This window comes from Danaus plexippus, chromosome 12 (assembly GCF_018135715.1).
Source record: "Danaus plexippus chromosome 12, MEX_DaPlex, whole genome shotgun sequence".
In the NCBI taxonomy this organism is placed as follows: Eukaryota; Metazoa; Arthropoda; class Insecta; order Lepidoptera; family Nymphalidae; genus Danaus; species Danaus plexippus.
In genome coordinates this window covers 6,333,575-6,477,753 of record NC_083545.1, presented here as the reverse complement: position 1 = coordinate 6,477,753, position 144,179 = coordinate 6,333,575, and the positions used below count along the sequence as shown (strand labels likewise).

At 31.9% G+C, this 144,179-nt stretch overlaps 14 protein-coding genes across 25 annotated transcripts; 8 read left to right on the top strand and 6 right to left on the bottom strand.

The window, feature by feature from the left end:
* Positions 1 to 43,669: 43,669 nt before the first annotated feature.
* On the bottom strand, positions 43,670 to 49,059 carry LOC116772507 (protein arginine N-methyltransferase 7). The gene is made up of 9 exons (XM_032664725.2): positions 48,835 to 49,059; positions 48,465 to 48,703; positions 48,107 to 48,352; positions 47,668 to 47,846; positions 46,683 to 46,908; positions 45,394 to 46,169; positions 44,915 to 45,063; positions 44,199 to 44,358; positions 43,670 to 43,808 (listed from the first exon to the last, which is right to left on the bottom strand). The coding sequence occupies exons 1-9, from the start codon at positions 48,906 to 48,908 to the stop codon at positions 43,707 to 43,709; spliced, it is 2,151 nt and encodes a 716-aa protein (XP_032520616.2). The 5' UTR covers positions 48,909 to 49,059; the 3' UTR covers positions 43,670 to 43,706.
* Positions 49,060 to 49,284: 225 nt separating this feature from the next.
* LOC116772532 (uncharacterized) lies at positions 49,285 to 53,490 on the top strand. Its single transcript, XM_032664752.2, has 7 exons — positions 49,285 to 49,406; positions 49,708 to 49,758; positions 50,385 to 50,533; positions 50,656 to 50,782; positions 51,143 to 51,260; positions 51,743 to 51,924; positions 52,997 to 53,490. The coding sequence occupies exons 1-7, from the start codon at positions 49,338 to 49,340 to the stop codon at positions 53,225 to 53,227; spliced, it is 927 nt and encodes a 308-aa protein (XP_032520643.2). The 5' UTR covers positions 49,285 to 49,337; the 3' UTR covers positions 53,228 to 53,490.
* A 1,186-nt stretch (positions 53,491 to 54,676) lies between these two features.
* Positions 54,677 to 56,685, top strand: LOC116772673 (uncharacterized). 2 transcript variants are annotated; one of them, XM_032664932.2, is made up of 7 exons: positions 54,681 to 55,098; positions 55,210 to 55,395; positions 55,504 to 55,639; positions 55,704 to 55,963; positions 56,035 to 56,236; positions 56,301 to 56,403; positions 56,481 to 56,685. In XM_032664932.2, the coding sequence occupies exons 1-7, from the start codon at positions 54,835 to 54,837 to the stop codon at positions 56,614 to 56,616; spliced, it is 1,287 nt and encodes a 428-aa protein (XP_032520823.2). In that variant the 5' UTR covers positions 54,681 to 54,834; the 3' UTR covers positions 56,617 to 56,685. The 2 variants fall into 2 exon arrangements, with proteins under 2 accessions (XP_061378273.1, XP_032520823.2); XM_061522289.1 differs by lacking the exon at positions 56,301 to 56,403 and having other exon boundaries at positions 54,677 to 55,098.
* Positions 56,686 to 57,159: 474 nt separating this feature from the next.
* LOC116772758 (large ribosomal subunit protein eL18) lies at positions 57,160 to 59,148 on the bottom strand. The gene is made up of 4 exons (XM_032665050.2): positions 59,077 to 59,148; positions 58,862 to 58,948; positions 58,502 to 58,763; positions 57,160 to 57,386 (listed from the first exon to the last, which is right to left on the bottom strand). The coding sequence occupies exons 1-4, from the start codon at positions 59,077 to 59,079 to the stop codon at positions 57,187 to 57,189; spliced, it is 552 nt and encodes a 183-aa protein (XP_032520941.1). The 5' UTR covers positions 59,080 to 59,148; the 3' UTR covers positions 57,160 to 57,186.
* Positions 59,149 to 59,262: 114 nt separating this feature from the next.
* Positions 59,263 to 62,769, top strand: LOC116772756 (kelch-like protein 10). Its single transcript, XM_032665048.2, has 7 exons — positions 59,263 to 60,174; positions 60,245 to 60,426; positions 60,549 to 60,760; positions 60,832 to 60,980; positions 61,118 to 61,304; positions 61,494 to 61,616; positions 61,738 to 62,769. The coding sequence occupies exons 1-7, from the start codon at positions 59,332 to 59,334 to the stop codon at positions 61,926 to 61,928; spliced, it is 1,887 nt and encodes a 628-aa protein (XP_032520939.2). The 5' UTR covers positions 59,263 to 59,331; the 3' UTR covers positions 61,929 to 62,769.
* A 52-nt stretch (positions 62,770 to 62,821) lies between these two features.
* Positions 62,822 to 67,743, top strand: LOC116772757 (15-hydroxyprostaglandin dehydrogenase [NAD(+)]-like). Its single transcript, XM_032665049.2, has 6 exons — positions 62,822 to 63,173; positions 64,090 to 64,213; positions 64,801 to 64,907; positions 65,432 to 65,605; positions 65,900 to 66,054; positions 66,256 to 67,743. The coding sequence occupies exons 1-6, from the start codon at positions 63,081 to 63,083 to the stop codon at positions 66,359 to 66,361; spliced, it is 759 nt and encodes a 252-aa protein (XP_032520940.1). The 5' UTR covers positions 62,822 to 63,080; the 3' UTR covers positions 66,362 to 67,743.
* Positions 67,744 to 67,771: 28 nt separating this feature from the next.
* LOC116772759 (protein LSM14 homolog car-1) lies at positions 67,772 to 74,127 on the bottom strand. 5 transcript variants are annotated; one of them, XM_032665051.2, is made up of 9 exons: positions 73,899 to 74,127; positions 72,792 to 73,199; positions 71,901 to 72,010; positions 70,946 to 71,084; positions 70,356 to 70,549; positions 69,983 to 70,119; positions 69,306 to 69,494; positions 68,925 to 69,049; positions 67,772 to 68,851 (listed from the first exon to the last, which is right to left on the bottom strand). In XM_032665051.2, the coding sequence occupies exons 1-9, from the start codon at positions 74,017 to 74,019 to the stop codon at positions 68,844 to 68,846; spliced, it is 1,431 nt and encodes a 476-aa protein (XP_032520942.2). In that variant the 5' UTR covers positions 74,020 to 74,127; the 3' UTR covers positions 67,772 to 68,843. The 5 variants fall into 5 exon arrangements, with proteins under 5 accessions (XP_032520942.2, XP_061378176.1, XP_061378175.1 ...); XM_061522192.1 differs by having other exon boundaries at positions 68,925 to 69,031; XM_061522191.1 differs by having other exon boundaries at positions 70,946 to 71,081.
* Positions 74,128 to 74,846: 719 nt separating this feature from the next.
* Positions 74,847 to 80,200, top strand: LOC116772650 (condensin complex subunit 2). Its single transcript, XM_061522323.1, has 12 exons — positions 74,847 to 75,125; positions 75,275 to 75,436; positions 75,535 to 75,735; positions 75,895 to 76,054; positions 76,322 to 76,430; positions 76,579 to 76,755; positions 76,842 to 76,966; positions 77,203 to 77,409; positions 77,777 to 78,008; positions 78,447 to 78,603; positions 79,222 to 79,335; positions 79,618 to 80,200. Exons 1-12 carry the CDS (start codon positions 75,000 to 75,002, stop codon positions 79,921 to 79,923), a joined length of 2,076 nt encoding a protein of 691 aa, XP_061378307.1. The 5' UTR covers positions 74,847 to 74,999; the 3' UTR covers positions 79,924 to 80,200.
* A 31-nt stretch (positions 80,201 to 80,231) lies between these two features.
* On the bottom strand, positions 80,232 to 92,834 carry LOC116772649 (maternal protein tudor-like). Of its 3 annotated transcripts, none has more exons than XM_032664893.2 (12): positions 90,766 to 92,834; positions 89,830 to 90,030; positions 89,295 to 89,464; positions 88,547 to 88,627; positions 88,097 to 88,162; positions 86,905 to 87,045; positions 84,425 to 85,419; positions 84,194 to 84,342; positions 83,950 to 84,111; positions 83,699 to 83,865; positions 83,398 to 83,633; positions 80,232 to 83,299 (listed from the first exon to the last, which is right to left on the bottom strand). In XM_032664893.2, the coding sequence occupies exons 1-12, from the start codon at positions 92,641 to 92,643 to the stop codon at positions 80,823 to 80,825; spliced, it is 6,723 nt and encodes a 2,240-aa protein (XP_032520784.2). In that variant the 5' UTR covers positions 92,644 to 92,834; the 3' UTR covers positions 80,232 to 80,822. The 3 variants fall into 3 exon arrangements, with proteins under 3 accessions (XP_032520784.2, XP_032520783.2, XP_032520786.2); XM_032664892.2 differs by having other exon boundaries at positions 89,295 to 89,467; positions 90,766 to 92,833; XM_032664895.2 differs by lacking the exon at positions 86,905 to 87,045 and having other exon boundaries at positions 89,295 to 89,467; positions 90,766 to 92,833.
* Positions 92,835 to 93,299: 465 nt separating this feature from the next.
* Positions 93,300 to 94,338, top strand: LOC116772570 (protein JTB). Its single transcript, XM_032664800.2, has 4 exons — positions 93,300 to 93,593; positions 93,672 to 93,826; positions 93,903 to 93,996; positions 94,070 to 94,338. The coding sequence occupies exons 1-4, from the start codon at positions 93,538 to 93,540 to the stop codon at positions 94,233 to 94,235; spliced, it is 471 nt and encodes a 156-aa protein (XP_032520691.1). The 5' UTR covers positions 93,300 to 93,537; the 3' UTR covers positions 94,236 to 94,338.
* Positions 93,678 to 96,219, bottom strand: LOC116772569 (tRNA (cytosine(38)-C(5))-methyltransferase). The gene is made up of 3 exons (XM_032664799.2): positions 95,953 to 96,219; positions 95,389 to 95,867; positions 93,678 to 95,273 (listed from the first exon to the last, which is right to left on the bottom strand). Exons 1-3 carry the CDS (start codon positions 96,011 to 96,013, stop codon positions 94,815 to 94,817), a joined length of 999 nt encoding a protein of 332 aa, XP_032520690.2. The 5' UTR covers positions 96,014 to 96,219; the 3' UTR covers positions 93,678 to 94,814.
* Positions 96,220 to 96,849: 630 nt separating this feature from the next.
* Positions 96,850 to 108,710, top strand: LOC116772427 (sphingosine kinase 1-like). Its single transcript, XM_032664622.2, has 3 exons — positions 96,850 to 97,747; positions 102,870 to 102,969; positions 106,558 to 108,710. Exons 1-3 carry the CDS (start codon positions 96,858 to 96,860, stop codon positions 107,410 to 107,412), a joined length of 1,845 nt encoding a protein of 614 aa, XP_032520513.2. The 5' UTR covers positions 96,850 to 96,857; the 3' UTR covers positions 107,413 to 108,710.
* Positions 108,711 to 108,762: 52 nt separating this feature from the next.
* On the bottom strand, positions 108,763 to 109,935 carry LOC116772688 (ankyrin repeat domain-containing protein 54-like). Its single transcript, XM_032664952.2, has one exon. It carries the CDS (start codon positions 109,834 to 109,836, stop codon positions 109,036 to 109,038), a length of 801 nt encoding a protein of 266 aa, XP_032520843.1. The 5' UTR covers positions 109,837 to 109,935; the 3' UTR covers positions 108,763 to 109,035.
* Positions 109,936 to 110,259: 324 nt separating this feature from the next.
* On the top strand, positions 110,260 to 120,485 carry LOC116772472 (armadillo repeat-containing protein 8-like). Of its 5 annotated transcripts, none has more exons than XM_061522232.1 (14): positions 110,260 to 110,404; positions 110,482 to 110,695; positions 111,944 to 112,150; positions 112,412 to 112,649; positions 112,907 to 113,041; positions 114,293 to 114,395; positions 114,763 to 114,978; positions 115,305 to 115,376; positions 115,709 to 115,844; positions 116,258 to 116,370; positions 117,164 to 117,343; positions 117,736 to 117,882; positions 118,204 to 118,373; positions 118,885 to 120,485. In XM_061522232.1, the coding sequence occupies exons 1-14, from the start codon at positions 110,381 to 110,383 to the stop codon at positions 118,922 to 118,924; spliced, it is 1,995 nt and encodes a 664-aa protein (XP_061378216.1). In that variant the 5' UTR covers positions 110,260 to 110,380; the 3' UTR covers positions 118,925 to 120,485. The 5 variants fall into 5 exon arrangements, with proteins under 5 accessions (XP_061378216.1, XP_061378218.1, XP_061378215.1 ...); XM_061522234.1 differs by having other exon boundaries at positions 112,406 to 112,649; positions 116,279 to 116,370; XM_061522231.1 differs by having other exon boundaries at positions 112,406 to 112,649.
* Positions 120,486 to 144,179: the final 23,694 nt, after the last annotated feature.

Genomic DNA, 144,179 nt, shown 5'->3' with positions numbered 1-144,179 from the left:
ATAGCGTCGCACCAGCTAACCTCATTATAAATAACACGTGGTATTATAATCTTAAATGCGAACAAACAAACGTTTTGCAAGATGTCAGTTGTATATATAATAATTGACGTCGCCATTACTTGAACGGACCCATTATGGCTGACAGTGATTTGGCATATTATAGAATTCCAATACGTTCGGAAATATTATTAAATCACTTTATATCAAATAAATTCCGTTTATTAATATAATTAAGACTAAACATACGATAAATAATGATTACGGTACGTCGGTATGTATGTGTAATGGGCTTTCTCGTAGTTGTTCGCAACGATCTTTGACCCTTCGTACATCGAAATAATTTTACTGACCAATTCAACACGTACAAACGTCAAAGGTCTCTGACAAAGTCGTATTAATACAGAAGTTATGACCAATTCGCAATACCTATGAATTAAAATTTAATGATACAATGACAAAATTCATGCAAACGTTTCAAATATACGACATGTTGTTTTTTATTATTTAAATAAATACTACTAATGTCATTTGTAAGCTCAGCCCCACCTGCATCGTCACACTAGTGATTTTCGGTTATTGAACGAGAAACTAGAAACGCTTCGTATGAAGTGCGACGATGTAAACTAATACTAAGGTTACGTAATAAAGAAATACTCCTTTTTATATAACATAAAATAATAAAGTAAACTTATTTTCTATAATCGACTAGCAAATATTGGTTCTGGTTATTGGCTGAGTCGTTATTTCATTGAATGCAGTCTGTATTTTCATTTTATCTTATTTCATTTAAATTTCATTTGCCTCCGGCGGTTGCTTCAATTTAGCGACTACTTGCTTTATTTATATTTTTCAGTGTTTATTCTAACTGGTTAATAATGTTAGTAACTTTTTAATATGTATCTTAATAAACGAATTCTCGCATAATATATGATTTATAAGAATTTTTATATTTGATTTCATCGGAACATTTTAATTTAAGGGGTGGTTTCGATGGTGGCTATATATTGATCTCGATATTAAGTTCCGGAACAGAAAAATATGCTTACATCGCAACCTTTGTCTCCGTGAAGAATATTATGTTTGATAATATGGAAAAGGATATAAAATAATCAATAATTATAAAATTATTTGATAGAAGTTCATTTATTTATATAATAAATAATAATGTGTAGGTAATGATTTTCAAATAGCACATTGTAATTTTGACTGTTAAAGAAATATAAAGAATGACAATAATTCCGAAGTCCTAACATTTTTAAAAAAAATATATGAAATAAATTTTACGATATATAAAAAAAATATTTCATGAATATTAAAATAGCAAAATAATAACAAAAATAAATACTTTCGACACAAAGTTTGATTAGTTCTTGGTCATTCATTGAACTTAGTTTATACGATAATCACAATAAAGCCTTTCCACAATTAACAACAACAAAAATTATCCTGGGTTAAAGGAAAAGGATAGCAGGAGTGTGCGAACGAGACGGTAGATTAATCCACTTATACCTCACGCTCGGGTTGCTCTCGTACATTTTTACTGGAAAATTTTGGGGAAATACCCTTAATGCATATTAAGCCGGGTCCAAAGCTATTTGCGATGAGGTATCGGGTAGTATTGAAATGAAATTTTCCGCCATGTGGATTTTAGGGATAACGAAGGTTCTACTTTTGTAAGAATCTGACCCTTCAGAGTCGAAGGATTATTGTTTCAAGTGCTTTTTTATTGAACCGTTTTGTACTGTTATTCTGTCGGACGCATGGTATTGTGTCCTTTTTTGAAGCGAACCCGCCCCCGATAAGCTTTTCAAAATATGAATATATAAATAACATTAAAAAAATATCAACAAAATACATTTTAGGGGTTTAAAACCTATACTGTACTGACTTTCCTATATTTTTTTAGTGAATTTAATAGGCCTGTGAGTTTATAATGCGTTAAAAACTTGGATTCGCGTAAAATGTGAAAATACCCAAAACTAATTTCAATATTAAAAATAAAAAATTAAAACTTTATGATGAAATACAAATATATATTACAAGGATAAACAATAACAACTATTTGGGCCATCATATTAAAACCTGGGAATTTAATAAGATATCTTAAAATATCAGTACATTACTCATTTGAACTAAATAAAAAACTACGCAACACACATATAAGCAACTATGATTAGAATTAACATCGTTTTGATTATATTATTTTTGATTTTACGGCTCCTTTGTTATAAATTCTTTCTTAAACTTATTTAATGAACTATTCCTACGCAATCATATTTAAGGAACTATAACTATTAAAGTAAAAGCTATATACTTTTATAATATTGTTTCCGAAATCAAAAAAATACAATGCCACAATGCAATCTAAACACGAACACAGAAACATACTTACTAACAATAGCAACATCCCAAAATGTAGGCACATAAAAATATTCCACCAGTAAGTACACAACACCAGATCTCTGTAAAGACAATAACGTTTCAGATCAACACTCAAAGCTGCCGACTTCGCGAATTCATTAGAAACACTTACACTTAGAAGCTTCACTTAGTATTGTAATTAAACCTCAGAGCTTTAAAACCGACAGACTGTTCGCAAGAGCACCCCAGTCAGCACTGGTAGGTTAAATGAGAAAGATTTCTTCTACTTCTTCCCATTCGAGAGAGAATATAAAACTCTTTTTCGCCTTTTTTTACTTCCAACTTCGTCTTAATATGCCACCCGCTCGGACCTTAGGGTGAAGAGCTACAAATGTATAGACCGGCCAGGGGCTAAATGACCCGACTGTATTGGAAAACGCCAAAATAAAAACCTTTTTCCAGTAACAAATTAATAAAAGAATTAATTAATATTATTATCTATAAAATGAAAAAGAAAAAACATAGTTAATAGACAGAAACTGTCTTGTATCAACAAAATGACATATATATATCGTCCGAAATCGCCGTGTTTTAGCGTACACTTTATAAGATATAATATAAATGCTATGATACAATTACATTGTTTGTTGAACCTTGCCAGATTGTAGTATCGTAGCCTTCTAAGAGATTGTTAGATCTTGTGTTCAGGGTGGTTACGTTAATCGCGGCCGCCCCCGGTCTTCGTTAGTCTAGAATTAATTCGTTGATAAGACGCCGCGCCTCCCGGCGACTGTCTCGGGAAAACAGGGCTGCCATAAGGAAAAATCATAACAACACCCAAAAACCATTGTACAATATTTAGCCATAGAGTTTGATGTGACTGCAGGCATGTAATTTTTCCTAATTTCATGGTTATACATATATGTTATTCTTAGACTTTCAAATAGTTTCAACTACTTTTGTTCATAAAATTCATTTTCTAATTGGAAAAGTCATCTTTTTAACGTAAACGAAGTATGAACGTAAATGAAAGTATGGCAATTAGTAGTTCTCTGTGTATTATTTCTCTATCTGCATTATCTTCACATTATATACGTGTGAGTATTGAAGTAATCCGAATTTAGTTTTAAAATATTATTTTAAACAGCCTTTAAGCCACCAAAGGTAGCTGTTGAAGTATTTTCAGCATATATCTAATATTATGAGAAGGCAACCCTGAAATCCAAGAACAAATTAAAAAGACCACCGGATGTATATCCCGCGGGATGGGGAGATATTATTCCCCCCACTGACCCTCTTTAATGAACATTGCACTGTCGCCGTCTCTTTTTTACAGATCTATTAAAATCACAAGAGTTATCGGTGTCCTTTTCTACATTGAATATTTGTGACGATACCTCATCTTCATTTTTATTATATGGAATCTCAGTTTCATTTGTATACGTGGAATCACAGTCCGAGATGCGGGTAGAGTGAACGTTTAAAATCTTGACATAAGTTTATATAACAAATTACTTTAAAAATGTTGTTGTACTTCAATTACATATATATATATATATACGAATTATAATTTAACAAAAATCATTTTTCATATATTCTAAATATTTATGACAAGCAATCGTAATTTTAATTAAACTTAATTGACGAACACATGTCATTGTCGTATTTCACAAACCAAAACTTCGCTCTCTATATATTGCATTGGTGTAAATGAATAAAGGGAATTCACAGTATGATAAATTTATACTATTCGTAAACCTTGTAACTAATTGCATTCAACGACAGATTATAAAATTTACCGTCCTGTGTGTTCGTCTGTTTATCAAAAAGCTACACCGACCATTGCCCATACCATTAAATATTTTTTGCTAAACCAAAAATCCATTGCAGTCATTAAAATTTATATAAAAATGTTTATTTTATTAAACACCAATCATAGAGGCCATATGATTTATGTTTTTAATACTTGGAAAAACAGGATCAATACTTGGAACAATTTGGCAAGTTTAAGTTTCTACTTAGTATAGTAAAATATGTAGAGTGAGATTTTTCTTTTGCAAAATTTGATCGTGTAAGTGTGCTATCGATTCTTTTGGAACTAGATGTCATTGAAATTCTTATGGGCCGTGGAACATTTCTAAATTGTTTTGCTGTGATATGTGTTCAAGTTAATTCATTCACAGATCGTGTAAATGTTTCAATAACGTTTTAATTTTTGTTTAAATACCGCCAATAATATATTACGACATGAAAATATGCTAATTAGGTACTATTTTATTTACCAATATATCGGTAAAGTTTCGTAAGGCACCTAATGTAAACAGAGCCTAAGATCAGGTCATCGGTTCACACGTCATGTTCCGCCGTTCCCGCCTTACTTGATTGATAGCAATTACGACATCGGACATCGGACAACGAACATCGGACAGCGGACATCGGATATTTAAATATTTCGTTTTACTGACATTAATGTTTGCCAGCATAATATATAGTACCCTGAATCAAATGTTTGCTTGCGTATGTATATTTTTATCTCTCTTTCCGTATATTAAATAATGTTGAAGCTTAATTTTCATATCTGTATTTATTTATTTGAAACATAAATCATAATTGACATACCATAAGCCATTTGAGTCATCATCATCATCATCATCATCAGCCTATAGGAGCCCACTGCTGAGCGAAGGCCTCTTCTCACATGGAGAAGGTTAGAGCATTAATCACCTGGCTTGCTCAAGACGGGTTGGCGATTTCAATCTTATAATTTGAAATTATAAGACCAGGTTTCCTCACGATGTTTTCCATCACCGTCCGTCATTGGCGTCCAAATACTCTTAGAAAGTACATATGATTCGGAAAAGTGTTAGCCATTTGAGTATGTGGGTGAAATTGAAGACACAGCTATTTAAAATAATTTTTAAAATAATAATATACGCTTATGTTAGAAATAAAAAAAAACACGTTACACGATTAGACGTCGCTATGCGGAAATTAAGACAAATAAAATACTTAAAGTGAATCAATTTAAATATCGAATCCCTGGAAATTTATTGACACATGTAATGTGTACTTATTAGAACAAAGCAATACTAATTTCGAGGCAGTAAGAATATGTCCATACAAAGTGCCAAGAGACATTCACTCATGATGACTTAATGAAGCTGTGGTTAGGATTTAATTTAGAACTATGACAACAGCTACATGACCTCATCATTATGCGCTGATATACTGTTTAATGCCTTTTTGACCCTTCTTGATCCCACAATCTATGCCTTACTTGTAACCATAGACTAATACAACAGACAAAAGAAAGTAAACTTTAGTATGAGGCAGCTTTGCATTACTTTCATTTGAGCTTATTTTAATTAGTTTTTAATAACAGACATGTGATATCGTCTTGAAGAACTGATGCCGCTGTCAGTATGTATAACTGAATTAAAACATAAATAAGCTAGGAATTCAAAATGTATAAATTAAATTTATTTAATGTTGAAATATTTTATTTTTCATTCAATGAAATCAACTTAAATTGCTAACAACCTTTGTTTTATCGCAGTGACTATATAGATATCATGATTTGATTAATACAGAATCTAAATTTCAAGTCTATGAAGTCATAGGTCAAATGTAATCAATAAAATTCTATATACTGACGTCCATCACCCGTCGAAAGGATTTAGCTTTTGTAAAATATTCCAGCAACGCTCTTAGTAAGCGCCTACATAGTAAAACTTAACACCGACAGTTTATTGGTTTTTCATAAATAAATGTTACTTGTATAAATAAAGTTTTATGATCAGAACCGTTGAAATGATGTCATATACTTGTGTTGAGGCTATCTGATGTTTATTAAAAATAAATATATACAGAATAATAAAGAAACTATAAACGACTCGACGCGAGCTTGGATGCATAAATCTCAGCCTCTCGTAAAATAATCGATCGGCCATAATTGTTCCAGCAATTGCCGATATGTTATAGCCGTAACACAAAATATACTACGGGTCTAAGTTCAAGTGTCATAGGCCACTGCGTCTCCAGATTTACGACAGCAATACTTCAAAGCCGTAACCCACATCAATTTTTACAGTAATCAACAAAGATTTCCCAACCGGCTTCCGTTGTATGTAATAAATAAGACATTCAATATACAACGCCCACTGAACATTCACATTCGAGATACAGTCTTATAATAGCATGTTAAGATCTCTTCATACTACGTGTGATAATTTCATCTCTATCCCTCGATCTTTAAATTTTACGACTCCTTTGTTGGTTAATAACTTAATGTTTTATGTGGGCTTATTACATTTTAACTAGTGTGCAACAGGTTTTATTTACGCCATATAATAGCTCTGTTTCCGAATGGATATCATGGTATGCTCGGTAATCATTTGTAATTTCAGTGTAAACCTTTAATTACAACTAAAAATAACATCACGATCTTAACGAGAAAAACGCCACAATGTCCTGTTAATATCATTTAATATGAAGTATTTTTTGTCGTTTCGCAACAATCAACTAATAACGCTCATATTTGCCGTGTGTACGAATCCTTATATTAATAGATTGTATGTGAATTGAATATCTTATCTGTGCTACATTTCCTTTATAATAACTATTGTAATTGAAACAAGTAACCTGGTCTTATGAACACACAGCCTTATTTTAAAGTGTCTTTTCTCATCTCCCCAAAATTCTCTGAAAAACAAAAAGTTTTTCTTTAAAATTTTAATTTTTTCTGTTAAAAATTTTTGGTTTTCGTAATTTAATGATAAGAAATTAAATCTATATAAGAATACTTCGTTGTGCGTTTTTCCGTCTGCCAAGATTTTTTTCATAGATGTTTAAAAATATCGGGCTAAAAATTATCTCAATTACTTGATTTGGCTTGCTTTTATACGGTAAGGAATTAAACTTTCCAATCAACGCTTTTTTAAGAAGAGGTATTAAAAAAAATACATAGTTTTGTGATTATACTCTTACTCTGAGTTAAGAAATCCGTTCTTAGTAATTATTGGGGAAAATGTTTCGTCAAAGGCACAGTCCAGTAGGCTTTTACTTTATAATGTATTTAAATATAGCTGATATCAAATGCTACAATATCATATTATGTATTTCGTGAGGAAGACTGTTATCGAAAGTCATACATATTTTTGTCAGTTTTTTGAATATCACAATAAATCTAATATTATTAAATAAACTTTAATATTACTTTTTTGAGGGTAAAAAAAAAATTGTACTATAATTTTTTTGTCTTCAGCAAAACTAATACCTTGCAAACATGTTAAAATGGACTGTGTGATAAAAAACATAACAAAATTCTATATATATATATATATATATATATATCATTTATACACGTATATAAAGGATTTAAAATAGAAAGCATTACGTTAAATCACTGCCTTCATTACGGTTGTAATATTAGTAAGGCCTTTACGGAGTACGGTGAACTCTCGCTTGCTAGATAGGTGTCGATAGGGCGTGTTATATTTAACAGAGATCAATTTATTACAGGGTACAGGACCTCCACGGAGCACAGAGACGTACTGAGATAAAACTAATACATTGATATACAACATCCTTTAACAGATGTGACTACCAGCAATATAAATTATTACCATGAGGCATAAACAAAGATGGCAAATTGCAATATACACATAAAATGGACATTCCATTTATTTAACCTGATATTGGTCAAATATTTAACGCAAATAAAGATGCAAATAATATAAAATTTAAATCTTAACTATATTTTCTGTTGTCTCAAAAGTTGCTAATTGTAAGAAGAAAAATAAATTAAATATGAAATGCATAACATATAAACGATTATAAAGCACGCATGATATTCAAAGAATCCGTATCCCGCACGCCGACCCTGTGTGATGTTTATCAAATAAAAAACAATAAAGGCCACATAAAATAATTCACGAAGTCATTATAATAATTTATGGCTTCATCGTAATCGATTATTCGCACCAGCATATACGTAAATATTAAAATTTTATGTTAAAATCAGCGTGTTATGAGCTCTCGAAGGCACGATGCTCTTCAGTTAATTTACTGCATAATAATTGAGAGAACACAAGATTACCCCACTTATACCAACATCGGCTATAAAATTACAGAAACCAGAGAGAGAGAAAAAAATATTATTGTGATAGCGAAATTATATGGAGGCTTTATTGAACAGCTGTTGTACGTGATACATGGGGGCATGATTTAAATTATAAGATGAATAACACAGATCTTGGGTGGAGGGAATCTCATATTGTTTATACGATTAAAATACATATTTTTATTTATCCGTAGGTATGAAGTGTATGTGTTGAGTTTAATTCAATAATAAAGAGATAATTCAAGTGTCATTAAAAACAATAAATATAATAAAAGAGAAAGGCAATGATGCAGTAGTAATCGAAAATGTTGACAAAACTAGTGAAAACGAGCCAAAGACGAGAGCACGCTACCATAGTGTATAACGCTATATCTGGACAGTTAATCTTACGGCATAACGGAGCCAGTAAGCAGAAACACCATAACTCCTGTGCTGTCTTTACGGCGTCCGCTGATTTAATATCGGAAAAGGGAATATGCTATTGTCTAACTAATCTCAAACTCAATTTTACTGTCCCACCCAGATTAACAAACAATTTAGCTTTCGAAAATCTAATACCGTTTTCTAGCTATCGCTGAATGCTAAGCTATTTCTAGGATAGCCATAGTTTAAACTAAGGATACTGTTACAATCTTTCGGACGACCAACACAAATACCATTCCAAAAAACATATATAAATATCCTTGAAAAAAAAAACAGAATATGAGTGGCGTTAATCAAACAGCTTGCGATAAATTTCGAATGTTTTGTGAAATTAACCAAATACACAGAGATAATAAAGAATAATATGATTCGCAAACGAGTTTCGGATGCCATAAATCTCAGCGGAGGCTGCGAACTCCGTAACCGATTAGCGGGAGAGCATAACCGATCGGGAGAACAACGCGCGACAATAATTATAAGGCACACCGTATCGAATTACATCCGTACAATGTATTTGAAATTATCACAAGGGACACATTGGAATGTTGGCTGCAAAACGTTATTATCATTACCATTTCTGGGAACGCGATTGAAAATCTGAGTAATCAAAATCATATTATATCACCGATTCGTATACATGAGGATAAATAAAATGTAACATAAATTATAAGTTTGGACATATGTTTGTAATAATTTTAATTCGTAGAATTTAAAGATGTGATATTCCATCCAACGTGTTTAAATATGTACAGTCTGACGGGCTATAATAATGGAAACAGGTAGATAATTTATGATTTCAACAGGGGGGGGGGGGGGTTACGAAAATAGTGGGGGGAGGGATGGGGGAGATAGGTTAGTTGTTTTGTAGCTTTCGGATATCGAATGTCTGTGCCAAAACGGGTCATGATTTATTCCTCTGAGACGTTCGATCGCACTTCGAATCCTTAATACCTATCAAACTTATAACAAATAAAACTGAATCAATAACCATAGTATATGGATAAGTGTACTGTACAGTTTAAGTCAAAATGAATAATACTCTATAAACAACAACCGCAAAAGTATAAATAAATGTCGTATAAGAGATCCAGAATGCGATAAAGGCAGATAAATGTCATAAAAAAATCATTTCCGCTGAAAATATCTGTAAAACAAACAACGTGAATGCAAGAAAATATAAGACATTCATACCGATTTATCACAAACAACTTCAAGCTGACTGTGTGTTATTCTTTGCTGGTGTCAATTGAGAGGATGGTTTCACAGCTATCCGACAAGAAAACGCAATCGTAATAAATAAAAAGACATCGCAACGACGCATTGTGTACAGCCGATTTACACATATATTAATTGGCAGCCATTAACTATCCGCTGTTAAATTTTATGACGTGAAATCAAGGGCAGTTAGGCTACTTTGAGACTAAAAAGGCCCTCAATACACAATCCTTTTTCTCCAACATTTCACTATAGTCCATTAACTTTGATGAGACCTTTAATTAAAGTGATGGCTTCATTAGCTCACTGTTTCCTTTCATTTTTATTATTTTTAATGGACCAACGCATAAATATGGTGGCAATTTAAAAATTATTTTCAGTCTTATAATTATCAATAATTTAAGTCAATCACAAGGAATCGTATCGTAATTCAGTTTTATTGACTGTGTAATTTGTTAAGTTTAAAACATGTTTAGTGTGTAATTAGGAAGTAAGTTTATTGGTACCAGCAATAATCACACACAGGAAATTCTATCATAAATCTTACAATTTATCTCATATGTATACACGCTCATACAACAACCATTTACAGGATTCTTAAACATTTTGTCAGAAACGCTTAGTTAAATAGAATATACTGTTCGAATGTGATATTATACTAATGGAAATGAGACCATGCAGTTGGCAACATTTGTATTACACCGATGACTGCGTCTTGTCATCTGGCAGTAAATCTGACGTTAAAATCGCGTTTTTGAGGTTATTTCGGGACGCTCTCGAGACTCCATCATAACGATAGTCGTATTAAAAGAGGTTTTATATTTATCATGTCACTTGAAAGGATCTCGAGTAAAATTGAAGACCGCCATTTTGTGGTAATGTCGTCGCTGTAATGTCGTTCCCCAAACATCTACAGCGAAACGAAATACTTAAAATTACTTGCATACAATTAATCATTGTTTCCTTTTACTTTTAATAGTATGGCACGAGTATTGAGTATGGTATTTAATTTTTATTGCTGTTTCACATCGAATCAAGCAACTTGTCAATGGTAATGGGTGGTTATTAAAATTTATTATAGTTGACACAAAAAGCACTCGGAATGATACTGAAATGTGACAACTTCTGCCGTTTAAACTTTAATTATTACAAAAGGAATTTTTCAAGACTGATATAAGTAACACTTGAAGCTTTGAGAGACCAATATTTATATGTATATTAAATACATCAAGGCCTATATAAAGTCAAATCAAATCGAATATCCTGAAATGAAACATCACACTTAGAACACAATAACATTTTATAGATTACATGTCCGTTTAAGAGCGTAAGGCCAATTAGCCTGTTCTATTCAAGGATCGTCCTGCAATTAGTGATTATAAAATCTGTTTCCCCTTGCGTCGACGCATACTTAGAATTCTCTCGTACTCTGCTAGATATGCCTAGAATGCTGACGGGCTTATATTTAAGTCGTACCGTATCTGGGCTCAAAGTAGCCGCATAATTTTTTACCATCATTACAACTATAAAATATTCTTCTTAGAAGTGTTCTGTTAAGCACAATGTATTAATGACGTCTGTTTTCACATTTCATTAAAATATCAAAGCTTTAAATGGCCGTTTTAAACGTGGATATATATTTTGCAACTGTTTTACTTCATCATCATTAAACTACAGCGCCTTGTTGTAAATGGAGTTCAATGAGACGCTTTTATCGATACATGTTTTTATTTGATGGCCTGCCATGGAAAATAGTTATATAGTACGGAGAGTGTTTACTACAAGACATAAAGGATTTAAATTAAATTAATAAATATAAAAGCAACAAACAGTCGTATTAGAAAATTAGTTTAAATTGATTGAAACATGGATTTTAAGCAGATATTTTCAAAATTAGAATATTAGTTTAGACTTTAGAGTAACAAATGCAAACAATATAAATGAACTTCAGTAAGCGAAGCCGCGGACGACAGCTAGTTATACATTAATATTATTCCATACAGATACTTTCATAGCGATTTGTGCATTACATTGTGAAATCAGGCATCGTCACGCAGATAACGTGATCCGACAGCTACGTTGATGCGAGAGTGATGATTTGAAATAATGATATATTACACTAGAATAACTTAAAATAATGTTTACCTTAATATTATATATCACGAAAGGGTACTATATAAGTTAAATATTTATTACGATTCAATTAACATGTACATATGTAAAACAAATCTATGTTTTTTGCATAATAGAATAGCAAAGATCCTGATTATAATGACATAGTTATGAATGCGTTCTAAAATTATAGCATAAATTGTTATTAACATATGAATAAATAAATTACTGAATTAAATTAAATATTCTCATTAGATACTATAACTGGTGTCATAATATGATTTATTTGTAATAATTTTTGAAATAGGAAAAAATACTCGTTCCGTTAATCGACCAAAATCAATGGGTTTGATAAAAACTCTCTTTTTTACATTCATTCATTCATTCGACGATTCATGAACGTTAACATCGAATACTTTATTTATAATTCGTATATTAATCTCGTTTAACGATCTGCTTGGACAACAAATGGCGGGTGTGATATACAAGAAGGCAACGACTTATTACCGTAAAGCCATGAAATATATCCAGCGACATTACGATTTGTATTTTAAGTGAAGTGGCGTTTTCTATTTCGAGAAAAATATAATTAATTTTACCTTTTTATAAAATAATAATAAGATTTTTTTTTATGTTAAAGAATATATTGCTGTTCACAAAACGACAACATGACGATATTTTTATAATTACTTACATAAGTTTCATGTTAAAGTGAATTAACTTTTTCGAATCAATTAATCCACAATATAAGTATCATATATTTAAATTTCTCAACGTATAGCCGATGTAATGCCCACACACATGCTAACGCCCACACACACTTCGACACCTCCGCCAAGTACAACACGCCGTGTAAATACAAAAACAACATTTATTAATAACAACAAAAATACACCTTAATACAAAAGCGTAAGTCATATATTGTGATAACAAACATTAACATATATACATTTTGCAATTATCGTAGAGATTTGATTTATTGTATTATTTCCAGATGGTAATTACTATGTTTTGGCATCATTAGTATACGAATCCAGTAATAATAAGAAACTTGAACTATTTTAATTATATATATAAAATATAATTACTTTCTAATACATCAGACATATTGAAAACATATTATTTAAGATAAAAATTAATAAATAAATCAACCAACATTGATTACATCACTGAATATTGAATACAATATTTCCGTGACTTAAGACTATTTTGAATGATAACATGAAGATATGTTTTCTCAAACAACAAACCGTTGATTTGGGTTAGCTAAGCATTAACACACAACCCACGTGCAAATTTAAAACCATTATTTTGTAAAGTGCTGATAAAGGTCACACAGTGTGGAACTTTTATTAGATATTTTGTTATGAGATCTGGCAACATTATTCTCATTCACATATTCATTTGTAGAATAGTTTGAAAAGTAGTAGACTTTAAGTAAATAACCTACTTTTATAGTCTCTAGCTACACGAACAGTATTTATTAGGAACATTATAACTTAAATCCATTAACACTTGATAGAATCATCGTTCTTCATAACCAAATAATTAGTTTGTTCTCATAAAAAATATTTGACTATAAATCATTCGAATGCAAAAAGCGTAATTTAACTACAAAAGCGACTAGTATAATTTTGCTACTGTTAATTTTGATAAAACTATAAAAACGAGACAATTTCAATTATAGGATTTAACAGAATATTTATTATACTTAATAGTTTTCAAGGCTGTAACAAGGAGATCTTCGTCGTGTGTCCCACGCGTATATTGTGACGATGACTGTTCATAGTGTTGGTTTAATGAAAACTCTCGTTTTACACAATACTCATAAGTATGCTACGAGTACGTACCGCAGTGAGCTCATAACTATTATTATAGAAAGCATTCTGTTCTGGTTGAAATTGCAAAAACATCTGTCTCCAAGGTAACCACATCGAGAACGTAATTTCAAGCCCATTACACGAACGGACGTCAAATTACTATTATATAACAGATAATGGTGCCGTTTGCATTTCCCTGATATAGACAAAGTTAAAGTTCCACAACAACGTAATCGGTGGAAATAAGAAAAGGTCTTAATGGCCAGAAACGGTGTCTACTTCATAGAAGTATTCGCATGTACGGAAAATATTCCAAGATTGCTTCTAAATTCTAGTGCTCCTACTTAAATGTTACTTGGAAACTACTAACAACTGCACCTACAATTATACCTAGCAAATAGCTGGGAATTGTGCCCATAAATGCTATAAGACTTCGACCCTACGACAATAACAATAAAGCTGGAATTCGTCAAATCTTTCTGATCTATTCTTATGATAGGATAAGCATTTATAAAACTATATGACGTGGCTAGAACTAATGTTTGATTTAATTTATTGAGAATTTCGTAAAACCATGTATACATTGAAACTTAAATTAATTAAATATAAAAATTTGTTTAGAATTGTAATTTAAATATTCTAACTAGTGTAAAATTACTTAATACATATAATTGTGTATTCTATGATTTAGTATTATTAACATCACCGCTTTACCTTTCATGATCTCAGTGCACAATTTATTAGTAACGATTCAAGAAATAATCAAGTTCGTTCAATAGCTAACCTTTGACTCCAATCTCTGAACCGGGCAAAGGAAGGCGATATTTAGAGAAACATTAAAAACTTAGGCGTGGTTTAATTAGAAATTTAACCTGATAATAAATTACAGACGCCACCCAAGGTGTGGCAACACTCGACTTATTTCCCTAGAGAAATGAGTGTCGTGTTGCCAGAACGAAATTCATTTTTGGTTATTTTGGGTTATGCCCCGTGTTTATTATTTGACTTCCTCTCCGAACTAACTGTTGTCTATTAGTGACTGTAATAATTTAACCGAGCCGTTTCAAAGTAGTGTTATTGACTAATAAATTGTTTTTGGACGAAATTGTACCTATTTGTATCTATTTATGGATAAATGTTTTCCTGAACTTTCAAGTTATACAAAATAAATAAATAAAAATAAAACAATTCAATATAAAATCTTCATAATTTTTACTAACATTAAATTTATAATTATTATCGATACAACCATTAAAGAAAATTTTAACTCGGCTTTTAAAACAATATACAAATGGAGACACATTTTAAATATGAAATTACTCACGCTCAGAATATCCGACATTTATGCTGTTCATAAATAAAGTGCATCTAACAATTACTGATATAATGGCTTTGCATACCATTTAGAGGCATTAATACATTACCGTCTCAGCACTTTGTTTATTTTTCAAGGAGAATGACTGCTGGCCCAGTCACACGGTTTAGTTTTTGAATTCATGATCACTATTAAAAATAAGTTTTAAAACAATAAATTACTTCGCAGACTCTCAATTTACATTTCTATATTTTTTGCTCTCCACACACAAGTAGACAATAAATCTCCCGTTCCTTACATTTTCAATGAGTATGACATTCTATTAATTTTTATAGCCACGTCCGCATTACTCGGACTCCATTTAAATTAATATCAATCCATTTATTAAATAGCATATGTATGTTAAATGAATATAATATTAAATGCAACATAGAAACGTTATTCTATATTTTTTATATTAATAAAATAAAGGATTACTTAATAGAGAATTAATTATATTAATTACATGTAAATAATTAATACGATGCTATTAAAAGGCAATCATTAATGTTCTTCTGAAGCTGTGATTTTTTTTTATTGTATACGTTTTATCGATAATTTCCTTTTATTCATTGACCTAACTATGAACCGACTCTAGTAAGTAATTGTTAGTGTTGTATAAAACAACGTTACGATTATTGGAAACACGTGTAAGTATTTTACATACAATAGATATGAAAATAATCAGACAACAGGTTATGACTAAGTCTAAACACACACAAACACACAACATACGTATACATGAACGCTTTATACTACCTATTAATATGTCAATAGGTAAAATTTTTAAAACCGAGTCATATTTATTTCTTTTTTTGAAAATTTTTTTTTCCTCTCATATCACTTTACTATAAATGTATTCAAGGAAACATGTAATGTGGGAACTCGCATCAACTGCTTCATAAAGTTAGAGCCGTTAAACATTTTTTTTTCCTTCTGCTATTTCCAAACATGAGTTCGTCAAATCACGATGCAGCGTCAAATGGATCCTTCCCAGAACTATAACCGTTACACACACGACTTATATACTACAGGTGCTTAGGACGAGTTTTTCATACTTCAAACTAGATACCAACGGTATAAAGTTTTGTCATGAATGGGATACCTTCAAAGTTGCTAGCTATAAGTGTATAGTTTAACGTTGCTCACTGTTCACTAGAAAGTAGACGCACTTCATATATAACTTTAAATTCATTCGCTCGTTAAGAAGATTGTATCTGAAAATTTATAAACAAGATAAAGCTGCCTGTACCGGGTTTAAATGATTATGAATCGGATACAACATAGAAAAATAATGCGACTGTTATAATGTGCAGGTTTGTGTGTTTATTAATATTACATTATCTCTAACTAACAGTTAGAGTTAACTCTAACGAATGCTTGGATATGACCTGAATATGAAACAACGCGACAGGAAAACATAATCATTGCTTGGTGTATATTATTTTAAATATAAAAAAAACTTCTAAAAATTTTCCATAATACAATTAAGACATGTCAAGTGTGACACGTAGTTTAGTGTGTTTGTCTGTGTGTTACATAATTCCCTGTATCTCTTAACTACCCTCATAACAAGTAACTTCACGGTCCACCGTATATACAGTCAAGTGAACGTGGAGACTGCGGCCTCTTTGATCTCAGATAGCGGCGCCTCTGAAGTACCCCGCTCTGTATGCGTTATACAACGACACGATAGAATAATATGTAATTCTATTATCAATTAATCTAATATTTTCAATTATGAAAAATAATTCTAAAGAACAACTATCGGTGAAGTTAAAATCAATCAAAAATTTAGCACAAATTCATTATTACACGAAAAATACAATTATTACTTTAATTACAAGGTATTACTTCTATTTTTTTCTTATTGAACTCATTCTATATTGTAATTGTATTGTATTGTACATTTAAATATTTTAAATATTTTTTTTTTATACATTTTTCAATGATGACGATCCAATGAGAACAGACAGACATTTGACAGTCTATTTACACAGCGGTAATGTTAATGGATGTACTGTACTTTAAACACTAGTGCCAAAAAGATCGTTTAAAATTTAACGGCCGGTCAATAACCTGTCATTTGGTAATGCGGCTATGAATGGACTATAGTACGTTCGGATTAAATGTTATGAATAGGGTATAAAAAAAAACCTATTCGCTGATTTAAGTTACAGTTCGAGTCAAAATATATGTTTAACTAAACTCACTGGTGTTGTTGGTAGCATTGTATTTAGGAATATTCATCATAATTCCAGTTATTTATTATAAATTATAAGACAACACAAAACGTTACACAGTATCGTGAGCCGCATCTCTGCTCGGCAATTGCTCGCCATTTGTATCCTTCCTTCAATTTGTCCGCTATAAAGTTCGGAAAGACGTAATTTGTCTGTGTCCGAAGTTATTTCTATCGATGCATCAGATAACAGGATGTATAGAGATTGTTATCTCGATTTCGTATCGATTATTCGATTACAGGATGCCCAGTGGTTGGTCCAATCATATAGTATGTAATTTTTAAAACATAATTATATTTTAAACCGATTTTTAACCGAGACGTATATTCCAACAGATGTTTGTTTGTATTTAGTAGAATATTTCGATTTTTTACACAGGTATGTCAGCATATCGTGAGTTTGTCAGCCCTGTCAAAAAGATAGGTCCGATTTGTTATATTTATAGTTGAGATCAAACGAACACGACCGATTACGAATATGAGAACTTAGTTGGTTACGAGACGCCGTCTGCAGACGTCTTGATACAGTGAGCGAGCTTCCACATCAAAGAAACTCATTTCATGGCTATGATTAAATAATTTCCAAGTATTTAATTATTAACTCATCACCTATTTCATTTAAACAGAACGACTGATCATAGTTCTGGGTAATATTATATATTATAACTTTATTTTCTGCTGTAATCAATCCAAGTATAATTAATATTTTTTACACCTTTAGTAGTTATGAGACGTAGCGTCCATTTCATTATCATAAATTACACTAATTTTCTTAATCGTTTACAGAATAAGACCAATCTTATATCTTTTAAATAATTTTATTTCTTCATTAATTCTTAGTTTTTCCATCTGAATATTCTATAATGCGACAATGATATCCGAATGTTTTAAAAAATACTCGACAAATTAGTAAATGATTATACCATTAAAAAATAAATGTACATTTATAAAACTATTGTAATAAATTCAATATTATACTCTTATAAAAAATATATACACTTCAAACTAAACTATAACTTTAGGCGAGTAAAAGTTTCTATATTTAATTTTATTTAATAACACCTTTATATTCAGAGCTTTATAGAAAAATGGCAATAATATTAATATTCTTTTATTAATTTCTGACATCTTTATATAAGGTCTGAAAGAATGGATACAGTTTTTAGTATTGATAATAAATAAATGTGATATTACGAGCTTTTTAAAAGCTTGTATAAAAAATCTAGTTTAAGATAGCAACTACCACGGTATCTCATCGCGGTCACCACTACTAATAACGACATAAACTCATAATTCTTCCCTCAAACTAGATAAGAAACGGTGTCCTTATCAGCTCTAAATGAAACGAAGGTTTCTGACGTCGATTTATTCACAGATCTCACTTGATAAACGATCGCCAGATAGCGCCTCATATAGACATCAATGCAAATATCAGTACAAGTCGATTTTCAGATCGTCTTACAGATAAGAAATCTTCCCTCCAATACCAATTACGTATTAACCAAATCAAATGTCACGTTAAATTGGTCCAAATACAAAATTAACTTTAATCCTAAAGGTATATGGTTGTAAATAATAAATAAGCCGTCATAACTACGTGGGCGTATAAAGCTCAAATCGACTAGAATAATATTATTAGTCGATTCTAAGAGTATATAATCTTAATACATCAGTTTCACAAATTTTGTAGTAATTTTCGATGCATATAATGCTAAAATTGTAATGATTTTAAGCTATTTTGCTTCAAAATATACTACTTTGAATATATAAAGAAAAAAATATAATTTCACTAATCTAAACTATTTTGAATAACACTCGTATAGAGCCTTTTATAAAAAGATATCATATATTTACATAGGTACGATTATATATCTATGTGTCAGTGAAACAGTATGTCGTTGTAGTATACAAATATCAATATATATTAATTGCTATTCCAGTTAATATTGAAAAAAAGAAGACGAAATCTTTATATATGAACTGGGGAAGTGACAAGACTCCTTGGATTTTCATGTCACCCATAAAATAGCCGTTCTATAAGCTAAATCTTAACTGCGATGTATTCATATCATCAAAGATGAACACGGAAGATATGTAATAAATAGTGTCATCATCAAGTCAGCCATGACTGACCCAACCTGATGATTAAAGCCGTCAGTTGGCGCTCTCCCAACCATGAGTCAAGCTGTATGAACAATGCCATGACGCATCTACCTTGTTTACAAACCGCTGGTTTATGATTCAACAAGTGTCAGTCTTACGCATTTGTAAATAAACATCTTCATTTATGTAAACACGTGGATAAGGTGATGCTTTGGAACAGATATCGTGATGAGAATTGATGAGCGAGATCATCATGTATAGGTGATTGATTGTGTTTTACATATAACACGTATTTATAGCGTTTTCATTATATAAGTTTAAATATGTTTTGTGATATACTCTTAGGTTAACCATTTGTTGCCATTTATCGTATACTATTTCGTTTCATTGAGAATATATATAAACTGTTCGGGCATTTTGTATAGAAATCTATGTATGTCTATTCAGTTAGCAGTCTTTTAAGTTAGCTTCTATTCCCTTGAATATTTAATAAAGCGTTTAAAGACGTGTTACTTATTAGTGTTGGTTACTAACATTGTATTTCTAGATTACAGTGTTTACTTCAGTTTAAATATACTTTGAACCAAACTAGACAGTTAAACATAGTATGCTTGTACTAACGGTGATGTTAATTATCAATCCAGAAGATATAATCACAGTTTGTTTTTTATATCCTATAAATCGAAATTCGGAACTAGATACATATTTTTAATCTGTTAATATTACCAATACTCAAATTATTAATTACAAAATTAACATAATTGTTGAGTGAGTATCGACTTATTTTAAGTATTAACGTAGGTTGAAAGATTCACTCAACTCTTACAGATTATAAACAAGGAACACGTAGTATTAAATATAGAATTTATGACTTTATTACTGGACATTGTTTAAATACATTAACACACAAGCTTAGTTTTATTATCGCAATATTCTGAAAGCAATTATAAAATATACTAAGAAATCTTAAATTCCATTCATTCCATCTAATTTAATTGTACTAATTTTTATCAGCACTCCCTTAAACAATTTTTTGTACCTTGTCCTTAAAAGCCCTAAACATGTCCTTCCAAATATGCTTTTCCAAATCTGTCAAATAAAGTTGTTATGGTGAATCCTTGTAAAATCTTGTGCATGTTTTGTGTCCATTTTATTTTATAACAAAATAACTTCAAATGAGATACCAACGCTCTAAAATTACAATGGAGCAAAAATTACACTTTACTGATTCGATCGGGACTCACTTTATATTTTATTTGCAAAACATTATGCGCTTGCCCTGTATGTATCTACCGTAAAAGGAAATGAAATGTTCCAAGTAAATCGCCGTATTGTTAAAGTAAATTGGTATTTTACAGCACGAAGTTTCGTGTGCCATACCCTTGTTAGGTGTTGACCGCGGTTACAACAAAAATATATATTTATTTTGAACTTTATTATCAACATGATAAAGAGTTTTTCCATTAACTTTCGATTCGAAAGTGACTGAAGCAGAGTTACGATTTAGGGCGCGAAAATTAAATGTCAGGCGAGATGACAGTCGTTAAGCGACATCTAGTGGTCATTACAGACGCGATTGAGTAAATGTATCGTGCTTAGAAATACCACTTTCCATAATATAAACTGTACCCGATTTAATAATAATAGTAAATCCATCGCCGTAATTTAGTACCGTGCCATAAAGGGGCAGCCATTTAGGATATTTTGAAGTTTGTTATAAATAATGCAAGATATCTTTATTCGATGTAAGGCATCGATTTCAAAACGGCATCTTTATTTTTATGCTCGAGAGCTGGTTGTAAATAATATATTTAATTGACAATAACAACCTTAGCATTCCAAATATGGTTGCGTTTGATTCTCGGCCGGATATAAAGTGTTACAATACATTTTTTTTTAAATGTACTTGTTTTAACATAGTATCTCTTCGCATGGATTATAGAAAAAATAACAAAAAATCAACAAAAAAAGAAGTTAATAACGGTATTAAATGTATATTTAGCATATCCAACCAATGAAAAAAGTAATAATTTATTTTTTCCCCAAAATTTATAATTTGAATAGACAACTGCCATTTGCGTGTATGTTTAAGACATCAAATTACTTAGACTCAAGATGTTTACATCTTAGCTAACCTTATACTATCAAGCTTTCAGATCTTTAGTAAATTTTATTACACGCAATGTATTTAAATGCGAAACGCTGAACTTTTATTATAGAGATAATCACAAACCTAGATACCCAACCTCCTAGAAAACATAAAACTGATGATTTAAATTATGTAAATGTACCTCTATCAAAACTTATAAATTGCACAGTAGTCTGATATACATGCAAATAATATTCAATACAAAATATATAATAAAAGGATATATTTTATCTTTGGGCTGACATATCTTAACATAAGTCAAAAGGTTAAGATTGAGTGAATTATTACTTATTCCGAGCCATAACAACCAAACGTAACCTCAAAGTGGTAACCTAGAATGGTAGTAGGAGCTGTTTTCGCCTTGTATATATGATTTATTGATGTTTTGATTTTGTTACAATGATATTTGTGAGCATACAATTCTCTTAAGATGAACAATAATTTAACGGCGAATCGAATGCTAAATAATGGTCTGAATGAAAGGCGAATATACAGGAAGCCGATGCATTCTAGAACTGCTCACAGAACAACCAATAATTTTGCAAACGCTATTCATTTCATTAGTTCGTGATTTGCCGCGCTTTCTGACAACTTGCTTTTCATATAATTGTAGTATCTGTGCTATCGTCAACTCTTTTTTATCTGTACGTAAAAATAAAATGAAGAATAAACGAACCGGAACATTCTGAGCCGTGAGAATTATATTGATATGCAAAATTTGAAAATGGCTTAACAACTATTCATTAAAATAGCATTACACCTGACCCGTTTGTCAATGATGGAGCTACACTAACATTTACCTGGCTTTGTATTACCGCATGTCAGAGGTTAAAGGTGTACTCATGAGTTTTATCGGCGCTTTCTATTTACGAGATGCCCTGGGATCACATTGTTACGTAAGTAACAATTAAACGATAATGCTTATCAGGCATAAACGATTCTTGAATATGCATGAGCACTAAAAAATGGCGTCGGTATTACATCTCATACTGTATATATAAAATTAATGTGAAATTTTTCTTCTGACCGTCATATGCTTACATGAATTTTATTATTTTTATCGGCCTTGTGAAGCTTGCGATTAACTTTCCGACATATTAAAAGCAAGCGTTATCGTATGTGTCAATAAGGATGATCGACGAATTATAGATAGCAAATTTTATTCATTATTTTCATACTAAAAACTTATATAACATAAAACTATTATCTTTAACGACCTACCGTATTTATACCGCTTTCAAATGTAATTGTCAAATAACAATGTTAGGCGGAATAGATAATTTTAACAAGCAAAATAATTAGAAGCCTACAAGTTTGTCAAAGATCACTTTTGGATTGAGGCAATGTTAACAAGATTAAGACTTTACATAGTTTAGACAAGTTAATTATATGGTACAGTGATTTTGTAATCAACGTGTAAAGTACTAAAACTTGTACCTAAATATAGTTGAATAGAAACTTAGAAAGGTCTATGATTTTATGATGTAATATTAAAGAAGAATACTATTCAATTTTAATTACGTTTCCGTGTAATATCACGATTATTGATTGAGTTCTCACATAAAAAGCTACATTAACTACATAAATGTAAAATTAATTTTAAATACAGGATATTAATCATTTTATTGTAATGTATGTTTCATGAAAACTACTAGATTTATATATAGGAAATAAAGATTTCTTTAATCAAATAATTTTATATACATCACTCTACATTAGTATACAACATTTTAAATAATCTTTTTGCACGCTTAATGTTCAGAAGAGCTGCTATACGGTAATTGTATTTAGAACAATTGTAATTAGAATAATTACATAATTGCCTTCATTTAATGAATATAAATTTAAAATAGCTGTTTAATTACAACGATATGAAAAAATACTGAGTGGTCTAAATATACATATATATATGGTATAGATCTATATGTAACATAATATGAATTATGCAAACAAATGTTGCCTTGAATAATAAAACAACAATATTTGACGCAAGGATTAAATTATGAAAGCGGAAAACAACAAAAAGCCAGCTACCAAAAAGCAAACAAAAAAGTATTCGATAAGAAGGCTATACAATTTGCTTTTTGTGAACATAAATTTTTATAATGGTTTTTTAAATAAATAATTTTCGAATTCAATCGGCACGCGCGCGAAATGATACGATCTCACCATAAATCGAATCGGAACGTTTTGTTCGTCACGTCTCACGTCTGCAGCTCAATTACCTGCGCCTGCGCAGATAAAACTTGGGCTAGTTTATGTTAGGTTAGTAATTGGTTAAAAATCAACGTGCCACATTTTTAAAATCGTTCTGACTTAAAACAAAACCATATAAATGTTTATTTACAAAACCTGACATTGGCAGAAACGTATCTCTCAACTGGCCCTACATTTTAAGACTAACAATAAGTTAGATTTTTTGTGCCAAATAATAGTTTTATTTTCGGGTCGATTTCGCTACAGACCTATAAGATTATATTTCTTGTATCCTTCTAATTATGATAAGAAAGTATGTATTTGACAATTTTAGATACTGTTAGATAAAAAAAATTTAGTACAGCCTCATGAAAAATAATTTTTAATAATTTGATATTTTTAATAACATAAAATTATATAGAAAATTCTCATCGTCAGCGATAATTATGTCCAAATCTTCATAGCTTCATTATTACAATGCTATCAGCCGTTTTTAATTAAATGTACTTATGTTTTCAATTTAACCGCGTATTATATACGGAAGGTTGGAATTAATAGCAATTAAAAACATCGCCGATACTTAATGATTGCCGCTGGCTTATTTAATAAAGCTATTTAATTGATATAGTATCTGGTTCCAGTAGTATCTACGTCTGCGATCGTTGCCTGTAATTCTGTTTATAAAATCTAAAATGCGTTAGGCAATATGTAAATGAGGGTATGTAATTATGTAGTAGCTTTGTATTATATTGTAAGCGCAGTCCGACAACAAATTGATAAGACTCATGCATAAAGCATAAAGATGGCTGCCGGATACTTTCTTTGTGCATTTTAAGACGTATTTTGTGGTTTTAACAATGAACTGTTCTTTGTTGTATACAAAGACCAATATTAATTGTTTTAAGTCTTGGATTTCGTAGCGTTCCTGTTAAATATTTTTTGAAACATTTAATGTGATATAATTTATAATAAATATATGTCAACTGTGAAAACATTTTGTCTTTGTTAGTCCTTTTAAAATATATATATTCATTATAATAACGAAATGAAGTTCTTTTTTTAATTAATCAATAAATTATCTGTTACGATCAGGTTTCAGTCATGCTTAAAAAAATTATCAGTTTTTTCTGGAAGGTTCCGTTGATTAGAAATTAAATATAATTCTCTATTTTAACCGACCATATAATATGATAGGCCGTAAAATAAAACACCAAGTGAATCTCGATTTTTAAACAAGGCAGGTGCAAGAACATTCCTGATTTCCTATGCAAAAAGAATATATGTATTGGCAAGAAAAAAGTCAAAAGAATCGTAAATGTATAGTTTTATGGTTGACGTTGCAGTGTCGAGTCTGCGAGTAAGTATTACACCCCTAGACGGTTCACTCGCACGCAACTCATTTGCTTGAGCTGCTACCGACTGGATGTGTGAAGAATAACAAAACAGAAAATTTATATAATTAAGCACTAAATAGTTGAGACAGCACTACTCGCATCCTGTCGTAGAACGTGAATATTTTATTTAGTTTACTATTGAGTTTACACACACTTCTACTGTCATTATGAGTATCACTTTTGAACGTACCAGACATATAAAAAAATAAAAGAAAAATTGATTCCCAAGACTAGGTACATATTACAGTAAAAAAAAATTTTTTTTCTTTGTGGACACTATTATTATTATATTATATATTCGTATATCATTTAACTCTTTGAAATGAGTTACAATACTATTAACATAAAACTTATCTCCACACCATTTAGTACGTATTCTGCCAAGCTAAAATCGTTGTCGCATACAAACTAAATGTCAACAAAGTGTCACTGTCATATTATGTCAAAACTACAAAACCTCATACGAGGCAGTAGGTAGGCACGTGTATTCCTACAGCACCATATTTGCGTCTGATACTTTACAATACGTCAAAACTAGTGATGTACTGTATTAAATGTTGCTAATAATATTTAGTGACTGTATTTATTAAGCACATTTATTAAATCAATATATTTTTTTAATAGGATTTTTTTTTCAAAATGAATACAAATAAAATTATTAGTTTATTGTTATTATATTCAGATAGCAATAATATTCGATTACAACTGTATCGTTACTTTATAACATCACTACAAAAACCAAAGAGACCGACAGAAACATGAGAGTTTTGAGAGAGCGGAATTGACGTGTTTGAGTTTTAAATCAATTGTATTTATATGTGTAAGTAAATAAAACGTTTGTTCTAAATTGAGGATAATTAAAAAAATATATTGTATCATACTTTAATAAAGTAAACGAAAGACATTTGAAATTTTGGCTTAAATTTTACTTCAATTCTGTCAGAAACGCCAACTAAGCGACCAGACAATAATACGTATTACCAGTTTCCCTTGGAATGTAAGTTAATATTTTTAGAACGTAGTATTTAAAATTCTCTTTTCAATATTATTAATATTTTTTAATGCTGTATATATTAAACCTAGAAATAACCTAACTGTCATGTATATGTTTGAAAGCTAATGTAAAGTGTTACTAATTTGATGCATCTATTTCGCCATCGTCTCACCTCCTCATTCTTCACAATCAGGATAACGTATTATCTGTGCCAAAACGATATTATATATTAAAAGCTGTAAATCACCCGACATAATAAATAATTATTCCGTATTACCAAACAGCTATTTATATTAACTTTCAAGGAAATCCCACGTTGGTGCTAAGTATCAATTTCTGGATTAGCGTCTGTACTGAAATACTTTATAACCGTAGCTTCGAGACGTATCAGCAATTACGACTATAATATATAACTGAAATTGCAAAGGTCAAACGGCAGCTCGTAAATCCAATGTATTTCATAATTGCAGAAAGGTTTATGGGAAATTAATTACTATAACTTGTTTTCGATCCCGACAACAGGTTGCGATAACCATTTTATAAATTATTGGATGGCTCCGAGACATGCAAAGCCGCGTTTCATATTTGATTTGTATGATTATGGTCTCTTAAATTACACATTGAATTCTTTTCACGATACATCACCATAGTTTGATTAACTATCTATAAAAATAAATTATATTGTTGTGTATGTTTGTAAAGTTTAAATAATCGCTTTTGATTAAATGTATACCGATATAAATATCAAAATACCAGTTGTTAAAAAAATATATTGATATTTTTTCCAGTCGAGTCTCTGAAACGGCTGAAAAAAATATGATGAGACTTTCACCCGGAATCCGGCTGTTTTGGCACCCCTAAACTGTTACCGGATCCGGTATAAAAATTGTAGCCGAAAACGGTCACCGTGTCCGGTGTCATTAATACCTTACGTAAAGATTGCATGAAACCCAATATCCAAATTACGAGCTTTACATGTGAATGGCTTTTTAAACCAACCTTTATGCGTATCTACTTGACACAATTGGCACTATTTGCTCTAGTATCCATCTTTCATAAACATGACTGTTTTTATAGAATAAAAATTAAAAAAACAATACAATTATCACAACATTTATTATAATCTTATTATAATTCCGCTTCACGGAAAATGAGAAAAATATTACATATATTATGATAAAACAATCTTGATGTCCGTATGTCTATGATGACAATAAGACTGATTAAATCTTCAAATATTTTGTATAGTTTACGTAATTTTCACGTATTTTTTATATTCTACATTATTTACAACGCTTCTATTACTTTGTTGTAACCATGATGATGAAAGATTTTCATCTCTCTTATAATTTCTCTTCACGGCATTCCTCACGATGCATTTCAACTAATTTTAATTCTTTTATATGTTATTTAATAAGGTTAAATGAACCTGGCTTTATATTTTAGTTATAAGCGTAAGCCTGGTGGCTAAAATTTTGTTAACTATTTACCTTACTTAATAAAATTTAAATTATTTGCTTGTCTCTTCATAACACAGAAATAAAGGCTTACAACTACCTATAACGATAAGTACAACAAAACAATACTTGATACCAGAAAAATGCCTATTACCCTATTGCCATAAGGCATAATATATAGAATATATAAGATACTTCTGGTGAGCATACCGTTTTTACTGCAGACCGCACCTATACTTTTAAATGAAAAAACATCAAAAATTTTATCACCTCTTTCATATCCCCAAAACAATCTTAATATTCTATACACACACAAAATATTCTGAAGGATATTGGTATATATTATTTGAGCATATATATAATAATATCAAATATGTATATCTGATCAAATGGGTTGCGATTTGAACGTTAACTTATAAAACGTCAAACATTTCAAAAGCAATTTTAAACATAAAACCTTTCTGTGTCCTTATTGCACAAGACTTTATTACCAATACAGTTTTATTACAAGCAATTCTTTGATCGAAGTCATTAGGATAAGAAATATATGGTTCATATAAAAAACTAACCGGCTAAATAAAATTTTTAAATAACCCAAAAATATAACTCGGGCAACAAAAGCTTAGACCAATAATCATCATCACTCCGCGGTCATTAATTTAAAAACCATTGCGTTTCCTACCCAAGCTCACAAGTTTTAAGTAATTCAAACATTATTTTTTATGTTTCATAGAAAATCTTTATTCCATTAAAAATATGAGAGGCATTAATATGAGATATTGTTTTTGGGCATAATATAAATACAATACATTTAACTGAAACTTTATCTCAATAGAAAAGGAGGAAAAGTCATCTCAAACTATCAGTTAAAGTTGTTCAAAATAGTGCAACTATAATATAAAGATACAATGTTGTATTCAAGCACAATTTAACCTTGTAAACATGGTGTAATTTAATTGTCGGCTGTCATATAACACGTTATAAGGTAATGTGTACACTATTATAAATCGAACATTAGAAAACCGCTAAAGACAGTCAGAAACAACCTTAAAACCGAACATGTTTGAAATATCAACGCCTACATTATAAGTCAATGTTACAAAACCATAATGATTTGAATACAAAAGCTATTAGTAATTATTTACAAGATTTACAAGGTTCGTTTTAATAATTCAGTTTTCATGACCTTTAATTTTAACTTCCAATTAACACCACAAGTCTTCTAGAACCCTCAATATGTCTTCAAATCATCATCATCGTCGCAAGAGTCTTTGCAGACTCGTCATGGCCATCACGTATCAGTGATACTTATGCATGATAATTTTCTTGGGAAGATAGTTGCAGTGGTTTCCCCTTGCCTTCTGCACAAGCACTTCTTGGGGCTATTTAGACCCCAAGGCTTGCTGTAGCCTCTTCCAGCCAGTTTCCCGGCTGGGCTTGTGGTTATCCCGCCTTGTGTTCAAAAAGATCTTAGAAAATCAATAGGTCATCAGATAAATACGGTAACCATTTTTACATTAGAGCCAAAACAAACCTCCTAAACTATGATTTTCCTAATGTAATCATTCATGGTAACATTATAACTGTTTTGTAAATGATACTTACAAAAATAGTTATTTTTTTATCGTGGACTAATGAAGAGATCATACAGTGGAGACGAAAAGAAGTAATCCATAAAAATAACAATGTTCCTCTGTCTTATATTAAGGCAATCTCAAATTTTCTGTTTTTGAGCATCTACCATTCTGATTAAAACTTTTTTTTTCACATGGACGATTAATGATAATATTTTAGCACCTAAATGGTACTAATACTATCAAAAATTAATTTTCAAAATTCCTTCAACTAGAATTCAAGTAAACAGACGCGTTTGGGACTGGCAATAATTAAAAAAATAAAATAAACATGAATAGCAAAACATTAATTAAAGTGCCTTACAATGGATAAAGGATCATTTTATTACTGTACTAAGTAAAAGGACACATTAAGTAGCCTCCTGCTTACTGATAACTACAAAGTTTATGAACGCGATTACGAAAAGCATTAATATTGATATAACGTACCCATATAGTGTGTAACTGAATCAGTACAAATTTTCAATGTAACATACAAGACTATAAAATTGCATTGGATCTTAATGTCGGCTAATGGTATCGATAAATAATTACTTGTAATGCACGATCTGCATTGAACATACTCGTAATAAACGAAGGACGTAGTGTACCTACATATATATATATATATATGTGTGTGTGTGTGTGTGTGTGTGTAAGAATGTGAGTTTCATTGTTGTGTATGATACTTTATTAAACAGGAACGATCAATATTAATTTAAGACATATAACAGAATTTAATAAAAAGTTAAAAAATCCTAATCGTTGGAGTCGTTTTCGTCTTTTAATCATTTAAAATAAACCGCTCTAAAGCGTTTAGCAGCTGTGAAAAGATGTGAAGGAATTGCTTGGGTGTTGACTAACATTTTAAGGTTAAGTTTTTGTGGGAAGATCGCCATAATTAAAGTTCCCTCACAATTTTGCTCCTTATTGCAAATGGCATCCAATTAACATGGAGAGAAACTTAAAAATAAGTCATATTTAGCCCAACTAATAGCTGCAATCAACCATTAATATAAAATAAAGTTTAAAATGCATGCTTTACTTTAGTTGTTAACGTTATTTACTTGATTGTTTTAATACAACTGGTCTTCCATCGAATGTGAAACAATTTTAAACATTCCTCTCTGGAACACAAACCGGTCAAATTGTAATTTAAACGTAAAACGTTATTTTTGTAATATAATCGCCCGTGTCGCCACTCGCACTATTAATCATGGGACTGCCGATTAATATACACTTACACGTGTCATTACGTAAACAGCTGATGTGTGCGACGGCGGTTTTAAATTTAAGAAAATTATATAAACCTCAAAACGTTTAAACGCTTAATTCTGACGCCAATTTGAAACGCCGTTCAAAAAACTTCTTTACGGCTAACAAACCGTTCGTATTTACTTCAATTTATTTGATATTGTTACAATATTTAGGATTTTTTATTGTATATAAATCCTTTTTTGACCGCTAAACTCTCATGAAGCTAATAATTGAATATATGGGGTTTTCCAATAGGGACGCTTGAACTTTGACAGCTGATTGCGGCCATGTTGTTTGAGTGACAGCTGTCAAATGCAGTGTGTTATATTCATTCCGTCCTCCCAAACCACCATGGCAGGTTACAGTGTCGAGCAGCACGTGCAAATCATAAAATTGTTTTATGAAAATGGGTCTTCAGTTCGAGCAACGTTCCGCGCACTTCGCCCGTTTTACGGTCGCGATGATCGTCCTGCCGAGTCGACTATCCGTCGATTGGTGGACAAATTCGAGTCAACCGGGTCAGTTAACAATCAGCCGGTTCCCGTGCGTCAACGTAACGCGAGATCTGCCGAGAATATCGCCTCTGTGAGCGACAGTGTCCTCGAAAACCCGCGGCAGTCAATTCCGCGTCGCGCACAGGAACTCGGCCTTTCGCAGACGACAACTTGGCGAATTTTGCGTTGTGACTTGAGCCTGCACCCGTACAAGATCCAGCTGACCCAAGAGCTCAAGGTTAATGACCATAGACAGCGCCGTGTGTTCGCTGACTGGGCATTAGAGCAGTTGGAAGTTGACGCCGATTTTGGCAAAAAAATCATCTTCAGCGACGAGGCGCATTTTTGGATGAATGGCTATGTCAACAAGCAAAATTGCCGTATTTGGGACGAGACCAATCCACACGAGGTTCACCAAGTGGCAATGCACCCGCAGAAAGTGACTGTTTGGTGCGGATTTTGGGCCGGAGGCGTGATTGGTCCGTATTTTTTCGAAAACGATAATGGTGTGGCCGTCACCGTCAATGGTGAGCGATACCGGTCGATGATAACCAACTTCTTTTGGCCTGAAATCGAGAATATGGATCTGGACAACATGTGGTTTCAACAGGACGGCGCTACGTGCCACACAGCACACGCTACGATGGAAGTTCTGCACGAGCAATTTCTGGACATGGTCATCTCGCGCGGAGGCGACGTGAACTGGCCACCGAGATCGTGCGATTTGACCCCGCTGGACTTTTTCTTGTGGGGTTTTCTTAAGTCGCAGGTCTATGCCAACAAGCCGCAAACCACCGATGCCCTCAAAGTCAACATACGCCACGCCATCGATCAAATACAGCCCGATTTGTGCGCCAGAGTCATCGAAAATTGGACCTTTCGTGTGCGCGCCACCAACCGAAGCCGTGGCGGTCATTTGAATGATGTCATATTCCATACATAATGGGGTCGATAGACCTTCCAAATAAAAAAAAAATTTCGCAAATATCTTTCCTACATGTATTTTTTTTTGCATTTCAAAGATCAAGCGCCCTTAATGGAAAACCCTATACAAAAACTAGAAATGTCCAAAACGTAACTGTCAAACCTACGTCAAGAAGTCAATTAACAGATTTTACCCTTTTTAGCATTACAGGCATTACAGACCATGAATTGAAAAGCACATATTTTGTTTTATTTTCATGTTTTTAGTGTATTTTTACGTTTTCAGTTAATGTACGAGTTAAAAATAAACACGTGAATATGATACTTAATATCATATAAACTTATACCTACAAAGCAACATTTTATAGCAATTTGATAACTTTCATCCACGAAAAATATCGAATAAAGTCCAACAGGTTATGGTTATAATGTTTTACGATTATTTTTATCTTGTCAATTCAGACTTTGTTAAAAACTTTGTAGGTATTTATATTGGTAAAGTTTAGTAAAAGTACTTCTACAATCCACTGATTGAATTGATACATCGAATTGGTAGGAATACAAGTAAAGACAATTACGAGTATAACGATATGTATAGCTGTTTTCACGAATGGTTGCAATTAATAACTTTCTTAATCTTTATCTAAGTCATAGCTATCTGTAATAATATTTAGCGCAAGTTACGACTGTCTGTTTGTACGGGTTGACAAGACTTGCAACATCGAATTAATATAATATTTCAGCCGCCGGGTGTCTGGCAACACTCTCGTTTATCATGACTTCGTGATCGATTGCTCATAAACTCCTTTGAAGCCATTTGTAATAATAACATAAACGATTTATTGATGTTAGCATTTAATTTATACCTATTATATATCACATCTGTGAAAGGATCGCCGCTAAATCGAAATGACAAACTTTAATTATTAAAAGTTTCCACTTACTTGCAATGGAATGCAATAAAACGGACAATAGTAAAAAAAAAGCAATTGTAAAATTCTCATTTAACGAACTTCAAAACCGCACGCTAATTTGAACACTAAAATTAAAAATTTTCTTGTAAATTTTAATAAATATAAATGGCATAATAGTAATGTCGTAAGTTTTCAATTAATGATGTTCCTCAATTGTTATTGATGTGTATTATTAAGATATAAATTACGAGATGAAATGTATGCCGTGTCAATTCTCTGGTTTCTAACGTCGTATGGCAATTTGTAGTTTTATGAATGCCATAACTCATTGACGATTACATTAGAATTTCTTCAATAATTTTGCAAAATAAATTGCAATAGTCGAATACACACATACATTTAACGAATGAATGTTTCCATTATTGCATTCACATTAAAACCTTGTACAGCATTTACGATTGACAAATCACATGTTATAAAGACAGGATAGTAATCTTTTATATTTTTTCATGTTTAAGTATATATAATAAATAGTTTAATAAAATGTGCAATCATAAACTCTATACATAAAGATTATTTATATTAGATTGTAAATAAATGTTATAAAAATCTATTTTTAAATTTTTATTTAGTCTGTAAAGTAATTGCATTTTTAATACGTATCGTCTGTGGCACATTAGTCTTTATTTAACAGCCACCAAAATGAAATTAGAATATTCGGCCTTTTTACCAACTACCTGTGTGGGGAGGAGATAAATTGCAACTATTATTTAAAAATAATGACTTAATTTATAAAATGATTAATGACTTGATTGATGACTTAATATACATACTGTATATAGTTTTCATTGCATATTTTATATGTTACTAATAAGTTATTGTGAAGCTTAACAAAGAGTTAGTTATAACAAACACATCAATTCCTATACTTAACGTGTTTTTAAAACCTATAACATATATAAAATATATTAATGCAGTGCGAGTGCGTATACTCAGAGGTTACCAATATTCAAAGTATCATTATAACGTCATAAGTATTTTGTATATTCGAACACTCAGCCTACAAACCGTCGATTTTATATCTATTATTCCACGTGAACACAACTGCGATGCATTTTTAAAATAGCATAGGCACAACAGATTGAGAAAAAGGTTGCAAGTTTTGAAAAATATCGGCTGAAATAGTTCGATTTTGAGCATTCCTAAACGTAGAACCCTTAGAATGGGTCGGATGTCACGAGGGAGTACCTGCAGAATACAAATATTCTAACACGCATTATGTATTGTTGCATAACAGCTTAAATAACCGACGAAAATATATAAATTGATAATAAAATATCTGACTATAATAATATATTTTTTGTCCATTTCTGTCACAAATACACTATGTACCTGCCGTAGCTGCTTTACGAAATAATAGACGACAAAAAATACCTGTGTTATGGCCTGAGGCTGTTTTACTCAATGAATAAAAAAACAGCCAAGCTTCTCCTTCCGCATCACAGAATATATTTTCGAACTTCACAGGAAACCTCTTTGTGTATATTTTTATGATCCTTTTTAATTATTTAACAAAATTTAGGCAAGGGTTTGTACATATGACATGAAAACAGAAAATAGAAAAAAGTTATAATTGGGTCACTAGCAATACCAATTCCTAAGGATGAATGAATAATCATTTGTCGGCAATTTTTTTTTTTTCCTCTTGTTTATCTATAGTTACAATCATGGTTATACTATTGAATAACTAAAATTGGCTAAATTATAGGCTAAAGTATATATAAAACACAAAATATAGGATATGCAATCTATTCTTCCTTAATTATACAAACTATATATATATATATATATTAGGCATATGTTAAACGATCAGCAGATTCAATCAGTGACAGTTAAATGAATATAGAAAATTGTTAATTTAAATGAATATTTACGTTTACTCAATAAGCAAATGCAACGGAACAAGAATTCTGTTTTGCTATCTTGAAGCCTCAGTAGCCAGAGGCAACACAAAGTTAATTATCCGAACCATTGCGAAAGGGAAGTGTGTGGAATCTATCAAGTGAACGGATCGCTGAGAATTTCCGGTCCACTTAAAAAAATGCCATTTATAAACGATGTATCGACGACGAGGTCTCCGCTATCGGAGGAGCCTTTGATTTGCTATATAAATTATTGCCTGAGAACTAAGCGAATTAAACTTAATTCGTTGTTATTTTTCCGAACAACTATAAAGTTATTTATAATGAAAATTTTACTTCCATTAAAGCTGTGAATTACGGAATTGGACAATATGAGGAATGGATTTAGTAGCGACCGCAAACACTATATACATTTATTTAAGTCAAGTCACGCTTTCAAAATGTCGGCTATTAACATTATTACAATCACGCTTTTGTCTTATTTGTCACAATAATATATTAATAAATTAAAACAAATGATGAATATCTTATTGTATTTAATATATCGTAGAAGATAGCATTGCGATATTATTTGAATACACACGTGTGTGATTTAAATTCCACATTCAACAAAGATGTATATAAATACAATTCCTAAAGTATTTTAGAGGTTTTAAGTAAAATGATAAACTGAGATCAAACCAATGAACATCAATTAAAGTTTAGTTCTACCAAAGATTTATCAATCCAACATTCTATGAAGTGAAACCAAAGCCAAATTAGCGGTGTTCAGTGATGTTTCATCAACGCGGCGCCGCTAATTGCCTTAAAGTTTATACGAACTATTGAGAAACATTCGCAAGATATCGCAAAAACACAAGACTCGATTCTAATACGAGTTAACTGTAAATTTGTGCAAATTATATGAAAACCGTTCCAAAATACCTTACACAGGCGATTAATTATAATAATAGGCAGGTAGTAAATCAGTTTCTACTGTCAATTTAAATTTGACGATAGCCTTGCCTCGTATCTAGAGCTCCTATATACATAATTATAAGTAATTTTTTATCCGTTTTAATGTACTTACCATTGTTCAGTGTTCTGTACATGTTAATATCTAGTGTATAATTTGTATCAATTACAGCATCTCGCTCGTTTCGCCGCGGGCTCACATGCGCCTGCGCACCCGACAAAGCTAATGACACTCCTACACGTTTAGGACAAGAATTCATGTCATGACACGTTATATCTTGTTCTTTATTATGATAATAATTGCATTAATTTTATTAATGTTCTGGTTCAATGTTATTAGAATTAACAGTCGCCTAGTACATGGTGATATTAATGTACAAAAATAATTGTACAACATTATTACCTTTAAGCTCTGCTCATTAATATATTAGTTATACATTTAATTGGTCAACTACATTATAAACTAAGCTTAGGGCATCTGCTTACACATTTTAAGATCTCCTTGTCACATATAATTGCTGTGAAGCGAAATTGTCAACTCATTGAACAGGCCAATTACTATTTTATATAACCAGATGCATTCGTTTTATGTACAATATATTGTAGAGAAAATTTTATGACTTTCTCACATAAAATAAAACAGTTACATATTATGTTCAAATATTATTTTTGTTGCATAGCAAATAAATTGCAACGATTTTTTTTTTATGATAATATAAATTTAGTAATGTACTTCTTTTCATAAATACACATCAACAGCGATGAGAATATTTTTTAGAGTTTAAACAATTCAGTATGACTATTATATTGATTGTGATATGATATTAGATGTCATATAAAAGCAATATAAAATGCTTTCACTTAAAACTTTTCTAAATTTAATTATGAATTCTAGATCTGAAAAAGGCGTAAAAACTTATTTATTACTAAAAGATCTCTTAATTATCTCAAGTTATATCCAATCGTCCACCTTATGTAATTTAAAAAGTAAACAACATGAACATCTCTAATTCTCGATATTGTACAATAGGTGCGGTTCACACAGAACTCTAAAACAACGAGTCACGAAGCAAATATTTCAATCCGTCAACATAAAATCTTTGATATTACTTCGATATCTAGTTAAATATAATTATACATCCACGGTTTAGCGTAATCAATATGATTAAATATATAATTACAGCCATTTCCTTACACGGCATTGATAAAATCAATCGGGCTTGGAATAAATGCGAGGTTTAACAACTATTATTGTGGTCTTTATTGTTAAAACAGTAAAGACGGTAATCTGGTTAGAATATCATCTGGATATGGACATACGAGCTACAGTATTAAAGGCATCAATAATAATAAATCATAATAACAGGTTACTACAGTATTTCGCTCACAAAATTAATGAATGCTCATTATTTTACACTGGAAAGATAAAGGCAAAACAGCTGAATAATTCTTATGTAGAAAGATTTTATAAGAAACAATGAGTCGAACGAGTTCAGAGACGTTTATAAGAGGCTCTCTTTATTTTAAACATGTCTCAAAACACATCGTTCGATAGATATTTAGATTATAGATAAATATAAATATAAATTTAATTTAATTTAATAAAATATAAACATCAATCTTTTGGATTCAAGTTATAAACAAACTGTTAGCAAAATGTATTTCAGATTACACAGTGTGTAATTTAAATTATAATCTACAAATTCCAAGCTAAAGGATACAGTAAAATAAATGTTCTTTAGGACCTGTATTGAACGCTAACTTAAGCCAACTGTCTGGGTGAAAAATGCTACAAGTACTAGCTATTGAAGCAATTATAACCTTATTACACTTTATTCCATTACAGAGATATATGCAGTTAATATAAACAAATTTAATTGAAAACAAAAGATAAACGAAAACGAAGAACAAAACTTTTCGTTGTTTTCATCATGAAAGAAAAGTATTTACGTATACAAATATAAATTCATGTCGTGTTTTATATATATTTTTTTTCTGTTATAAACAAAGAACAAACATTCAAATTTTGTGTATTTCCCAGGATTTCATGTGATGGAATTTGTTATTAAAAAAAACAATGAAATGTAAATTTTCATATTAAATTAAATTTGAAATCAATGAATATTCCGATTTCGTGAATTCGAATTCCTGACAATTTCCTCGGACACTCAATACGTGTAATATTATTGCGACGTGATTTAGGAATTGTGTAAGATTAGAATTTTATTTACACCTGCATAAATCTGATAACCTCTTAAACTATTCCCAAGTTCGTGTAAACTTAGGATTTTCAACCAAACACTAGCAAATTTTATGAGACAAGAAACATTTTCTTACAGATAAATAAGATTTAAGTTGCATATACAGTTATATTTTAATATAATGTCGGACTTTAATATTAAGTTTATTATAAACAATATATAATATTGTAAAATATCAAATTTCAAAGTCGGTTTTCATAATTTTTTTTTAAACCCAAGTACGTTTTATTGTTTCATCTAAGATCCATAATTTACGATACGCTTACATTGAAAAACTATTATTAAGTCATTACCCGAATGTGCTGTTTAACCGCTAACCTATAGTTTACTATAATAATGTTATTGCAATACATTTATGTACGTAAATAATGAAAACAATCCACAAACACAGCGTAAAGTGAGCTAACATAAGACACAATCTAAGATTTTATTGAACCACCTTCATTACTGTTAAACGATGTTATTTATTAAATCCACTGACCTTTTGTTTGTATTTAATTGCTAATGCATAGCAATTCATACATGATAATAATATAGGTCACTTATATTTATTTAATATTAATTCAAGTAAACACCGATAACTTATAGATAATATCTAATAATAAAATCTCATTATTTCTACAAGATCTATTTGCGATCGATTAAGATGCGCTCTGTCCGACCTCCTGTTGAGATTCATTTCAAACGAGACGTTTTTAAACACACGGATGTTGCCATAAAAATAAATTTTTATACCACATCACCATCGTTAAAAGTTATGTCCAAATAGAGATCCGTTGACAGGAGACAGTTCCATCGTGACTCGTGAGTGGAATCAATCGAAGGAGGTTTTTATGTCTTAATATTTGTGTCTTTCTTTTTCAAAGAGTAATATTTACAGTGGAACGTAAACATTACTTTATTCGCCGTCAAAATAAAATTTCACATATATAATGTAATATCGCTTTTCGTGATTTTACTTATATATGTTAATTTTCGTTTCTTTGCTATCATTATTTTCTGAGTACTTGAATGACTTTAAATAGGCTTATTTTAATTTCAGACACGGAGTTATAAGCTTAGATATAATTATTTAGTTTTTAACTAATTTCTTAAAGGATTTCCGGTTCGATGAATGAACATCAAAATCGAATCAGCCATTCCAAAAATGGACAAAGAAACTAAGAAAAGATTTGTTTAATCTTTAGGCCTTAACATTACTTACTCGATATATAACTATTTAGGTTGTCTTATATTAAACGTACTTTTATTTCTGTTAGAAAAATATATAGGTATATAGGATAAAATTATATTGATTAAAACAATTTAATTTATAAACATAATCTTCGGCATCCGTTTACATAATAAGTAAATAACCATCAATACATACGTATTTATTTAATAGTCAAATAATTTCTTGTCATATACAATATACAGAGACGGCCGTTCAAACGGTTAATTATTTATTGTATGGCTGTGAGATCTTACTATCAGATATATACGAGATTTACGTCTATGGTCAACTCATTGCACAGTGTTGTACGACAATAGTTCGCTTTCAATGTGACGGTCATCAAGCCTCCGATTAACCTTTGACACCGCTACAGGCACGACCTCAGCTTTATAAATTGAATACACCAGCCCACGGCGGTTATTTGGTGATGTCGAGTTTCGACACTGTGCAAGATGTAAATATTCTTGATATTAAAAGCGCAAAATGATTCAATATTACAAAACCCTTTAGTTAATCAATTGCTAAATCTTAGTATATGTTAGTTTTTAACTCTTCATGATAGATATATTTTTTTCATTTTTATTTTAAGATATAGACCAGAAAGAAAATTTCAAATGTTTTTTTTTTAATTTAATATTAAATAAATGCTGTTGAATTGAATAACTTAACAAGTGAGACAACTGAACAATTTATAAAATTTTTGGACATAGCATACCAGTCTTTAAATATTTGTCATAAAATATGATTTGCCGTTTTCTGGAACTTTTAATATTTTATTTGGAAAGATTTGTTGCTAATTATAACAAGAACGGACTGGATCTTATTAAATATAAATACCACATAATATGATCAACAAAATACCAATTAACAACTACAGGATCGACTAGTTTGATCATAAAAAATATAATAAAAAAACTCACTGATACAAAAGAAGTAAAAAGCACTTTCACATGAGTCTATTAGATCTGTAAATTAGATTTATTGCCTGTCATTCATAAATGACGACTGGTCTTCATAGACTTTTAATTTATTTCTTAGTTATATCATTCCATTTTTATTTTTTCGTCGCCATTCATAGCGATGATGTCTTTCGAGATCATGAATTTTCAACACGATGATACAGATAATAAATTATAGATAATGTAAATTTTTATTTGTTATTAATTATTAAATAAATTAAGATTAAGAAATAATACTTTTGAATGTATATCAAAAAGGTTACTACTTTAAAAATATTGAGAATAAAATAAAATTTATATTAGCATACCAACTCGATTGATTGATAAATTATTTAATGACAATTGTAATAATATCTGTGCCTCCAGTTTCCACACACCACAAGTATAACAAAACTATAAATCAAAAAACGAAAACCCATTTGTATCCTTAGTACAACTTTAATTTCAACACCCAAATTTCTATCTTATTTTTTTACCATAATAGGGTTTTGGACGTATGTCCTTCAAACGGTCGGTATTAAGATAGACGACGGGAATTCATTCTAAGGCCCTTAATTTATTCAATCCATTAACTAGAAAATTATAGACAAACATTTTATACTCTATGATCCTAAGTGATTAGTGCTAATTAAGTTACAAACGAAATATTTATTTTTATGTGTAGAGGGCATCCATGTGTAAGTTAAATCTTTTCAATGTCCATTATGGCTGGAACTCACACTTAGCTTTGTTAAAAGTCTTCGTCTTATTATTTTTTCTAATTCAATCTTCAGTCTTAAATATTTTCATATAATATTAAATACAATTATTTCTAAGTCGGCGTCCAGACCTGACATATTTCTGTATTAACGAATTTTAAAGCGTGTTGTGTTAATACAGCTTACGGTTCCTTGGGAAACCAAGATCCTCAAAGACCAAACCATCAAGGTCAATAAATATTACGAGCTCACTAACGAACTCACTCGAAATAGGTTCGTCGTGGATTTGTACGCGGTAGAAGTGGGAGCGAGAGGTATAACGGCTCAATATCCCTACAACCTACTAAAAGACTTGGGCCTGTCCAGAACTAATATCAATCCATTCTTGGAAAGGACTTTGGATGCAGCCCCAGTAGGTTCCTTTCAAATTTGGTCAGGTAGAGGAAGAGCTTGGAACGTGGAACCTACCCTGGGTCGCAAGTCCCAAGTACTGTTAAAGTTCATCTCCCTGCAACGCGATGGATCCGGCACCCGCACGGTGAATCCATGGAAAGCTAAGATGTTTTGTCTCATAGTTGTGAAACTTATATACATAAAAATATCTGTGTAACTATTTTTAAAAACTATAATTATTATAAATATACGAACAGGCAGTCGTTCAAACGACCTTGTTTCGGTAATTCTCTTTAGATTCCTATTGTTAATTGTTTAGGTTGGAGAAAGAATAACATCACAAGACCACATGCCTTTATTGTTTTTTTATTCCTCTCATAATGTCCTATTTTATGTCGAATATTCTATGTGCATTTGGTTCTTGTAATATGTATACAAATGTAACCTGCCTTTGGCAGAAAAAAGTTCGTTAATATTTATAGTGTCAACTAGATATTCGTTATATGATAAAATAGCTATAAAAATTAATCCTTGGATCACGGTAACTAATTTTACTATCTCTGAATTCAAATTAATGCTTTTTATGAAAAAGTAACCATCTATTTCAAATTCACTGCAACATCGAATGATATATGAAAGAGATATTCCTAAAACTATGCTGAATTATCTCTAGATGAGAACGGATCCAAACAAAAAAAACAGTACATTTTATAAATAGCAACAATTTATAACTACAGGGACTTATAAAAATATTCTACGTAAGGAATCGATTTTAAGAAAAAAACTATTTGAGGTAAACGGTAAGCGCAAAACTTGTTTTCTTGCTCTAAGCGGCATTCAACACGAGAAAATACAAAAACGCGTCTTCATCAGCCCTTATCCATAATACTTGACTGACGGACTGGACCACATACAAACAGGAAATAACCGCCAACGATCTCGTACACAATATAAACCTTAACAATTTTGATCATAACTGGTGGTATCTTCACTCACATGAGAGTATTATTCAATCACAAGTCATTTACTCCATTAAAAGTTAAATATATAATTACTTAACACATACATACCAATCTACTTTTTATAACACTTATTCTACATAATGGAAACAAACTGCAAGTCATCTCCTGTATTTGTTATAAAACTAATACATTTTGTTTCTTCAAACCCACTCAAGTCATGACCGAGATTAAGTCACATTTAATTTGAATTCGACAGACATCCTCTTATTCATTATGGCATCACGATCTGAGATCCTTATGATTGAATCATGTGTGAATTATTATCACAGCAAAAATAAATTGCGTGAATACTAACAACACTTAAAGGGAATTAAAAATATATTTTTTTACGAACTTTGTAGTGTAGGTGAATGTTTTTTTGTCTGTGCATATTTTTTTTCTTTTAAACCATTATTCGCTGTCAACAGTAAACATCAACCACACAACAAAAACGCCATGTGTTCCAGCATTACAGATAATGTCGGAAACAAAAACGTATCCGTTACAACAGATTGAATCCACATCCGAGGCTCGATCCGAAGTTGATTTTCTAATAAGCCATAAATAATTAATTAATCGTGTGAGTTCCCGACAGTATAATGAGATTGCGTGAAGACGACACAAAAAGCGTTCTTGAAATACGAGTACGGAATTACTAAGTTGCTATTAAGTTTTTAAAGGTACTGCGGTAGGTGATGCTAGTTTCTAGTTACCATATTTTAACGTCCGATCTTTTTACGGAGTTCTGTGAACACACGTCGGATCTTTGATAACGGCCTGCGTTTTTTGTATGAATTTATATGTCAACACTGCGGTGGTCTAATTCTATGTTATATAATAACTATGGAAATCGCTATATTTATTGCGTACCCATATATTGTATATAATAGTAATATTCAAACGTCAAAAATTCGCGAAACACAAATTTTTGGATTTATTATATATTTTTTTAAAGAATGATGTTGAGATGAAATGATATTCATAACTTTACTGTTGCAAGTTTGTTACTTTGGCTGTTTGTGATTAAATTCTACTTGAACTGTCAATCCACAGCTTCTTAACTTTTATCATACTAAAATTACTATGAGAAAACATTGCAGTTATGTTAAAAATGAAACAAAGTGACCGAGTACAATTATACATATATTATGTTTGTGGACCATTATTGTTCCCAATTGATGTTAAGGCTGAACTCTCCAGTCTTTAAATCACAAGCCACTTGGTAGTTCCACTTGTCCGCAGAATTTATTGAGCTGGATTTTTTCTGTGAAATAAAAAACAATCTTATATCGACTGGCACAGGCACGGCACTTGTAGATATTTCAGACACTTTAGTTCAGGAAATTGTACAAGATTTTTAAAGCACTTTAAAATCAATTTTATATCTGACTACCCTCACACTGTGTAGATATAATTAAGACCTATATTTTCCTTGGACTCAAATAACGATGAACAAATGTTCAAAGCTACAGATATTTTTACACTTTTAAAATATATTGTATGATACTGTGTTGTCTTTATAAGTTTGTTTAAAAAAATTACTATCAGAACCACAATTTCCAAATGATTTTAATATATAATTTTGTGAATAGCTTAATACTGTTCAAGTATAATAAACATAACTGTTTTATTATCATATTAATATAATACTAACTAATATTTTAACAGCCTGTCTTGTATGCATGTCCCAAACAACTCTTTGACCAACATTCGGCCAATCTATTGGGCCACTACTGATAGGTTTCCCACCAACTCTCCACACCGACCATATGGCAAAACCATTAACTGGATTTGCATCATTATCTTCATTATCACTGAAAATAAAATAATTCAATTTAATTTTGCACATCTTTGTTTTCAATGTCATTTAATACAATTGAATTTATTGAGATCAAACAAATTTACTATTGCTCATAAAAATGTTGTGTTAAAATCTGAATTGATACAAATGATTTTTATAAAAAATAAATAAAGCTAAAGATATTTTCTTTTCATTAATATTAGCTTTATTAAATACAATCCAAATAGTTGGGATCTGTAAATATTAAAAATATATGGAAATCTAATGTTATCATTAGTGAAAAATTTAATTTTCATGTCTTACATATTCAAATGGTACTAACAACAGATAAATTATTGATAGCAAAAAAAAAAAAGATATGTCTAAGGCAAAAATAATTTAACGGATTGGAAACATCTACCTGTTTTATTTAATTTGGTTAATTATACAATTATCGTGAATCCCAAATAAATAATAAAGAAATAGAATTATTTTACAAAAAGAAGTTTTAAGTCCACTGAGTTTTCACTATGGCTGTATATATTAAACATGTCACAAATATATATATATTTATTTATATTTTCACAAACCTAACTTTATAAGTCCCATCAGATGCGATCGTGGGTTTGAGATCTGACATGTTAAGTTCAATAATTTTTCGCGCCTCCCCACGACATATACACGGGTACTCCCATAGAGGCTGCGCCTCGATATCCGCGTCACTTATGATACGGGAACTCTGGAATTATAATTATATTAGTATTAGACATCAGGCCGTACTGGACATCCAAGGATAAACTGTAATTGGGATTTGGTATATATTATTTATGAAGGTTCTCGTTTAATATCTATGTTAGGAATTGATTTTGAATTAATTAGAATATTTTAATTTCCAATATTACTAAATATGTCGGATTAAAGTTATTTAACTTGAGATTTTTTTTTTGATAGCATTTCTTATTCAAACTTTTTTTGCTACCACTTGGAGGCCATAGGGAAAGACATCACAGAAGAAACTTATAATAAGTTTACTGAAAAAGAATTGTGTAAAATATAGTGTTGGCCGCACCTCAACGAGATTATCGAATATCGTCATATCGATACCTTCGCATTTATTCAATGGTATTCTTATTTTGTGTAAATCTTGAAACTCAACCGGCATAGCCCAGAACTCACAACAATCTGGCATTATGACAACACTATCCCTTAATTTACTTCTATATTTGTATAATAAATATGCAATCTTCAGATTCTCCCATGGCAATATAGCGCTACTGAAATTAGGATCACCTATGACATTTGTTACACTATTCAAAATATCATCTGTGACCTCCGATATGATCTGTACATTTTGTAAATCATTTTCCTTTATATAGTCATTTAAAATTGATATATTCAGATTGGAATTTTCCAGTACATATACAGTTTTAGCTCCCATTCTACTTGAAGCCAGACCAATAAAACTGCTCCCATTTAAGTCTAAAACCACAGCGTCTTTGTGTAAATCTTCCCTCAACTGTGCCAAAAACCTTTTACTTCTCCTACCATCGTTGAGATAGGACACATGTGTTCTTGACAACGCCATATGTATACCACATTCACAGATAGGTCTTTTATAATTTTTGTACACGGTTTTGCCGTCGTCAACATAAAACCATAAGGAGTATTCGTCTTGACAGGACACCAAGGACAGCTCGGAGCCTTTTTGGACGGTTATGTCTTTTGGTAAGTAATACACAGCTTGCATCCAATGGTCGCGCCAAGGGATCGAATCTTGTGGTCTTTCACAGGATAAATTCACATCAGGATGCGCCCACCATGGCGCGCAACTTAGGCATATTTTACCTAAAAAATATTAAAAAAAACTAGTCATTGAAAATTTAACATAATTATTTCAGAATACATACTGAGCTTGTTTATGAAGATGAGGTAAATTGTATTATGTAATAGTCTGGACTTAATAAAATTCATTCAACTTTTAACTTGAGGAAATGTGTCAATGTACAAGTTTCCAGGGAAAGAATTTCAATTCTATCTCTTGCGAAATAGGAAACTATTGTATGAAATAAATTAAAAAAGTTAAAAAAATGTTACAATTCCTGTATTTTATAAACATAGTTCATATATTTCTCATTCAACCCTATGTATGTAAGGATTAATACGCTAAACCTTTATTTAGAATTTCTTATATATGAACACATTAAATTCTTAATTTTAATCTTTGCATGACACTGATAAGATTTTGGTTCATAGCAAAAGAAGATAAGAGAGAATAAAAATAGTTTAAACTAATTTTCGAAGTCAGTTGTCAATAGACATTTTACAATTATAAATTCATATGTTTAAATTTATTAATACCTTCGGTGTCCATATTCAACTCCCACCACATAAAAACTATTTGTGCTATGCCAGTGTTTGTGACAACAAACTGTTGTTTCACTGTTCTGTTTCTGTCGATTGGTGAACGGCCAGACCAATCGTAATAAAAGATTGGTATTTGATCAGACAACTCCTTAAAAGCCAAACGAGGCAGCTGGGAGAGCTGGAGATCGTGAACTGCGGCCGATCCAGCGCAATCTTTCATCTGAAGTTTTACAATAAGAAAAAAAACTTGACTAAGAATAAGACTGTATTTGAATAATTTCAGACAAGACAGGTTATTGGGCAAATATTTTTTGCTTATCCTGTTATACACATAAAGTATCAATTTTAATAAAGCTTTCATGAAAACAAAGCCACAATATGCAATTTCCTGAAGATCAAACCAGAGGTAGCCAGGCAATTTGCATTTAAATTAGTAAACAATTTGTTTGGACATACTATGGAATTTCTTATATTATTTTATATTTTTGCCAATATATCAGTATTTTTAAAAAGTCGTGGTGGCCTGAAGGTTAAAAGGCCCGCCTCTCATACGTGAGGGCGCGAGTTCTCGAAACCTGACAAGTACCAATGTGATCTTTTCCGAGTCATATGTACTTTCTAAGAGTATTTGACACCACTGGCTGGAACACGCTACAGCAAACCTTGGAGTCTAAAAAACCCCAAAAAAGTGCTGGTACAGAAGGCAAGGGGAAAGCACTACAACTATCTCTTCCCATGAAAGTCATCATGTATCACGGATCACTGATATGTGATAACCACGATGAGTCTACATAGTCTCTTGCGACAAAGAAGAATCAGTATTTTACAGCGATCGTGATGAGGGCAGAAAAAATTTAAATACGATCATGTAAATGTGTACTTATGAAAATCTTAAATATCAATATGATTTCCAGTCACACTAAACCTAGATTTAATTTTAAAACATTACTTGTCAAACAATAGTACAAATTTCACATACTTTTAGAGGTGTTCGTAAAATTATTTGTAGATCTTCATCAGCTAAGTCATTAAGTCTATTCCATTTCTGAAGTGTAGGACATTCAACAACTTGAGCATATATTACTGCCGAGTCAGGAATCACAATACAGTCTTCTTCAAGTAAAAATTTGTGTGCATGTGTAAATGTAGAAATTGCACCTGGAAAATAATTTATATTACACAGGCATATCTAAATTTAGTATTCAATAAAACTATGTTAAATTCATAGTATCTGTATTGTGCTAAGTAGCTAGACTGGATCACAGGACCTAATATAATAAACTATAAAGTGATCTACCTTCATTACACTTGAGATCATATCATTATTTAACAATACCAACCAAGTATAACTAATACGGAACACTAATATTATTGAGTGTTGGAAACACACTAAGTGACTCTAATAGCTTTGTTAATACCTTCTCCGATTAGTTCAGTATCAAACACCTCTGTGACTAATATATTAGCTTTTTCCTTCATATCTCCATCTTCTCCCACAGTGAGTTCCGTTGACCTCTTAGGGATAACTTTTATTTTGTGTTTCACTCCATTACATTCAAGGATTTTAATACAGCATTCTGCCATTGGTTTAAAGGCCTCACATGCGACTATACTGTCAGCTCCAGCCCTTGCTGCCATAATGGATAGTAGTCCTGTTCCAGTGCCTGAAAAAATTTAAACAAAACGAAAAATTATTTTCAGAAAACTATTTACATAATCATTATTTTTTATCATAATTTTTTTTGACATGGATCATTTGTGGAAAATAAAACTTACCTATATCCAATACATTAGCCTTCTTGCCAAGATTGTGCATCTTTTCTATTGCCAACTGTAAGGCCCTTTGATACTTCTTATTTCTCTCAGTATCATGCAACATATCAGCGAATGCTGAACGTGCTATCTCCTGGTGATAATCATAATCTTCGTGCTGCACGTCCCATTCCGTACCGCCAGTGATTGGGTTCCGTTTTTGCGTAAATACCTGCATCTTCGACGCTGTAGAGCTTTCTAACCTGCAAAATATGTTTAATTTATTTGAAATCAAATTGAATTTTATAGTATAAAATTCACTGATATAATTGAAATTGATTACAAGCTTCTTATATAATTAAGGTAGTGTAAGCTTTCTACTTTGGGTTCTTACCTCTTAAATATAGACACCACTACAGAAATACGAACTTTAAATAAATATTTAATTAACATGTAACCAGTGCACATAAAAACATTCTATAATATTGAAGCCATAAAATTTTATAATTGTAATAATTGCATAAGCTTTAAATTAATATTATAATTATTATGATCTTTGTAAAATTTCGAGATTTTTTAAAATTTCAAATGAAAAAACATTTCATGCCATACTCCATAGCTCATGTTGGCATTGACAGAATTTATACACTGAAATGAAGATTAAAACACAAAATATTACAAAGAATAATTATAGAAGTTAGTAAGTTTAATTATTAAAAAAACTTTTTTTTCTATTTTTTCTGAATTTATCAGTTATATAATAGAATTAAAATTTTTAATCATTATAAATTGTATAGAATATGTTTTTTTCATTTTTTTCAAAACATTCTGAAGTGCGGCAAGATTGGATTTTGCAGATGTCAGTCAAATAGTCTTTCATTCCGACGTTTTACTATCATGGCGGCCGCCGTAGGCAGGATTTGTGGGGCACGACTTTTGCAAAAATATGGGATAGTGGCTCCCCAGGTACTTTCCGTCTATATATAATCATTAAATATTCCCTTGCTATATTAGTTTCAACTAGGAAAGTGATAACCCTATTTGTAATACAAAATTTTCATCAGTTTTAGTATCGATGGACCTTGTGTATTTCATAATAAAAAGTACAATTTTTACAATTAAAATCGTGTTTAATTAAAAAAGTGGATGCTGCTAGTGAAGAGAAGAAAAGTCATCGTTTAATTTTAAAGAAAATTTCGAGGGCGAAGCATAACCTTCTCAACATTATGTAACAAGTAAAGAAAACTAATGTAATCGTCCTTTGCAGATTTGTCAGCTGTCCACTAATGCTCATGCATGGACTAAGAGTAGGAAATTGGTAAGTATCAATTATAATACTTCTTTGATTATGTTAGAAAGGAAATTTTGTATTAAAATGAAATATAAGTGCTCTTCATTTTCTTTCTAATATTTAAATTTTTAATTGCTGTTTATTTATTGCTGTATTATACATATATCTATTTATTTAACAAAATATAGCAAAAATAATATCTTAAATATATTTTAAAATAAATTATTCTATTGTCACAAAAGCTATGTATTTGTCATCTAAAATACATTACAGTGATTAAGGAAAATATATCTGATAAACAGTTCAACCCACACATGCCAATACATCTGTGACAGAAATACTGCAACTTCTTATCTGCAGTGATTAAAAAACTACATATACACTCTTAAGACATGTTTAATTTCTCTAAAATATGTTTCAAAGTATTTAAACATATCATATTAATATAAGAATCAATTATGTAGACTTAATATTTTAGGGTATTAATAATAAATTGAAATATTGGTTTATGATAGCTTCATTGGTATAGGCAACTGAACTCAAATATCACTGAAGTTGTCTTGATAAATTTTCCACTCAAATTTTAATTAAAGCATAAGTACAAAATTGGAATGTTGGTAAATAATACAAATAACATATAATCATTATTCCAGTGGTTGACCACATTAGGTGTGGGTGCGGGAGGTGTGGGTGCCTTACTGTTTGCATTGGAACAGTCGGTACAGGCTTCAGGCACGGAAGCACATCCCTACCACCAGCCTTGGAGCCACAATGGATGGTTCCAATCTCTTGATCATGCCAGGTCAACTAATTGTTCTAATATCACTCTAATAATGATTCCAAATTCAAATTGTTTAATATGTACCAAACAGAGAAATATTGTGATTTTTCTTAAGTCATTTATTTTGTATTTCTTTATTATAGTATTCGCCGAGGTTATGAAGTTTACAAGCAAGTATGCAAGGCTTGCCACTCTTTACAGTACATTGCATACCGTAACTTAGTCAATGTGAGCCATACTGAGGAGGAGGCAAAGGCAGAAGCTGCTGAGGTACTTAAATTGAATTAAATGTTTTACTCACAGAACTTCAGCTAAATCCAAGGCTCGTTAATGTAAGACTGTCTGTCTGAAAGTTATTAAAATAGTTTTATTATAAGCTATTTAGACAGGATCCAAAAACGCAATATACAAATTATGAAAAACGTAATCTTGTATAAAATAATAGTTCCAGGTCGTACTAGGAATAAATGTGTTTGTCATTAAACTAATTAGAAGTAGTACCATATAATAAATTCCAAAGCAATTAAGTTAGAATTTAACAGTAGAAATATAAATATATATATATGTGTGTGTGTGTGTGTATTTATTTATAAATGACATATGATCTCATATTTATCATTTTCTGTTAAGGTCATGATTAAGGACGGTCCTGATGAGGAGGGCAACTATTTTGAACGTCCAGGAAAACTATCCGACTACTTCCCATCACCATACCCCAATGAAAATGCAGCTCGAGCTGCTAACAACGGTATACAAAAAAAAAAAACACATTATGCAATACAAAATATATTTCAATATTACATTTATTAAGTAGTTGCTTAAAAGCTAACCGATAAAAAAAATCTTGACTTATTTTCTTTGATGTAAAATTAAAAAAATTTACTTGCTTTTTAAATTTCAACTACCTAATGAATTATCTGCATACACAAGTCAAGGAAAATAATACAAAGTGTGTAAATAAGACCATAAACAATAATTTTAATTCCTATTTTTTTTAATAAACAATACATTAGGATATTTAATGCTTTACAACAACTTAACTAATTATTGATGACTTACTTTTCAACTATTAACCACAGAGTGATAACGTTGTTCTGGGGCAGAAATAATTGTTTTTCTGAATGATATGTAGTTATCTTAATCTTTCTACTTAATGTTCAATATTTGTTTAATATATTAGTTACTCTAATATAATGATATTGTCCAATGTATGTTGAACTCTTTCCCCAGGTGCCTATCCTCCGGATCTATCTTTGATAGTGTCTGGTCGTAAGGGCGGCGAGGATTACATCTTCGCTCTCCTGACGGGTTACATGGAAGCACCAGCTGGGGTCATACTGCGTGAGGGACAGAACTACAACCCATACTTCCCCGGTGGTGCCATTTCTATGGCACAAGTTTTGTTCGATGAGGTATTACAACTAACTGCTATTTACCTTTCTAAATATGTAATCAATATTATAATACAATTTTGACCATATCATGCTCAAAATTCCATTATAATGCAAGGAAATTATGAGCATATACAGATGACTGGTATTGTCTTAATATCAAATTTAGGTGTTATAATTTTTTTTTTTATAAAATACTCACACTCTTCCGACCTATCACCCGTCAATAACTAGATTGTCAATAATATTTAATAGCCTATTCGTACATAATGTATAACTAATAACACTATAATATTTTTTATGCCTTGCAAAATTAATGCATTAGCATTCTAAAATCGTACAATATAAATTCATTGAAAGAAATTCATATACCTTGTTTTATGAATATTATTTTGTTTGTCAGCATTAAAACATTACGTTTTTTAACTTCATATCATAAAATGAAACTATACTAACACATTAATATATATATATATATATATATATAATATATATTGGAGATTTATAAGTTTTCTATTAAATGATTCAACAATTGATAAGTAATTAGTTAATGAAGTGATTACAATTGTTAACTCTAGTTGACAAAACCACATAATATAGTAAGACTGAATTATAGTATTCTTAATTGTGAAGATAATTCTAATATTATTATTTTCTCTTTACATTAAAATCAAATATTATGTTTCAATAATTAGAAAAAAAAACTGCTATGATTACCAAAAAAAGAGTATGTATATCAATAGCAACAGTATGATAAATTTGTTATGTTTGGTAAATGGACCTTGTTTCACAATAAAATAAGATATAAATTACATTGTGTTGTTCACTGTTATCTATGGTGTGAGGATGGATACCGAAATCATTGTTTATTGAACTATCATTCTAAACATTTTTAGTATATCTGTGGGTAGAAATGTAGGTCAGAGAGTTGTGTTATTATTATAAGTAATTTCCAGCCAACCATGGCATTATCCATTCCAGTTTTCTCAATAATGTGACATTGACAGAATATACTGCGTAATTTTAAGGATGTATGAGCTATTATAAATTTAAAAAAAGAACATATAAGTTCTAATTAATGACATTATTCCAGGCTGCGGAATACACTGATGGTACTCCAGCGACGGCTTCCCAGTTGGCAAAGGACGTGGCAACTTTCCTACGTTGGTGCTCTGAACCAGAGCTGGACGATCGCCGCCTCATGACGATCAAGGCCATTGGAATATTTTCCTTCCTAGCCGCCATCGTGTACTACTATAAACGGCACAAGTGGTCCACAATGAAGTCCCGCAAACTAGCCTACAAAGCGGTATCTAAGAAGTAAAGAGTAGCGTAAAGGATACTATTTAGACAATTTTTTTTTTTTCAATAGGCAACACTTGTAATAAATAATTTATTTCTAAATCTATGTTTCAATCATGTTACCGTTACCGTTCGCTTGTTGCGAGTATATTATTTATAAAGTGTTATAATAATGTTTGTGTGGATGAGAACACAGATTCAATTAATTCAAGCTGTGCTTGTGATAATCAATTAAAAATAATTTCAGTGTACTGTACATTAAATATGTTATCGAAAATGGCGGAATTTGTCTTTTTTTTTTTTCATAGATTCCTTATTCCCACCAAGTCAGGTTTGGTGAAACCGAAACAATATTACATTAGTCTCTAGAATCTTTAATTAATTTCCTTAATAATATACTGTAATTTATTTCTTTTCATATTTATTCTTATTTTACTCTATCTTAAAATCAATATATTATATTTGAGGAAGAAAATCAAAACTTACTATTAATTATATCGATATGTTAAGTACAAATTACAAAAATCCGTTTACAACTATAATTATTCGCTTGAAATTCATCCTTATATCCTTAGAAACGGTTGAACTCGGAACTTCAATTCATCGTTAAGTGACAGAAGGAAGGAATCGATCGACATACTGCGATATTAGCATACTGTAACGTAGGCGTGTCTTTAGATTGTTTTCGGCATCGCTTGCCGCCACTTTCTTAAACCTCTTTTCCCACTTAAAAATACAACCTTGTTCGATGTCAAAACAAATGGAATGTAACTTCATTACATATCGTTTAAAAGAACAAGCTATTAGTATCTGATTATTTTATTTTCAACTGTTCCGAAGCGTTGTTGATTTTCTAGCAGGCGTGGCATTGTGATTAAGGAAAAACATTGACACTCCACTCAGATACTACAAATGCCTTATATTAGGCTGACAGAAGTTATTCTGTTGAATAACCGAAATTTCTTCTGTTTCGAACTTAAAGGTCAACTTAGAATCTGTAGTACCGTAAAGTTCGTATTTCTTACATATTCCAAAAGAAAAACAGCGAGACAATAAAATTTGTAACAAGCCGAAAATAACGGAAAAGTGAAAAAATATTACAAATTGAGGTTTGCTTTTGCCATACAACTTTGAGCATTTTACCGCTCCCACAAGATAAGAGTGTTTTTTGCCTTAAAAATTGGGAATATTTTGAGAAACTTTTTGCCGTAGGAAAGGATTGAACTTATCTTCATGGTATTTTATGTCGCAATTGTCCTTTCGGTTTTATCTTTTATGCCACTTTCTTTGTGAAATTATAACACGGATTTTTTTAAATTGTTTTATAATTATTTTGCAACCAAACTATCATGAACATAAAACAAAGAATATTTTATCTTTTTTATTCATTTTGAGTCTACTTATAATGATTTAATTAATCTGTTTTCTCCAATTTAGTATTGACAGCTAAGTACTCTAAGCTTCAAGTTTTGACTTTTGACATGTGATATAAATACAATGAACAATACAAAGACTGGTATCAGTCATTAATTATGTATTGCCAATAGAAACCAAAAGTCTATGTAGTAACTTAATGTCTATATATACTGTCCCCTTTAATAAAAAAAAAATATTGGAATATATATAAATATGAATGCAATTGTTGGTTTTTGTCATTTCTGTGAGGCTCATGGACCAAGACCAGTATTTTGTACATATACTACTGAAGACGAACAACACACCACCGAGCCCTCTAAAAATGCGGTACAGTGCAATGGCTGTACTTCTATAGGTTCAGAAATGGTACTAATATCAAGAGATGGCGATACAATCTTTTGTAGCAGGGAATCTGTTCCAAATCCTGAAGTTACCTCTTTTTTGAGACAAGCTGCTTTAAGAAGTATTACTTGTGAAGTAAGATATTAAGAATTCAATGTTAAATTATAAACAAACAGCTTTTTGATATCAATAATAATTTTCTGTAAATGTATCTAAATTGGATCTACATTATTGAATAATTTTAAGGTAAATTGGAGTAAAGAAGGTGGAGTGGTTTATTTCAGTGACACACAAGGAGATGTGCTCAGCTCTACCTTTCAATTAAAGGATACTAGGTCAAGGGGATTGAAAAGGTTGTTCTCAATTGTTGTTTTAATGAAGGATAAAATGTTACTATTAAATATTACACCAGTACTCTCAGAACACATGCAGGTAGTTACATTAAGATAAATTTTGGTTAGTTTGAGGAATAAATAAAAATGTATGTATTAAGTATGCTAAAATGTAAGGAGAGTCTTAGTCCTCTCTATTTTATTCTAGAAAATTGCAAAAGAACTGCAAAATCTAGCTAATGAGGTCTATGAACAAGAACAAAGTATATGCTCTCAAAGAGCTTTAAGGCTTAAGACAGGACGACATGACTTTGGCCAGTCCCGATCCTTAGTGCAATTAACAGGTACTAATTTTGAGCCTAAATATTATAATTGTATATGTGTCCTAATTATTATAATTTTTTATAGGAGATGCAGACATTTTTAAAAAACTCCACTCTCATTTTACACACATCCTCAGAATAGGTGCAGTAACTTATTCTGAAACTTTATATACAAGTCATGGCTTACTTAATAAAATCACTCCACAATTAACTAGCAACACAATATTTCAAGAAAATGCCTGTGTTGTTCCTAATAACAACTGCCTGACATTAAGGGAATTAGAAAGTCTATTAACAAAGGAAGCTTTTAAAAAAGTATTGTATTGCATCTTAACTGGAGTTCATGTAAGAAACATTTTTAAATATTCACTGTAATGAACATCATAAAAGAAAATTAAATAACCATCTCCTTACAGATAGTCATAAAATGTGTTAACTTTGAACCGACAAGAATTATAGACTGTTTATTAAAAATAATTCCTAGTACAAATGTAGATAATAACAGGCCTATAGTCTCAGTTGGTGGAGACAACATCGAAACATATGGTAATTGCTGTATAGAAGAAGTAGAAAATAATGATTTTGTTTGTAAATGGAATGGAAGTTTGCCTGATAAATGTAAGTATTATTGGTAGTAATAAATATGGAATAGAGCTTAGGGTAATAAGTTATTTATATCAAGGCCCCACGTTGATGAGGAGGATAGAAATTGCTATGGATAACACGAAATTAACAAATGCTGTATTGGACCAACATATAAAATCTCTTCAGTTGGAATGGTTGGGGTGAGAGTGTCAACAATCATATTTATAGATTGAAACAATATTATTGTTCCTGATCACTAATATAAGTCTTTTTTTAGGATAGCGAACACAATCAAAATGGCGAAAACAAATTCAGGAAAATCGGATGCCATAAGAAAATTGAAAGTTGTGTTAGGTGTGATGCAGCAAGATGAAGTACTTGTTAACTACTGGTCGTGCATGTTTTGTAGTTAGTGGAAAAGTATGGAAAGAATTGTGATATTTATTTAATAAATTTATAAATGTAATATGTTCTATTGATGACATCGCTCTTTGTATTTTAACATTTTATGATAAACTAATTTTTGTCATTATAGTCATTAGCATTCTCTTGAATGTTGAACACGATCGATTTGGTATCGGGTCGTTAGTAAGTAGTACCTACACATTAATACTGCTCTATACATCAAGCTGGCATTGTCACTACATACGAAACGTATCTCGTTTACTAACTACACAATGCTATAATTTCTTACTGAAGAACTGATAACGCCCCGTGTGTAGTTTGACGATGCCAGCTTAGACTTAGCAAAAGAAGCATATTTAATAATATGCACTTTAGATGTTTTAAACAACTGTCAGTAAATCTATCGTCTGTGTTACGCGACTTCATACTATAGTTGATGATAACATGGAGGTTTAGATTATTGTCTAAGCTCCATCAATGGATAATTTCACAGCATGTGAAATGTTCAAGGATTGTTTATTGATCGTTATATATTTAAATAAAACAAGAGGTAGGTTGTACTCCTTATATTAAAATGATTATACATTAGAGCGACGGCTAGGTCTAGAGCGCTCGTGTCCCTTGGAACGTACATAGGGCTTCGTGTGAGAGCGAGGAGCGCCTGGGGCCGGGCCGAAGTGACGGACAGCCTCACGAGCGTTCCTGCGGCCCTGGACGAGGACTGTCTTACGGCCGGTGGGCGCACGGAGTGCTAGCTGGTCGAATGTTAGGATTTCGCCTGCAATTAAGAGAAAAATTTTATAATGCAAATATCACAAATTTAGAACTACCAAAACATCAGCTAATTCAAAAATGTAAAATTGTATTAAGTATAGAACTTGTTCAGGCTTTCACACAAAATTCATACACAAAAATGTGTGTGAAAAATTAAAAACTCAAAATTATCATCTCAATGGTGTATAATTATTCTTAAGACATTTTGTTATATATTATTAGGAAATGGTTATAGACAGAAGAGTTCTATGGTTTTTAGTCCTCTTTGCAAGCAAAAATGTGAAAGTTGTTCAAGGCAGAAGGCAGGACTTCAAGTCATGTTAGAAGGTTAAGAATTAACATATTTTCCAACTTGTCTTATCATGTACTATATAAAAAAGATTGCCAGAGTATGGGCATTGTTTAATGTCACTTATAAGCAATCTTTAAACAGTCTCATAATTCATCTTTCAAGAGAAGCTCTGAACTGTATAAGAGCAAATAAAATGTTGATATTCAGAGGCACTACACCAAAAACATGTTCAGTGTTTCATGTGGAAAGAAACAGTGATCTGAAGATTGGACTAAGTGACAACTAGATTTTAATGTAAAAGCATGGTTTCTAAAACAAGTGTGGTAAAATTTCATACAACAGTCGCTACTATTCTCCGCTTGGTACAAGCAGAGTAGTATAAGCAGAGTAGTTATTGTCGGTTGTAATAAATCATATTAATATTATTGATAATCTGCAAAGACATTGTTTACTATGATACTGAGATTTGTTTTTGTGATATCCTTAACAAATCCAGTTACAACTTTCTCCCAAGTAAATTTAAATTTGTCTTCGACTACCGTGTCAACTTTCCTAAGGGTTCTTTTCCATATGATTAGTTAAAGAGCTTGTTTATTCACTTGGAATTTTATAAAAGTATAGTATGCTTTAACCAAGTTTGACTTCTCTGATTTTGAATGTTTTATTAGCACTACATTTACTTAAAATTGTATATTACAAAATACTAATAAAAGAAGAAGGCTTGTGATGGTAATAATAAGCTCAATTATTTTTAGGAAGCCAATTTTGTAAGTCCACAAGTATGTAACATAACCTATAACATATCTTTGTTTACATCAAAAACCTACCTCCAGCTGCCAAGATACGGGCGCGAGCCTTCTCAGTGACGTGAAGAGCGGCAACAGTCAGCTTGGGGACGTTGTACAACCTTACGTCGTTGGTTACTGAACCCACCACCACGGCAATAAGTCCTTCACGGGTAGGCTTCTTCATGTGGCGAGCCAAACGAGACAGGGAAATTGGAGCCCTGTTGATACGGCTCATGAACAAACGCCGCAGAACGATCTGATTGAACTTGGCATTTGTACGTCTCGCCAAGTATCTGTATAACTGTCAACAATGCATTAGGTTAGGAATGCAACTTAATATGAAATGAATTAAAACTATACGAAATTATCTTTGTTGTCGTTGTTGCAGTTTTAATTTACCTTTACAAGCAACCTCAAGTATACATCTTGAGATTTAACTTCAGTACGCCTGACTTTCCTGTCGTGTTTATGGTTGATGTCGACACCCTGAAATAAACATCGGAACACATATTTACTTTACACATTTAACGATTAAGAGCACTAAACTTCCACAACACATTAGTATCGCCAAGATTTTTATAGATTTATTTTATTCACATCCAGGCGAAACTCACCATATTGACAACCGGATGAAAAAGAGAGTCTATAGACAAAAACAAGGATTGACAGCGAGAGACAGTATTGCCATTGTGATATATTTAATATAAAATATATATCATAGACAAGTTTTAAATATTTGTTCCTGGTACTATATAAAATTAAATAGAATATCATTTATTTAAAATAATGAAACAAAGGAAATATATCATGTCCTAAAATCTGTCGTCGCGACAGATAACAAGTTTCGACCGCCGTTTTTTTCGAAAGGGATGGAATTTAATACGAAACATCGAAAATTATCAAAAAGCAAAAATTCTGTTCGTACTCCTGTATCCTCTAAGCCTAGATTAACAAAAAGGAGAATAGTTACACGTAAAAGGAAATGTGCATGTCTCCCTGAAAATTATTCGGTAGTAGAATTCCCTGCAATATGGAATGAATTGAGGCAAAACGGTCAATTATGTGATGGGACTATTGTTTGCAAAGATAAAAAAGCCATTCAAGTTCATAGAGCGATACTTTCTGCCGTGAGTCCCTATTTCAAAGCTATATTTATAAATTCATTGAAGAAAGGTCAACCTGAAGAGACTGAAATAGCAGTAGATGTCCCGTCATATTATATGAGTTTAATCCTTGATTACGCTTACACAGGATCATGCACTGTGACTGCAGAAAATGTGGAAAATTTACTTCCCTATGCAGATCAATTTGATGTTGTCGGTGTTATACAATTGTGTTGTCAATTTCTTTTGCAAGAATTAAGGCCTCACAATTGTCTTGGAATATTTAAATTTGCCAGGTGCTATTTTTGTAGTGAACTTGAGAAGAAGGGCAAATTGTACATCCGACAACACTTTGCTAGAATTTTAAAAGAATGCAATGAATTCAAATCATTATCTTTTGAAGAATTGGAAGATATTTTGAGGGATGATGAATTAAATGTGCGAAATGAGGAACTTGTATTTCAAGCTGTCAAAGCATGGGTAGAGCATGATCTTGAAAATCGAAGGAAATATATTTCCTCACTTCTATCATGTATAAGATACGGTCATATCAGTTACAAATACTTCAAGTCAAAAATTTTACAATGGCAGCCGGTAATTGAAGATGAGGTATAAATCTTTAATTTTTATATGTTGTGTGAATAAAATGTTTGGCTATCATATTTGTCTGTGTTTTTAGAAATGCCAGGAAGCTCTGTATCCGGCGGTAGTGTTTCTAACACTTTTGGATTCTAGACCCGACGCTGAAGCAGACCTTAACGACCCTCTGGCGAGACCACGAATTCCTTACGAAATACTATTTGCTGTTGGCGGATGGAGTGCTGGCAGTCCGACGAGTTTTGTGGAAACTTATGATACGAGGTAATAACCGTTGTGATAGAATTACAAAATGTTTCGAAGATTCACATTAATATATGTATTGTATAATTTGTAATAGAAAGTTTCGGTCAATAAACTTAAAATATATTATGTTTTTTTCTCAGAGCTGACAGATGGTTCCTATCAATACATATGGACTTGTCCCCTAGAGCATATCACGGGTTGTGCACTTTGAACAATTTCATATACATGATTGGTGGTTTTGATGGCAGTGATCATTTCAACACCGTCCGCTGCTATGACCCCGTGGCCAACACCTGGATAGAACGGGCCTGCATGTACCAGGCCAGGTGTTACGTCAGCGTAGTCGTCCATGGTGATTTAATATTCTCTCTTCATTTAAAACATCTTGCAAATTCTCCTTACAAGTGTCAGTTCCTTTTCCAGACGGTTTAATTTACGCTCTTGGTGGATATAACGGAAGAACTCGCATGTCGTCGGTGGAGCGATACTATCCAGATAAAAATCAATGGGAAATGACAACCCCTATGAATAAACAACGATCCGATGCTAGCGCAGCATCACTAGGCGGGAAGGTACATTGGCTGTATAGATTTACAGTATTTTCATTAAATAGCCTGACATTACTTTAATGAAGTTTCAAATGGCTTAAAATGTAGAAATAATGATTGTATATTATTGTTATATTATTTTTATTTGACGTTGATATCAGATATACATCGTGGGCGGTTTTAACGGTCAGGAGGTACTAAGTTCAGCGGAAGTGTTCGATCCGGAAACAAAACAGTGGAGCTTCATTCGTTCGATGCTGAGCCCACGCTCTGGGGTCAGTTTGATCGCGTACAGAGACGCTTTATACGCTCTCGGAGGTTTCAACGGCTACAGCCGGCTGAATACTGGTGATCATAGCTTTTTTATTTTTCTCAGAAAATATAAAAAGTTGCATCTCTTATTCCCTCTACCATAACTTCTTAGTGAAAGAAAAGTTGTTTGTTGTAAATTATTCTATATTTTTAATTCTAAATTACCTGAAATTATTCTATACTTTATACCGCTGCCGTACGAAATAAGAAGCCTATTTTTAACAGGGGAACGTTTCTGTCCATACCGTGGTGGAGACTGGCAGGAAGTCACTGAAATGTTTAGTGCTAGAAGTAATTTTGCTACCGTCCTGCTTGACGACATGATATTCGTTATCGGAGGTTTTAATGGTGAGTGGTAAAATATTCACTATTTCTAAATTTGTATTTTTGTAAATGTTAAATATAGATAGCACAAATTTGGTGTTGCCAACGGAAATGTTTAGTAGTATCCAATACATCCAAATTATAGGTTCGACCACGATACCGCACGTGGAGTGCTATGATGGGGACACCTCGGAGTGGTACGACGCGGCCCCCATGAACCTCACTAGATCAGCTCTTAGCGCGTGTGTGTTGGCAGGCTTGCCCAACGCTAGGTCATTTTCTTACTTGGCCAAAGCCGTCCCAGCCGCCGGAGCTGATCAGGCACATCACTCCTGATTGATTTCAATACATTCTGTCAGTCCTCCCAACAATAAATAACGTTTACACATTTACACCTGTTACTTAAATACCAGATTTTTTTAAAAATACGGCTTAACTTTTTGTTTTTGCTCAGCTAAAGAAGCGTTGGAATGTTCCAAATTTAAAAACAAAAATTTTTTTAAAATTTTGCTTAACAGACGACTTTAAAAAACGAATTTAATTAAATTTTAAATAATATTCATCTCTAATGCTACGAAAATTCTAGTAGGTATTGCGACTGGCTCACATATGACTGTTCTTATGCTCTACTTCGACGGTTATGTACAAACTGTAATAAAATATTTTCTTTTAATGGAAATCGATGTAAAATATGAAACGTGTGATATACTTGTACATAGTTTTGTCTATCATATATTAATGTATCGTTAATCATGATTATTCTATCGAAATATTTTAATAGACTATTTTTATTTGTACCTATATTGTAATAAATGAAATCAATACCATATCATATAAATTTTAGAATACATTTTGTATTAGGGAAATATTTTTAAATTTTCAGTTTATAAATGTTTTTTTTTTAATATTAGTAATGTAGTTTGATAAATTTTATTTTGCGATATTTGTGTACAGTCCGCGCCCGTTGTAATCAAGGTCGCGTTTTTTAAATATCTTTGAAATACTAACAATAAGACGCCGCACGAATCATCGGCGCCGTCGATCTGTGATATTTTGACTAGTCATTGAGAAGAATTCAAAAAAATGTAAAATTTCTATAACTTTTTTTTAATACAGAAAAATTTATTGTACCACGCTGAATACGAGAAATTTACAAATAAAGTAAATATCAAACTGTCGTTTTGTTTCATTTAAGCGTTCATGTGGACGGGTACACTCGATGGGACATGTGAGTGTCGTACAGCGTACTACGGCCTATTTATACTTTATAGTAGGTGTATGCGGTGTCCTGTGAACTATCCACAGGACTGAATTCACGTGAATAGCGAGAGTGGCGTGCATTCGTGCGTATATTTACTACGGAGGGGAATTCGGGGAGTGGGTGTGCCTGCCTCCCTCCGGGCGAAGTTTCCGTCGCGATCGAAGCCACATTGAGCGTAGTGGTTGCAGCATTCGGGCGCAGTCCTCTCAAAATAGAAAAATATCGCAATGGAGTTAAAAGGGAAGGTTGCTTTAATAACTGGTGCCGCGGCCGGCATCGGGCTAGCTTATAGCGAAGAATTATTAAAACAAGGAGCGAAGGTGAGTTTTCATATAAATCGGTTCATGTAATATTAAGAATCTTGAGTTCAAGGTAAAAGGTTTCAGCTTGGAAAGTAGCCAAACGGTATATGTGTAGCGTAAATATTAAGTTATAGCTTTACGTACGTAAGAAAAGATGTCAAGTGTCTTCAGTTGCCGGTACATTATTTGTATTGATTTTTGCGCCGCTATGGTCGTTGATTTATATTCATTCAATATAAACCTCGCGTACAGAGAATAGAGAAAACTTTGTTAGCTATTTTAATGCATATATTTTAAATATACTTTTGAGTGCTTATTAATTTATTCAATAAAGATCATCGGAGCAGGTTTCATTTTCACCGAATGATTTTATATTAATAGGAATTCTTATTCTTGTTAAAATATATTAGGTTTATTGCTGTAGGCATATATTTTAATTCCTAGTTTACATGAAATGAATCTTAAAATACTTAGGTATTCAATTCGTTAGTCATTATCTCTTAAATAATTACTTTTCTCTTAGCTAAATATTTATAGGAGAAATCTATCTGCTTTGTTTGCTTAAGGTCAGTCTAGGTAAACTCGTAAATATTTAATCAAAATCCTAGTTGCCAATTTGGTGCCAACGTGGACTCTAAATTGAAACGACTAGTCTATTGAAATATTCTGTTTTGTTTACCCTAATCAATATAGAGTAGTTAGCATTCGACGTCTGTTTTATTTTTTATTTTTGTAACTTAGTCGTTTCTTGTCCTATTCGAAGTAAATAGTTAATTAATTATTATCCTATATTGGTACTTAATAAAACAAAAAAGAAATGGCATAATTGTAATTACAATGTCAAAATTGACACAACAATAAATGTTTAGAAATGCATGTTTTATTTGAAATATATATTATTATCTATCTGATTGCGTTTAAACGTGTGTCACAGGTGTCACTCTGTGATATCGATTCTGAAATAGGAGAACAGGTGGCCGATGAGCTGGGTGTTAAGTATGGAAGGAAAAACGTGCTGTTCTGTCAATGTGACGTCACTGACTATCCGCAATATGAAGGTATAATATATGAAAGTGTACTAGGTTTGATCATTGTTTTTAAAATTCTTGGTAATTATTTCCCGTATGCTCTCTGTAGCTCCTTTACTTAAACTTGAAAAATAATATATATATGAGGATATATTGCGATATCAATATAGGATGGTTGGCTTAACTCTGTCCAGAATCGACTTTTCTTCTTTAAAACTTTGTCATTATATCTAATTTTTAATCATATATATCTACGTACTATACTTATCTATATTGAAACATGCAAATTTTATTAAAAATTATATAGGTGACACTTTTGACAATGAATGAAATAGTTTTTAATCAGAGCTTCCATTATTACTAATAGTGTTATTTCAGCGCTTTTGTACACACACATATAATTATATAAATATTCAAGTTAAAATTTAAATTTTCAAAATCCATTTGGTACTTTATATATGGTTGATGAAAATCACGTCATCTGGAATTTTTGCTTAATTTTTTTTACTTTGATATAGTTTTGTCGACCAAAAAAAAAATACTGTTTGATGTTTTCGGTTCCTCTGGGGCATTAATAAAACTTATAATTAATAAGATATATATTTTTTTTATTGTAGAAGCGTTTGAGATGACAATAAAGGTTTTCAATCGACTCGACATCGTTATTAATAACGCTGGTGTTATGAACGATAGATTCTGGGAACTCGAAGTCGACGTTAATTTGGTGAGTACATTACATTTATTAAAAATTATGTCTAATAAGGTAGTAATGCCTTATAATTCTGAGGTAATAGCTGCTCTAGAAACTTTTATGTCTTAATTAGACCTGTTAATCCAAAAATTCACTTCAGATTATTTTTAAAGTCACTAACATTTTGATATTTTTTATAATATAAGATTGTGATATACATAACTATAAATAAAATATTTAACTAATTTTTAGGAACAATTATCGTACAAAATGATCAACATCATCAATATAATAATTTGCAATACTAATATTATTACGTTATTTTCTTTCAAATGACTTCTGTTTAGAATTTGAGGTAGTATAACATAAATTAACATAGGTAAATCAGCTTTAAACGTGGTTTTCTCATTGAAAAAATACATATTGTAATTTAAAATATATTTAATGTGTGGTTCATATAAAAGTCAGCTAAATATTTATAAAGCTTTGCCTTTTATAATTGGCGTTCAACTTGTAAAACATTTTTTTTCGTAATATTTATTATTCTTGTATCTCAGAACGGTGTTATTCGTGGTACTCTGTTGGCGTACCGTTTCATGGGTAAAGACCGCGGCGGCGCTGGTGGTACCATCGTCAACACAGCCTCAACAGCCTTCGTCCGTCCCCAAGTCTCCACTCCTATATACACCGCCACTAATTATGCTGTCGTCGGCCTAACAAGGTCGTATGGGGTAAGTGAACTGGCAACACTAGCAATGCCATACAATTTTTTTTCAGCAGTCCAGACTCAAATTTATTTACAAATCTTTAAAAAAAAAACAGAAACTCGTCGTATATATAATGAAAGTAAAAGAATAGATTATCTAACACATTAAAATGTTTGATTTTAATTACAAACTGTAAAACCAATTTTATTAAAAAAATTCTAAGCCAGAATTAAAAATCACTGGGTTTGCAGTCACCATCTTTGTTACCATATTCTGAAATTATTTGTAACAAATAATTTTGATGTCCGTATCGAATAGGACCAATACCACGTGAGCCTCACGGGCGTTCGCAGCATAGCACTCCTGGCCGGGCTCACAGACACGGGGCTTGTTAAGGAAATACGGAAACAACTAATGTCTTCCGACTACGAGGCAGCGTGGCAGAGGGATAACGCGAATTCTAAAGCTCAAAGGTAAAAAAACTTTTAATTTGGTGGAAGACAAAATAAAACAAGAAATATTAAATAAAAATTTCATTTAACTGGATTAAAATTTTAATATCCATTTACATTATTCAATTCCAATATCATTTCTGAAAATATTCTTCTGAAGTCTAAAGCAAGAAATTTAAAGTAAATATGAAACTAATAATAATTTAAAATGTTTCTTTGTAGTCCTGAGCACGTGGGTCGAACCCTGATCGACGTGTTGATGAAGGCTCAGAGCGGTTCCGTGTGGGTGGTCGAGAACGGTTTGGCGGCTCGCGAATGGCGCGGCTAAAAATCTCCAAACATACATTTTATAATCTGCCTCATATCCAAATAGTTTGTCCAAGATAACTTACTTTAAAGCTTAATTAAAATTTATTGTTTGAGAAAAATATTAATGAGAACTAGAGGCTATAACTTGGATACTCTTTTTTCCTTATTTTGTTATAGCTCTAAAAAAATTATGTTCGGTAGTTAAAATGTATTTCCTCTATTAGGCTGAGTTTACACTACAGCTGTGCTAGTCGAAGCAGTATGTGAGTAAAGTTACCTGTCTATGAGGTTATTTAAGATTTAAGTATTATTGTTTTTAAGGTGTCGATTTTGTGTAATTTTCGCTTACACACGGCCTCACTGCTTCGACATATCTGGTGAAGGTTTAGACATAAAATCTTTAAATATTTTATCAACACATTTTCCTGTATTACATTTATTTAGATAAAATTTAAGGTGGGTTCACACGTAACTCATGTATGCTCAATGAATGTAGCGAGTATTGAATGCTTTATAACATGTACTTATTTAAAGACGACCTTAATTTCACTACAGTAGACTGATATTTGAATACGTTTTTACCAGTTACACAGGTTAAATACTGATTGTGAGAAAGATTTGACTTTTACTGAGGAGATGTTATCTGTCACAGTTGCGGTGTACTTGACAATACCTTATTAAGGATTTGAATACTCTAGTTGGCAGTTCTCGCCAATATAAACGAACATAATCAGTCATTTTAACCACGACAACAAAGCTGAGAATGTCGAATAACCTTTATAATAGCAATACGGTTGTGTAAATAGTTTCTTCTTGTAACCCTAGTGTTAAGAGTATATTTTTTAAATGTTTTATAAACTGTAACATGTAAGTATTAGCTCGTAAGTCATTTACCGCGTCTCGAGTATTCCATAAGGTATTTTAATCGCGTTCGCATTGAATAGTCACCGCTTCTAAGGTTACGGATGTTAGACATTTATGTATATGAAAATATCATTTGTTGTTTTGTGTGTAGCTCGGTTGGCTTTAGACGAGTTGTTTTTTTATGTTTAAAACGTTTCTATGTGATGTTGAATCAAATACTTTAATTAAAATCCAAATAAATTTCACCAGCCGCTGATTGGAATATTTCGGAATGTAAACTAATAGTTTGTTTTATACGTAAGAATTTAGTTCGACACAATATTTTAATGGCAGTAAGTTGTGTTTTAATGTAATATTATATAAGAATGTGTATTTGTCATCCGTCGTTACGTTACGGTGAGCGTCGTCTAGCGTTTGTTTGTAATCGTTTTAAGTTTTCATATGAGAATTTTGTACTTTTGTTGAAACATAATATTATCGAGTCACTTTTGTACATGCTTAAGTTTTATTTTGCAATAAAAACATTATTGACAAAAATTACAAGTGTTTTAATTAAATAGCCATCTGGAAGATTTGTAGTAAATGTATATTTTCGTATCAATACAATCACCAGGTACAGTTTTGAGTTACAGATTCACAAATATATTGTATTTTTGTCAAAAAAAAAAAACAAATTAATAGCTAAACAACCTCAAACACTTGACCTCGTTCTCATCGACTTTAAAATTTTACAATACAATGATCACTTGATATGAAACAGTGAAACGAAAGTCCTTTAAAGGAAAATACTAAAATTTGTGTGATGCAACATCACTCCAATCCTCGCGGCAGGTCGACTCTATACAATAATAACAAATCTTCACGCTACAACCCCGACTCGGGCGCGGGACCGCAGTCCCACGCGGACCGTTCCATCTAAAACTAACAATAAAAACGACAGTCAAATTAATCACAAAGTCATCGCGAATTTTATTTAAGAGCCGAAACACCTCGAGGATTAAACGTCGATAAATTTTAACGTCACACCTGTCCAGCAGAAAAAAACTCGCTCAGAGGTATTTCCATAAGCTCATTAACTATACATTAGTGGTACTGCTGCGACACCGCCCGTGGTCCGTAACTATAAAACAGGTTTACATTAATCTAACTCGTAAGTTAACAGGCACAAATGCTTTAATAGGTGAGAAGCTACGAAAATATATGATTTTCTGGGCGTAACATAAATAAAGTTTTCAAATTACACAATGTAGGGGCTCTATATAAAAAGGCAACAATTATTGACCCTCTCATCACAGAATTTAGCCTAATATAGCCGCGGTAGACGTGTCGTGAGTCGTTACCTAATGTCCGACCGCTAATCGCTTGGACGAAACTTGTTCATTTGCATGCGTACGGGAATTACCAACTTAGACCTTCCATATATAGGATACAACACTATCACACCAAAACAATGTCCGTCACTTTAATCCGTGCCATATTTAATAATCTTCCCGCTGCATCATCACCTTATACGTTTTATTCGATTACATATAACACACTTCAATCACCAACATACACTTTTCCGTTACTTATCCATTTGTGATTAGTCCTCGCGATAATAAATTAAGATTCAGTATACTCTTCGTGGACCCCTCGGCTTACTTGGCTGGAAGGGAAAGGAATCGATAATTTATCAGAAACATGTCTGATGATATTGTTTTGTCATGCGATGGTTATACCAGCTGCGGACTGCGGCTGCGGTTGCGTCTGCGGCGGCGGCGCGGTGTTGCGGCGAGCGTTCGGGTTGTTGTTGGGGCGACCGCGACCGCCTCGCATCGGCCGCCAGCTGGGGAAGTACGACATACTACTCTTCAGATAAGAAAACGTTCGCTGACTACACTACACACGGACTAAAATATATATATGAGAAATGATGGTGAATAATCGAGCTATTGATGACATATGGCAATGTTACAGAAATTCAAACTGAAATGACGATCATGTTGTTATGAAAGCAATTTTTACTATCCAACCGGATTGTACTTCGTTATTTAGCGGGACATACGATAAAGAAATGATTTCTATAACACAATATTTTAAAAAATCAAGCGTGTACTCACGGATGAGCCGGAGGGTGAGAGTGCGGGTGGGGGTGAGGGTGGTGCATGTGTCCGTGCGGAGGGTGCGGGCCGTGCCTCCAGGATGCTCGCGGTCTCCAGGCCCCGCGCCTCGCGGACGACACCCCGAACGTCTCCGAGTTCAGCTTGCGCTCCGTCCGCCAATCCGTCCTCTGGCTGCGACCCTTCGACCTAGTGCAAGATATTGATATTATTATTGATCATCTCTAACTTCTTAATCCATTTCATGTATGTATTGTTTGGTTACATATATAACCTCCTTACTGTTTTTATTGTGCCTTCTATGAGCTTATTGTGGAATTTGGTTGCAAATGAACTTAACATATCTTTGTATCGAACATTTTTTCAGTCGGACAACTAACTGTGTTTCTAACCATACTTATATTTTTATCCGCTAACTTATTTCTCCAGGTATATATTCTGTATGACATTTACTTTTGCTTTAAATCTTTGTATCTCAGTGTATAAGAAAAACACACTAATATCAGTTTTTTTGCGAAACTTAGTATACCGGACAAGAGTTAGTATCGTCTGACTAAAGAGCGACGTTTTACAGTTTTTATTATTATAACTGCGCGCCGCGTCATTGTCTTAGTTTGACGATTCAAACACTTAGTCAGGAATGTGTCGTACGGTTTATATTGACTAGTGTAAGTCACCTCTCCACAGCCTCGCATGAAATATTATCAAAGAAGCTCTTTTTCTTGTCGTAGCCGGCAATAACGTCATGCTCCTCGAGCTCCGCCTCCCCCGCGCCGGTCTCGTTGCCGGAGTCATCCTTCTTGTCAACTTCACCCTGCAATGAACCATCAGCTGCAGCTCTAATGTTAACTTTCGACATTACTCCTGTGTTGACGGACAGGATTGTATAATTCTGTGTATAAATATAAAATAGCTGTTATGTTATAATAGCATGAAATATTGAGAGCTAAGCCCTTTCATTCCTATTAAGATTCTATAAAGAAATCTAATAACGACGTAACACAGGAAGTAACCCATGAGAATCCACGGGACGGCATATAATAATCATACCTCAGTTTTAACATCCCCGTCGGCTATCTTAGTCTTAGCCAGCTGTATACGTAGTTCCTCGAACTGAGTGTTGGCCTGTTCAAAATCGTAGTCTTTCTCGAACTTGAGCGTGTTTTTGTTGCGAGGCACGAACCCACGACCACGGCCGCGGGACCGACCGCGCCAGCCGCCGCGGTTGTAGTTGTTTTGAACCACTGGGGATAACATACGATATATTATGACCTACAGTTACATATACAAGGAACAAATTACCGATAATCTCAATGATAAAGTGAAACAGTTGAATAGAAATCAAAACACTTCCAAGCGGATTTTAATTCAGTACCTTAAATACTACATTTGTTGTAATTTAAAAGAAAATTCTACTTATATGCAACACTAAAATAACCAAGAGCGTCAAAAGATAATTTAACAAATAAGAACCGCAGTGATACGTACTTAAACCACTTCATTTAGGACGCAACTGTTTCAACTGGCGTTTATTTTATTATTTTTGCAACTTATATAGTCTACAGTTTAGGATAATAATAATAATACAATGTAGTATTCACTATAAACTACTAATATAGGTAAACTGTATGTTAACTGACTGTCCATATGTTCAGCGGGCGGGTTGTGGCTGCCGCTGGGTTGTCGCTGGCGTGTCCTGGAACTGGGTCGTGGCCGGGTCTGTCCCGCCTGTTTACTGCCGCTACTGTTACGACGCTCTTGACCAGATGCACCGGCCTGCTGGAGATCAAACATACTTAGCATCATATGATTTATATGGCACAGTTATATAGATAGAATATACAGTACAGTACAGATAATATAAAGCGTGTGTGTATATATATATATATATATACATATCATATATATATATACACTTTATATAAAGCTCAGTCTCTCGGATTTACCTCCCCTAGTTATTTATTCGACATTATTACAGAAGTTCCAATTACTTTGTAGTAACCATGATCAAGCAGAGAAGTTATAAGAAGAATAAAAAAAATGATTTCAGGAAAACATATATGTTTATATAAATATGCTAATAAAATTCTTAAAAAGTATAACACTTGAAATATAGTAAGAGATAAATAACAAATATATATACAGAAGTAAATAAAAAGATAATTAATTTTGTTTATGTGTGTAACATTAAAATTGTTCATAGAGAGAAAAAAAGGATTTCAATACCAACATTGTCATAAACATTTTTTTTAGTACTGTTGGTCCACTAGATACTTATTGAAATCAGAACCCCTAGTGTTAAATCTACTATGCCAGTAACATTAACTCTTGCTTACAAAATTTATCAAAACTTAAGTAAAATGAAACATATTAAATACTGAGATGGTGCATTTACAACCTATTTTTTCATTTCCACCTTCGATGGGTGGAATGATCAAGCACTTTGCAGTCAAAATTAAAAAAATAATAATAAAATAAAACCATTCCAATTTTCTGGTAAATTATTAAAAATTAAGGATATTGCTTTAATGGTATTCAATATTCGTTTTTGAATGTTGGTATATTCTAAATAACTTCATATAAATATAACATTACCTGTGTCCCCTGATCAGTGGTTGGACTCTTCCTGTGTCCGATCACAGCCGGTGTCCCTGAACGAGAAACACCCTGCTGGGATCCTCCGCCGATGAGATCTAGCATTGAACCTGAAAAATTAAATTGACAAACCATTTTATATAAAAAAAAATAATCAATAATAAATTTTTTACATAATTCTGTAGCTCATAAACATTTAAAGTCATCATAATATGAAATTTGACAGAAAATAAGTGATAAAAACAAATTCATCTGTTAGGATTTAACAACAATAAAAATTTATTAAGAGATACATATTTGTACTAATGTGGTTTTCGTAAAATTTCTGTACTAGATCTAGTGAGCTTGGTAATTAATCTATATTATTTAATAAAATGAAATAAAGCTTAGACTAAATGAAGATAGTGGTGGGTTATGAATATCAATGAGTTCTTGACAAGCAACAGACCAAGGCATAATATGAAGATTGCGATTTAATATTTTGCTTTTAAGTTAGTATATTCATACAAAATATAATTAGTATTTTAATTATACACAGTCTTTGGTTGGCTTTAGTACCAACATTAAGAACATTAGTAATTACATTTAGGATCGACAACATAAACAAAAAATTTTTTTTATTCCTTCAATTACAACATTACTTTGTTATTTATGGAAGACTAAAAAGAAATACAGGTATATATATGAAGAAATAAGCATTATAATAAAAATGATATGAAAAAAGCTATTGTGATTATTATAATGATAGTATTCAATGAGATGAAAACAATGATTTACTAGAGTGAAAACTTAGCGGCTAAGTAAATTTAACAAGTTAGTGATAAATGGTGCAAGAAAAAAATCGCAAGCATTACATATAGAAGCCAAAGCTATATTTTTCTAAAAAAAAACCTTGGTCTTTCACTTGGTTGGTATGCACCACTCCAGATCCGATTGGTGCAGTAACAGGCTGTAGTGGGGCCAGATCCACTGAGGTTTGTGGAGATAACTCACTCGTCTTGTTCAGCTGGGGGTGAACACTTCCAGGAAACCCACCCATGGGATGGTATTGTGGGTATTGAGTTTGCCCGACCACAGGATGGTTGTATTGTCCAGAGTACTGCCCTTGACCTTGTCCACCACCGAGCGATGGTGGTACGGACATTTGAACAATGGCTGGATCGTTCGGCAGGGAAGGGACATTGTTCAGAACTCGGATATCCTTGATGTCAGATCCTCGGAACAAAATGTAATCATACACTTGGTTCTGAGGTGCTACAGGATACTGAGTCTCTCGATCCTCCGTGCCGAAAGACCGTACTGCAAATGAAAAATATATATAAGATCTACGAATCATTAAAGTGCACAGTCAATAAGAATGTGTTATATAGTAGTAACATTATAATATTCTGACTAATGATTAAAAAGTTTAGAAGTTCATAATTCATAGCGCCATCAGCTAAGAGTAATAATTTTGCAAGTGTAATTTGTTAAATAATATTAAGTATGTTACATATAGCAGTTGTCATAGCTATACTTGAAACTGTATTAAATGTTTAGAAAAATTGCAAATACGAAAAACTGTAAGTAAATGCACGACTGTAGATTTATAAAACACGCATCATTCAATAGTACCACCATTGTTTACAAGAACAAATCACTATCAACGTCATCAATGTGAATCGACGGTCACAAAAAAAGCAAATGCTTTTAATTATGAGGGTAGATTAAAAACTATGACAATACAAAAGGAAAAAATCTCAATTTACCAAATCTTATTACTCCAATTGATGTGAAAATGTATCAAACTATGGGGGAAATAAACAACTTTTAGAAGCTTCCAAACAATACTATTGATAGGATAATAGGAGGGAAATCTAATAGATTTCCCATTAAATACTTCTTTACAAGATAATAAGTTTTAAAAATGGCCAATTTTACAGGCCCAAGTCACAAAGGAGAAAACATTTTTAGAAAGTAACACCCATCAAGATAACAAGCATCCATTTGTCAACTTACCGCTAGCCAGGGCGATGGTACATTCTTGAGGATCGACGGTGAAGAGTCGGCCTTCATAACGAATATCAGCTTTCGATATTAGGCTTATCTTAGAGCCCAGTTCAGGCATTCCCGAACTCATAGTGCCACTATTAATATTAACTGCAGATGACGAAGATTTTAAACGATATAATAGTCAACCGTAAACCATCAGCCACCAAGTAAAATGACTGAAGGGAAGTTGGCAACAAGCGGAGCGTTTACAAACAGCTGTAGATACAGATTATAAAGTATCGGTAATGAGAAACGGTTATCTTATTTGATATTTTTGAATTATACAGCTTTCAAAATATTTTTATGATTCTATTAAGTTCTATTAAGAAATATATTTAAAAATAATAATACTTAATATTTCATGATCAAATATTTATTTTAGCCTTACAAAAAATAAATTTTTGTATTTTTTTTTTGAATACTTTAGAAAAAATGAGATCAAGTTGAAAAGACGGGGAAATATAAAAATAAAACAATAAAATTACGTATTAAACAGACAAAAATAGTTTTATTTTAAAATACCATGTATAGAGTATTGGAATAGAAACTTATGTGCTCGAAACTCGAAAGAAATAAAACCATAATTAATTAATTACTGATTTTTTGCAAACACAATGTCATGAAAGTCGGGTATTTTTTTAAATATTCACATTCTCATTGAATATTTAATTAAAAAATGTGTTAAAACTATTTATTTTAAATAACAATCTTTGAGTTTTAGATTTATAAAAATTTCAAAAATTATAATGGTATATACAAATATAATATAAAAAATACTTATTATGCTAGTAAATAAATATCATTAAACAATAAATATAAATGTTCATGATTACTTGAAAGCGAAGCAATTTGTTATATCTATATATTCATTTATTATGATTATCTGTAGGTTTTTATACCATTGACGGACTGACGGTTGAGTTTTAAATATTGTAAACTGTAAACAGTCAACTGTTAAGCCAGATATAATTTTTATACGAATTTGTATCAAAATATTAACAATTGTGAAAGTTGTTATATACTGCATTTTGTAATTTTTGACCGAAAGATTTACCAAATATATGCGCAATGATGATAGAGAATCCCATAACATCGACGCCGGCAGGTCTAAGACTTAGTGTTGGCGGGAGAAACAGTCCTTTAAAAAGACGAAGTCTTGTACCACAAAGTCGAGTTAAAAATATAAGAGATGAGGTTGGTATTTGAAAATCTGACCAAATTGTCTTAACATAAACAAATCTTATGTCAGGAGAAAACTAAAAATCCATCTTCGTTTTTGTGTCAGCGGTTAAAAGGAATTTAGTTGCTTATACTCCTTAACTTCATACGAGAGTTTGTTTTAGGATCCTAACGATGACGATGCTGAAAGGTCTTCACTGGTTGCTTCAGAGCGGGCGCTGGCTGCTTCTACTCCTCAATCATCCCCACGCCGAGGAAAGGACACCATGTCATCATCGCCACAAAAAGAACATTTCCAAGGGTGCTTGAAACTTTTTGCAGAGAACGTTGGTTGATCTCTTCTTTTAATTACAATCTTAATTATATTTAAGATCTTCTAACTTCAAATATCGTCAATGTAGACTATAATAAAAGATCATTTCAGAAAATCACCAAGGACAATGCATGGAACCTACAATTAATAGATTTCATGACATCGATGTTGAGGCGTCATGATGCTCGTATGGATAACTTGCAAACAGCGTCTACTGTAGTAGATGCCTCTACTAGAATATACTCATTCAGAGTAGATGCAGTTCATTATGATGTTCTGAAAATGGCAGGTGGTTTGAGTAAAGCGGCTCAGGTAAATATATATGTAAAATATATACATTACTGATACATTACCCACTTAAAAACTTATTTCTTAAAGTGTTGAATAATCATGCAAGCCAAGGCACACATATAGTTGTTTTTGAAGTCTTATTAACTATTTTAAATATAATATTTTTTGGTGTAATTTTAGTCAAAAAGGGGGAAAAAAGATGATGACAATGCAACACAAGATGAGAATCCAACAGAACAAGAAACTGTAGCTCATAAGAAGAAAAAGAAAAGATCCAAGGGGGCAGTGGCAGCTAACCCTGAAGTATTCAACGGAGATTTTGATGCCAATGATTGCATCGGTCAGTGTATTTTTTTATTAATGCTATAAAACTTATACAACTTCTTCATGCTACATTATATTACATAGCTGTCAATATATATATATATACATACATACATATACATAAGACTATGACTGACATGTATGATGTATGTATTAACTATGACTATTTTTATTAAAAAAATTGTATATAAAAAAAATTAGTTTTTGCAGATAATAAGTAGTTGCCACAGCTAGTATAGTTACATGATATGTAAAGAATAAACATTGTTTTATATATTTTCAGATCCTTTCTTTGAGAGGCTCGCAGCTACGACCGGTGATGTGACTTCCTCCAATAGAGCCTTTAATGCAACCCTCCCTATACATGATGAAACACTAGCTTTGATATTAAGGTAACATCACTCTCACTTGAAGAGAATATTTATTTAATATATAATTTTTATTTTAACTCAACCAAGGAGGACTTTTAATCTAACACAGGATTCAACAATCTGCATAACAATTTAATCAACAACAAGTAAAACAAATGCTTCTTTTTAGGACAGACATACCATTTTTGGAGTCAATAAAGGAGAATGTGGATGAAGAGATATTAGATCTCAATAATCATATCACTCTCTCATTGAAATTACTACCAGCTTTCAATGAAAACGATAAAATTTGTGAGCCATTTGCTGATTTCTCTATAAGTAATTGGGATCCTGAAACAGAGGACAGGTTTGTTTATTGTTATTTATGAAAATGTCGTTAGTTCAGTTTAAATTTAAGATGGATGTTAAATTATGTTTAATCTGATTCATCAGAGAAAACCCCGTGAGCAACTGGATGGAAGAAAACAGACTGAACTTATCACAACAGGCTCTAGCGTTTGATGTGAACGCTGAAGTTGAGCCCATACCCCAGGATGACCAACATAATGACTTATTTGGTAATTATATATAAGTTATATGAAGAAAAATTATAGTTTAAACATATTATCTATAGTTGTGACATTATACCTTCACTAGTTATATTAATATTACGTTTTTACATTCTATAGTTTATATAAATGATCATTATTTTCATATATCAAATATGTCTGTGACAGTTAAATATTAATGAAGTATTATAAATAGAACATGTTAAAATTACAATATATATATTATATATGTATATCGGTTATAGAGGATGAGCCGCTGGGTGGTATCGAGTCTGATGAGGAGGCGGATGTGGCGGTGGCGGCGTGTGTGGCCCGCGTGCCCCCCGCGGCCCCCGCCCGCCTCACGGATCTACGCCCCGCAGCGCCCTCACACTCGAGAATGGAATACTCATACTGCGCCCCCGCGCTCGCCTGGGCCGGACCCGCTCATTGGAGGATTAAAAGCAACAGGGGTGAAACAAATCTCTAATATGGAATAAACCTGCTTTAAATGCCCTAATGCCATTCCAAATAACCACTCTAATAAATAATTACCTGGAACAAATTCTTCTTATGTTTTTATACACTATACACAGTATAGATTATATTATATGTCAAATAAATGTATCATAATGTTTCCGTTGATTGACTAAGGATATGGAGTATGAAAACCGTGATAACTATGATATGATATGATAACTAAATAATTCGGAAGTTCGACTACATTATAGGAAATGATCTTTTAAACAGACTAATGTGTAGAAAAAATTGCAGTCAATTATACCTGCGATCAATATCGACGTGATCTGTATTGTATTCATTTTAAATATACAATTTCAGCGTCCAAACAGTCGGAGCGCAGTCAGTCCACCGCTCGGGCGACTGTGGAATGTAAGAAGGTGAAGACCAAGAGACAGCTGGACTTCCTAGAGGCGGGCCTGGCCGTCGACTGGCGGACCAACCCCGGGCCTGACTTTGAACCCGCCCAGCCCGCCAAGATCATGATCAGTAGGAAGACGCTCGCCACTGGACACACCTGGAACGAATACAACTACAAGACGCCCGTGGACAGGTGTGACGTCATCACCGCTCGTCTTTGTACTATAATACACGCCCACCAGGCGGTATCATGGCATGTGATACATTCAAAAATATCTGTAGTAACTTTTCATAAATTCTACAATTGTATTCAAATTTTTATGAACAGTACCTACAGTGTAACTGTATTTTAATGTTTTTAAGATAATTATTTCACTATTACTCACCGTTAGATCACCATAAACGATGAAATTTAAAATTTAACGGAGTGTTTTAGTTGAACTATCTCACGCAAAAACCAAACCATTAAACTATGAAAATAATTAAAAGTAACTGAACATTTTTGGTGTCGAGGAAATGTGTCTAAGCTGTTTTTAACGTTAAAAGTAAAATAACGGGGTTCCAGTAGAAAACTTTGACGTAATTTTGATTATTAGTTTTTAAAGTAGGTTTAAATTTTTTGATTCAACAGAGGATTAGACGAGAGTCACTTCCGCAAATTGTTCCTTCGCTCCACTGTGATGATGACCAGAGCACGGGACGCCAAGGAAGAGGAACCGCTCACTGTTGAAACTAGTTACGACTTCAACAACGAAAACGATGCCTCGTATTGTCTCAAACATGTACCGGTGGGTACTTGATATATTTGTATATATTTACAACTTTTAAACGAGTTTTATTTATGTGGCGGTATTAGTAGGAGGGCCTTATGGTACATAGATTGTGAGACTCGACGAATACTTGGGATGTTTTGAACTTTTACGCCTTTACGCTTCTATGTTTATAACTTGGCTCACTGTGCGGTGATTTGTGATCGTAGAACATAAATTAATTTCTATGATTTTTTCAGACATTCTTTAATATACTTAGTAAGTAGTAAATTAAAAACTGTCATCCCTTATGACGTAAAGAGATTATTTTGAAGATAATTTTTATATTATATTACTTTGTTATAGGTTTCCAATGATTATAGAAGCGTACTCTGATATGTCGGGAACTTTTTAAAATGCAGATACATAAGTCCTAAATAAATCCAATCCAATCCAACTGGGCAGTATAAATAATAGGTTTTCTAATAATAATAATAATAATTATAATAAAGAAAACTATACAGCCTTCTAATTATTTAATATCTATAAAAGAACTTAATAAGAAATTAATGAATGTCCTACGTTATATTCTCTTGACGGTTTGTTTCATCTTTAGATGTAATTTCGCTTTAACAAATCAATCGTCTTTTATTACAGGAGGGTGCCGAGTGGGGCAATGAAGATAACACTGAGGCGCCGGAGTTGCATGAACAAATAAGACACGAACAAGACAACGAAGATATAGGAGATATGATTGAACCACCTACTAAGGTACGTCTATTTTATTAACATCTGTAATGTAACTAAAGATAGCATTAGCTTAAAAAACACTATTTGAATTGATATAAAATGTATTAATCAAGTTTAACTTAAATTGAGACATAAAAATTAAATAATTATCGTTTAATATTAATAATACGAGAAATAAGATTTCAATTGTTTATCAAAGTGATAAAAAAATTTTTTTTTGGTAAAAAATTAATAGGTTCCTTCAAAATTTATGAATTATTAATGTTTGCGTTTTGACCAGTTTAAAATATTTTTATTTGGTAGGTTGCGAAAATCTTCATTCCTTACGCTATGCGAGCAAAAAAGGTTGATATGAAGCAACTAAAACATTGCACATGGAAAATGTTAACTGGTAACAGTTGCGACGGTGATAAGGAAGAGGTCTCTAAAACAACATTCTTTTCAATATATTCAAAGTTACCGAATAAATTATCAACGAATATGAAAGAATCCCTCAGCATACCTCTAGCGTTACTCTCTGTACTACATTTAGCCAATGAAAAGGGCCTAATCCTAGAGAAAAAGGACGATTTGAAAGATATAGGTATAGTAGGTTTAATTAAGAATTAATTATTGTGTCTGTGTAAACTAGATGACTTATTTCTCTATAATTTTTGTAAAATTTTAATCAGTAGTAAACTCTTTTGACGTTTATAATAAGTGTATAACGTTTTCAAGGAATTGCCTACAGCATACATCTAGTGATGGGAAATATACTTTGTAAATAATAATTAGTTTTATATTAATAGTGGCCGGTTTGTAACTACACATATAGTAAATTTTGTTCTTATGTAATTGTACAGATGTTTCTTATTGATTTTTTTTTATTACTTCTTTATAATCTGTATGAACTAATACGATAAATAAAACGACAAGGACACTTTATAAACAGTTTTATTAAAAAATCAAAAACAAAATATAAGCTATATAAATAACTTTTATTCGAAATAATCATAATAGCAACCATTTACGCCGTTTTCATTTATGTCAAAGTAACAAAGACAAAACAATAGGTGCATACAACATGGTCAAACCAGCAGATAGACAGTTTAATGTTTAAAGAGTATTATTGTTAACAATTATAAAAAATTTATCATTAGCAAAAAAAAAAAACAAAGTTTTAGCAACGCATAATCAAATAAACAAAAAAAATATCTTTAAGATGATACCTTTCAACTTATAACGTAAAGTTCGCTTTTATTAAAAGTCAGTAGTAACGTAAAAATAAAGCGCAAAACACACTTACAATTAATTCAAAATTTGCAACAGGGCATAAATAAGAATATAAATTACCAAAACACGACTTATTGGTAATTTATCACATTTAGTAATAGCTTAATCAGTCATACTGTTCGTTACATAATAAACATACCAATATTCTAATACGAAGACTAAGTTATATCTTATGAGAATAAAGCAGCTATTAGATTGAGTTTCATTTTTATATAAACTACGCGTTATCTTACACCCTATTCAGTTGAAACATGTTTATCTATAGAAGTATCTGCATCTATGGCCGGTGAGGGATGTTTAATATCACCCACACTTATATATTCATCTACCTTCGGTGAACTGCTAGTTTCTACTTTATCCTGTGTGTTTATAGTTACCGAGTTGTCAAGGGTGCTAGTGGAATCGTTTGTCTTCAAAGTTGAAGTTTCACTGCTGTCCACATCTTCATCGATCGAATCATTTTTTTCTATGGACTTTTCGATAACAGTATCAGTACTGTTATCGCTTTCGTTCAGGTCTTTAAGTGAGGAATCTAAATCTGATACCTTTTCATTGTCGTTCGCTTCGGCACTTTTTTCTAGACTATTTGTTACCAATGTGTTTTTATTTTCTACGTCACCGTCTTTATCAGACGTGATGTCCGGAGATTCGGATATTAAAATAGAACTGATATCAGTATCATTTAAAAGAAGTCTTATTAATGACGGTTCTTTAAGGCTATCTAAAAATTCTATCTGGAATGTTACTAGTTCAGCAACTAAATCTTCAAGTTTAGACTTGGCAGATTCATTCGAAGCATCATTCGCAAACTTTGCTAGTCGACAACACTTCGCCAGAGCGTCTATTGCTGCGATACTCTCAGGTAACAGTCTGAACTCCTCGCACTTCGCTTTATTGCCATAGTCTATAAATTGTACATGGTAACCAACATCACAAAACTCTAAAATTTTCCCCCGATACCATTGGCCATCTTCAGCCCAAAGAGCGGCACATAGTGATCCAACTTTTAGTTCTGAGACGCGTTCGAATTCGGCACCTTTACTTAAGACCTCTGTAACTTTATCAAGATCAGACATCGAGTCGTCTAACTGAACATAAAACTCGTCTAATGAATTAACATAGCATATTTTCCCGTTGCTTCGTATATCTTGCCCGACTGGCGTCGGTCTTTCGGAGACAGGATGCTCTTCACAAAGTCCAACCAATTCTTCTGTGACAGATTTACCTTCCAAATAAAGTTCCACTATAGAAATATCTCCGGAAGCAATGAATTGAACATTAAATATAGTCGCCCCTTCGGCGGCTAGTTCATTAAATTTGACCTCAGATTTCCGGGACCAGGATTTAATGTCTCTAGGTTTTTGAAGGGCGCATTTTCTCGACAGCGCCGGTTTGACTTTCAAGTCATCTGGTAAGCTGCGCAACTCATTAGCTATAGAAGCATTTCCGTAGTCCATGAACAACACTTCGGTTCCTTCTGAACCATCAACTATAACTTGTGCTCTGTACCACGCTCCATCTTCAGGATACTTGGCCGCGCATATAACTCCTTCCTCTTTTTCCGTAAGTTCCGGGAAGTTCTCGGCGTCCACCATAGCTGATTCCATGGCTTGCAATTCCGGTGCAGCGGTTTCCAGTTGAATCCAGAATTCCGACGGCGAATTAACGTGACTAGCGAAACAAGATGGTAAGTCACCACACTCGGCCTCCTCGGATCGAGTGGCGTATCCTTCGCAGACTAGTTTATCGGTCAAATTTTGTCCGTTAACGTAGATATCCACGTATGTCGTGACGTCCTTCAGGACGATCAATGCATCAACGGGCGAAGAGATGTCTCCTACAAGTTGTGTGAAGTAATCTGAAGCCGGTTCGGACCATTGTCCCGTACCCGTGGGCACAGCGTTCACACTAGATTTGATAGCGTATCTGTCCACTAGTTTCAAGTGCTCCGGTATGGTCTTAATGAACCCTGGCTGGTTATCTAGCACATCAGTGTTACCGTAATCAATAAACCTTATGGTTGTTATATCAGAATCAGAATCAAGTACTTCGGCTCGATACCACTGATCGTCAGCCAAATATTTGGCAACACATAAAGTGCCCATTTCGCGATTATCTATATTGATATAGCTTTCAGCATTCGCCTGTAGTTCAGCCTGGATTTCTTCTATTTTTTCTACTTTATCCGCCATTTGCAGCCAGAAGTGTCCGGGAGTATCTATATGACTGATATACACTCGTGTACAACCTTCAGGGAGGGAAATCGGTTCGGGGGCTTCGACTGCGGTTTTAATGTCTTCCGAAGCCTCTGGTCCATTAACTTGTGGTGCAGCTAACTTTTCATTCACTAACTTCATAGATAAATCAACACCGTCAAGATGTAGGTTAGCGAGCCAACCGTCACTACCAAACGCTAAAGTGACCTGCACTTCTTTTTCGTTAGTCCATTCTGTTAATTTGCTGATTGTATCTTCTTGGAGAGCCACTAACCCTAAACTGGCTACGAGGGCTAAACAACAGGGTTCAAAGAACGAAGAATCCAAAACCTTAACAGAATCTTTCGCCACGCTTTCAGAGTTGCCATAGTCAGAGAACTGCACTTGGACATCCGTTTCAGACGAGGATATTATTGTAGCCCGGTACCAATTTCCATCTGAAGATTTAGCAGCGCATAAGCCATCAGTTTCGAAATTAGTCAATTGTTCCGGAGTTCCTGATAAAAAAAAATCAAGCTAGTACTCTTAATATTTTCGATAAAATATAATTAACACAGGTTTATAAAAAAAAAAATAATCTTAATTTTTACAGTACCTTTTTCATAGAAATTGTACAGTTTTTCCAAGAGTTGTGCAATTTTATCCCCATCGAGAGATTTTTGCAGATAGAATTCATTCAGATTTTCTATATATGATATGTAGGCGTTGCCGAAGTTATAATTAAAGACGGCTCTTGTACAAAGCTGGTCCACTGCGTCGTAAGCGCCTTCGTCAGGCTCGAATATCGCTATCTTCTGGCCGGTGGTGGGATCATAAAGTGTAGAAACCAATCTGAGACAAAAATTATTAATTAGATAATTATTATTATCCTATTAAATTTATTAACATTCACTCACGTTATATCTTCAACACCATTAATATAGATTATAAACTTTTTCCCACTCAGTTTGTCCTTCAGCTCATCTAGAGACAGCAAGGTTTTAGATTTCTCCGTGTAGTTGTTTAAGCTACATTGCAATGCTTGATAGTAGTAGACGCTAAATTCTGTGGGTAGATTCATGATCTGCAAAAAGTTATTTGTAAATACAAAACTATTTGATAACTATCAGAAGTTAAAATTGTAAAAGTTCTTAATATATCCTCGTACATTGCTCAGTGACGTAGTAATAGTCCTGCCGTAATCGGGTAAGTCAGCTTTTATATTATCTTTATCGGAGGCATCGCTGATGATAGCTCTATACACTTTACCCTCATATTTCACACTACAATGAATTCCTTCCGATAGATTCTCCGCTGATAATGGCAATAGCTGTAAAATAATTAATTTCTTGGTTACACTATCAAATAATACCATTAAATGATATCATTAAAAAAAAAATTACGCTCTGTACCTTTGATATATTATAGTTTGCTATAGCGCTCTCAACTAAATCAGCCTTATCCAAATCCAACTGTACGTAAAATTTTTGGAACGATTCCACAAATGTCACTTTGCATAACATTTGTTGGCCAACAATAATTGTTAAATCGATGGGCTCATCTGTAAATTGCACATTGAAACAATAATTGAATGAACTGTATAAGCATTAAAGAAAGCAGTTTATTAGAACTTTGTCACTTACCTTTCAGCGTGACACTAGAAAGATTTTCAGACAAGACAGCCAATTGCTTTTCGACAAGCATGTCAGCCACGCTCACACCATTATTCCATAGAGACACTTTAAACTGGTCATCCGCATATTCCTGGAATACGCACTGGTAACGCGGCGCATTGAAACACAAATCTATTTCTGGATCAGCCTTCCATTCACAATCCTTAGGCGATACTCCCGTTAAAGAACAGTGGACAGCCATCTTTGGCAGTTCCATAAGTTCCGATTCCATTTGCCATATATCTTTGGCGTCAACCAGTTGTTTGTTTCCGAAATCTACATAACGTACTATAAATTTAGAAAAAGGTTGGACGGATACTATCGTAGCTCTATATAAGACGCCATCGGCCGGATATCTCGCTAACACGGATGCTCCAATGGGAACATTGCCGGTGTAAGACTTCACACCTTTATAGAGCTCGGGAATTTTGTGCATCATTTCTAAGAATTTCGGTTGCAACGATAATATCTGAGTGAAGAAGTTTTCCGGTGAGATGATCCATGTCACTGATACTTCTTGTTGAGAGTTTAATTCCACTGAGGGTTCAGTGAAGGGGGTTTCGAGTGGAAGAGGATTTGATAGTTCCTTGTATTGAACTTGAGTGAATTTGCTCCTAGCCTTATATGGTGGAGCTCTGCCACTGCGATCATTGCCACTGTCTTGTGACCTGAAGCTTCTTTCAGATCTCTTATCGCTCTCTCCCGTGTATGATCTCTCAGCTCTATCTCTCGGTGTAAAGTTGCTTCTGCCGCCTCTACCGCCCCTATCACCTCTCCCGCCTCGACCACTTTTTTCTCTATCGTTTCTTTCTCCTCTTTCAGCTCTGTTATCACGAAACTCTCTCTTTTGATTCCAGTTATCTTTTTTGTCGCCCCAATTGTCTCTTCGATCGCCCCGATTCTCCCTTCTGTCTGGTCTAAAGCTTTTATTACTACGGTCATCTGTTTCCTCGTCTTGGTTATACCTATATAAAAAAAAAAGATTCATGTAATAAATCATTAATTATCTGACATATGTGGGTTATTCTCATTGTGCGATATCAAAAGACAAGCAAGAAAAATTTATTAGCTGGAAATCATACAAATTCTCAACCAAGCATCTATAACACAAACGATTAAGTGAAAATTAATCATAATGAAGCTTGTACCGACAAAAAATAATTAAAACATATATTAATAGCAATGAAACGTCTGTTACCTAGAGCGTGTCGTAATTATACGATATAAAAATTTGTGATGCAATATAGAAGGTAAATAAACTTATTAAAACTTAAAAAATTAAAGATAGTTTCAATAGTCAGAGTGAACGGTGTTGCTGAAGTTTGATGAAGCGTAACGCATCAAACAGAGCGTTGAGAAATGAGCAGAAAAATGCATAGAATTATTATTCATACTTATATAAACACATTAAAAACCAACTCGTTTATGACACGAACTAGTTTTATTGATTTTTAGACACGAACGAAACTGTTAAGGTAAAATAACAGCCATACTTTTTCACTATATTTCCCTGTATGGTTACATTTTTAATAACTTAATTTCAATAATATTATTGTATGTGGCCTTATTATTGATAAAAAAACAAAAGACATAGAAGAATAGTGCAGTAACGAACAAAACTCTCAAAACATAAAAATCTTAAAAGAAAAAAAAATGTGCAAAAACGATACATTTAGCAATATATGTTGTTAATAATGGTACAAGTGATAATAATATATTACAAAATACAAAGTGCACAAAAGCGTTAGATGACATCACCACACACAGTGCAAAGTAATTTCGTGTTTTCATACATTTTTGTGTTTATTAAAGAACAGGTTTAGGGTGCTCTACCACCAGAGTTAACAAGGCTAAGTTGAACTCCATCTCGATAAATTGTTTAATTTTTGGCCCCAGTACCACCTGGCCATTTTTATCTGACAGTTACTTTGTTTGCACAGATAAAAAATTATGCCAGTTAACAGTATATTGAATTTCTTATATTGTCAACCTTCATGGTACATATGGTATTGTATTTGTTATCAATTTTGTTACTGTTAAGTAATTCTGTTTCAAAAAAAGAAAATAACAAATCAGTACACATTTGTTACAGGATTATCTAATTTGAAAATCGATCATTTTCTGTACGAAATCAGTTTTCTAATTTCAGAACAAAATCATAATTTTGAAAACAATACTGGCTGTTAATTGAATTTTTTATAATGAGATCTAAGACTTTCGCGAGTGTTCGTTTAAATCAAACTAATATTTTCGTTTTTTTTTTTGCTGCAGAAGTAACGAAATGTCGGGAGGATGTAGTTTTAAAAATAATAAAATAACGCGTAGTAATCCGAAAATGTTAGTTTGACTTTTATTATTTTCAAGATGGAGTCATTCTGTTTTTGAATTCCTTAGCTCGTACGTGAGGTGGATGTTCTGTATATGAATGAAGTCCCCTACTCCGTGTGTACCGTTTGAGTCGTTCCTGTTGCGAGTTCCTCGCATGTTGCGCGTCCACGGAGGCCGCCTCAGCCGCTTGCCTCAGCCTCTTCCCAACCCCCATAGTTTCCTTCTTCCAAGTCTTCTTGTCTTGCTGCTCTTTCGGTTTTTTTCTGTTTTGTTTCCAATATTACACTATATTCGCTTTTTTTGCAATTTTTATAATTTATCACCGTTGATTCCTATCTACTACTATATGGAAAATCATGTGCTAAAAATCATTACTTTCAAGTAAAAAAAAAAAAAACAAAATATATAATTATCAAAAATATGGATGTGACAACTCGTACCTGCGATTAATATAAATCTTATTACGCATTCCAAATATTTCCGAATGACTATATTTCTACTCAGCGATTTAATCACTTTACAAGTATTACAAACGTTTTATCGGAAAGAAACTGCCATAGCTCTCTTTTATAAGCCATAATAATTTCCAATTTTTTTTACAATATCTTAAAAAGCATCCGATTATGTTCCAATATGATTCACGCAAGTGAAACAATCATGACCAAAAGCACATTACGTGTTCCGTGTTTCGAAATATTAAAGTTGGATAAGCGTTTTTTATTAAATATAGGAAGTTGTTCAACGTAATATTCAGCATGATGCTTGCGTAACGACGGTGTAACAAAAACCTACCAGAATAAAAGCAATCAGTTTCATTTGAACCTTAAAAATCTTAAACACTTTCTTTTTTAACGGAAAGTTATTGTTATTACGAAACTATGGACTAATTTCATTATAATATTTTATAAAGTAATTTCCACGGAGTTGTTTGTACGAATGTTCGTTACATCTTCACTTAACTATTACGGATTTCAATGAAATTTTACAATATCATTAGTCGTAAGTCATGCATCGGAATTACATATAGATGTTATATAAACTATTTTTTTATATACAACAAAAATTACCGAAAAGTATATAAGGTATCACAATAACTGACATCAAGACATCGCAGTATAATATGATGTAAAACATAGTACATAACAATAAGCTCCTGTTTAAAAAGGAATAACGAAAATTCTTCATTAAATAGAGATATAAAAACACATGAATTCCATTTGAACTTCCAATCCATTCGAATTTCGAATTTTTATTAGATAACACGTAAAGTGGGGGGGGGGGGTTATCTGTGAGAAATATAGAAAAAAGGTTCACCTGTCCCGTTGGCGACTCTCCTCCCCGTCCGTGGAGCCGGGCCCCGCTTCCCGAGGACGGCCGCGCCTAGTGACGTCACACGTTACAGAACATGAGGGTATTTGATAAAACTTGTGATCCAAAGATCAGATGTACTTTTAACTTTCATACGAAACATCCGTTTAACGAGGAATTTATTTTTATATTATCATAAATTTTACGCGTCATTAATTTTTTGTTGGATCATTACCTATCACAGTGTAACTATTTGTTAATTTAAAATATATTCATCAACGATTTTAGATCTGTTTTTATCTGTGTAGAGCAAGGTTATCGGCAAAAATATATTATTTCTATAATATAATAGAATAATAGACCTTGTATAGTTGGTGGCAAATTTCAGGATATATAAATAGAAGAACAGTAAGTACAGCTATTATAAAAAAAAAAAAAACAGATTAATCGACTCACCTATCACCCCTTTCAGATTTAGCACCAAACTTATCACTGTGCCTCCCGGGTCCAGATCTTTCAAAGCCGTCTTTTTGTTCCCTACAAAAAAAAAAAACTCATGTAACTTTCACAAAACCAAATTCACTCGAATAATGTCTACATATTAATATTACCTATACCAATATCTATGCATGTTGTGAGGCCAAAATCTCTTAACAACTAAACATTTCTTAAAAACGGGTTCAGAGACCGCAAAACGAAGGCCATACTGACCGTGACTCAGGGAACTATTATATATTTTTTGTTGATCGTATACGAAAAAGTTAATGCTCGGTGCACACTTGCGTTATCTTGATATTGAAGTATATATCAAACAGATATCTTTATTAATGTTATCGTATATGTGTACATAGCTGAAAAAGTTTCGTTACCACTTGTGCTGCAACACTAAACTGAATATAGACAGTTTTTAAGTTTTCATTTTTAATTTTCGCATATTATACACGTAACGTACACACTGAAAGTGTTTCTATTCAGTTTCACGACTTAAACTAGTACTAATTGTTATACAGTTATTTTGAGTTAATGCTTTGTAACAAAATTAGACTTAATTAAAACGGACAAGAAAGAATTTAAACTCAGATTCTTTATAATTGGAAAATCTAGAATGTATTTATTATTTATAATGACGTATGTGTTCATAATAAAAAGATATTCAAGCTGAGAGTGGTGGGGGTGGAAATTATATATAAAAGTTTATTCTCACCTAGCTCGGAAGCTTCCTCCTCTCTGTCCAAACTCTTCTCCCTCCTTTTGTTTCCTCTCCTCCCGGAAGCTCTTCTCCCGCCGGAAGTTCTTCTTATCGTCAGGGATGCTACCTTCAGGTGAACTGAACGTTTCAGGAGCGTCTTTCCGAACTGGGGTGACTGGTTTCGTCTGCTATTTGATAATTAACATAATCAATACTTTTCAGAACATATATCGATATTTATTTGTACGAAAAAATAAGATCATTTTTATAAATAAAAAAATATAGGAATGAGACCATCGATTATAATTTATTAGTTACTAAAACAGGGAGCGTCTCCAGATCAGATACTATCAATCTAGAATGGAAACTGTGCAACCCAGAGCTTCTGTAGAATAGTCTCAAGGGTTCCGTAAAAAAATTAAATATTAGTTTCCTATATACTTCTAAACGTAAGCTAATAATCCTTAGGTATTGTTTTAGATAAAATAAAAAGTACTTGATTGACGTTCCGTGGTCTATAAAGTTTGTGAACTACTGTTCTAGATCATACCTCAGGGTTCATCCTTGGTTGTGACAGCTGGTTCATTCTTCTTGCTACGTCCAGGGGTGGGTTTACAGTGTGATCCACCAACGACACGAGCATCGTATCACTAGATAGGACACCGGCTATATGGGCCATTAGTGTCTTTTCTAGCGCGAGCATTTCTAGTTGGTTCGATGTCTTTGTTTCCACTGGTCTATTCTCGAAACCCTGACGTTTTAAATATTTTGGTATATTTAAATAGTATCAGACCGATTTAGTTAATATTCTAATAGTATTAAGTGTATACGTTTGTACGGATGTCTGTCACCATTTATTTTTTAATAATATGGCTAATAAAGAAATATAACTAATCTGAGTCAAAAGCCAGCAGATTATTGACGAATTTTGTTAAAAAAGATATAAATATTAATATGTAAATTTAGATCTTGATTACTTTTATATTATAACTGAAATAATTTATATCGGAAATTAAAGTCATTGGATGTAATTTTATAATTGTGTTATTATTAATATGATTTTTTTTTGATTTTGTAATGAATAAAGTTTACTGAGATTTGTTATATAAATTGTATATATTGTTTATCTTATGTTAAATATGAAAAGGTGAATTTGTATACTATTACTAGTTAAACAATTATTACAAGAATTATGCTATATTTAGTTCATAAGGTCAAGTATGTTATCAAGCAAACAATAAGTAAAGGTAAGTAAATCTCATTAAGTCTATACATTTGTTGTAATGAGGTTGCAAAAAGAAAGATTTTAAGTAGAAAATAAAATGTAATTCTAAAGTTTCACATACAGGTGTATATTTAAATGATTCTGTGGTATATATTTTTTTTGTTTATGGTTTTATAATTAATTCTTTTTTTTTTAATATGAACTATAAATGACTATTTTATATTAAATTTTTTTTTAATATCTATTATATATATAACTCACCCTTAATGCACATTTCATTGCTTGTGCCGGTAAAGTGATCAGATCGGGTGTTATTGTCCTCAAGTCTTCTACATCTACTTCTTGTTCATTGCCGTAATCAACATACGCCACTACAACTTTGTTCCCTTTTGATTCTCTGACGAGGGCTCGGTACCAATTGTTGTCGTCGGGAAACCGTGCACAGCAAACGGCTCCAACGGGCAGTTCTCCAGGCGGTGAACTGTTCTCACAATGAGCTTTAACAGCTTTCATCACGGCACCAAGCTCGTCTATCTTATCAGATAGCTGTATATAAAATTTTATACAACTATCTACATATGAAACCAACACAGACTGTTTACTTCCCAAAGTCAACATTTCCATCCACTTAAACTGCAACTTGTCTTTCATATTCGCCATTAATAAATCGAGCACATTTTTATTATCTAAGTACAGTTCACCATATTGTATCAAAGGTGGACCTTCTGGAGCCACCACTCTTAAAGTCAATACCTTTCCGTTAACAAGCTGTTTAAATGATTCAACTAGATGTGGGCTCTTCTCCAATTTTTTAACACCAGACAAACAGAAGCGCATAGCAAATACATTGGGCTTCACAAATTCTTCAGGAATATCGAAAATATCATAATAAGATACCATTTCTGTATCACCAAAGTCAACAAAGAATAACTTGCATTGTGATCCGGATAAGTTCATTACAATTGCTCTACAAATGATACGGTCTCCGGACATTCTGCCGAGGCAAACCGTTCCGATCATTGGTGGTTCGGCTAGACTACTATGTGGCCTCCTATTGATGTCATCCATCATGTCTTGGAGTTTCTTAGCGTCGGTCACAAGTTGCACTGCAAATAGCTCTGGCCCTTCTTCAGCAAAAGACACGAAAACTTTATGTTGTGAATTGACTTCCAGTAGTCTACTCTTATATGTTATTGACTTTTTTGGTGATGGCGGTTTACTGATTATTGTAGATGGTGGTGTAGAAGTCAGAGGCATTTGTGAAGTTGGTAAATGAGGCTGACGAGCTGGTGCTCTAATATTTATCATATTTCTAGCTGCTTTATTGACCATTATCCTTTGGCCTACACCAGATATGGGTACTCCATTATATGGCACACTCATGGACTGATTTAGCCTCATTGCTGATGCAGGGTTTGGGAAGTTCTGATTTATTAAAAACGGCACATGTTCTGTAAATGGTGGAGCATCATTGAGTAAAGTTGGTGACCAGACTGTTCCATGTTGATTTTCCATCATTTGTAATAGTAAACTCTCCTGTTGAGGCACTGGAATAGCTATTCCTATTCTATTAGACACAAGATGGGTGGAAAGATCATTACCCTTGAACTGAATTGATATGATGGGCAAAGTACGAGTTTGAGCTTCCACCACTGCTGGATACTCAGCATAGCAGAGGAGACTTTGAAGTTTAAGTAGCAGTGGTTCTTCCCACCTTCCTGACAAATGCTTGACACGAGACAAGTAGTAATCGGAGGCTTGTCCACGTAATTGTAAAAACATAGGATCGTAACTATCTAAGAAACGTATAGTACTCAATGAAATAATGTCTTTATTACCGTAGTCAATAAAATGCACTCCCACCAACCCTGTGGCCAGATTGGTGGTATTTATTATTTTAGCTCTATAATAGGTTCCATCTTTGTATTTCGCGGCACAAATGACACCTTCGTGTATAGCTGCCGGTGGAACAGAACCTACACCCTTTTCAAGATTTTCGCGAGCACTTTCGAATAAACTTTCGATCATAAGCGATGACTGCTGATCCAGTTGACCACTAATTTTAAGGAAATGACCCTCTCCATCTACATGAGTCACGTAAAGCCGAAAAGATCTTGGAGCCTCCGTTGGAACCGCCATGGTAAATAACAAAAAAAAAAAACTCTTTAAACTATAACACGGTATTCAATTGGAAAGAACATAACGTTTAGCAGCTATCAAATGTTTTTAATACCCTATTACTCTCAACTAACGACACATTCGAACAATAGAATATCCACTTTCTTTTCCGTTTACGTTTTTATGAAACATCAAACATGGCGCTTAGAATGCATTTTTTTTTGTTTATCTGTGATTATGACTCAAAGACAATGTGAAATATGAAAAAATATGTAAATGTAAGATATAAAAAATATATAAACTTGTAAAACTGCTTTGATTTATAGTAACGACAGCTCTTTATGTGACAAAGTATTTAAACTGCAATTTATAACATATATTTATTTCAGCTTGATGAAATAAAAAAAATACTGATAACAATTCGCACGTATTGGAAGTATTTAGTAAATTAATTTCCAGAGAAGTGGACAATGAAAACAATTTAAAATATTATATAGTTTAGTAATATATTAAAAAATATGATATAAACAACAATTTATACATATATTTATAAGGGTCAAGATATTTTTTTCTCTAGGAAGGTGAATAATGTAAATCATTTATCTTATTATACTATGGCTTCATTCTTCAGTGGGATACTGACTAATGACTTGTCAACGAAGGATTTGTTGTTTATAACTTAACAGCTAAATATATTGACATTGACAAGAAAAAGTAACTTGAAAGAAATTCTTTAATCCTACTGATTGTCTTACTTCTTTATTTCATTACAAAAATGTTTTAACAAGAAGATTTAACGAGATAAAAATAATTCTCAGTATGATTCAGGTTCTCGGAGTCCTTGGGAATTTATGATTATATACATTGTCAATTGTGTTTGTTTTTGCTACATAGTCCTCTTCCATATATTGAAAAATGATCGAAACTTGTTCAAAAAGATGCATGTTACTGGGGACTATTTCGTTAGGAGTGTAAGTGAAGTTTAATAAATTAAATATCTTAAATGATGTAAATTTATGTCGCTTTTGCATAATTTTATTTTTTCTCAGACTTACTATTCTGATTCTTATATTAGAATCTCAATTAGCTGATACCCTCTCTGGCAGCCAGAAGATGAAAAACAAAACATTTCCAACAGAAAATAATTCGACTTGCTGGCTACATCAACCATATACTATAATTAATGAATGTCATCCTTGCTCAGGTAATAAAAACATTAAATATTGAAGAAATCACCTTGTTTATAAAGATTAAGTGACAAACATTAATTTGGTTTTTAGATTTTGAAATTCGAAGCAAAAGCATTGGTGTTTGCATACATACAAGTTTTAAGGAAATTTTAAAATGTGCAAATGGCGAAACAGTAACTCGAAGGTAAGAGACCGAATGTATCTAATAATGTTTAATTAGCAGTTTGTAACATAATAAATGTTAAATATTATTTAAGCTGTGATCGCGTCGCATATTTAGAAGAAAGGGCTTATTGGAAATTTACCATCTGGTCATTGGTCTTGGGTATGGCATCATCAATAGCTGTGATGTTAAGAATGAGGGTGCTGAATCACAAAGCAAAGCGACGAGCAAGACAAATCCTTGCCAATGGATCTATTTAAATAACTAATATATATACATATATAAATATTTATTAAAAATTAATTTAATGTTTACAATATATAGAAATATTAATGCTTAATAAATAAAATCTTTCTATTATAATGACTGCTATTTCAATCAGATAAGTTAAATATTTGTTAAATTCGTAATATGTAAATTTAATTTTTTTATAATAAAAATATCTCTTTTTATTTAAATATTGTCAAAAGATGATGTCCTAACTCTAGCCGATTACTTTTTTTTTTACCTTAGAATATAATTATAGAATGTTGCTGATTGGAATCTGTTTTGAAAGAAACAACTAAATTAATCAGAATAATCTGAATATTAACAGCATACATGTAAAAATACTAGTTACATCTTCGCATATTTTCTCACTAAGATCAAAAAAAGTTCTTGGTACAAGTTGTATGAACTATTGCTAGCATTTCAGTATTAAAGTTCCATTTTCTGGCCCTAAAATTTAAATTCATGGTTCCATCTATGGTTCCATCTATGACCTGAGTCACGAACTTAGCATTCTGCTCACAAATTTATAAAAATTTTTGTTTATGTACAATAAAAAATGAGTTCCCATTTTATTCAAACAATATTTTGAGTAATTCACTTATAACTTTTACATTGACACTGTTACCAAGTAATCGGTAACATTGTTTTGTGGTTGTCCTTTCGGGGAATTTATAGCTTTTAGGAAACATCATTAATGCCAACACTTCTTTTGGTGTAAAGAATCTAAGCTTTAGCTGTTGAAATCTGTTAACATACTCTTCTTTACCGACTTCATATTGTTTTGCATCTTTAATGCAGTTTTCAACTTCATCAGGTGTTGAGTCTGTGTAAACAGAGCCAGTACCTTCGACATAATGTGTGTAAGATTTCGTAAAACAACACGATCTTTTTGAATGTTTATAACATATATCTAATAGATATGCCCTTTTCAAGAAATTGTTTGTTAGCAAATATTTTTCTGGGACATTTGTTTCAAGAATAGCTTCCAATGTGTGAGGTTCACCATAATCTTTTGTCAGTTTTGTTATCTGAAAAACGGTATAAGAGAATTATTAAATATGGGTAATTTTACATACATACTCAATTTAAAATGACACTTACAACATTAGACAAAATAATATACAGTATCAAATTATTACTTACAATTTCATCTGTCCTTATAAAACTCCAGTCCAATGTGTTTTTTCTAGCTATACAGTAATATCTTAACCTAGAGTTTGGTACACCAACACTTGTTGGGCACAATAGAAATTCTTGATACACAAAATTACATTTTTTTAATTTATTAATGAATAAATTTCTTACAGTTGAACATTCAAATCCCTTGACATTCTCCATGAGAATGTATTCAATATTATCTAATTCATCAAATAAATCAATTAAATATGTAAATGAGTTTGTTCTAGGATCATTCTCATCTAAAAATTTGCCATTTCTCGTAAAAGGTTGGCAAGGTGGAGACATAAGAATAGTATTTACATTCATTTTCTTAATGTCTTCATATGAGAGAGACTGAATATTCTTCGTTATTAATGGAGTGTTTGGAAAATTGTGTTTATATACTTCATTTGCCACAGTATTAATGTCAACAGCAGTAACTACTTCGCCATTCAATTCTGATGCTGAAATATAATATTAATTTGAAACTATCCTTTTATATTTAAATAGTTTTATTATTGAATAAACATAAGATGATTACTTATTTACCATTCCAAGCACAATGCATGCCTCCTATTCCACTATAAAGTTCTAAAATTTTGTGAACCATTTTTATTAATAGAAATCAAATCATCACACAAGAAAATTATATTTGCTGTAGTCACGAGATTTAATTTTTTTTTTTCATAAATTAGATATTTGATTCCGCAACATGTGGTGGTCCTACTTTAATACAGGATCGTAAATACAATGATAACATCTGACTAAATATGAGCAGTCAAATATATAGGTAGTTGGGTAGGTACCTGTTGGCAATTGACAGCAAACAGTAATTTTTCAATTGAGTTTTTGAATGGATCCATAGCTTAAATAAAAAAATTATGTGATTTAAATTGGTACGTATCTATGTTATGAAATTTATGACAAAACTTAAAGGACTTATTAATAAGCAGCCAATTCCAACATATTATTTTAAATATACCTTTTAATATTTTATATTTATTTATTTTTATTTTCCCCATAGATGATGTTTAAAACTATATAAACAAGTATAACATTGCTAAAAAATTATATAAAAAGTGTTTAATAAATTTCAAATTAGCGGAAAATAAAATTGATTTAATAATATATCAGACATTTATAAAAAAACTTTTTAGAAAAATTAAACGTGACACTTCGCGTTTGAATAAAAAAATATGATGTTTTCAATACAAATCTTAATATTTATCGCTTGATGGCATTAAAGATAAACTTTTGTAATGTCATGAGTTTTTAGTAGCATTCATAAGAGACGAGTTATTAGTATAATTATAATATTAGAATTAAATTCTCATTGCTGATATGCTTTTTTTTAAAGACTGCTATTAAATAATTTAGTCTGTGTCAGTACACCAACGACATTTGTTGTCATTTTCATTTCGTATAGGTATCTTAATATTTTGACATTTGGTTTAATGGCCTTGTATTTGGCAGTTATGGCGCAACCAAAGCTAAGTGAGGACGTGTATAACGTCAAAAGTGGTGACAATGCCGTTTCAAAAGAGACAGTTTACCTTGAAGAAACATTTTATATTCGTTTAAAAAAGAAAACACCATTTCGCGTAAGATTAACCTCTAAGAGATTGTCTTTAATAAAAGACGATTCATCAAAAGAACAAACGATACCCTTGCAAGACATTATTGGAAGTAAATGTATGAGAAGCAAAAGACGGCGCGTTGGTGCTGGTTCTTGTGTTTGCAGGTCATTTGTGGGTAAACCTCCACTGAAAGTCGTTGATGAGGATAGCGGTGACCTTGATGAAAATGATATAAGTGCATATCTTTATATTTACGCTTATAATTTAAAGCGCAGCCGCCGTTCTCTTAAGCGAGAGCGGACAACAATAACATTGCAGTTTCGATCGTATGATAAATATGAAGATAATAACAGAGAAGCGCAAAGGTGGCGAAATACAATTAAATGTTTGATAGCAAACGAACCGATAACAAATGTGGTGCCGCAAAACGATAAGAAACTTTTAATACTTATAAATCCGAAATCCGGTTCAGGTAAGGCCGTCGAACTATTTCAAGCTAAAGTTGCGACTATCTTAAACGAAGCTGAGATTCCTTACTACCTTCGCGTGACTGAAAGTGCTCAATATGCTCGTGATTATATTCGCACGAGGGATGTTTACGGCTGGCGCGGTGTTGTAGCGGTGGGCGGTGATGGCGTCTTGTTCGAAATTTTAAATGGCATGTTCGAGCGACTTGATTGGCAACAGGCTCTTGCTGAAGTTCCCTTGGCTATCATTCCATGTGGCTCTGGAAACGGTTTAGCAAGGACCATTTGCCACCACTATAAGTGAGTTAATATTTTGTATTAATTAAATTCATTGTAAATAATTAATTGATTATGACTATAATTATGCTGGTAGCTTAATATTATTTTAATGGATGAATTTACTTTGAAATATATTCAAGGATTTTTTTTTTATTGAGGAATATTAATGTTCCAATACAAGAGAAGTTCATAAAAAGATTCTTATAGGTATTAAATAATTTGTAAGATGGCAATGAAATCAATATGATGCAGTAATAATTTTTTCATAAAAACTTATTTCATGTTATGATGATATACAATAGTACATAATTTTTTTAAATTCTATATTTTTCTAGGCCATAGAACATTGAGATTGCAAAATAAACATAAGTTATATTGATCTATATAGCAGTAATAATATTTGTAATATATTTGTAGAGAAAATTCACACTGGTTGAAAGAAAAGGTCCTACAAATTTTCTATACCTTAGTTTGTGTATTTTAAAAATAACTACTTTTATGTTGCATTTGATATAACTTTAAAATCCAGTTTTCTTCAATGCTATAACCTTTTTAAGACTAATTTAATTAATGTTTTGAAGTCATTAATATTCATGTACATTGTCATTTATGATATATTTAATTTATCCAAAATTTTAAAACAAATATACTTGCAAAAACTTAAGTATCCTTCAAAATTGCAACTTTCTTTTATTTTAAATAAATAGATTGATAAAATGCAAAGCGGACAACATTAATTTTTATGAATATATAATTCAGAAGTACTATCATCTACTACTTACTAACATAAGATGGATGGAACGAAGTAACATTTGAGAGGCATTTTGCTAATCACATAGTTCTGATGGCTCGCGTGGTTAAAAATGTTATACTTCAGAGAGTTTTTGTCCTACTTCCATAATATGTGAAGGTTACAGAAGAACTGCCAAAGGTTGCTTACCAATTCCCAGATAGTGTGTTTGACATGTTGGATGGCTGTTAGTTTGGTGATTGAATTTGGAGATCTGGATCTAGGTCATGGGAAACCAGTGAACTAGCTATGTATGTTGAGTTTTGGTTAGCTTTAGATACACTTGTAGTTTATTGTCTTGGCGTCCAACATCTTAGTTGTTACTTGTTATAGTTAAGAGATTACTTGCGCCTTTCTATCACATTAGGGTGAAGCAGTAATCTTGCTACCTATTTCTTAACAAGACCCCTTTAGCATAAAAAGGCCATGATGCCAACCCCTTCCTTTTCTTATTGGCGTACATCTTTTCCTAAATTACTTTTTCTGAACTCCTAGTCCCTTTCCCCAGAGCTGTTTCAGAGACCCTTCACGTTGTCGCGTTTCATACTTTGAAAAACACATAGAGAATGTCACTGGAGCATTGTGTTATACAATTCACCAGATCCCTGTAACTATTCTTAAGACACGCTACAAATGACTGTTATATTAAATACTACAGACATTTTTGTGAGTGTTACCATCACAACTACTGTTTACCTCTGGGGTTAAGCATGAGAATCTTAGTCAAAGAAGGTTTAGCTACTTTTTAGTAATATTCTATTGGTTTCGGTAATTTATTGGATCAGTTATTTTTGCAAAACTGGAATTCATGAAGTAATTATAAAGTTAAACTGAAAAGGAAATACTATAAGGGATACTGACGCATTCACTCATATTTTTTATGTAGATTATGTGATTTATATATAAAACAATTTGCCGACATTCAAAAAAAGTTGCTTTTGAAATTAACTGCATTTACAAAAAAAAAAAGGTTCCATTACGAGGTTTTGGGATTAAATTTTGAGAGAGGTTATTGTTATTCGAGGTTAATTCCTGTTCTGGAATAAAATATTACAGTAAAAAATAACATTTACTTACATTATAAACCACGTAAACAAATAAAAAAAAACTTAGTTCTGCTTATCTGAGGGTTATATATAAACTAAAATATGTATTCATAAAGGCGCATTTTCATTGGTCGATAAGTCGGTAGTTAGCCCGATTGCGGGGAGTACCCGCATGCGAGCTAATAACCAATGAAATCCACTGGTCGATAACTCGGTCGATTAAACGTGTGCGGGTGATATCCGCATTCTTGAATAACGGAATTCGCATACGTTATAGAAATCACCCGCACCCCGTATGCGGGCTCTGACGACAAGTGAAAACGATAAACTCTTTGCGGGCCCTATGGCATGCGTTAGCTCTCAGCTCCTTAAACTCCGTAAAGCTTAAGACGTACCGAATGAATACTTTATGCTTATTCATCCATTTTGATTATTCCATTAAACATTACTTGAACCGAACTTCAAATCTTGGTCCTTATATGAAATTTCAAGAATTACGTATGGTATATGAAAGAAAACTCCCTTTAACTACACTTTAAGCCGTAGGTATTTGAAATTATTAACATTCACATTTGTTTAAAATTTGTCCGTATTTAGTATTCTATAGTAATTATCATCGGTATACATAAGAAAAGCATTATTTTTTAGATTGCAGTCGGACTTTTAGCAAAAAAAAAAAAATCTGTGCCAAATCAAAGCAAATAAAACCTCAAAAAATATCATGTAATATTTATATCGTGTATTGACAGAATAAAACGATACTCCATATTTACGTTATAATATGATTTGTATTATTCGCACAGTGTAATGTTAAACATTGTCTGAATTATTCAGTTGTTTGATAACAAGGTATTGTAGGTCGTGCGGTTAGTGCTTATTTGTATCATGAGATTATGATACCTGGTTTGAAACACTGAATAGGTAATTGATATATATACATATATATATATATATTAAGTGGTAACTGTAAACAGTTTTTACGTACTATGAATTTTGCCCATTACGATTCCGATAAGAATTCAATTTTTTTTTTATAATGAAATTCCTGAACTGTATCAATTTCAAAAAGGTAACGTGATATTAAAAAATATAAAGAGCGTATAAAAATGCATAATTGAATGTGTTAATAAGAACAGAAGCAGCATTTAGTTGGTATACAATAATAAATCTAACGATTTATAAATGATTTTTAACATCATTATATTCCATTAACATCTATTGTGTTACAAAGTTTCTTTTGCTCGTTCGGTAACATTATTTTGAACATTGTGTTTTAATTATATCTAAACTTCAATAACACTGTCGTGTTGTTTTTTTTTGTAATTCACATTTATTATGTCATTTCGGTGGAAATAATTATATTGTTAAAAATAACGATTATTATCCATCACAAAAAAAAATGGAATACTAAAACCATTCAACTTTTAAATTTTATTATTTTGAACGGACTTAACGAAATAGAAGTATTAAGAAACTCTTTTGAACATTGCAGCCATCAATGTTCAAAAGAGTCCAAAAAAATAATCAATTAAATAATTTAAACTTTCAATTATCATAACAATAGTGAAGTGGTTATATACATCTTTGCCGCTTTAATTATAATAACAAAGACAATATTATAACGAGACGAAGTTTATCTTAATTCAAAGAAGACAATGACTGTGCATTAGGTTATATTTTTATTTTTCCTTGTTTTTTATTACATTATTCGTCCATCGAAACCAACCCAAGTTTGTAGCGTGATAACCGTGTTCTAGTTTAGTGTGTGTATATAGATTAATAATATGGCTATCGTAATTAAGATAATAGTGATAATTAAAAAGAAATAGATTCAATAAAATTTATATAACGAATGTAAAATGTATGAAAGGTATCGATGTTTGAATAAAAAAATAATTATAGTGATGATAAAATAAAAACGTGTAAATGCTTACAAGCATTTAAACTTTTACTTACAAGCATTACACAAGCTGAAAAATATAATGGGAACATGTGGTAAGAATATGCGGTAAGTTAGGTTAATAATGAACAAACATTTCAAGTTTATGTTGTCCCACTTTAAACGCGACGTCTACCAGCATTTTATAATTACAATGCGATATTAATATTTACATTTAATTTGATAAAAATTTGTATATAATGCGTTTTAATTATTTTTTGGTAACCTTATTAAATAAGAATTTTATATTTATTATTTTTTTATTTTTTTATGTGAAACGTGGCAAACGAATAGACGACCTAATTTATTGGCAGTAGTGACCGTCGCCCATGGACATCCGCAACATAGATGTTGCGGATGCGTTGCCAACCTTGATTTTAAAGGAAAAGGGAGGGGTGGGAATAAGGAAAGGGTGGGAATGGGGATAGGGCAACCGGCCTCTCACTCATCGGACGAAACGCAACCACTTAAGGCTACTTCATGCCGATCTTCTGTGAGAGGGTGGTATTGATATCTGATTATAGGTGTATATTATTGCTTATAGTATAGTCAAAAACTAACTTAGTTATTTATTATCTGAATATTATAGGCGTTTTCAAAGTAAGTACAAGATATATGAATAATTTAGGAACGCATATCTTAAAATTCATTTCTTAAAGTTTCTATTTTGTTAGAATAAAATTTGAGTAAAAGTCATGGTCTTAGTTTCTTGTGTAACATTTGAGTGTAGCTAATCTTAACCTCACTTAAATGGCGCTGTAAGTTCTAAATCGCTTTCACTTTCCCGGTTTTTGTACATAAAGTACATAATAGTCTTATAAAAGCACAAATTGTTATATATTTATATAAATATAAACAAATTTATATTAATGAAATTTAACTTCTATCCTTTGTTATTTATATATCTTTAATTTCTGTTCAATATGGGCTATGACTGTGTTATATTGCTATACGGGCTATATCAAGATGGTAAAGCCTAACTGTGGTCAAGTTACTGCAGCTCGTACATGGACTGACTCGACCGGGGAAGTACCACCATCTCACAGAAGATCAGCGTGAAGTAGTCTTTAATGGCTGAGTTTCGTCCGACGAGTGAGAGAGCCTGTTGGCCTTTCCCTTTTCCCACCCTTTCCTACCTCTTCCCTTTTTCGTCCCTTTCACACTTTTTCCTCTCCCTTTTCCATAATCAAGGGTGGCAACACATCCGCAAAACTATGTTGTGGATGTCTATAGGCGACGGTACTACCTCTATCAGGTAGGCCGTCTGCTCGGATAAGCATAAATAAAAAAAATAATAATATTTTAGATACAATTTATTAGACATATCTTATTTCTTGTTAAGATCTCGACAGTTAATGTTTGTTACAGCGAACCGTATATAACCCACAACCTCACTGGACTGTCGATGGCATTAGTGAGAGGAAAAACAGCAAACATGGACGTCGTCCGAGTTGAAACCAAAACTAAAGTAAGTTAATGTTTCTGTTATATAATAACATAAGGTTTATTTAATTAGTCTGTCCACAATCTTAAAAATTACTCGTATGATACAAGCAATTAACAATTTGGAGTAAAATTGAGGGTTTCTTCCTTTTCAAATTTATTAAACGTTTATTTCGTGCATTTAAATAAACGCGTCTAATAGGTCATTTTATTAAAAAGGTAAAACTTTAAACCCATAAAAAAATAACATATAATATTTATAGATTACAAGTTATCTTTGAGAACGAAGGTTAATAATACGATTAAAATATTAAGCCTATGTTATCATTTTTTTCCTTTGACAAGATATTTTGAAATTACAATATACTGGTTTTTGTCGACGTGACAGTCGCATTGAGACTCTGGGAGAAATGTATAAAGTCTATTAAATCTATTGTTTTAATAGACTTTATACATTTACCAACCGGCACCAACATCTATAGTCTGTGTCACGGAACTTAATACACTATACAAGTACTATGCACGAACTACACGGAATTTCTCTATAAATCATAGCCTAACTTTTATTTTTATATCCAACATACATCACTGTAGAGTTTCATCAAAATCGATAAAGCAGTTTTTGCGTGAATAAATAACAAAATTCTATATGTACATATGTCGGTCTAACAAAACATGTTCATAAGCAAATAGTAGGTTTGTTGTCATATCCGATTAATATATTTTGTCTCTTCACCTTCAAATATACTATAACTATTAAATTGACTTCGTCCGTCATAACAAACATACAGCGCGGATACAATTATGTCTTGTAACCGCTTCATATTTGTACGAGTGGTTACACGATTCACTATTTAACGCCTATTTATTGTCAGAATCATATCAATAACACAAATTCATTTGTCACCTAATAAAAAACCAGCGGCCGAGTCATCTTTAAACATTCGATAGATTTAAATGAAACTAATATTTTTCGGATTACTACGCGTATTTTATTATTGTAAAAAACTACATACTCTCCGAATATGTAGTTTTTAAAATAATAAAATACTTGTAGTAATTCGAAAAATATTACTTTCATTTAAATGAATACTCGCGAAAGTCTTACATCTCATTACATTCCATATATGTTAATTTAAAACTATTTAATGTATCTATTATATGAGTACAGGTTCTTCCTTCATTATAATAAAATGTCTTTATTTTGAGAGTACGTAATTTGTGTTATATTATTTGTTTGGTACAATTACATTCAATTTAGTAGTAAATAGGCCATTGCGCATTATTAATGCGCTTGTTCTTGGGCATACTGAACTCAAACATTTTTTGTATCAAGCAAAAATGAACTGGCAAGGTATTGTTCTTATAGTTGGAGCATTGTTGTTTTTAACATAAGTAAATTATGGGTAGCGCAATAGGAGCTTAGAGTACTGTAAATGAGATGCCTTTTTTGTTAATCAGAAGAATTCGGATCACTCATTATTACTCTTATAAAATGCGTATAAGGTTACATTAATCATTATAACGTCCTTTACGTAATACAATACTCTTCATACGATTCTATGTCTAATATAAGTAATTCGTATTCGTAATTCTACATTATATTATCATGTTAAATTTTGTGAATATTCACACTGGTTGCTGTATTTAGTCTTTTTTTGTTAACTCGCTGTAGGAAAAATCCATAATATATACAGAATCATGGCCAATGGAAAGAGATTGTTTCGTTCTTAGCTGTATCTACTTTAAATGTAATTTCTTTGATATATCGCTAATGAGTTAATTTTTATTTATGCTAATTGAGAATAAATATTGCAAGATAAGCGCCAAACAAAATTGAATTAGAAATATTTTTTTTAAATGAAAAAAAAAATATCAAGGTCCAAATTCCAAAGTAATTAGAAGATCAGACGTGTACCATCAGATTTGTAATTTATTTTTTCATTATAATTTTTTGACTTAATGGCGATAGGATGTTATTACTGTAATTGACCACTTGAACGCTTTTTTGCATCAGCGTAATGGCTTATTTACCTATAAAACTAATGGAATACACAGGTTACTGTGCGGAGAAAGGAAGAGCAGGTGTATAATCCAAGACATTTATGCTGTCTTATAAATTTTCAATATTTTATCGATTTTACACGTACACGTCTCACTAAAATTCTTTAATAGCTCGAAAGGTGATTATGCTTAGAATTAAATGCAAAATAAATGTCAGTAGTTATCACTCAGTTGACTTCCAATGGACAAATATATTGCTTACAACATGTTTGTATTAATACAAACTATGAAAAAACTATAGTTTTAAAGTTACATTATAATATATATATATATCAAACTTAGTTGAAATATATATCCAGCATTAAAATTAGCGTAATTTTAACATTTCACTAATGGAAATAACTTTCTCAAAGGATCTCTTAACATAAATTAGCCTAACTCGTAGATTACTCGTTGTAGACACTGGTCGTCGTAGTAATGAATTGTATTCCGTTTACTCGAGACCGAATGCCTCGTATTGTCTGCCAAAAGCTGTGAATAAATCTTGTTTTAATTCCATTAACGTACTGTGCAATCGAGGCCTGAAAAATCTTATTTCTCATTAATTAAACATCATTAGTACTAAGGCTCTTTCAGAAATCGATGTGACAGGAATCGCTCTTTATATTCCTTTATTTAAATGACCTTCAACTGATAGTAAACATGGTCAATAACATTTATGATGCCATTTAGTACTTATGATTCCCAATCCTCTTTTACGACATTATCTCTCTGAAATTTTTGGCTCAATACTGTGTGGGATTTTTTTTTATTAATACTAGAATTGGCGTCCATTTTATTGCTGCATTCGAACAAATGTCGTAGTCATTATAAGATTATTAAATTTTAGTCATTTATACATAAAATGTATGTACATTGTAGACATCAAATTTTTCATTCATGAATTAAAGTGATTGATAATTGTGATAGACTATACTTTCTCCTGGTATTCAATCGTGTAAGTCTGTTGTCGCTATACGTACCTATATTTTTTTTGACAATTTTAACTTTTATTTCCATACATTATTTACTTACATTCTACTAACATTGTAAATGCGATAATTTGTTGGGTTTGATATATGGATATGTTGATGGCTGATATTATTTTACTCGGTCACAACTGAGTAGTTTAATGAAACTTCAGAACAATGCGGCATAATTTTTACAAAAATCATGTCTAGTTCAACGGCGAACAAACCACCACCGTTGAATTTTATACAGAGGGATGTGACACAGGCGATAGATTGACATATGTGTAGATATTTTTAGTTGGCAATCATAAAAAATTATTATACATAATCAAGTTTTCTTTGTACCCATAACCGAATAATCCAAACTGACGAAACCAAAGCCAAAGCAGTGTTTTCATATAATGTGTGAGCTATATTATTGTTGAGTTAATTAAATACAATTGAAAAAAATTATTGTTTGAGAAAGTGTAACAAACAGTCTTATATCATTCAAAACTTTCACATTTATTACATAAGTTATATCTTACAAGATATATATATTTATATAATATGAAATCGTTATTCAAGGCCATCGGATTAATTTTAGATTGTTGTTGCAGATAATGTATTCCTTTTTATCTGTCGGCTGGGGTCTGCTTGCGGACATCGACATTGAAAGCGAAAAATTAAGAGTGATCGGTGGCCAAAGATTTACTCTTTGGGCATTAGCTAGATTGATCGGATTGAGAAAGTATAAAGGCGTGATACACTACGCAAGAATAAAAGATGTGAGCAATTTGCCAAAACCTAAACTTCCGCTCACAATAAGTCACAGCGTAAGCCACGACGGCGAATTGGATTCCCCTGACACAGAAGACTTCGTCGATTGTTACGAGAACTCGGAAACATTGACGAATGTCGTGAACGGTAAGCGACATAAGCGGGTTGACTCGTGGCATTCGACTAATTCAAGGCGGAGTACATTCTACAGCACGAGGGGATCGGAATATCATAGCGTGACGAGCAGCGGTTCAGAGATGCGATCTCCCGTTCACGCGTGCATGCACGGCCCAGCATCACATTTGCCGTCACTAATGTCCCAATTACCATCCCACTGGGAGCGTGAGGAAGGCGAATTCGTAATGGCCTACGTTTCCTATCAAGCATACATCGGTGAAGATTTATTATTCGCCCCACGTTCCCAGCTGTCCGATGGGGTCATGTGGCTTCTGATTATTAAAGCGGGAATAACGAGATCTCAAATATTCTCATTCCTCATGGGAATGAGCCACGGCAGTCACTCGGAAATAAACGGTGAATATATCAAAATGATACCAGTTAGTGCATTCAGATTAGTGCCAGAGGGCCCGAATGGTTACATAACTGTTGATGGAGAGCTGGTCGAATATGGACCCATTCAGGCTGAAATATTCCCAAATATAGTAAATTTATTAGTACCTACGAATAATCTTTAGATTGTTTTCAGTTTGAATGACTTATGAAGTTTGAGTGAAGTCGACGAGAGAGTTAAGTGCAATAAATGTTAAAAATGTCGTAAAAAATATATTTATTAGTAAAATGGTTGTGCCTGAAACAGTTAATACCAAAGTAAAAAGCTGATTTTTAAAAACTAAGCCATTACATAATAATTGTGATCTATATTTATATCCGTTTTAAAGTTTTGCAGTGAGTTTCTTTAGAGGCAGAAGATGTGATAATATTTTTTAAGATAAAAAAAAAATTCTATAAACAAAAAACCATCAAAATGATGACTAGTCAACAAATATCGGAACGTACATATGCAGCAGTGCCAAATATTCTGCACTATAATTTTTACAAGGAATTGATTAATTGTTGTTATATTGATAATAATGTTAACGGAAACATGAAATATTCTTATTGATTGCTCAAAGATGGGGCACTTGTTAAAAGTAACATTTTCCAGTAACATGACTATATATACTGTGAAAGTAACAGTATTGCCATATACATTTTTAGTTAAGGTCAATATATATTTATTGATTAATTCAATTCCTACAATTATCCTAAATAATAATATATTATGTTTCATTAATAATAATAAATTAAGTAAATAATAAGTAGCAGCTGCATAAATAAATGTATTTATTATTTCATGAAATATACTTATTTAACAGTATTTTTTATAATATTATGGAGTTTATCTGTCTGTGATAATGTACTTCGCCATAAATTTAGTGTCAGTAAACCCCATAAATTGAGCCTAATTTGATTGATATTGTCCTTTCAGTATGCAATACTTTGTGTAATTCGCACAAAAACTTCTTCAAAAGACTTATATAATAAAAATGTTTATGTTTTTAATCTTTTCAGAGTCTAAATTTTCTTTAAATAATTATTTTTGGATAGATAAATAAGCAAGAAATGTATTACTATGCAAGATATTGTTTTTTTTGCCAAAAAAAAAAAATAAAACAACAAGGTGATAGATGTTATCTTGTAATGTGTTAAGCTTCAATATTTTTTCAGGCGCACACTTTTAATGTATTGTTTTTATTTTATAAATGTTTAAATAGTTTTTAATAAAGTTGTATGTATGTCAAGTTAATATCCACATTACATGGGTTTTATGGTACCTCTTATTTTTAATACTTATGTTGATTGAATATTATTTTATAAGTTTCCTACATTCCGGAAATATTCCTACTCATTAATAAAAATATTCCAATTAGCTTTATAATGAAATGAATTTTAAATGACAAATGATGTCAATAAATGGTTATGATTGGAAAAATTCGTTTCAATTACCCTAAACTAAGGGAGATTTATTTAAATAAAAATATATCTAAAAATTATAGTAAATTTATTACTAAAAGAACATACTTACTTAATAGATATAATTTTAAAAATATATAATTTTAATCAAATCCTTGACAAATTGATTACACTTATTTTTATAATAAGGAAAAAATTGTCACTCTACTAATTAATCCTTAAACAACCGACAAACCAAACTGAGCTGATTTTTAGAATTTTGTTACTTAGAACTAAATATTATGAGCTCTTATCATTAGGCAGTTATTAAATTAACAGTCTTGTATTTGTTGCAAGTTAAATTATTATCTTAATTTTAAAGAATCAAGACTATCCAAGAGGTTTTGTACTTCAGAATCGACTTGTTCTCTGGTGCTGACATTTTCAAGTCTTTCTCTAACAGATTCAATTTCACCAGCATCAGCTTTCTGTATTTTCATATATTTAAGCATCATTTCCACAACCAGACATATTTCACTGATGAGCTGCTTTGTTTCCTCAAAATGCCCAGCTCCACTAGGTCTCATTTGAATGAGTTTTAGTTTGCTCTGAGCAAGCTGTATAGGATTGCGACCATTTTTATCATTGGAACTGACATCAGTGCCTGCATCGAGGAGCTCAATAACAACAGGAATGTGATTAGTGCAAGCAGCGAGGTGGAGGGGCGTGTTGCCTAGAGTATCCTTATTGTTTGGATTTGCGCCATGTCTTATTAACATTTTAATAACATCAACATAACCTCTACAAGCTGCTAAATGCAAGGGGCTTCTTTTATGTTCATCTGAGCAATTTGGATCAGCACCTGATAATAAAAGCTTTTCTACTAGCTCTGTGTTATTGGTGGACGCAGCAAACCGCAACTTCTTATTTCTTGATGAGCAAATTGATCTTCCATAACGATATTTCAATCTGCAGTGACGAGCTTTTGTTGAACACTTTATTTTTCCTATATGGTCGTGGGGCTCGCCTAAAAAGTCTACAGGCATTGGTTGTCCAGCCAAATTTATTGGTATTGCAGGAGGATTAAACTCCAAAACACAATAAGAATGGTCAAAAACAGGATTGTCACTACTTTCGTTACCTGTATCAACTCCAGAATCCGCCATTATAAACCTTTAGTCGAAGTTAAGAGACTGAAACCATATCAAAACCAGAAAGTTTGCTTTTTATCTTTTCAAGTTTGAGAACAATGTTACACTTTCTATGTCAAGTGTCAAATTATGTAAATTATCAAAATTATCATAACCCGTAACTGTCAAGGTGACAAGGTAGCGTTTTGCTATTATAAGGAAAATGAATCAATTGCAATGAAATAATGAAAAGTAATAAGCGTAAATTTAAATATTTATTTGTACATCGGATTTTTTAGGTATTCGGTTTGGAATAAAACAGTTCATTTATAATAAAACATTATATTAAAATACTAGACACAAAAGTCAACAATATCCATTTTAAAAGTTAAAGATTATGAATGTATATAATGTTGGAGGTTTGCTAGTATAGTATTTAATTTATAGACATTTGACAGATAACCTTTCAAATCCTTGAGGCGAACTGTCACACGACAGCGACAGATTATTTGCCAATCCGTTAGAGAAAATAATTCCTGTGATATTTTTAATCAAGAGTGCTGCGTAGATTTCACAAAGTATGCAACAGCTCACAATATTCATGGTTAGTGAAATTCAAGTTTTATTAATATTTTCTTAATTTTGTAGAGCGTATATATAACCTATAAAATTTGTTTAAAGGATATCGAGAGTTCACGTTCATATATAGACGAGATTTATTCGTCGAATCCAGAGAAACTGTTGGAGGCTCTGGTCACTTTGAAGAATTCAGTGATTGGCAGTAACAGACAAAAGAGTTCGGTGATACAACAAGGAATAGTTCCTAGACTGTTGCAGCTTATGACGGACGATGGCCTCGATCCGAATATAAGGCTTGAAGCAACGATCACAATTGGTAAGTGATATTAAATAAATCGCACCTGAAACATTTTTATAGAATGTAATGTGTTTGTCAAATATTATTGACAAGATGCCCTTTGCTATCAATGTCACAGTACACATAGCATTTCTAAATATATAAAGTATAATATCTGAACATTGGAAGCAATTTAAGTATTGTTTTTTTCCTCTTATCATAACATATCAATGACATTAAATGTGGATTATCTTTTTTGTTTGAATAAACACTGAAACGGATGATATTTTCTAATATCAAACATAAATATTCAATCAGATACTATCATTATAATGTAATATAATAAATGTTGTGGCATTTATATACTTGTTATGTTTGTAAGATTTCAGTTGTTTCAGATGTTTGAATTAATTTTTGATTAAAATTTCAATTAAAATTTGTCCTGAATATATAGTTTTTTTTTATCTGCTTATTTGTGTATATAATTTTACAAAAATCACCATTTAATGCAATTTATAGGATGCGTTAGAGCCGAATGAAAGCAAACTATATTTGGCCCTTATGAGTATAACTCAGTCATAACACTACATTCTGACAGAAAACTGTCATAAACTATTCTGCATACCTGCATTTCACTTGTTGCTTGCAAATGCCAGGAACTTAGATACCCAAAAAGGGGGAGACTAAATATTCTCTGAATATTTTTTTTGTAGTATAGGCTTCAGTAAACAGATTAGTGCATAATTTTGCTCTGCTATCTTCTACCTGGTTCTCAGAAAAATTATATACGAAAATAAAACACAAAATACTAAAAACGAGTATATAATAAATTCACAGGCCGGAACCAAAGGACCTGTGCAATTCTAAAGACTTGTGTACATTGTGATGGCTTTTCGTAATTGAAACAAGGCAAAAGCTTCATCCCAAATTTGGAATTGAAACCTCTTTTGATCTTGTTTTACTTAAAACATTGATAATAAAATAACACAACAATAGCATTTACCGGTGTTTATTTTTATTTTATAAAATTAAAGTGAATATTGGTATTTGGGGAAAAAATATCTTTTAGTTTATTATCCCATAAGGAATAAAAAATCTACTTTATTTATTAAATTAATTAACTAATATACCTATACATATATAAGACATAATTTCTTTTCTTAACTCTGTTTTTGCTTTAAAAAATTTCATAAAGGAATCTTCTACAAGGATCTTTAAAATTTATTTTTCAATACGTTACACTGTTACGGTTCAGTAGATTTACACAAAAATAAATATGATTGATAGGATCCCTGGCCAAAGGAACACCAGAAAATGTGGCGTCACTAGTTGAGCAAGGGACAACTATAGTTCTTGTGGAGTTGTTGAAAGTAGTGCCGACTGGTACTAAGCTAGCAGAAGCATGTCTGTGTGCACTCAGGAGTATATTTCAACATCCACCAGCACCAATTGGTGCCCTCCCTGCTGATATGAGACTGCTGGGAAGATTAACAGGTATTTTTTTACATATTAAAAGATTAGTTAATGTTTTGAATTTCATCTCCATAAAATTTTGTGTTGATCCACTTATTTTCAAAAGTTTTATGATAATTTCTTTTTTCCAATGTTTTAATTTCTTAAGTATATACCTTATCAAACATTAAGCCATCGTACTTTTGTGTTTTAATGTGTGTCAGTATATAAAAAATCTATATTTATGATAAATAAATGACATCACTAAAAGAGGGATTAATAACGGTCAAGCGTCAGTAATAGCCAGGGAGGGATCTCTGACGGCGCGTGCGTGCGTGGTTCGCATCCTGTCAATATGGTGCGGAGGTCCCCTGGAACAGGAGGCTTTATGTGCGGCGGGGGCATGTGCGGCGGTGGCAGCCCTGCTGGCGGCCAGGCCAGATGCCGCACCACCCATGGCTAGAGCGCTGCCGGCCTTGGATCTTTTAGCTGCCATGTGCTTTGAAAATGCCAGTGTTTCGCAGGTCGCACTCACAACCAGGTATGTGCCCATTGTCTCAGCCATTATAAAGTCATTTACTAAATTCACCAAATAGTGCCATCTTAAGAAGTAGTGCCTTGATTACTGCTTGTAGACTTAGACTATTTTATGATAAGGGAAACACAGACATCTCTATGTTTTTTGGCCGGCAAGTGGCGTTTGTTTCTCTAATAAAATTGAACTTATCGGCATACTCTGGTGGAATTTTCTTTTGTGTTTTTCAAAAGTTCCCTCTTTATTTTTCCCTCTTCTTTCAGACACGGCGACAAAACAATTCCTGAGTTATTAATGGCATTGGTATCAAGAGATAAACCATTGCCGGTGGCTATGGGTGCAGCTAGATGTCTCACATTCATACATCGAGCGGGTGCATTAGGAGCTGATGATAATAGGTATTATTTAGGTTTTCAAACATCTTTCAGTTTTGTCCGACTCCTACCGAGTCCAAGCCATTAATCTAAACACAATCAAATTTCTTTAACGGGAAACGGCATTTGTAAGCAATGAAAAACCTAACTTCTATTATAAATTATAATTTAATATACTATATACAGTCCCTATTATTTTATAGATAAAATGTCACCTATAGTTGCTCTTTAAACTCCTTTATCTTGTTGTGATAATTAAGTATCTAAGGTTATACCAAACAAACCAAAATAATAATAGAAAAAAAAACAATCCCTTCTCTATTACAATTTCACAGTATGAAATAAATAGACATGTTTAACAGAAAAAATATCTTAAAAGTCCAAATAAACTTAACGGATTGTCATAAAATTGAGAATATTTTATGTCACTGCAACTAAAAATGATACAATGACGCAATTTGTCAAGTTTATAGGTTAAGTGTTAGACGCTCTATTATTTTTAATTTGTTAATACACTTGCTTTTGCCATAAGCTTATATAAAAATCCATACATCCTCATTAAATTTTACGTCCATGAATATGTCCAAATGTAGGTAGAATTAATATGTTTTTGGATTTTCTATAAAAACCTTTAGTTTACTGAGGTATCCATCAATGAAGTGTGTTTACATTGTTGTAATCTGTTTACACCAATCCAATTAATTATATAGAATATATTTAAAAGAGTTTGCCTATATATTGAGACAAATCCAGTTAATTGTCATGCGACTCTATGAAAAGTTTTTACCAAATAGGTTACATTACACAACCTTTTCACGATTTCAGTAGACAAAACCACTTCACATACACTAGCATATTTTTGTTCTGCTTGTCAGCTTTCGTCACGGGCGAGAGAACGTTCTGTTCATACATTGAATATTTTCTATATTTATTGACTACAATTTACAAAAAAGTATACTACTACTACTATTATGGCAACATTATTTAATTAGCTTGATGAAGTAAATTATAATATTATCTCTATATTATGACAGTCTTAATATTTTGTTGTTAAATATTCTAAATAGTAGTATTTCTATTATTTCTGTAATGCAAGGCTAACAATGCTCAGTACTATATAACAGATATAAAGCTGTCAAAAGTACTTATTATCAGGGCTATATATTTCTTTTAATTTATTTATGTATACATATCTTATATTTACTAACACATATGTATCGTATATGTTTATAAAAATTAAGTTTAGTCTTATGTTATAAAACAGTTTTATTATAGGGTGGTATTTGGAGCGTTGCCTTGTTTGGCGAGATTGTGTACAAAGGATATGCCCGAAGACATCAGAGCGACCGCTGCTGAGACTTTGGCTTATTTGGCAGAAGTGAGAGTTTAATATGAATCAAACTTAAAATATCAATTTAATATTTCACATATATACATTAATAATTATTTATGTTAGCACCATCTTAATTTATACTTATCACAGTATTCTGCTTTTATTGATTTTTTTCTTAAATATTTTTTTCACTCTATAGACCTTTCTGTCGCATCTTCTAATCAACTTTTTTTAAATTCAATTACATGTAATGACCCATAAAATTATCAATTCCTTTTAGAGGTATATAAAAATCCAATATACACCCACTGAATACCTAATTACTGTAACTCTAAATACAATTTTCTCAATTTTTTCCGTTGACTGTACAAGTTTAGGCGACACCAAAAAAAAAATTGAATGCTTCCTTCAGGTGGACACATCCCTTCAAAGGCTGGCGGCTATATCGAATCACCTGATGAGTTCGTTAGCTGATATAGTCACGTGTTCGTCGTCAGCGGCCAAGCAGGGAGCCTTCAAGTGTTTCGCATCACTGGGAGCCAACGATGAAGACATACGGAAGAAGATCATAGAAACCCACAGCATCATGGTCCATGTGGTGAATGGGATGAACAATCAAGAGGCGTCGGTGGGTCCGGGGTAGACATACCCGTAGAAATTTTGTACATTTAGAATTTTTCTGCATAGAAATTGTGTTTTATATAACAAAAATGGTAATAAAACTATAACATATCAGGGTGTTCCTATATATTAGCTAGTCAAAAAGTTACATTACAATAAAACCAATATGTATGGAGTTCTTAAGTTTTTTGTCCTATACATTGATGTTAGTTGTAAGAAATATAAAAGAAGGAAAAATAAAAAAAAGTTTATGTATGTATTGGTGTTGCGTATTGTAAAATAGTAATTTGGTCTTAAAATTATCCGTACAAATATATGTTTATTACGTTACAGGTGAGGCTGGCGGCCGTGAGATGTCTCCATTCACTGTCAAGGTCAGTTCAGCAGTTACGGACGACATTTCAGGTATCTATGACATACATGTTGTTAATATACTTTGTGTTCATGCTAATTCCTGTCTAGAATATTGCTTTGAAAAAAATATATTTTGGTTCAACAGCTGATAATTTAGTTTAATTTCATTAGTTGTTTCATATTATGCTTATTTTTGCTTTGTTCAGTGATACTTTAGAATTATTTAAATAGAAATGTATGCAACAACCTGTTTGAGAATATGTAACTTCAATAATGTACTTTGTATCTACAAGTGAATCTAATATCGTTTAGGTTATATTACGTCGTTATAGATCTTATAGTATTTCCGATACCATCTCATAGAAAACACTAATATCTCACAGGATCACGAAGTTTGGCGGCCATTAATGTTCCTCTTGAACGACTCGCCGGGAACCGAACTCCTGACCGTTGGATCTTCGACGCTATGCAATCTGCTCCTTGAGTTCTCTCCCGCCAAAGAACCCATGTTAGACCAAGGTTTGATTTGTATGGTTTTGTGTATATTTGTACTTCGCACTGTGGTTCCACATCTAATAAATTAATATACATAAATATAATACTTAAGTATTTTTATATGAATTATGTGTAGATATCAGGTTCATATATGGATACATAATAAAAATGTAACTTTTCTTTGTTGGTTATATATATATAATAAACTGATCGAGTATTGTCTCACTAACTATGAGTACAAAATATGTTTTAATGTTACATATAACGGAACAAATTTGATAACAAACAAAAAAAATCTGTTCCGTTTCCAAATAGTACTCATACTATATGCTTTATGTAGTTTTATTAATTCATAAAAAAAAAATTGTCGTCGGACAAGTCGTAGATTAGTTTATTGGAATATTTGTATGAAAGAGCAGATATAAATATTGTCTTAGAATGTGTATTTGTGCGTTCAGGTGCCGTTGAGATGTTGTGTGGTCTCACCAGGCGACCGGAGGCAGCGCTGAGGCTTAACGGGATATGGGCGCTCATGAATATGGCCTTCCAGGTAAAAAATCATTTATTTTATACATTATAAAGTTTGTGAAGGTCTACAGATGTTTAAATATTTTTAACTCTTTCACCCAAAAAAGTACTCATCAGATATAGATGAATGGTTCCTCTAATACATAATGGGCATCCGAATAACTTGTAGACTTTTTGTTCATCTCGAAATTCCGTTCCCAAGGAAGTACTACATAAAAGTTGTCTTTTATATCAACTCATATGACGATACCGATTGGTGACTGTATCTATGTTTTAAGCACGACATTCCTTTAAACTCGACTCCAAAGTCTGCGGACGGAGTCGTGGACAAAAACTAGTCTTATATTATCGACACATTGTGACACTGACATGTAGCTAGAAATGAATATGCCTCTATTCTATGAAATAAAGACCAGAAAATTAAATCAAGTTTTGGATATATTTTTAAAGAATTTCTCTAGTTTAGTGGACTACTACAATATTTAAATATTTAAGATAAATTTTAGACAAGTTTTTTGTGAGACAGCGCTTAAAAACTTTGAAATTATAAAAAAACATAACATGTATAATCAAAGTTCAATTTAAATATTTGTGGTAGAAATAGTTTTTCCTTTAACGTATTTTTCTTAGTATCCAAGCTAATATAGCTTGGTCGGTGGAGGCGAGCGTATAACGCGCGTTAGACAGGAGCCTCTTAAACCTACACCTGAGTCGTAAGTCCCATGCCCTGTTGAAGCTCCTCTCCCCGCAACGCGATGAACCCGGCACCCGCGCAGTGTGTCCATGGAATGCTAAGAGCTATCGTTTATTTGCAGGCTGAACAGAAGGTTAAGCAGCGGATTCTGTGTTGTTTGGGCACGGAACAGATGTTCAGATTACTAGGCGACGGAGACACGCGGGTTATCATGAAAACTCTGGGTTTATTAAGAAATCTGCTGTCTACCAGGCACCACATTGACGCTATCATGGCGGAATATTCTTCGCAAGTTATGCAGGTATTCAGGGTTTAATACACTCGCATTGGATTCACCCAAACTGATATTTTAAAAATAGAGTGCGTTGGTTTGAAGTAATAAATTTATCGCTCACGCTAATAAAGTACTTTAAATTGGGGATAAATACATAATAAGGTTATAGGACCTAATACCTAACCTAACTTTTGAGGGTTCCAATCTTACTCATTAAAATGTGATGTACCTATAGAAGTGAACTTTTAACGAGTTAAACATATTAAATAGTTTCAAGGTTCACGCGAACGAAGTCGCGTTCAAAGCTACTGCCGAATGAATCCAATTTGTTTGGGTTATTTTGTAATAATTGTTCAATTTGTATAATGTGTTCTATTAGCAATATGATAGAGTTAATTTTTGTCTGACGTTTCTTCCAGGCTGTGATAGTAGTCCTCGAGGGTTCGTACCCGGCGGAGGTGAAGGAGCAGGCGCTGTGCATCCTCGGGAACATTGGAGACGGAGAGAAGGCCAAGGACCTCATTATGGATAACGAGGACGTGCTCAGGAAACTAGTCGATTATCTGGTAGGTGCTTAACAAATAAATGACTACACTATATAAGTTTGTGAAAGTTTTATTTTAAATTATAAAATAGTGGTGTTAGCATTGGTTTTGTTTTCCGTGTATAGTATCGATAGTTAATAAATAAATGGTGTTTTGTTATCATATTTTTTTTTATTTCGTGACCTTTGTTTTGTAATAACTTAACTTGAGGTTGCCAGAATTAAAACAAAGTAATCCATCCAAATCCGCTCTGGAGTTGAGTATTAACAAATTGTATAAGTATCCACACTGACAATTTATCTTTAATTTCTTAGTAATAATTTTTTTGGTTTCTAATTTCAGGCGCACCCGGAGTCGAAACTGCAAGAAGCAGCTTTGTTCGTGGCGGGTAACTTGGTGTGGCGCGGCGAGGCGGGCGCGGCGGCGCGGCAGGCGCGGCTCGCGGACCTCGGCGTGCTGCGCGCCCTCAAGCTCCTGCGGGCCAGGCACGACGCCCACCACCTGCACGACAAGTACGATAATATATCTATCCCTATCACTCTCGCACGTGTTTGATATCTCATTTTTTTCTATCATACTACACAACAGTGTAATTCTATTTATTTATCTCTTTTCCTCACACACGTTTATATGTAATATTTCCATCTCTTTCTTTTCTTTACAACGCAAAGAAATACACGTATTTACAAATATATACAAGGTTTTTTCTCTACATGTATAGCATTCTGTCTATGGTTCTTGTAGTTTATAAGGTTGTATTCCTCCTCCTTAAGGTACTCTAGGAGAAGTATGAGAAACATCACAAATGAAACATACTTAGAAGTAACCTTTTGCTATCTCGCAAATTTTAGTTAAAATAATATTTTTAATTTATTAGATAAAGATTTTAATAATAATATAAGTCCTTGCAATTTTACAAACAAGAACACTAAAGCTTGTCCCATAACTGATCTTTATTGAATACGAACGTAAACAGTTGATAAGAAAATATTATTGAAGTACTTACAAGAGTTTTATTTGCAGAGTGAAAACGGCCCTAGCACAGTTCAACGATTTCACATAGGCTCTCAACTTTAGAAAACTTCCATACAAACTCGTGGTTCAGTCGCAGCGGGTTCAAGTCAAAAGTTCAAGTTATCTAATTCTATTTCGATGCTAAGTATTTAAATGTATATAGCTAAGACGGCTGTTACCTCACACGAGGGATGTTATCCAAGTTATTTATTTTAGTTAGCGTTGAATGTCATTCATTCGTTCGTACATACGTTCTTTCATTCATTCATTCCCGTTGTTTTTGCTTCTCGTCGAATGTTATGTATGTGTAATGATAACGGAGCGGTGCTTGAACTGAAATTTAAACTAGCTAAATAGTAGTTAAACTACTCTAGTGAATTATTGAATATTTTGGCTTAAATAATATTCGGAAAGACATGAAGTACAGGAATGTTAAGTGATAGCGAGTGATCGTAGCTTTTATAATGGAATGGAGATAATATAACGTACTTTATTATATGGGAGAGCAATTTTTGTAGCGTTGTCTTGCCAGTATGTATGCAGTATACATTTTTTTTTAAAGATTTTCCTTTGCAAGTTTTTAAGTCACTTTTTGTTATCTTGTAATTAAATTTGATGAAGTGGGAACATGTCTGAACAATATCGCCGGTTTTTATTTTTTATTTTTTATTTTGCTAATGTATCTGTTTTTTAATCGTTAATAATGATGACCATATCGTTTCATTTCTACGTTGTAATTTAAGAATCTCAATAATGAAACATTCAGTAACCGTTTGTACATATGTGACTAAATCCTATCCTGTGTAGCGTTAAGGAATAAATATTTTCATAAAATTTAAAACGATCCATAATATATACATTTTGCTTATTGATGTGTAAATTCATTGACTCTAAGTTATGATGTACATTACGTTGAAATCTAAATACTCAATTTTTGTGTTCGATAAATATTTTTATATAGGTGAAGCGACTTATGATTGAGGGCCTATTTAAAAGCCTTACGTAACATGTTGTATTTGGATCTCAAATGGTACGATTTAACTATAAAAATCCAATTTTAAATGTTATTTGTTTTCGTCATTATGTGTACAATATATGTCTTACAGTAATCATACAATTATTGACTCCATGTATAATTGACTCGGGTTTTTTAATAAAATATAAATGTTGTAATACTAGTGATGTAACATTGAAAAATATATATCTAAATCTGTGTTTCTTCCGATAAATATTATGATTAGTGGAAACAGTATAACAATGGACATTCCTAACATATGTCATTTTTGAAGTTGTCAAATAATGTTGACAATTAATGTCAAGCGAATGACATCGACAGACGTCCATTATTGTATTGTAATGAGTACCGTTGTTTATATATATATATACATATATATATATTTTTAATATTTCGGAAAGCCATCGGTTCAATGAAATATGCAATGCAATATTGACAATCTAATACAATATCGTATACTTTATATATTGAATACTTTAAGTTGAATCATTTTCGCGCCTAATTATTGTTCTTTGCTCTAACTGTGTAAATTTTTATTATTTATAAAAGTTAAGTTTTCTGTTAAATATGAACAGATAAAGAAATTGCTGTTGTGTATTGATTTTCATTTTTATATCCCCGTTTTTTTTTTAAATTTGATTTTAAACTTCACGATGCGTAGGACCATTTATTGTTATAATAAATTTGTTTTGAATCTAATTAAAAGGTTCTATTTACACTCGCATTGGTATATTTTTGAAAACCCTAATTTTTAATAAAAAAATGTTTCATCGTATTAATAAATTCAATGTAAAATAAATCTTAAAAATATTTGTCATTTAAAGTATATTATAGGTTATTATTTTTCTAAATCATAAAGATGGACGAATGGAGATGGAGAATTTGAAATTTGTGAAAAAATCCCTATAATAGTTCTATATAAGAGAACTGAAATTAAATAACATTTTAAATTATCAAATCTAATGTAATAGTCTTGGAATATTTACCCTGAGATTTAGTTTGAGTAGATTGGACGGTTGGTGGAGGTGAAGGTTTGGCGCGTGGTAGATAGGGGGCCCTTAACCCTACACCTGGGTCGGAAGTCCCAGGCACTGGCAAAGCTCCTCTCCCTGCAACGCGATGGACCCGGCACACGCACGGTGAATCCATTGAATGCTGAGACGAAAGTCTCTGTCTTGTCTACGCTTGAGTCAATATTAAATTAATGGGAACTATAAAAATTATGTTTTATTATTAAATCAATTTTATATTTTTTTGACATAAATAAACACATTTTACTTTCTCGATGCAGTTATACCTACCATTTGTACTTTAACCACAAAGCGTTTTAATGGCGTTCATCAGTTCAGCAAACATTTTAAGAGTATACTCCATTAGTGTTTTGTCAACACTAAACAGCGTATACAAATAACTTTACACGATTATGGTTCGTATGTATGGATTTTAAAGACTATAATTGTGTGTAAACGTTTCTACTGACTAGTAACTACTGGTTGACAGTATATAGAGCAAAGCAGACAAAGCAACACAATTACTTTTAAACCTTGGTTTGTCTTTGTCACTTTACTCCTTTGTTAACAAAGTCTATGATAATGTTCTCTGCACTTAGTCAAATTGCAATCCTTGTATGTGTATCAGGATTTAAATATAAAATTAAAAAAAATTCAACACAATATATTATATTTTATTATGGGTAACGAATATGAAATAAATAATTTGTTTCCATCTATAAAATATCGAAACGAATGAGTATTTATATGATAATTATATCTGTGCAGTAATAACTGTTAAAAATTAATAAGGAATTATTGTAAATCGTTTCACCTTCCATTAAATAATTTAATGTATCAAACGAGACAGCTTCAAGTCGTCATATTACTCTGGAGAGCTGTAACCGTTCAAACGACGGCGTGGGGAAATTTCCTTACTGGGTCAGAATATTAAATATTGCTACGTTGGCCGTTTCAAATTTATCCGCTTTCCATATGCCGTATTCATAAATGTACATTGCCCCTTTTACGGCCCAGAAGATACAGCGCCGTGTGAATTTATATGTTTTGTAAGTATTTAATAACTTGACAGCATTACTCCCTCCACCTGTCACTCTTGCATAATTATTTCAGTATAAAATATATTTATAACATTTGCACTAATTGTTTTGACATAATATGTTACGACTGTTAACAAAAGGTTTAATTTTATTGTTGAACCGACTTCAAAGAGCGTTATAAGATAATTGTTTCTATTATTTATATTTTCAATTCCTCAATTACCTAATGAGATCTAAGACTTTCGCGAGTTTTATTCATTGAAATAAAACTAAGATTATTCGATATACTAAGCGTGTTTATTTTTGTAAAAACTATATATTCCCGACGTTTCGGTTACTTTTCAGCAACCGTGATCACGGGCAACAATCACATCTTGTCTACTCGTGATCACGGTTGCTGAAAAGTAACGGAAACGTCGGGAGTATGCAGTTTCTCAAAAATAAAGGACGCGTAGTATATTCGAATGACATTAGTTTCATTTAAATCCTTAATTACCTTATGATATTACTAACAAACATTGGTGTTTGAAATTGACCAAATTATTAACTTCATACCTACCTGCATCTACAATACGTATAACTTTGTAATATGAACTGTTGGAGGTAAGCAATATGCAGATCTAAATTATGAATTCGCCTGTTGTTGTGATTTTAGAATTTTAGAGTATTGGCGATGCGCGTCATCAAAGATTAAAATCACTTGACGTTAATTATACTATACTAAACAATATTATATTGTAATTTCCTTGATAACTTTATCATAGAATTATGAGTTGCCAATATAATAAGAATTTTTTAGATATATATAAACGGAGAGTGGTTTAAGGATTAGCAGAATATTTGTAATGTTTACTTAATTGTTTAATTTGAATTCATTAAATATGCAACGTCTCACATTTTCCTTGAAAATCTAATGTTTTCCTTCCGCTTGATTTGATACTTAAAGTTCCATGTAACACTATGTCAGGTTTAAAGAGCTAGATTGATGTTTAAGTACGACTCGCCTCCCAGGATATTAAAAGTCAAATTTGGCATCGGAGCCCAACTTTACATTTGCTCTTATGGAAATGGTTTGGCAATGGAGAAAATTTATATTCGTATTAGGTGTTCTGTTTTAAATGTAAAATGAAAAAAAAATGCATTTTAATTTAAAAATTTAACATGTAGGTACGAGCTGTAATATATTTATAAATGGAAAGGAATTTTGTTCTGTCTATATCTTTTGGTTAGTACTTTACTTTATACTCAAGACTTGGACTGATTTCAACGAAGAAGAGTTGTCTATAGAAAAATTAGAAAAAAAATTAAAAAAAGATTTTATATTTTGTGTTAAAAACGTTTCATTTTAAATTTTTGCTCGCTTTCGTCTGTAATTTCTATCATATTTCACTTTTTTAATCATAGCCGTTTCTTTTTTACTTTTCTATTTGTTTGATTTAAAAACGAGACGTTTGTCTTTAGGTTTATGTCAATCCTCTATTTTTTTTTAAATCGACACAATAAATTTTTTTGCAATTTAATATTATAGTAAGTTTTTTTGGTTACGTACGTATATATGATACATAATCATGACAAATAATAATATATGATACATCTTATTATAAATTACGTCCAGCAAATAAGTTTTTTCAACATAATTATTTTGTTTTGTAATCTACGGCTGGTTATTGAACCCTCTTATTGTAAAAGCAATACCTGAGTACACTTTAATTATATAATTAGTGTTTAGTTAAATAACGTTATTTACGAAGAATATTTTGAAAAGAAATTCGCTATAACTTCATGGTACACATATATACAATAAAGTATAAAATATAAAACTAAATAGGAAGAAAATAATAAAAAATTCAGTAACTTGACTGCATGCTGAGCAAACGAATGAAATTAAATAGATAAGCTTCGTGGCACATACACATTCTTGATTCTATTATGTAAGACGACAGTAACAATGCGCCAGGCATAGCAAATTACTTAACTGTCTCAAATTATTAAAAGTATCTTAACTTATATTTTATCCGAGTGAGAATGAGTTACGTAAATTGTATTTATATCCTGAATAACATTAAAGTTTAACACTTTTTTGATAAGATTTGAAGTATTTTTTTTTTATTTGTCATCTACCGCCAACGGCTTCTTAGTTTAACAAATAACAAGACCAATTGACATACATTTTCATCTCATCCGCCCGTGATCACGGTTACTACAAAGTAAACGAAACGTCGGGAGTATGAAGTTTTAGTTCAGGCTGTGAAGTAAATTTTTTGAATATTATTTTTATTTTTTTTTAATTAGAAAATAATATGTAAACTAATTCGTTAAATTGGGTTCAGCATAGCTGGTGACCGTTTGGTCAATGAAATCGTTTGACCTATCTAGGTCATAAAGTGTAATCATAAGGAAATATAAATAATAAAATACGAGCAAAAATATATTAAAATAACTTTACCAAAATTTAGTTACGAGATATATAATAAAGACTATGTGAATGTCTTGAATGTATAATTTTGGGATAGGTTTAAAACCCACCATAAAGTGTCTGTCAGGAGGCCTTCCTGCTTTTATACCCAAAGCAAAATCTGTACAAGTCTAATTTATTCAATATTTTAATTAAGCAGACAACTTTGAATAAACTACTACAATGTTAATTTTTTTTTCTCATTTGCAAATTTCATAACAGTATTTACGGAGACTTAACAAGTTGAAAATAAATTCGCGTCCAAGCTTGTTATAACTTTGATATTCAAATCGAAAGGTAAGGCTCGCTCATTATACTTCTTTGCTTTATGAATTTGTTTTTCATTGTAGCTTGATTGCAATTATTCCTTTCTCACTCCTTTTATGTTTTTCAAACATCTTACACCTAATTTTGTTTATACAAAAGGAATGTTTATTCTTGTTTGGTCCTGAATTAAAAATTCATTATTTCAAACTTGACTTAACAATGTATGTGTTCTGGAGTTATTCCAGATCTATTAAAAAAATTGAGAGATTATAATTATAAGACTAGTTTTAATATATAAGATAAACAGCAATAACAAAGGGTCCCCGCAAACACAATTCCCCTTAGGGCAGAAACTACAGCGGTATAATATTTTAGTCCTCTCCCATGGGATACTGTTACCGTATAAAAGAGAATTCTAGCCGTACTCTAACAAATTGCTTGAACGTCGAGGTTGAGGGATAAGGATAACTGAAAAATTAATTTCGTAACTTCCAAAATTATAATTGAAATGTATGATTTAGGGATATGCATAATTCTGATGTGTTAATTCTTTTTAACTGACGAATACCTTTCGAAATCGTACATCTATTACAGATTCTGAATAGTGAAATGAAATTGAATTATTCTGTATCGTTAATTGTTGTAAATGTTAAGAGGACTCTACACTTACTTAGTCACTCATTATTAATTAAATAATTTAAAATTCACTTCTTGTATTGTGAAATGTAACTAATTTTAATTTGACAAAATAGTAGTGTTAGGTAATGTTTATGGAAAATAATTTTATAATTTATTAAAAAATTATTGTTGGTCAATATTATGTAGAAATCGATGCATATGAACTGTTAATCTTAAATTTTTTTGCATACATTCTTTATTTATATTTTTTTAATAATATATTAACGTAATTTTAAATCTTTCGCTTGAAAATGTTTACCTTATATTTGTATTAACAAATTGATAAAACACCTTATATCATTATTTAAAAAATAACACAGTGATTCCAATAAAAAATGTCTTTATTTTTGTCATTGTTTCCCCTAAGTCTTAACTTTTTACGGTGTCATGATAAGCTCTCTACGTAAACGCTAAGCTGACATTGTCTACGTTACTGCTAAGCTACTAATGGCGCGCTAACAGGTTTTCTTTCGTAAGCCATCCTATGTTATAGTATTAACGGTTATTGAATTAAAACCGCCTCACACTTCGTATATTATGTGACGATGGAAACTCGGACTAAGCACACTGATCTCTAACAGACATTGACACATGACAGTCAATCACTGACAACAGTTAATGGCGCGTAAGACATGTACATACAGACATGCTATAAATTACCTATATTGTAATATAATATTTTGACGGAATATAATCGAATACCGTAGTATAATTTGTATCCTATTTATATGTTTATAATGATGTTTTCTTAATTTTCCTTAAGTATCAGAGTGCTTTATGATATTATGGAAGATTTATTTGACTCCAATTCTATTTCATATCTCTACTATATTCTTATTATAACGTTTTGTCTTAACAGTTGCGAAATTTTTGAACTCAGTTAAAATGACGCTTAAAATCTAAAAGTGAACTTAAATTTTACACTCGCGGATAAATTATTGACTTTTTTGCTCTGAAACTAACATTTTATCTCTTCAAATAATAATGTATTTATTTATATATTTTTTAAAATAACTAGTTTAATTTAAAACATTATATAACATAATAAATGTTTACGACCCTGAAGATATTATGGATTATATAAATATATGTTAATCGATTCGTTTATCAATAATTATCAATTTATCCTGGCTGTTTCCATTGAAAATATTTTAAGATTTGTATATTTTGCACAGGAAAGTTCAATGACACTGAGGAAACGTCAATTTCTACAAGAGAACAAAAGTAGTCAGACCTTATTGAGAATGTTTAAATTAATATTTAATAGGCAAATGTTTTTTTTATTAAATTCTCTCTAATAACTAAAATAATAGTGAAGAGATATGCAATTAAATAAATAAACATTTTAATGTACTCTAGTAGTAAAATTAATTTAATATTTAATATTTACCAAATAAAAAAAATAATAGTCCTTTACTTGTTATGATGTATCTATATAAAAATACTACAGAAATATTTATATACATTTGTATTTTAAAATATATAACAATATAAAGTAATATCCGATTATTTTATATCATAGCAACTACAAGCATTCGCGAACAAAAAGGAGATTTTGTTTTTGGAAGCTTTTAATGTAGTGGAATATCGCTTGTTCGAATTAATATGAAATATTTTGTAAAGGTTTTATGTGAATGTATGATGAATAAGATTGAAAAAAATATCATTGAATTTATGGACGCAAGCAGTATTGGAACTTGTAGCTTATTTTCAACAATTAAGCCATCGTGCCATGACGAGAGCCGGTGATTAAAGTAATTGATTTTTAACAGTCATATTGAAACGGATATGCTATCTAAAGGTCCCAACGAATGGTCTGTAACTTTTTATTTGAGAATAAACATTGCGATTTGTGAAGATGCTACCATTAAATACATATGATTAGATCTTAAACATCAGAATAATAAAAATTTATAGAATCTTATATTCCAAAAATCTCAGGTATTTAATAGTACTTCAAGAAATTACTTTAATATCTAAATATTTTAGTAAAATCATAATTTTTAAAATTCCCAAATGCCATTAATACAAATTGTATGTCATTATTCGTCCTGTCTTATCGTCTTGTAATGAGGGACAATATGTGTTACTGGCGTGAATTGTAATTAAGGTTGTTATATAATCGCTGCTATTGAAGTTTGGCTCCGTTCCAAAAAGCTTAGTTACAATACAGTGTACTCATCGTATATCAACGACGACGTTTAATCATTATAGGAGTTCATTGGGTGACTCATTAAGGAAAAATTCTTTATAAATTCTTGCTTGTATCTGTTACTTGGTCAATGTTTCAGGACTGAGTTACAATATGGTATGTATAGGAATAATTTTATGAAACAAATAATTTAATAAATTCTATATAACAATTCATTATTTTTGGATTTTTTTAATCGTTACTTCTAAGTCGTGATATACTTTAATAAATATAAAAACAAAACAATGAGATAAAAATAAATACTCCTTACAACTCGTTTATTTCTAACTAGCTCTCGGTCTACAAATTTTTTAACATTCATATGTAAATAAAAACAATTGAATTGGGTTTTTAACTAGGCTATTTAATGAGCCAAAAACAAACTTTATGTATTGGTATAAAAAAGTAATATCGAAAACAGTCTAATGATAACCCATTCAAGTAGATTGGCTGACTTAAGTAAGACTTGTTAGTTGTGTCGTATTACTGTCGAAGAATAACAACTAAACCAAACAAATTTAAGCTAAAGTAAGTTAAAGTTGTGCTATTATTGTTGTATGCTATTTATTATAATAATTATTGGTTCTGGTGGAACATATGTCCATCATATGCAAGCGGGTGAAGGCAGTGTATTGATTTTCAGACATTTTTAAGTGAAAGGATATTTAAAAGGCGTCTCTAATTTCATGAATATTGAATTTCTTACGAAGGTAGGTATTTGGTAACAAATCACAAAGCCTTTTATTTTAAATAAAAGACTCACAGAATAAGATTAACACTAAGAGACTTGTGACAGATAAGGAACAGCTTTTAAGGAAATTTGGAAGTTGTTTACAAAATATACTTCCAAGGATTTTGAATATATTGATCTTCACCTCAATCTATACATATGACGGGTAAATATCTTAATATATATCCGATTTGTTACGAAATGGATTTCAGGTAATAAAGAAACGTTTTTTCATTTCCGAATAAATCTAAGCTTACAGCATCATAATGAGTGATGAAGTAAAAATTAAGGTTTATTGGGTAAATACCAGATAATAAAACTCACTAAGGATATTTCCCGACGAATGTAATATAATTATGTCTATTACCTGCGTTATACAAGAGTTATTAATCGAAAAATGCATATATCAACACTCTACATATTTTTCTTGATGCAGCGTTTTTATAACTACCTTCTGGTCGGAACTTTTCTGGTCAACATTACTTTAGTGGGTAGTTACGATTTTTTTTAAAGTAGGGTACAGAAATGCCATTTAATTCGTTTCATGATATAAGGTTTTATTGGAGTGTGAGATTCTTACATCGTACTTTATGGTACTGTTAATATTTTGTACAAATATTATACTCTAGAATAATTTAATATGGAATTATCTACACAATGCATAACTTATGCGTTCTGTTCCACACACCACAATATCTCGCACTCTAAAAGTTTTATTAGATTTTTGGGGATTGATATGTAAATTCTTTGAAGCTATTATTTCCGGAGGGCGCACAACAAGTTATGAAATAAAACCGATTTACTATACTTTTTTTCCAGTGTCTGACTGCGTTATAACGTCTTTTCGGTGTCTGATGTCATTACTATCATTTGAGGGGTCGAGTATAGAGAAAATTAAAGGAGCTGAGGTCTAGTATGTTTTTACACAGACGGTTACAATGTTTTTTCCTTAAAAGTTGTCAGCGTCGCGATTACGTATGTATATCATTTGCAACTTAACATGAAATTAATTTTATCTTTAAATATTTTTTTTTTATTTAAAATAAAACAATGTTCTCATAATATAATTTTAAGAAAAGCTTGTCTTTTCTTAAAGCTATTTGTAATTTCCTCATTCTTATCTCATTACTCGTTTTATATAGTATACAACGATTTAAATTGACTTCAATTCCGACGGTAATTCTACTTAAACAAAATAATTTCAATTAATGTTATTTTATTATTAATAGTCACTTTATTATTTTTTATTTTATAATACACTATAAGGCAGACCCAATCTAAATCCCCACGGGTCTCCCTTAGCGAATTGGTTTAAAATATTCAGCAAAATAACGGACGAGTTTAATCCTCCTCTGACAACATTTTATAATTATTTTTTGGCACGAGCTTATTCGTTATGAAATTTGTTAAGTTGTTATAAAACTGAACTTACATATAGTTATTAGTTATTAAGAAACCGGATATGTATAATGAACAGACGTCATGAAATTTAAGATGTTTAAAGACATCGGATGAATGTTTGCGACTTTACGAAAAAGTAAAAAAGAAAATAGAAAAATTGCGTACATATTATGATAACTTGCATACTATTATTTATATATATATTGAAATAGAATTTATCTCGAGCTTAACTACAGGAAGAATGAATGAAGGGTTCAATAAATTTATAGAATATTTATATTATGAAATAGACTTATATTGTAAATATAAGACACTTCAAGAAAACATTTAATCTGTAATTTTATGTATATAAATATAAACAGGTAATATGATACTGTTACTCGTAACAGCAATGTCGTTTGAAATAATACTTCACGTCCTCTCTGTAACATGCCATTGATAATTAGTTTGTCAAACCCTCGTCTTTAACCCCATACATTCCGCAGACAATTGGCTTGTTGTGGAGCAGCGTGTTGGAAGGAATTTCTCGTTCGAATTTTAAATATATTAAGCAAAATTTAAACAAAACTACGGTCGTTCGGATTTACTGCTTTCCGATTTATTTAAATCTGCACTCGCGGAAATCTTAGATATCATCTTTACGGAATACATTTATTAATAATCAGTTTCATTAAATTCGTATATTTATATACTCCAATTTTTTTTTATTATTTAATATGCAACCTTATTGCGCTTCCATAACATAACGATAAGTAGGAAAGTGCATTAGAATAGGTGTCTCAATTACTGCGGACTTGGCTTATATAACAAGGAAGTATTATCCTTCAAATTACTTTCAACCGACGAAGTATTTATATATAATATTGATATATGGATTTTTAAGTAGATATATAATTATATATAGTCTGTAAAAAGTTGAAACATTTTTCAGACTGTCATAGTCCATACTTCTACTGCTTAACTTTGTGCAGTAATGTATCAGAACGGGTTTTATTATTAATAAATAATTACCTACTTTATTTAATATGAGTTAAGTCTAGTTGAAACCAGAATTCTTTTTTTCTCGTTACTCAAAGCTCTAACTGCGAAGTCTGCAATTTTCAGATGTCGAACAATTTATCTTATTTATACCTCGCCAACCACACGAGCTTAGCGACAGCAGATTCTAAGCCAGTTTAATGTATTACTCTTATCATGTGAGACGAGGGTCTCACAAAATGTATTCAATTTAAAATGTAGTTATCATTTACTTACGCAATATTACCTTCCTCGGCATTAGTGTGACCGAAAACGATGATACAAAAGTCGTAATTGTTAATGAAAGCACTTATTATATCTGTGATATAGCCTTCAAAACGTTTTGAATAATTACAGACTATATTTGGTAGGAATTATGGCCTCTGGAAAAGTTTAAATGTAACATTATGTGGTGTATTTTTTCTGATTTTGTTGCTGACGTCACAAAGAAATTAGAATAATAATTGAATACAATACGTGGGTTCTGTACATTAAGTGTGTTGTGTATAGCGGAGACAACAATGACTTATTATTTAGATACTCAAGGACAGACATAGCGTAACAAGATTTTATTTATTATTATTCTTTTATACGAAAACTACTCTTAAGTTATTCCAAGTAATTTAAGTTAATCTTATTTTTATAAATGTTATGTTTTCAATAAAATCTAGGTTATTTCCACAAGTGGTAACCCTCGTAATGAAATGGTTAGATAACAAGCTCCCTCAATTGATGGCTAGTTCTGTCAGATGAGTTGCATTGTACTCTCGGAGTTTCTGCACGTATCTACGTTTTTGTTGCAGTAACTTGATAGTTAAAAAAGCATTGTTTACTAACTTTTTAAAAATATCATTGTGGTTATGGACAAGAGCGATATTAAACAGCCAAAATACAAGAAAAAATGTTTTACTATAGGCAATCTAATGAACTTGTATTAATGTTATTCATACAATATTAGTCTTAGAAAAGAGAATTATGATAACAGAAGACATAAGAAGTATCTTAAATTTTCATGTGATTACTAGGAAATAAACTTTGTTAAGTTTTCTTGAGCTCAAAGGAAATGTAATAAAATGTCCCTTCGCTATATTTTCTGCTTCAATGATGTTTTTGGTAGTATAATATTGGATTTAAACATTATTGCAAACAATCTGTAATCCGTAGTTTCGTCCTATAATTTTGTCAGAGACCAGTTGGTTTTCTTATATTTATGAATCTTGTTCTCATCACTAAATTTAAGTTTAAATTCAATTTCACGTACAAATGATATTCCTATAAGATTTTTTAGTTTAGTTCTCGTTGTAAAAGATGCCGATGAAATAAAAAAATTGATTTAATTTGAAAATAATAAAAGAACAGTTTAAAAATTATAATTCTCGATACAATAATAAAATTTTATATTTTTCTTAAGGATATTTTATTTGAGTGTTATTCTACGTCACGTTCACAAAAGAATTGTGTTGAAATAAAAATCGAGAATATTTCAGTGGTCGTTTAAATTTTTTTATACATTTGAGAGCCAATGGACTTACCATCGCGGATGCTAAAGACCGTGCAAAGTGGAGGAGTTTGAGCAGGAAGGCAGACCCTGGCTAATGCTGGGATAATTGCCAGGAAGAAGAAGAAGATTTGAGACACGACATTTTGTTTCTGATATAAGATAGTTATAATTCAGGAATTCTAGAGATTCTCAAAAAAATGTGTTAAACTTTATACAAGAATTTTGTATCTAAGAAACCCTGCAAAAGATTTTGAACACTATAAGTAATAGTTTGAGTATAATGTTCCTATTATTATTCATTATACATTAAACACACTCACATCTACAGATATGTTAAATAGAGCCAGAAATCATATTACGCCTGGGAAAAAAGTCCATTATTTTTATATGAAGTTCAGGATTTTATTTAACATGCTGCGGATTATCCGATTTGGTCAAAATTTAAACCATTTTTCTATACTATTTGTTTCTATTTTGAAAAGTTTATAATACATTTCTAGAGTCTTCTAAAAAATAATAATAAAAAAAACGTTTATTACACCTTTTAATTTGATTCCATTTTGTAACCCAGAATGTTTTTTGTCCATTTATAAAAGTCATAAAACATAATAACAGTGTGTTTTATATTGTAATTTCAATATCTTTTTTTTATTGAATGAACATTGATCCCACACGGTTCACTTATATTCACACTCCGATGCCTCTGAAGAAAATCGCTTTATAGAATGCTGTATATTCATATAACAATCTTATTTGGATACGATTGATATTCCGTCGAAATATAAAACGATCTTTATTTTTATTTAATTTAATTTAATATTCAACATAATATAATATTTAAAAAATTACGCATAAATTATTATCGTCATCTTTATTAACATTAACATAAAAATTGTTTAATATAGTATTAAAAATTAACAAAATTCATTTATTTTGTCTTTAAGATGTATAAATTTACCATTAAAATACATATACGTATACTGATTTAAACAAATGATTATAATGAATGCAAACAATACGAGATTAAAAATTCTTAATTTTTTTTTATGCTTTGACTCCAATTGCACTGGAATCGTGGAATATTCTGCCAATGTCAACCTTTGCATTTGTTGGATGAATTATAATCTGAGTACTGTGTAAAGAAAACACTAAGGAGTTTGTTGAATGGAATAAAGGCGTTTTTAAATATATATTTTTTAAGAAGACTCTAGAAATCTTTGTTATACATCACTAGTCACGAAGACATTGTCGGATGACAGAGACGTAAATTCTGAGTGTTGAACTATATTAGAAAATATTATAGTTGCATAACTTTATTCTTATTAAGTTTTCGATTGAGAAAACCTTAAAATGACATTACTATTATGTTTATACAATTAAATAATAATTAAAATTATTTCAAAGTGGTCTAATCAGATCGCTATATTTTAAAACACATAATAAATATTTATTTCTTTAGTGATTGTGATTCTTTAGTGATTCCATGAAGAAAATGAAACTATTTTGTAACATTTATAATTTTAAAGAATTAAGTTCTGTATGAATGATGAATATACTTATTTAATGAAAACTAAAAACTATTCATATAATATAAAGACATATATTGTTATAAGTCCTAGTGGTAAGTAAGAGAGCACATTAAAATCGTTCTTATATGGCTAGCCATTCATTGAAGAGAACGTGTTCCGGTTACTTAATTGTAAAAAGTATTATAAGTCAAAGAAATTTATGTAACTGGCAATATGTGTAAATTATAAAACGTAAGTTGTATACTAAGTTATTTTGATTTTGAGGCTGTTTATATCTAGAAAAATATATTAAAACTCTCAAACATTAACATGCTGTGTGGAAATAATCTTATTAGTTTTATTTGTCCAGGTCTAGTCTATTATGGAAAAAACGCGTGCTGTCGAGACACGAAAATTGAAATTATCGAAATATCATGAAAACTGTATCACCGAAACAATATCGAATTCATTGTAGCTTCTTTTTTTGCTTATTCCGTTATAACCAATACTTTTATTTGTAGCCGGAATATTACCTCTATAATATTCAAAGATAATTAATTGTTTATAATGATAATTAAAAAAATATCTCTACTACAACTAATAACTTCTTAACTGTATTTCTGAAAATATTGCTTCAAATATATTTCTATTTGATATATAAATCTAGTTATTACTTTTAAAAAGTCAAAAGTTATGTTTTGTATGTGTGATTTTATTTTATGTATAGACTGTTCAAAGTGTGTAATATACTTTACTTTGCTTTTACCTTAAGCTAAGAGCTAAAAAGCTTTCGACTCTTGGCTGTTTGTAACTTTAATTACATTTACATATCAGCGATTCAATAACGGACAAATAAAAAAAAGATTGTACTCTTATCCATAAATAAATTATTGTTTTTTATTAATAATGACGTAATAAATAGAAACTATATTGGTAAATTATATTTCATCATAAATTTTAGCAATATAAAATAAAGGATTCAGGAGAGTTTTACATACCAGAGCCAGTTCCAGAAGCTCAAATAGTATTATCCTGTGCACGTCTCGCTAATGAATGATTGTTTTATTAACATTTTAAAATAAACGCCTCAAACGTGGAGAGCGCTGTGCTTTGTGTATAAACTATTTTAATATGCTGTCTCGAAATTAAAAGGGTTTTGTAAAAAAATGTGCTTACATTTGTCTGATTATTATTTTATGAAGTAATATTTAAGATATTTTATAATATGCACTCTCCTCTTAGAATGTCAAATGTACTTTTGCCTACATTTCGTTATAGTTTTGAGAATAATTTATTTTATTATTTACTAACAAAAAATTAACGATAAAATAAATTGGTGTCAGTTTAAAAAAATAGTCTTGCCTATCACTAACGAGTGATAGGCAAGACTATTTATAAGTAACGACTTTAATCGATTATTTTGATTTCGATAGTAGAATAGAAATGTCATTACGTTTGACATTGAGTGACAATAACTGTCATGAAGAATTTAATAGATTGACGTGTCATGACGTGCGTCAATGTCATGGTAGTATGTGTAATGTTTATTTTCAAATAATAATGTTCAAACACTTAAAATTAAATGGTAATTAAATTAAATTAAAATTAAATAGTGGGAATATATTCGTACTATGATTTAAAACGTTATATATGGATTGACCACTTAATACAGTAAATCAAATGATGCATAAGTGTGTAGAAATAGATACTAAACAATTATTAATAAATCCACTTACTTCTATGGGGTTTTCCAATAGGGACGCTTGAACTTTGACAGCTGATTGCGGCCATGTTGTTTGAGTGACAGCTGTCAAATGCAGTGTGTTATATTCATTCCGTCCTCCCAAACCACAGTGTCGAGCAGCACGTGCAAATCATAAAATTGTTTTATGAAAATGGGTCTTCAGTTCGAGCAACGTTCCGCGCACTTCGCCCGTTTTACGGTCGCGATGATCGTCCTGCCGAGTCGACTATCCGTCGATTGGTGGACAAATTCGAGTCAACCGGGTCAGTTAACAATCAGCCGGTTCCCGTGCGTCAACGTAACGCGAGATCTGCCGAGAATATCGCCGCTGTGCGCGACAGTGTCCTCGAAAACCCGCGGCAGTCAATTCCGCGTCGCGCACAGGAACTCGGCCTTTCGCAGACGACAACTTGGCGAATTTTGCGTTGTGACTTGAGCCTGCACCCGTACAAGATCCAGCTGACCCAAGAGCTCAAGGTTAATGACCATAGACAGCGCCGTGTGTTCGCTGACTGGGCATTAGAGCAGTTGGAAGTTGACGCCGATTTTGGCAAAAAAATCATCTTCAGCGACGAGGCGCATTTTTGGATGAATGGCTATGTCAACAAGCAAAATTGCCGTATTTGGGACGAGACCAATCCACACGAGGTTCACCAAGTGGCAATGCACCCGCAGAAAGTGACTGTTTGGTGCGGATTTTGGGCCGGAGGCGTGATTGGTCCGTATTTTTTCGAAAACGATAATGGTGTGGCCGTCACCGTCAATGGTGAGCGATACCGGTCGATGATAACCAACTTCTTTTGGCCTGAAATCGAGAATATGGATCTGGACAACATGTGGTTTCAACAGGACGGCGCTACGTGCCACACAGCACACGCTACGATGGAAGTTCTGCACGAGCAATTTCTGGACATGGTCATCTCGCGCGGAGGCGACGTGAACTGGCCACCGAGATCGTGCGATTTGACCCCGCTGGACTTTTTCTTGTGGGGTTTTCTTAAGTCGCAGGTCTATGCCAACAAGCCGCAAACCACCGATGCCCTCAAAGTCAATATACGCCACGCCATCGATCAAATACAGCCCGATTTGTGCGCCAGAGTCATCGAAAATTGGACCTTTCGTGTGCGCGCCACCAACCGAAGCCGTGGCGGTCATTTGAATGATGTCATATTTCATACATAATGGGGTCGATAGACCTTCCAAATAAAAAAAAATTTCGCAAATATCTTTCCTACATGTATTTTTTTTTGCATTTCAAAGATCAAGCGCCCTTAATGGAAAACCCTTTACATCCCCTGTACACTGTCTGTTCGTTCCTGTTATTTTAATCATTAACTTAATAACTATTAATGTTTCGTTATATATTTACTCATCACGTGCACTTCAATATCCTAAATTTACCTTACATGAATTTAAAAAAAGCTACGTAAAAGGTGAAATTAATTTTCTAAAGTAATCAGTTTGGATTAGGTACAGTCTAAAATATGTAATCAATTAATGTCCATGGTTATTAATATAGCTGGAATGAAAATTAAACTAAATCAACAATAATGGAATGCTTCTTAAAAAGTTTAAGGATGGTAATAAAAAATTATGACTATTCGAACTTTTTAAATCATTCGTGCTGCTAGATTTTCATTTCATTTTTATTTTTATATAATAAAATAAAATAATTTTCTCAATGAAATAGTAAAAATTCGTAAGCTCATAATAAAGGGATTATTATCGTATAAGAACTTCCAAGAATAAAAATACAAATAAAGCCTCCTCTGACATAACAAAAGCCGGCAACTAGGAACACGGAAACGTTAAATTGAGGTCTGTTAGTGAGAGATAATAGCGGTAACTTTTGCGGCTGCCATAGTTTTGTCTTTTGTTCCTAGCTTCGTGTCTCATTTAGTTTTGCATTTTACAAGAGTTTTATTAAACTTTTTTAATGCTTTAAAACGAAATATAATAAACTAAAAACTTATCTCTGTTAATACGAGCATCTGTAGTTAAATGAATTGTCAAAATCGCCAATCGGCATTGTTAATAATCGCGTAGAATAATTTATGTCATTAGAAAATTTTTATTGAAAAATGGAAAAAAAATTCATGAAAAATTCTAAATAGACTATGTTTCCAGTAATTTAAGTAACGATAAACATTTTTTTTTAATTATAGTCTAGTAGACTTCCCGTAATTTTGCATCGTCACAGTATATATTCATTTAGTGTCTTGTTCCTGTGGCGAATAAGGTTTCTACTTCAACACCTGGGTATAATATAGATATAGAGTATAGAGGTCATATTACGGTCACCACATTCCCACAGGGTTGCTCTGTCCTGTATTATTTATTCATAAACTTACGTTGATGCTATCATGTTCAAAATTTATAAATGGAAAACTGAAAATGCTCTGCAGGTAGTGTGAAGTTGTATAAATGTCGTAAGGATACTGATGTAACGCTTGTTATATGAATAAGGGCTACTAAAAGTAATTAAAAAAATGAGTACATGAATCAAAAAAATTATCGGAATAAAACACTTCAGAGATTATTATATGTAAGATAATAACCGCAGCTTTCAGGCCACTATCTCGATACACTTCTTTTCAGGAACTCATCCCTTTTTTATTTTATATAATAAGATTGTTTTCTATGATGATTAGCAAGGAGCTTGGTTATTTCGTTTAAACTCGATGTAATAAACCCGTGATACTGCTAGTGACATATTTAAATTAATACACAATTCCAATGACAAATTTAAATTCTAATAGATTAGTTTGTAATGTATTTTTGTGTTTGATAAGTGTGTGTGTGTGTGTGTGTGTGTGTATGTTTGTTCTGTTTTTATTATATTAAATTGGTTTGTTAATTTCATATATTGAATTAATGTTCTGTATATTTTTTCAATAAAAGCGATCGTTAAGGAAGAATGATCTAGACAAAAATTTAGTCAAAATATTTTTAAACCAAAATTTGACAAAAAACATTGGTGGAACAAAACAAAAATTTTAGTTTATCTATGAAGATACATCTTTTTTTTCATTAACTAAGCTTAATGATATTTATTTATTAATTTAATGTGTTATTAAATTGTATGTTCGTATCAAAAGGTAATAAGTTTTTATTGATATTACTTGAGTAATATCAATTACCCTTACTTGAGTATTCTACTTTATTTCTTCATTTTCGTGACCTCGAAAGTTATCATTTTCTACCACAATCATACAAAACTAAATGCATTTGTGTGTCAGTCAATACTTGTTCTATAAAGATGCTGAAGGCACTTTAAATTCTTTTGAAACACGAACTCAATTTCAGCATTTCTCTCCACGTCATTGCCTAATATTTATATTATTTCTAGCACTTTTCTGTATTCGTGATACATTTATTTAAAATCTAGGTCTTAAATTTTATTTACGTAACTTTTTTAAAGTACGTAGTTTTAAAAGTGCACCTTAATAGTTAAATTAATTTTTTTTACTACATTTTACTTTTATTTTTTTTATATAAGGAATAAAAAAATTTTTTGCCTTCATTTTACAGCAAAAATGCCAGAGATCTATAAACTTATAATATACAAAATAATAGGAAATATGCTATACATTGTTTGTCATGAGATCAAACATCAGTTAAGCTGACATCAGAAGAGGGTCTGGCAAACTAATACGTTTCGTCTGTAGAGGGTAAAACACATCTAAGATTAAGATTTTTCTATAAATTGTTTTTGCAACCGATAAATAGTATTTAATATTAACGTATGACGTAAAACATGTTTTCGTGGAGAATTAACAAGCCTGTATTATTCTTTCGTAAGTACATTTGTAATTTCTTTGTAAATTAAATAGAACTATAGTATTTAATATGTATGCAAAGTAAAAGAAATATAAGGTAATATTAATCACAACCTACTTTGCATAAAGTAGATAAATTTAATTTACGTCAGAGATTCGAAATAAATGAGAGGAGATGATAAAAAATAATAATAATTATAGAAAGGTACAGCGCTCGGAAGCGGTAACTTCGTTTGTTATTTTGCTGAGTATTTCAAACCAATTTGCTAACGTAGACTGGCGGGGTTCGAGCGCGGTTCTTCAACTTTTTTAATATAATACGAAATTTAAAATTACATTTGAGTCTAAAGTTGGAATATAATTTAGTAAAAAATTTGGACACGACTTCGTTTATAAATTCATGATATAATATTATTTCATCAATAAATTTACTTTGATTTCTATTAGTTGCTTAAATAGTGTGCTTGTGTATTCCAATAAACAAATTGAATAATATTTTTTTTATTTTTTTTGACAATTTTTTTTCCTGTTTTTTAATTCTTATATAGATGTCAGATGTTGTAAATGTATATCTCCTTAACTTCCAAACTCGCAATGACTGGTTCTTATTTCACATCGCATTTTTTCCCTCGGGGATGGATAGTGAGGAGTTTCCATGAATCAATCTTAAAAATTTCATAACGTTTATTTTAGTCTATACGATATTACGTTTGATTTAAAATATTTTTATGAGATCCTAACAATGCCTTTTGTTAAACAAAAAAATATGATAATGTCCATCAACTAATTGTTAATTTATAATAGCTTTTCGGAAATGCACCCTGTTACTTAATTTTTTGTTGAAATAATTTAGAATAATCTGATAATTACTCCAAAGAGGAATTATCAAAGTGAGATTAAAATGAGCGGGAAATTCACAAACGGTTGGAAATGATTTGGTTATTTAAAATTATCACGAATAAGGACATAAATCTAATATATATATATATATATATATATAAATCTAATATATATATATATATATATATTGCACATCTTATATATGACTAAATAACATTCTGCCAGAATACAATTAAAATATTTTATGAGTTAAAATGTATAAAAAAATGATTATTATCTATAGTTCGAAAAAGGTTACTGCACTATGGATATTTTTAATATTTAGATTGAATCAAAAAGGTTAAATATTTTTTTTCCAAGTACTACGAAAAATTCATACATCCCCCTCTATCCCATCCATTCACGTCAGAAATTTAATTAAATTTTAAAGATATAACTATTCGCTTTTTGTCTTTCATTGTAAGTTACAACACGTTCACAGCTCTTATCCTCTAAACTTCAATTCTGTACCAAATCGGAAGAATAGTCTTTAATTTAAGAATATCCAATTACAAACTTCCCTGCCAGACTGAAAAATACAGGAACCGAATTTGTCTCGTCCAATTAGTTTCATTTAAACAATTGTTTTAACATTTTTTTCTAATCACGAGTAACATAGGACTATTGCAACTCTTAAATTTTTTTTTCAAAGAATATATTTTAACGTGACTTCTTGGTACTTATTATTGAATTTTTTGAAAAGTACCAGTGTAAAGTAGGAAGTAGGCTAACAAAACATTGATGAAATAATGTAGTTACGGTCTAAAATTTTATTCATTTGTTACTTAAGTCATCTTCTTCTTAATCGCGCCCTCACTGCGAGGATCGTGACTCCAGAGTTTCTGGGTAAGCTGCTTCCATCGGGCAAAATTAGTCGCTTGATGGAGTGAGATGCTGGCAGGTATTTTCAGGTGTTCTGGAATTTGATCTGACCACCTTTTGGGATTTCGGCTTCTAGGTCGTTTACCGTTCATTTTTCCATATGCGTTCAATTTTTATATACTAGGCTTGTATACTAGTTATTCATACTAAGTACCTCGGCCTTATCTTGGACCCCCGGTGGAGCTTTGAGGAGCATTTCAAACTCCTAGCTCCCAGGCTATGCGCCGCCGCAGCCGGTCTTGGACGGCTCCTTCCCAACGTGGGAGGGCCGAACACAAAATGCCGTCGGCTGTATCACGGGGTAATAAGGTCGATGGCACTATACGGAGCTCCGGTGTGGGCTGAGTGCCTCACATCCCGCACGCGAGCCCTTTTGCGCAGGCCGCAAAGAATAATCGCGACCAGAGCCGTGCGGGCATATCGTACGGTTAGCCTTGAAGCGGCCTGTGTACTAGCGGCCACGCCTCCTTTGGAAATCGATGCACTTGTGCTTGCGGAGGTGTATCATCACAAAGTCGAAGCGAGACAGCGGGGTGATGAGCTTGCTCTGGTTGACATAGAGCAGGCCCGAACCGAGGCACAGAGAGAGGCTCTACACCGGTGGAAGGAGGCACTTGCCAACCCCACCGCAGGTCACTGGACGATAACGGCGTTTCATCCGGTGTTAGAGGAGTGGGTGGGGCGCCAGCAGGGCAGCCTCACCTTCCGTCTGGTGCAGATATTGATCGGACATGGTTGTTTCGGCCACTATCTGCACCGGATCGCAAGAAGAGAAGAGACGCCGCAGTGTCACCACTGCGGCGATCCTGACGACACTGCTGACCACACAATATCAGTGTGTCCGGCATGGCAGTATGAGCGCCGTGAACTCACTGTGGCGCTCGGCGGGAGGAGCCTCTCGCTTCAAAATATGGTCGAAGCCATGATTGACAGCGTTGAGGCTTGGGAGGCTGTCGCTTGTTTCGCCGAAAGAGTTATGTCGGCGAAGGAAGCCGCGGAGTGGGAGCGGGAGGAGGATGCTCTAACCGCTCCCCTCCGGCGTAGACGAACGGGTCGGAGGAGACGGGTAAACTTGTAAACGCCTCTCTCCGATGACCTGGCGGTTTGACCAGTCTGCGTCAAATGGCACTGACGCAGGCATTGCATGTGGTCACCACGTCTGGGGTTTATCTTGGCTCTCCCGGGTAATCCCCTACCGGCGCGGTAGTCCGGCACACTGAAGTCGGGCGACCCGGGGGTGAATTTTGGCGAATTGCTGTAGCAGGCCCCAAATCACGCTTAATATGGGCAGGAAAGGAAGCCGGGGAGTTTTAGTGGGTATTCCCAGTGCCAAAAACATCAGGCGCTGGGCGACCCCCACACACATCCCACTGTCGAGCCAGGGCAGTGGGCAGTCTGTAAGCGGATTTCTCCCCGAAAAAAAAAAAGGTTTGTATACTAGTTAAATAAACCTTTTCATTAAAATCAAATTTACTTATTTTAATTAGTGTTTTATGTGAATATTTACATATTTATAGTATATTTAATACAATCTAGAGATAAGTTGTATAATAATGTACTAAGTAATTGGGTTGTAACAATAAACAATCAAAAGCTGTCAAAGTCGCATCAGTCATTAGTCTTGTTGAAGGTACTAGCTAGTACACAACTTTAAGCCTTCATTTGTTTTTAGTTCTGTACACTACAATATATGTATATATCGGATTTATTACAAATTCATTATTTTAAAGAGAGGACGCCAGCTTGGCTGACGTCACTAATGTCACTTGTTTCAGTACGTTCCAGATATTTTAAAATGAAACTTCAATTCTTCTAAATGTTCTCGTATTTCTCGAAGGTTCTTCATAATCACATTCATTATGATCCGCACTCGCTGAACTCTGCAGTTCCCTATCGTGTGTCCAGACGTCATATTTATACTAGAATTCAAACATAGTTCTATTCTCTTTGATTTCGTTTTACTTTTAACAATAGTAACGACGACCAATAAGTTGTTATAATAATTGATGACAGCCTTGAATTATTTTCGTGTTGCATCCCTCATTGAAGCTGCTTGCGCCGATATATATATATACTCTTTATATAAACATTCATTTCAAATCGAAAACACAAATAATGACATTTACACAAAACATGTATGATAGAGATTGCATTTTGTATTTAAATAAATTTTCAATTTAATCTTAAGGCTATTATGGAATCTTTAGGGCGAGTTTATTAAACATAGAGCCTTATCTTTGAATAAGTAAATTTAAACATAAATACCACTCAAAATCAGCTGTCTAACGCAAATTCTGAGTGCTAGGTAAACACATTTACTATTCAGGATTTTGAATTAATAGATGGTTATGTATATAAGGTTTTTGTATTTCTAAATGTTATATTTATTAATAAATCTTTTTGAAATTTTTAAAAAATAAATAAAATTATATCACGTATTCACTGTCGAAATAAAAAAATATTTAATGAGCTACTTCGTCGGTGAGCTCGTGTAATGTTTTAGAGACCTCGTAGATATCCGATTCAGTCAGTCAGCTGAAGTTTCTGGAATGAAGCCAAACTTCAAGGAACCAATTGTATAACATAATTTCGTCTATAATTCATGTCTAGCCAAAATTATCTCAAATACTGTCGTTGGGAATACAATTAACGAGGGACTTAGACTAATTATGATTTCTGATAATAGCATTGTAATTTTATCAACATACATATATTAATGAATATATGTTTAATTAACGAAAAAAAGCAAAACCAACTTAATTATAATCATGGTCAAAGTAAAAACAAAAAATATTAATATGTAAAAACCTGTGTATAATTGATAATATAAAAAAAATCATACACTTTTTATTATTTTAATTGTACATGAAGTAAGATTACGTAACCGGCAGATCACAGGTTTAATCGATATTTGATATCTTTCAGGGAAACGACTTAAATATTTGAATACCAATAATCTTTCTCACTTATAATCCAAATCACTGTAAACTTAATATGGCTATTGTTTAAAGCCCACAAATGTTACACAACTGGCCGTAGGTGTGGGTCTACAAAGATATCATAGAAAAAAAAGGATAAACATAATAGTTAAGGAAGAATTTAAGCATTTGAGTCATTTTAAGCTTGTAGAATATAATAATATGCAAATGATACCGACTGTAAATTAATAAGGAACATGTAGGTATCTTATAAGTATAAAAGCTGTAG

Coding starts and splice junctions, on each gene's coding strand:
- LOC116772569 (XM_032664799.2), bottom strand. CDS start 96,013: ATGGTTCACAAAATTTTAGAACTTTATAGTGGAATAGGAGGCATGCAT. Junction 95,868..95,952: donor CATGCATTGTGCTTGGAATG/GTAAATAAGTAA, acceptor ATTATATTTCAG/CATCAGAATTGAATGGCGAA. Junction 95,274..95,388: donor TTATAAGGACAGATGAAATT/GTAAGTAATAAT, acceptor ACCGTTTTTCAG/ATAACAAAACTGACAAAAGA.
- LOC116772649 (XM_032664892.2), bottom strand. CDS start 92,643: ATGGCGGTTCCAACGGAGGCTCCAAGATCTTTTCGGCTTTACGTGACT. Junction 88,163..88,546: donor AAATCTGAAAGGGGTGATAG/GTGAGTCGATTA, acceptor TGACGTCACTAG/GCGCGGCCGTCCTCGGGAAG. Junction 83,300..83,397: donor GTACAATTTCTATGAAAAAG/GTACTGTAAAAA, acceptor TTTTTTTATCAG/GAACTCCGGAACAATTGACT.
- LOC116772673 (XM_032664932.2), top strand. CDS start 54,835: ATGAATGCAATTGTTGGTTTTTGTCATTTCTGTGAGGCTCATGGACCA. Junction 55,396..55,503: donor TACTCTCAGAACACATGCAG/GTAGTTACATTA, acceptor ATTTTATTCTAG/AAAATTGCAAAAGAACTGCA. Junction 55,640..55,703: donor ATCCTTAGTGCAATTAACAG/GTACTAATTTTG, acceptor AATTTTTTATAG/GAGATGCAGACATTTTTAAA.
- LOC116772570 (XM_032664800.2), top strand. CDS start 93,538: ATGATCGAAACTTGTTCAAAAAGATGCATGTTACTGGGGACTATTTCG. Junction 93,594..93,671: donor GGGACTATTTCGTTAGGAGT/GTAAGTGAAGTT, acceptor ATTTTTTCTCAG/ACTTACTATTCTGATTCTTA. Junction 93,827..93,902: donor TGAATGTCATCCTTGCTCAG/GTAATAAAAACA, acceptor TTTGGTTTTTAG/ATTTTGAAATTCGAAGCAAA.
- LOC116772758 (XM_032665050.2), bottom strand. Junction 58,764..58,861: donor ACTTGAGGTTGCTTGTAAAG/GTAAATTAAAAC, acceptor CATTGTTGACAG/TTATACAGATACTTGGCGAG. Junction 57,387..58,501: donor CCGTATCTTGGCAGCTGGAG/GTAGGTTTTTGA, acceptor TCTTAATTGCAG/GCGAAATCCTAACATTCGAC.
- LOC116772759 (XM_032665051.2), bottom strand. CDS start 74,019: ATGAGTTCGGGAATGCCTGAACTGGGCTCTAAGATAAGCCTAATATCG. Junction 70,550..70,945: donor GCCCGCTGAACATATGGACA/GTCAGTTAACAT, acceptor TGTTATCCCCAG/TGGTTCAAAACAACTACAAC. Junction 69,050..69,305: donor TCTCACCCTCCGGCTCATCC/GTGAGTACACGC, acceptor TCTGAAGAGTAG/TATGTCGTACTTCCCCAGCT.
- LOC116772532 (XM_032664752.2), top strand. CDS start 49,338: ATGGCGGCCGCCGTAGGCAGGATTTGTGGGGCACGACTTTTGCAAAAA. Junction 50,534..50,655: donor CAATCTCTTGATCATGCCAG/GTCAACTAATTG, acceptor TCTTTATTATAG/TATTCGCCGAGGTTATGAAG. Junction 50,783..51,142: donor CAAAGGCAGAAGCTGCTGAG/GTACTTAAATTG, acceptor TTTTCTGTTAAG/GTCATGATTAAGGACGGTCC.
- LOC116772472 (XM_061522230.1), top strand. CDS start 110,381: ATGCAACAGCTCACAATATTCATG. Junction 113,042..114,292: donor TTAGGAGCTGATGATAATAG/GTATTATTTAGG, acceptor GTTTTATTATAG/GGTGGTATTTGGAGCGTTGC. Junction 115,377..115,708: donor AGTTACGGACGACATTTCAG/GTATCTATGACA, acceptor AATATCTCACAG/GATCACGAAGTTTGGCGGCC.
- LOC116772688 (XM_032664952.2), bottom strand. CDS start 109,836: ATGGCGGATTCTGGAGTTGATACAGGTAACGAAAGTAGTGACAATCCT.
- LOC116772427 (XM_032664622.2), top strand. CDS start 96,858: ATGGCCTTGTATTTGGCAGTTATGGCGCAACCAAAGCTAAGTGAGGAC. Junction 97,748..102,869: donor ACCATTTGCCACCACTATAA/GTGAGTTAATAT, acceptor TGTTTGTTACAG/CGAACCGTATATAACCCACA. Junction 102,970..106,557: donor GAGTTGAAACCAAAACTAAA/GTAAGTTAATGT, acceptor TTGTTGTTGCAG/ATAATGTATTCCTTTTTATC.
- LOC116772507 (XM_032664725.2), bottom strand. CDS start 48,908: ATGTGCACTGGTTACATGTTAATTAAATATTTATTTAAAGTTCGTATT. Junction 48,704..48,834: donor GTGGTGTCTATATTTAAGAG/GTAAGAACCCAA, acceptor CATATTTTGCAG/GTTAGAAAGCTCTACAGCGT. Junction 44,359..44,914: donor GATGGGACTTATAAAGTTAG/GTTTGTGAAAAT, acceptor TTTTATTTTCAG/TGATAATGAAGATAATGATG.
- LOC116772756 (XM_032665048.2), top strand. CDS start 59,332: ATGGAATTTAATACGAAACATCGAAAATTATCAAAAAGCAAAAATTCT. Junction 60,761..60,831: donor CGTCAGCGTAGTCGTCCATG/GTGATTTAATAT, acceptor TTCCTTTTCCAG/ACGGTTTAATTTACGCTCTT. Junction 61,617..61,737: donor CGTTATCGGAGGTTTTAATG/GTGAGTGGTAAA, acceptor TCCAAATTATAG/GTTCGACCACGATACCGCAC.
- LOC116772757 (XM_032665049.2), top strand. CDS start 63,081: ATGGAGTTAAAAGGGAAGGTTGCTTTAATAACTGGTGCCGCGGCCGGC. Junction 63,174..64,089: donor TATTAAAACAAGGAGCGAAG/GTGAGTTTTCAT, acceptor CGTGTGTCACAG/GTGTCACTCTGTGATATCGA. Junction 66,055..66,255: donor GCGAATTCTAAAGCTCAAAG/GTAAAAAAACTT, acceptor GTTTCTTTGTAG/TCCTGAGCACGTGGGTCGAA.
- LOC116772650 (XM_061522323.1), top strand. CDS start 75,000: ATGATGATAGAGAATCCCATAACATCGACGCCGGCAGGTCTAAGACTT. Junction 75,437..75,534: donor TGAAACTTTTTGCAGAGAAC/GTTGGTTGATCT, acceptor AGATCATTTCAG/AAAATCACCAAGGACAATGC. Junction 78,604..79,221: donor ATTGTCTCAAACATGTACCG/GTGGGTACTTGA, acceptor CTTTTATTACAG/GAGGGTGCCGAGTGGGGCAA.